At 42.4% G+C, this 136,806-nt stretch overlaps 1 protein-coding gene across 8 annotated transcripts; it reads right to left on the reverse strand.

Annotated features, from left to right (window-relative positions):
• Positions 1 to 37,273: 37,273 nt before the first annotated feature.
• On the reverse strand, positions 37,274 to 121,021 carry FGFR2 (fibroblast growth factor receptor 2). Of its 8 annotated transcripts, none has more exons than XM_017809256.1 (18): positions 120,956 to 121,021; positions 116,362 to 116,618; positions 100,805 to 101,071; positions 100,047 to 100,121; positions 92,819 to 92,988; positions 86,690 to 86,813; positions 68,817 to 69,007; positions 66,085 to 66,229; positions 63,717 to 63,919; positions 55,382 to 55,533; positions 52,182 to 52,303; positions 51,457 to 51,567; positions 50,481 to 50,671; positions 47,446 to 47,568; positions 46,104 to 46,174; positions 44,213 to 44,350; positions 43,294 to 43,399; positions 37,274 to 39,076 (listed from the first exon to the last, which is right to left on the reverse strand). In XM_017809256.1, the coding sequence occupies exons 2-18, from the start codon at positions 116,534 to 116,536 to the stop codon at positions 38,912 to 38,914; spliced, it is 2,529 nt and encodes an 842-aa protein (XP_017664745.1). In that variant the 5' UTR covers positions 116,537 to 116,618; positions 120,956 to 121,021; the 3' UTR covers positions 37,274 to 38,911. The 8 variants fall into 8 exon arrangements, with proteins under 8 accessions (XP_017664745.1, XP_017664747.1, XP_017664751.1 ...); XM_017809258.1 differs by lacking the exon at positions 120,956 to 121,021 and adding an exon at positions 120,460 to 120,574; XM_017809262.1 differs by lacking the exons at positions 66,085 to 66,229; positions 120,956 to 121,021 and adding exons at positions 67,870 to 68,017; positions 118,830 to 119,227 and having other exon boundaries at positions 63,723 to 63,919.
• Between the last annotated feature and the right edge of the window lie 15,785 nt (positions 121,022 to 136,806).

The following is a 136,806-nucleotide window of genomic DNA, read 5'->3' on the forward strand; positions in this document are numbered from 1 at the left end:
ATCTATACTGTGCATGGATGTCCTCAGACAAGGAAAACTGTTGAAAACTTGTTAAATTCCTTGATCACACACAAGTGAGTGAACAGTAAATATAGTGCAGCCACCAGGAAGAATTCAAAGGACTTCGAATCTTTAGATCTGATGTGTAATTCAGCTGACACATGGCACGTGAAATTTAACATAAAGTAATGCAAATTGGTTACAGAAATGCAGTTCAGAAGGAAAAAGTGAAAGGGGGAAAAACACAGAGGGGCTTAATAACACTGGACACCCAATAAAACAATCCTAGAAACTGGCCTGCTGCCAGTACAGTACAAATACACACATCCCTGAAGCTGATAGAGCAAAAATCTCACCAACACCCCACAGGGGAGCAGGGTTAATCTCAGCTGTGGCTATGATGTCATCAAAAGCTATTATTTCATTCCCATTTTTAGAAAAAAAAGTAGAAAATCGAGCACAGCCAAGACGAATTGCACAATGAAATTGCTCTCCCTGTACTAACACGTGCCCGTGGTGTGGTGGCTGGAACGCACATCTAGGTGAAAACAGGTTGCAGTTTTTAGGAATTTATCAGCACTGTGGACTTTTCAGCAGTATCCTCCATTACGGTTTTGGGGTGACCTGTCAAGCCTAGGAGGACCATCATTAAAGTGTAATATCATGTCTCATCCCTGCACAGAGGAGCACCACAAAATCTGTGTGCCACGTGTGCATTTCGAAGCACCCACCCTAGCCAGTGCTACCTCCCTAATCCAAAAACTGGCAGGATTATTGAAATATGTGAAAAATTCTGTGTCTGCAAATAGTGAATTGCTGGAGTCATTAATCCATTTAAAATACCTTTTTTTAAAGGTCCTTTAATTTTTCTTTTCCTCTTTTTTTATCGCTTCCGAGTCCCTTCAAATTCCAACGGATCATGTGTCTCTAATGGGATTGCATTAAACACTGTTGTATCTTTGCCATTTTTTGAACTTTCTTGGACAAAACAGTTTTTCATTTCTCATTGTCCCACTATCTCTAGGCATTCAGAAACACAGATTATGATGCCAAAACCAGCAAAGAATCTTATATTTGTACATGCAAGACGAGAGAAGTGCTTAACCCTGACTATTTGCAACTGGAGCTTTGCAAAACGATGTTGCCTTGATAGTTTAAAACCTCCTTTCATTGACCACTATAATGTGCTTTTGCAAAGCTCTTGATGAATCCCAGGTTAGTTGAACTGTTCAATTACAGCTTTATCCTAATCCTACTTGCTAAGCATTAATGCTCTCAACCTCCCACATCCTAATCCTGTCCCACTTGACACTGACCCACACTCAGTCCCAAATGATGTGTGTGTTAGCATAAAGCCATGCAAACAACATATAAATCAGGAATGCAACGAGAAAGGGGAAGATATATAACAGAGCAGGGAAGAGCTTTTCAGCCAAAACACACCACACATAGGCTTGGCACATACAGATTTAAATACACCTTAAAAAACCATAAATGCATGCACAAATGTGTTGAATTGTCCCAGGTTTTTTTACTAAGCTCTTAGAAGGTGTCTGGATCATGATTTAAAACAAGAGGTAAATCCATTCTGAGGTCAGATTGAAACTATTAGAATTAGACACAGACTTAGAAAATGGAAAGACTTTTATGTGTGATAGACTCTCATCCTCTATAATTCACTGCAGATTGGGAAAGTGATTCCTTCAGATCTGCTGCTGACAGCTTAATATTCCCAATGATAACCTTGTCAGGTGATAACACAGAGCCAGCCTATACACTTTGTTCTGAGTGGAAACTTTGCATTAACTGCAACATTCAGAGAGATTCTGCTTGGGAGGAAAAAAAGCTCAGCTAAGCTGAAAGGTTACCTGAAAAGCATTTAGTTCTGGTCAAAATAGAAGTGCATCAGCTTTGAATAGGTCTAAGTTGCCTTCCCTGAACAAATTCCAAACAGTGACCAAAGTTCTCTCTCCAAAAATATCACTGAGGCAGACAAATGCACACACAAAAAAAAACAATCCCAAAGAACCTCGTATCCAGTTTTTAAATTGAGTGCCGTTGTCAACTGTATTCTCTCAAATTTCAAGAACATGAATATATGGCTTGTAGAAACTCTTGGTTTCAGTGCCTCTCCACATCTTTTCCTAGCTAACCACAAGACCAATGAAATTCCTCTAGGTTTCTACATCCATACAGCTAAATATGCTTTCAATTATTTTCCTGGCACAGTTAAAGAAGACTTTTGATAGACTAAGGCCTTTATGTCAGGATAGTAAAACTGTGTCTTTTAGAATGCTATTGATACTGTTCTGTTCATGTCTGACACAGTAATTGCACAAGTGAGAGGCTGGACTGGCCCTGTGGGTACTCAACGAGGAGGGAAGAGCTGAGCAGCATTTTCCCCACCATAGACAGGAATTAAGGACAATTATTCCCTGCCCATAGGCAAACAGCACACAGAGGAAAGAGAAAAGTAGTGATGCAGGGGCATGATTCTTCTCCTCAGCCACACAGAAACCTTTGGAAAAGGTAAAAGTACAAATGTGGGAAAACTTGTAGTATGGTTGAGAGGAAAGATGCAATTTCTTCATCTTCCAGGGAGCTCTAAATTTGAAAAGGAAAGGTCAAAGAGGAATGGTTGAGTTTTGCACTGAACTCAAGAGCAGCCCATTTGCATGTTCAGGAGTCCTCTTGCCATTAAGAAAAGCCTTAAAAGCCTTCCAGTGAAATGAAGCTGATTTAACCTAAAATAGTCAGCAGTGTTGGCTAACAAGGAAAGTAAGAAAAAAAGGTGGAGTGCTTCCTGCCTTCTAGTTGTCAGTGGTTGACACAGTTTCTGTGCTGGAGACTGCTACCAAACATCATGTTTAATTGGCTCCAATGCCTACTGACTCAAGGGGTTTGGTGCTTTTAAAATCCTGGATGCTTTTGGCCTCACAATATCCTCTGTGTGTGTATAAAGTTTGTTGCTGTGTCTGTTGCAAAATACAGCAAATAATCCTTCCTTAAGACAGACCTTTGTCCCTGTTTTATGCTGCACATGAATATATGCCATAATTGATCTGTCCCTGCTTTCAGTCTCCGGTGTAAGGTGCATTCTGCTTGAGTGTTTGCTCTGAAAATAACCTTGTCACTACAACACACTGAAGTATCACATGCTGAAGCTGAGGGATTTGAGGTGGCAAGCAGCGTGGCACTAATGGTTAAAATCCACCGACACAAGCTGGAAATGGGATCTGAAAAATAACCCAAGTGTTTTAGAGATTACGATGCATTAGAACTCAGGGAATAATTTGAAAATTGCTTTCAGGTATTATGTTTACTAAAATTGCTTTCCTACCTTGACTGAATTGCAGAGTATTATCACCTACCACACATACCAGATAAGCTGTAGCATTTGTAACTTGAGTATTATTCATATCATAAGGGTTTCATTAAGAGCTTCCATCCGATACTCTGGTGTTTATATGCACACACACGTGCCCTGTTGGTCTGTGTGGGCATCATCAAATTACTTTCCTTTTAACTGCAAAATTCAGGTTGGCTTTGTGCTTAATACAGGCATTCTGGAGTGGGGAAAAAAGAAAAGCATAAGAATAAGAGCAACTAGATTTCCTGAAATTCAAAGTGCTTCTGTCAGTGAGCATTCAATGCACTTGGCAGAGTGGTCAATTAATTGGGGGGGGGGGAAGGAGCAAGCAGTGCCTTTAAAAAATAAATTGAGTACATCACCTAAGCACAATAAAATATTTAATAATGTAGGAACTTCAACCAGTAGAAAGACAACAGCAGCCATTTCTCTAATCAAGGTCTGCTTTTGGCAGTGACGGATCTTGGATAGATTTCTCGTTAGGCTGTTAATTGTTAATTTTAACCCTCATACACAAAGTGAATGTTCCAGATTGGAAATCTGGGCTTGAAAAAAAAACATATTGCCAAAGAACTGCATTTTCAGTCTTGCAAGTGGAAGGAACAAAGTCTTGGTGAGCTGAAATCATGGCGTAATTTTCACATAGATCTGGGTGCCACCAGGACATTCTCCTCACTGACCCCATGAGATTTATTTCTAGAGGTGTTTCAGAACTAAACTAGAAGAGTTTTGTCTTACCTTCCTATTCTAGCTATTGTGCTTGGACTTACACTTGCTTTTATTTCTCTTGTCACCTCTACAGGGGTTTTAAGTTTTGGAAACTACAATTTTTTTCCAATTTGACCCAACAGTGGCCTAAAGGTGGTTGACATACTATTATCAGCCCACTGGAGAGTAGAAAAGGCTACAAAGATAGAGCTGTCAAGTCCAGGTGAACTTGGTTAAAAGAGGTTTCTTTCATGCTGAGATGATAAAAGACCTGTGGAGTAAGGGTGGGTCATGCATCACCAAAAAGTACATGTGAAAGTTGTCCCTTGCACAGTTCTTCACTTTGTCAGTCCATTATTTATCATAAATACACCTTGTGTCACTACCTATGTCACTTCCACTACCCTGTTTACGTTAATAAAAAGCAGACTGGCAAAATCCTGGTCTCATATACATGCAGACAACATCCACTGATTTCAGAGTTGTCCCAGGCCACTAAAACACTGTATTTGGTTTAAATATTTACATATGCATATGTTGTGCTGCTCCAGGTTTTCTAGATTTTTTCTTTTGTTAAGGAATTTTTCCACATGGTCTTGTTTTAAATTTTTGGTGTACAAGGAACTATTCCAAGCCCGTATTAAAATCCCACCTAACTTGCCAGATAAGGTGGAATCTGTGCCTTCCATCACCTTCTGTTACTGGGTGTTAAAAGTGCAGTAAAAAAGAAATCAAGCAATAAACCACTCTAGACAGTGAGAAATAGAAGTTTTCTTGCCTTCCCTCACCCCCTTTTACTATTCTTACTGTCTCTTGTAGATACTATACTGCCAAAAACACAGAGAAGGGGATTGCCTTTGTGCAGGTATATAACACATAAATTATGTTAAATGAATGATTAAAATGGTGGAAGATTTACTGCTTTACAGTGTTCTCATCAATATATTTGATTGCCTGTATTTATTTAGTATTGTTCATTCATTTGTTTATTCTTCTTACTCCCGTGGTCTATTATTCACATTAATATTACTGAGTTAGTCAGTGAGTGGCTACTCTTACTCAATGTGCTTTAAAACTGCAATATCTGCAATTTCACCCTCAAAAATAGATACACCCATGCCCACATCTCATAGTACTGATGCACTGTCATAGATTAAATACCAAAACATAACACACTTCTGAAGATCTTTCCAATTTCAAGCGAGCTGGAATACTGCCTAGTGTGCCTGAGTAGGAATGAAAAAGGTGAGGAGGAAAATTATTATTCAACATCAGTTTTGCAACTTCTTCTACCATGTCAGTCCAACAACTTCTCCTGTCACTCTTCTTAGAAAACTTTCAAGCCTGTGTTTTGCCCTCTTTCCCTCAAAACTTATCCACAGTTTTTGGAAACGTTTCTGTTCTTGGCAGGGCTGCCAGGATCTGGTGGCAACCCCTGCATGGGCAGCAGCTCCCTGCAGAGAAATGGCAGTGTTTTCCTTTTCCCAGAATGTTGTGTACCCTCACTGTTCCTCTCAGTGTGGGGTTCCTGGCCAGAAGAGCATTTTGTCCTATGTGTCATATGCTTGAGCCCTCACGCCTTCCTGCTTACAATCATAAGGTTGCTGCTAACAATAATAATGTCAACATTCCAAATTTACAAAAATAAAAAGGAGCAGAGGTTAAGTCCTTTAATTAATCCCTGAAGGAATAATCCAGACATTGCTACCAGAGGCACTGATTTGTGTTGGGGGGAAGGAAAACCCTTATTTAAATTAATTTTCAGATTATTGTAAACTACTAAAAACTGAGTGGCAACAAGCCAAGCAGACATTCAGAAGCAGCAGCTGCTCAGGACAACCCCAGATCCACTTTATGGGCTCAGGTTGGGCAGTTCTGTCCTGCTGCAGGGAGATGGGCTGTTATCATCACAAAACACTAATGGGGGCTGTCACAGGCATGACAGGCACTCTCCCAAACACAGATGGAGAAGGGATGTTCTCTGAGATGACCCAGACACTGGGTTTTTTTCAGAGTATGACCTCACTTAGGTGCAACCTTGAACGAGCTCAGTGCTTTCCACGGCTGTGGACACGTGAGCACAGTGTGGTACCAGACAATGCTCCTGCTCAGGTGATGCTGTTCCATATTTCCTCAAAAAGAACAAACCAGATTTCACTCTAGTGGACAGAAGTCTCTCTCCAAACCTTTAATGAGGGCTGAATTGGGTCTTTTTTCACACAGTTCAATGACTTGGTATGAGTAAGAACATTACATCTTCTTCTAAGGGTGTTTAGTCACTGTTGACTTTTCCAGTATTGGTGCCAGCATTTCTCATCTTGTTGGGAAAAAAAAAAAAAAACCACAGTGAAGACCCTGGCAGTGCTATAATGGAGGTTTCATGGTTGCAGAAATCCTAAAACTATCGAGTGTTCTTCTAACACATATGTTTGAGAGTGCTAAAACACTGACTTCACCCACAAGTAGTTCAGCATTTTACAAAGTTCCACATCCCTGCCCTCGAGAGCTTTCTATCTTAAATGGCAAAAACAAAAGAAGGGAAAAGAACAGAGCAGAACTGAAAAATGTTTTTTTAAGAAAAGGACTCTGGTCCTTTGCTTTATAACTTTTGTCAGTAATTGTGACAAAACTTTTATTGTGACAGTAAATGAACTAGTATTTCTCTGAAAGAGTACTGAAAACTATATAATGGACTTACTTTAATAATTAAGTCTTTCTTCTGACCTTCTACAAAGGTTGAAAATGCCTAGGAATTGCTTCATGGGATCTTACAGGAGTTAGTCCAAATTCTATTAGCTTGGGTGGAAGGTGGCTCAGATCCATTGTTTTATTCTGTGAAATGAATGGAATAATTTCCCAGAAAGATGGCATTGATTCAGGAAGACTAATTGTAGAATTAAATATGAATAAAGGCACCTTTAAAATTATATCTCAGTAAGGCTGGGGAACACTTCTCACTGTATAGCCAGAGTGCATTTCTATACTGAATAAGTTCTTATTCTGTCAATAAATGTTAACACTACCCCTTTTCCTACAAACACTAAGAAAAAAATTTTCCTAAATGAAATGCAAGGAAATACTTGTAACCTGGCACTTATTAATTAAAATAAATACATTTAGGAGTTTCAGTATTAAAATAAGGAATGTATTATTGCTTTTGCTGTAAAAGGAATGGCAGTGCTGCTCGGGGAGTGATGTTGATAAGTTTGCAAAGAAATGATCCAAAAGTTGTGCAGACATTCCTAGACCAGCAGCAGGAAGTACAGCACCTACAAACCTCAGTTCCTGAGAGGAGGAGGCAACTCAGACATCTAAACTAGAATGGGGAGAAGTGAGAATGAGCAAGTATAAAGGCTGCAGTGGACCAGGGAGGGCCTGATGGTGTTTTTTGCTCTATGACTCGGAACAGTAGGATTTGAAAGCATTTTTCCATTAAAAAAAAAATACACAAAATGACAACAGCGAGGCCCAGCTTTGATGTCTACGTATAAACAATCAGCGCTTGGTTTTGAAACTTGTGGTCCTTCAGACCTCCTATTTTATTTTCAAACAGCATACCCCCTGCCAAGAAGTTACATTTTTTTCCCTCTTTAAATAAGCAGCCAGGGTAATGGCGTGATGAACAAATTTCATTTCTTTCTGCTCCGTTTTTTCCATCTTTAATACAGCCTCCAGCAGGCCAGATGGCACCAATGCAATTGCTAGTAAGTCAATACATCTGGCTGCATTCCTGAAATGACAAATCTGATGGATAGAGCCCCAGCTCCTATACAAAGCCTCTTTTCAGAACGCTCTCCCTGGTACTTGTCTGCTTTAAGCAAAACCTAATGTGTGAAAACAAAATAAAATTGAGCTCTTTCACCACCCCGCGCTAACGTTTCGTTTGCAGTGTTTTTATTAACGCTGCTCCCTCGCTGCCCTGCTCCTGTGCCTCGGCCCTGCTCTGCCCAGAGCTCACTTTTTGGCACAAGATGGGCTCTGTTCGAAGCCCTCCCTCCTCTGGAGCTGAGAACAGTTCAAAGCAGGTTACAATAAACACTCTGGGCTTTTCTCATAAAGAGCGGCGAGATTGTTTAGGAAATTGTCCTCGAAGAGAAAACAATCTGAGAAAGGCAGAAATGAAGCAAATGTTTCTTTCAACCTCAATAGTCTCTCATCGGGCGAATTAGGAGTTAGAAATACGTGTGACCTCTTGCCATCAGCAGAGCAGCAATCTGTCAGCAAGGCACTGCACTGATACCGCGGCTGCAATCCCAGCCTTACAAGGTGTGAGGAGCTCTGTGGACTCCCACAGGATCCCTGGATTATTTACAGACCCACGAATAAACCTCTGGGAGGCAGCAGGTCGGACCAACAGAATGGTGTGTAGCAGAAAAGCAACAGACAACAGCACATCAGGTGTTAACCACCTCCAGAAAACTACAGACAACAGCACATCAGGTGTTAACCACCTCTTAGACAACATTGGACTTCATCTTATTTTATAGTTTTAACTTGGGAAAGAAGCCAGCGCCAGATAAAATGCGAAAGCACAAAAAGGTGCCTGTCCACCAAAGAACAACTGCTCTGTCCCCACAGCTATTTTGCAAAAATAAAGCAACATGTGAGGGGTGATGCTCGTAATTTGTGTTTATTCATTACTGAGAGACTCGTGGAAAGGAAGAGTTTATTTCTGTGGTAACTGTATGATAAATACCAAACAACTGATAGTTTTAAGTCACAGCCCCCGAGTTACTTACACAAGAAGTGGCTCAGTCCTTGAAACTTTTACCCTTAAAAATTAGTGCTTTGCCTCCTGAGTAAACTTGCTGAAGACACTGAGATGGCTCGAGGAGTAACAAAGGTGCAAAGAGATCCAAACACAAAAATCAAGAGACCCATATTACAAACACTAATCACACTAGGTAGCAACTAGAGAGAAAAGTGCTGTGTCCAGTGGGTTAAAGATCCATCATTCCATCCCAAACACAAGCCATGCCTGTGAGTCTGAGCAGCCCCATCATGAGCATTTGTCTGCAACCTGAGATGATTAGTCTCAGCCCAGAACATTAAGAGTGCAACAGGCAAAAAATTCTGATTTATCGGGTACAGTCTTTGGGCACAGGAACAAAAATGACGACAGTGAAGCTTTCCCAACCTCTGTACTACTCACCAGGGCTACGATCCCTTCAGAGCTCAAGTTGTCTTCTTAAAGGGGAAAAACAATTCCTGCTGAGCATTTCAAACACACCTATTGTAGCTCAGAGCTCATCCCCAAAGAGCATCAGCTGTTCAGGGGCAGATCCTCTTTAAAAATCCCTGCCTTATTCTTCTTAAGGCTTTTAGGATTCATTCTGCCTTGACTATATCCCATATGGAGAATTAAGTTACTTGCACAGGGGCTTTTTGCATATTTCAGTAATATCCAAGTTAAACCTCTATTTAAGTAGATCTCATTGTTTTAACTTTATTTTTTTTATGACTCATACAAATAAAAATTTTTAAAGCCACAGCTAACACTGGGGGTCTGGGATACATAACACAGATAACAAATCATCTGCCCAGTTCTCTGTCCACAGACTGGTAACCTGTACCACAGCATCCTTGGCCTGCTTCTCATACGTATTTAGGGAAGACAGGAGAGGAATCTGGTTTCTTTTAATCTCTTTCCAGATAATGTGGGTAGCCCTAAAAGTCAGATTCACATTTTTTTACATTTTTCAGTGAGCAGTGAAAATAAAATCCTTGGCCTCATCGGTAGTTTATGTGTAAATAATTTGAGCATTATTTTGAAAACAGCAGTGCAAAAAATACTTTGTATACCTCAAATATCAACAATCAACAATGAAAAGAATAACCTTTTCCTCATCACGTAAGTTAGAATATAAATATTTATACACAAATTTACACATGTAAACACTTAGCCAATGTATTATTAGAGGATATTACTAGATTTTATGATACAAAACTGTGTCTTCATAGACATATTTCCCAGCATTGTTTCCAGAGGTGAAGATTTTCAGATACTGAGCTACTACTATTTAAAATATCACCGAGCATCAGAGAGGTCTATATGAATTTTCTCTAGATATTTTACCTAAGAGTTTAAAATAAAAAAAAACCAAACAAACAGCTATCACTATGAGAAGAACGTTTAGAAGAGAAAATGGAAAATCCCATCAAGTATAAGGGGCTCTAGGATTGGAAGAATGAATGCAGAGAGTGAAAGACCCTTGTTTTCCATGGCTTTCCATCATGTTTCTCTCACTGTCTTGCTGTCTGTTGTCCTCACTTCTTAATCATTATTTCACCTTTCAATCTACTGTAGCCATTAATTATTTTACTTTTGGATTCCTTTAATCTCTCCAGGTTGCTTCCCTAGTCGTCCTCTGAGGAGTTATTACATGTGGATGAATATTTTCTGTTTCTCCATTCGTTTTTGTTCAAATGACACATTTTAAATTGCCTCATTCTTCCATGCAATTTTTGCCTACCGATGTCATTGCTTCACGGACTTAAATCATGCAATATTAGAACATTCTGAAATAGCAGTAATGATCTGCAAAGCTAAAAATAGAGAACACTTTAGAAAGAGCTTTCAATTACGGAGAACCCCAAATTATTCTAATTTGGAAATTTATTTAAGCAAATTTGGGTAGGTTGTGCAGTCAGTGATTTTTCACCACGTTCATTTGGCACAGCCACATTCCACGTTGATCTTCTGAAATCAAAACTTCACTGGCCTTGTCACCCTGCTTAACTTGCTTAGAGAAACAGCCCTGAGAAATAGCTCTGTTTTTGAATATTTATCTGTTGAGTCATGTATTGAAGCTTAAAGCACAGTGATTGACTCTCAACAGATTAAGTCACCTTTCAGGATTTGGCACATCCAAAGGATAACACACTGGCTATGCTTGGAAAGAGGCTGATGGGGAGAAGGGAATCAAAGTAACCACCCTGAATGTGTTAATAGTAAGATGCCCAGGAAAATCCAGGCTTTACAGGCACTTACATCCCATTAGAGCTTTTTTTATGTTTTAAGTCTGCCCTTAGATATTAAGGTGATAGGAACTGTGGAAAACAGATGGTATTCAGCCCCAGGAATACTAATTACTAGAAAATTAGCATAGCTGAAAATGGCATAATGCAGGTGAGCAGATACTCTATGTTAAAGTTTGAGCATTGTTCAAAACAATAAGCAATATGCTGAAAAGCGTGTATGTGTCTTCTGGTTGAGTAACTGGACAGAGACCCTGGAGGTGGTTACAGCTCTCCAGATTTGACACAGGCACCTGGTATCTCTGGGATTGATGAACTTCCCTGCAGGCTCCCGAGAGTGGTGCAGCCCCAGCCTCCACCAGAACCCCCAGACATTGTTGCTAATAGAAGAGAAATCAGTCCCAGCTATACTAGCAAGGCAAATATATCTGACCTTTGGCTAGTTTGTATTAGATCTGATACCATTATGGAGAAAACCAGTAATCCCACTGCGATTTATTCCTAGGAAATTTGATTAGGCACCTCGATGTGGGTGCTGTTCCTTTATGATTGGAATATCACAGGGATTCACCACCATCAGCCAAGGTGATGATTGTTTGTCTCATCCCACAGGATCAGCTACCAGCTCTGAGAGCTTCACCTCCTTCTAGTCTGAGTTGAGTCAGGCAGGTCTGAGAGAGGCACTTGGAAGGTTTCTCCTCAGAAACAGGTGCTCAATAAGGAGATGCTCGGGCATAACTGATACTGTTTTTACCTCAAGGTTTTATTCAGTGCACGAAACGTTGCTGGAATCACAGTTTGGGTCTTTGCTTGGGTTGATTTTCTTAAAACACTGGATCCTGGATACTTTATCCCTGTTTTTTCAGCAAATAACACAGGGCAGATAATCAGCTTTGACTGACATTTTGAGGGATTCTGACCTTTTTTGTGCAGGAAAATGTAGCGAGCATGAAGTGCTATCTCTTGCTGTGGTGAGTATGAGAGTGCTATCTCTCTCTCTCACTGCACCTCCTCGGGTGCAGAATAAATGTCCTGGATTCAGGTGTCCTCCTCCTTTAAAAGAGCCCCTTGGCACCTGATACCCTGGTGTACCTGTGTAAGAGATCCTGTGTTTATCAGTACTGCTCAGAATAAAGCAGCCCATTGTCCCTGGTGTAAAAGAAGTTATATATATTAAATCATTCGCCAAAGAGGGTGGTTCTGAAAAAAAAAATGTAGCATATATGAACATAATAACCAAGTATGTGTCCCACTATTTTGGGTTTCCTTTCAAGAGAAAACAGAAAACTGGAGATCATATCTAGACAAGAGCAACCTGTAGCCATTATAAAGAAAGGTGCTTTTCAAGGTCCATTAAGCACTAATCATACCTTAGATTAAGGGGAGAAGGGGGAACCACAGGTTTAAGATTGTTTAAAGGGTACATTTCATACTCTTAAGAAATTTAAGACAGGGACAGGTCAGGCTGAGTTCTGTTTAATTTAAAAGATACTCATCTCAAGCGTTAGTCAGAAGTCTCAGGATACTGAAAGTCTTTCTTCTAACAGTGCACACTGGAAAAAGTGAGGAGGAAGAATTTCAGGAGAAGAAAGAGGAATGCAGTCCTGACTCAGGACTAGTTTCTTCCATTTCCCCCAGAAAAACACAGCTTAGGAATCAATTCTAATATTAATCTCACAAATGTGCAAGTTGCTCGTCTGAAACACGTATCTAAAATACATTTATCCTACCCTAACTTGTCAGTTGACTTGCATCAAGCTGCACTATCCTGGGCAAGTTCTGCTGTTCTGGAGGAGCATTTTTCTCTCAGTTCTTCAGCCCCTGCACTGCTCCTTCAGGCAGTGACACTCTGCATGTGTAACTGCAGCCCTGCACACACTGCTGGGACCCCCTCGGGCACCAGGCACGTGCTGATATCAGATAAATCACTGCATTCTCAAATAGAAGCATTACTTCCTACTGAAAAGGGTCTTGCCACCTCTATCACACAGTTTCCAGTAGTAAAAATTTGAAATACAAGTACAGTGATGAAGTTCTTTAAGCTGGAGAGGGATTTTTGATAAGGGCGTGTAGTGATAGGACAAGGTGGGATGGCTCTAAACTGGCAGAGGGCAGGGTTAGATTAGATATTAGGAAAAAATTCTTCCCTATGAGAGTGGAGAGGCCCTGGCACAGGTTGCCCAGAGAAGCTGTGGCTGCCCCATCTCTGGAAGTGTCCAAGGCCAGGTTGGATGGGGCTTGGAGCAACCTGGGCTAGTGGAAGGTGTCCCTGCTCATGGCTGGGGGGTGGAATGAGATGATCCTGAAGGTCCCTTCCAACCCAAACCACTCTATGATGCTATGATTCTAAATGTCTTTGACTGAGATAGGCAACAAACATTTTAGCCTGAGCCTAATGGAGAGGATCTAATGATTTAGCACAAGATGCTGGCAGCCTGTTCAGAGCAACAGGTGAGTTATCCAAGAGCCCCAGCCACCCAAGCCAACTGGCACCCTTCTCCCTTCCAATTTCCACACAAAGCAATCACTCAGGCAGTCACCAAGTTGGATAAGGGCCCATGCCAGCTCTCCTGGCCAAACACTCCAGGGCCTGATCCAAACCCCACTGGTCTCTGCTCAGCTCCACCCCAGCCTGAGCAGGCTTGGCTGCTGGAGCCCTCCCCAAACCCCCCATTCTCTGCAAAGACCTGACCAAAGTGCATCAGTGTCGAGTCAGTTCCAGACTTCTGCTCCTTTGGATGGGTGAAATAATCTCAAGGCAAGGTCAGGGAGGAAAATGTCACCTTTGAAATGGTAGGAGGTTTCTGTAGCACATTATCGTGTAATGTAAACAACAATGACACTACAGACAGCAAAAGTTTGCAGCTGTATTATAAACGTTCTTCCATCCCCCCTGCCTAGGAATAAGTCATCCAAACAAGCCCTGGCAGTTTTGACTGCTCAAGAAACTTTATGGCTGAGAGCTGCACAGATGATTTACTGCCCCGTCCCCTTTTTCCCCTCAAGCTTGCACTAAAGCAGAACTTCACAATTGTTTAATGGGGGACAGCACACTCGCCTTTTCCTTGTTTTTTTTTTTTTTTTGCTTTTCCTTCTCATGAGAAAACTTGTTTTATAGTTTTCTTGTGAAAGAATTTGTGATGTCTGATTACAACACGGAGCTATAAATCCAAGTCTTAAAAAACAGCGTCTCTTTCTTAGTTTTTTCTTTTTCTTTTTTTTTTTTTTTTTTGTGCTCAGCATTAAAACACACTTGTTTTAATGAGCCAACCGTCTAGGTATGAGAACACACGACTGCTGGGAGGGAGAAGATAAGACAAAGCACCCTGCTGCATCCCTGACGTAGTCCTGATGGATACTCTTCTAACAAAGCACGTAGCTGGTACTTAAAGCTGTTTATAAACTTTAGGCCAGCCAGTTTCTGCTTGTGAAACAGCCTGAAAAATGAAGCCCAAAGCAGCCCCTGACGCACAGAGGTACTTCAGAGGAGATGTAGTTTCAAGTGCACTGCCTTCATTGGTCTGAGATTTAATCATGGAAATACTACAAGACTCTTCATTTAGTCTATGAAAAAAATAACATATGAAAAGTAATTGGTTTTGTACTAAGACAACATTACAGAAATGCAACCACCACTTTCATAGGAACAGGTGTAAAGACAAATGAAATCTATGTGAGTAAAAGGAACTCCCACCTCTGGTCTCACAACCCGAATCCTTCTAAACCCAGTGATCCTCTCACAACCACTGTGATGTTCCTGAAGCCAATTTATGCACAGTCCTTCACCACAACAGGTCATCCCATAACCTGCATCTCTCGTGTTCATGCCCTCGGGCCTTCTGATGACACTAACACCCAATCCCCTGAGCAGGGCACCAGTGGTGACAGTCCCAGTGTGATGGTCTCTCTGGGGTCACAGTTGCCAGGAGAGGGGGATGCCTTCAGGACACGTCATTTGCCCTTCCTCAGCCTTGGATTTGCCAAGTAGATTGGGAGAGACAAAAATCTCACCCACATTTTGGGCTTCTCTCGCAGCAGATCCCAAATTTTTGCCCCAAAATTGTGCTCTAGGCACCTGCAGACCAGTCCCTTTCCCTTCTCCAGCTGCACCAGCTGGATCCAGCTGCAAGCCTGTGAGGCTGATTATTAAATCTGCTTTTTGCAGTGCCTGTAAACACAGGGCTAGTTTGAGTGTCATCAACATCTCCGGGCAATCCAGTAACTGAAGAATATTTGCTTAAGGTATGTGTTTGCCATCCACTGGGCAAATGGATGTGATCCTTGCTTTGAAGGATCACATTTTTCATTATAATCTGCCTCCATAGTTGAGGAGATAAAGTGAGATTCAAAAGTTCCATGAGGTGTTTAAGACCCTTCATCAGCGAGCACATTCCCACAGAGACCAACCAAAACCAGTAAGGGACTGGGACCAACACTTCAGCAAAATCCAGTATGCCCATCAGCACTGTTTTGCTTTCCTAGGCCAATATTCTTTTTTTCCAGTAGTCAAAATGGGACTTAGCAAGAACAAACTCGAAAAAAAAAAGCTCCCTTCCTACATTAACTTGTACACAAGAAACTCTGAAATGTGAATGTAAGTGCTGCAGCTGGGATGGTGGAAGGACAAAGGCAGGAGGCAACATCTACCAACTCTATGGCTTCAAAATCAACCAAGGAAAATTTTCAAAGCCGGAAGCACAAGAAAACCACTTCCAAGCCTTGTTTTTGATGATTTTCTAGTCACTGCTCCATCAAACATCCAGGCAGACCTGCACTGAAGCAGAGGTTGCCCTAACCAACAGTAATACTGCACAGTGCAGGGTGCCCTTCTTTCTTTTCCTCCCTGCAACATTCTCATTATTGTTGAAATTTGTGGAACTTAATATTTTACAGCAAATTACTCTTTGGAAGGTGTTAAGACCAATCATATGTATATATACACCAAAAATGCAAGATGCAATGACTTGTCACACCACGTATTACTAATGGTAGAATATTTTCTCTGTTCTTTCTGAAGAGGTGCAGCAAGAATTTCAGAGGGATATTCAGTCAAATGAGAGTTCCATGTCTTGCAACATACTTTTCTATACCAGTAGAAAAAGAAAAGAAGAAAGTACTGCTGTACTCACAGAACCCAAGACTGCAGAAGAAAGAAGATGGCCAAGACCTACATATTTATTTTGACTTTTTTTCCCCCCCTTCATTTTTCACTGAATAAAATGCTTCAAATTCAGTGCAAAATATTTCAGCTTGGGTCCTGAAAACTGAAAAATCTCAATTTTCTTTTTTCCTCTCCCTTCTGTTATTCCTTTCTCTCTCCAGAAAGGATGAAATAATATGAGATACTAGAAATACAGGGAAGTTCACCTTCGTTATTTCTCTAAGATTTTTTAGTTAGAAAAAATTACAAACATTGGGATGCTGTGAAAGTGGGATTGAAGAGACCTGCTTTTAATGCTTAACCTCTAATTTAGAGCATTTTTAAAAGTCAAGTTCTTTATGTGTAGATACCTTTCAGTAAGATATAATCTCTCAAACAGCAGTCACAGAACAATAAAAGAAATATTCAAGCTGATTATTTTATTCAATGAAGTTTTCATTAATCTCTAAATAGCACTGAGGTCTTGGGGGAATAACTTGTTTATTTTTCCATTCATTGTGACAAATGGTTGACTACATCATGGTTCTTGTTGTTGATACTATTAATTTATGTTTCAGATTCATATACTGCTGCTTTAGAAACAATGGGCTTGACCTTTTCAGTTAAGAACTATCAATGAAACAGCAATGCTTATTTATTTAACAGAAAAACAGCCTTGTCTCTAACTTACTTTGCTCAAGATAGAGCAAGATGTCAGCAGTGCTTCACAAACTGCATTCACATTAAAAACTCAGAGTTACAAGTTAATCTAAATCAAGGTTTGAGTTTTATTCAGAGAAAGAAAAAAACCCTTAAACTGCTTGAAAGATACTTCTGTTATATCAGGGCTTTTCCAAGATCAGCCTTTAAACTGAGTTTTCAGCAGCCTGCAAACAGGACTCCAATGATATTTACCTGTGACTCTGAACCAAAATACCAAATGACTTTTCAATTTCCCCATTTAAGATTGAATCCTTGTGAAATTTAAAGGAACTCTAAAATGAGGTCTCATACCTGGTGTCTGTATAATTTCATCTTAGTTGTTTTTTTTTTTAAGAAGCAGCAGCAGGGGGACACAAAACACGTGCAGGTTTTCTTTTGAATTCAATAATTTTTTATCATGTTTTCTTTGGTACCTTGGAACTACATTCAGAATGCAGCAGAAAATGAAGAATCATGTGCCAAAACACAATAGAGGCTGAGAGTGCCCGTACAGAGGCTTTGGAGAGCACTGAGATTTTCAGAGCAGAGATTCAGTATCTTGAAAAAAGAGCATCTCTAGTAAGTAATATAAGGAGAGGCTGCTTTCTGTCTGAGATGAGCCATGAGAGGGGACAGGGACATATATATGTGAGTTTGGATCCCTATCCAGATCAAGCTTTTGGCTGTGATACTATTGCCCATACACACGAGTGGGTAATGATATGGATTATGGTACCTTCTGCAAGTTCATAATACTTAAACATTGTATTTTGTATTTATGACCTACCTACACCAAATAAACATAAAAAGAAATAGAAAATAGAAATAGAAAAAATAAAAATAATAGAAATAGAAATAGAAATATACTAGATCTGGATTACCTAGGTAGCCTCCCAAGCCAGTCATGTACAAAGTTAAAATTCCTGCATTAACGGATTTATCATGAGCTAAAATAAAACTAGTGCTTTTAAGAAAAAAATACATTGTTTCTATAAATACATAAAATACATTGCTATTTTTTAAAAAGCAATTTGCAAATAAATCAGAATTAAATATTTAAGGAGCCAGGGATACTGTCACTTTTGGAAACACTGTGAGGAAAGAAACACCGCAGGCTGGGAAAAACCTGCCCGCTTCTTAGGAAGGGAAACCGTTAAAGTAAACAAGATTCTCTCACTCCAAAAGTATTTGAACAATGGATAGTTTCAGTTTAGCTGCTGAACTTTTGAAAGACTGGGTGTACTCATAGCACAAGGTGTACCAGCCCTGCAGAGCCATCCATCAAACCGAGCAGTTCTGCGTTTGCCGCTCGAGCTTTTTGGACTCGGGCTGCACAATTTTAAATCAGAAAGTGTCAGAGCTCTGGTTTGAAGCCTGGATCTGCAACCTTGAAAGCTGAGTATAATTTCCTGCATCCCACCACCACCATCCCCCGCACCTTTCATAAAACACACACTTCACTTTTACTTTGCCAGTGCCCCCAAAAACGCTGCAGAGCACATTTCTGGCTCCCAAGGAAAACATCAGGGAGTGGGTGTACTTCCTCAAGATTGTATTGTGCTTAAAGATAAGCCAAAGGGAAAACAAAGAGCACATTATAAGCAACTGGAACAGCAGCTTCTGAGGTTTCCAGTGCTTAAGTAAGTTTAAAGTAAAGTGGATATTAATGACAAACAGCCACTTTCTTGATTAACAGCTCTTACCTTTGCCTTTTACTGGATGAATCTGGAGGGGACAGACCTTACTGATAATGCTGCATTTGGCTGTGTTTGTGAGGTTAGTGAGGTGAAAGTCAGTGATGCTGTGGTGCACAGCTACTGTAGGAAATACAACCTAGGATACAGATATAGGGACAAATTTACCGAGGTTTGTTGCTTTTCCAAGCATTCCAAGAAGGTGGTCCACTGTGTTAGGTAGGACATGCTCCAAATGGGAGCATATCATGCATTTACCTTCTTTGCATAAAATCTTTCGTTATAAAGGAGTCCAACAGGCTGTTCTCAAAAAAGCTCTCCCACTTCTGATGTTTGCAAAAAGCTTCTGATGCTTGGCAAGCAGAGCATCTTTGAGTTAGAAAAATCCCTTTTATTTGTCTCATCAAATTCTTTTTGGTCGGTGTTGATATGAAATTGTTAAAAATCTCCATTTCCCTCCTCTAGCCTGCCAAAATAGCAATTAACTGCAAAAGGTGGCTGATTAAAGTCTCAAAGCAACACAGACTTTGGCATGATTTTAGCTTTAAGTGATAGTCTCTGCAAGTGAAACCATTTGTTTTAGATTCCATTTTCCACAACGTAAGAGCAGCTTGCAACACACAGGGGAGATTAAGAGCAATGGTTTAGAAAAGAACTATGCACCTATGAAGACCACATTCAAATCTGAGGGTTCTTTAAAGGAAAAAGGAAGTACCATAGAGAAGTATTCAGAACTTTACTATGAGGTTGTGTAGAATAACTTGGCACAAGCTGAATAATTGCTTGTTAAGGCAGCACGGAAATTCAGGGTAGTATGGCTGCAAGGGGTTAGTTGATTAGGAAGTATAGTGACCCTAAAAGAAAGGATAAGAGTTCACCAGGTTGTTTTTTCCCCCAGTATAAAAATTTGGACAATTGTAGAATTACCACTCTGAACAATCTAGTGGCTTGTAAAGGTGAGGATACACCAGGACTGACCTCTGAACACAGTTTGTCAAAGCTGTCCCCAAATCTATATTAGCAGTGCACATGATGTAGCATTTGCTTAGTGACAACAACAAATCAAGCAATGAGAGATGCAGATATTTCTAAAATTACTGCAGAAATACTTGCCCTGAAGCACTCATCTGGCTAGTAATACCTCCAGAGTTTTAGGGTCTCTGGATCCATACTTGAGTTACATCAGGTACATGAAATTACATAAAAGTCATGGAAGTCATTCATCAGCCACTGATTTAAAAAAAATTCACATATATTGGCAGGCACAAGATATGAAAACCCAACAGTCCAGAGCAACTGTGCTGCCCTGGGCTCAAATACAGGACAGGATGAAAGCCCACAAATTGACTCTTATATTTACATTATTTACATAGTCTAAACCAGCACAGAAACATAAATGACTTGTTTCAGTTTGTTGGATTTTTTTTTAAGTAACAGTTCAAAAATGCAAACCATGAAGAAGAAAAAAAGCAGAGAAGAATACAAAACCAGTCAAATAATTTGATTACATGCCTTATGATTTCTCATAGTACATTTTATATCTTGTAATTCAGGTAATTAAGCATCAGATAATCCCCACAGGCTCTGCTTTGGCCATAATACAGGGCTAATATTGTCACAAGAATGATTGAGAACAACTGGCATAGTGTAACACGTGGCTCTTTGCAGCCTGCCAGGACCCAAAAGTGGGGGAAAGACCCAAAAATGCATATTTAAAATTAAAGGCATAGGAAATGTAAACCAGCCTGGATTTAACTGTGTCAGGAGGAACAAAAGGAAAAACATTACTAATAACCTGTGTTTCAAAGGTCTGCTAGGCTGAGACAAAACCTGACTTTGAGAAGCAAGGTACCACAGACAATGCAAGAAGAAAATTACTGGGATTAGAAGGAAAACACTTTGTCCCAACTACAAAAACGGGTTTGTGTCCAAACATTTATCATGGGCCATCTAGGATGACTCTTTCTTGCCACCACACACCAGTTCCCCTAGAAAGCCAAAATCACTGACATGATAAAAGATGTTGGATCTATCCTTTTTAGCAAATCCTAAAGAAAACACACCTCTATAAAACAGTGTTTAAATATGGTTGAGTTTTGAGCTTTCTTTGACACTCACTTGGTTCTTTCACATCTGGAAATTTTTCTAATTTCGTCCTTTTGGGTGACCTGCCATAATCCTAATTCTAAGAAGAATTTAGTACTTTTTCTTAACCTATCATTGATACTTTAGAATGATCATATGAGAACTTCAGCCTTCATCAGAAAAAAAGTCTTCTAAACATAAACTCTAAAGGTCCAAACATCAGAATTTTAATAAAAATTACCTCAAATTTTAGCTGGTCTAGCACTTGGTTAAATATTAGGGATAGGAAGGACAGACAAGAGGTTTTAAAAATTCAGATTTAGCAATATTGAGCTGCAGATTTAACTTTTATTCTCAGAGCAGATAATGTCAATTTTAACTTCAACACTGCACTGTTCAGATCCTCATCATGCCATAATGTAGTGACTTTGCAAAATGGTGTCCTTCCAATAAGTATTCCTACTGAAAATATTTATATAAATGAGAATTAAAGTCATTCTAAAGCAGTTAAATATCTAAATCTAGTGTTTGTGATTGTTTTGGAATTGGACTATCAGTAAGAATTGCTCTGAACTACTGAAAAAAAGCAAGATTAGAGATAGGATGCAGAAGAAAATTCAGGTTGGCAAACAGAAGCCACACTGGGATTTGCCATAGCTTGAAACCAGCTAAGAAAAACGTCCAAAGCTCACCTTGAAGGCCAGTGGAGAGCTGAGCATCACCGAAAAAGGCTGAAAACTGCTGGTCAGCTTCCTAAATGCAGCTCATCCAATATTCCCTTTACATTTCCATGCACCACAAACATGAGTCTAGACCCCTGAATCACTGTTCTGAGCCTCCCCAGTTCCTCCCAGAGGGATAGTTAGAGCCCCATCTCCTCCAGGAGATACATGGACAAGTTCCAGTCAGCTCCCCTAACAAGCCTGGTCAGAGCTGGCAGAGGTTTTTAAAGGCATGGCACATGTGCACATCTCCTGTGGAGAAAAGGTCCTTTGTCTACAGCTCTGCTGCCTCTTCTTCCTCTCTCCAACTATCTGCACACAGCTTTAACTCGTGGTGTGTGTGCTCTTTGCACATTTCCTCTGCTTAGAGAAAAAAGAAACCAAAACCCCTCCAAAGAAAACCCCCCCACACCCAACAAAACCACCACTTTTATGGCCATAAGCCAGGTCTTACACTAATAATGAGATTTGTATTAAAACCAGCAGTCTGGTCCCTAGATTCCTAGTTTCTAGGGTCCTGTGATGTATAGTTTGGCCACAAGCTATGCTACATTTGGGTTGCAATATTGTCTTATTTCACAGGACGAAGACTGAATGCACCTTCTCTGCCTTGATCTGGGGGTTCCATTTTGCTACATGTTTATTCCAAGTCCCAACATAGAACAGAAATGGTAAAAAGTAGAGGCAAGGATTCAGCTCAGAGTATGGAGGGGGAAATTTGAAGTAGGATCTACTCAGGAGAGGCTTCCAGGAAGCATAAAGGAATGGTCAAGGTACGGGAACTTCCTCAGGACTCGGTTTGTTAATGTTATCACAGGTTGGTGAACATGAGGTATTAAAAACAAACAGATCCTTTAGCCACGTGAACAGATTCCAGGAAAAATCACCCAAACTGAGCCTCTGCACGTGGCAGATTTTCACCACACTGCTGCTCGTCCCATGTGGGCAACTCCAGGTTGACTTAGAAAATATCCACCTCTAGAACCTTAGTCATTCCAAATGTTTTATGGCTTTATGTGAGTAGGATGGTATTCCTCGTTTTAACTTCCTCCACAGCAAGAATCAGACTTTTGGACATGGAAAAAAAGCAAGATTTAGCCTTTAGAAGCTTAAAGGAAAGCAAATTTAGGGAAAAGCCACTGAGAATGGGGCGGAGAGAGACAGTGGTGGTGATTGCTGCACCTAAACCTCAGCAGCTTATCCTTTCTCTTCTCAGGTATCCTTGCATGTATTCCCACAGTAGTCCCCATCCCCATGCTCAGTTTTTCCAGGAATGATGAGAAGGAAAGACAATTACAACTACTAACCTCCTTTGTGAAAGAATTTTAAGAATTCAGGTAGATGTTCATCAGAAACAAGCCAGTAAATTTAGTTTGTCTTAGCCATTGGGAAGAGGGAAGGAGAAAGGTCCCAAACACTAGTGAGGTCTCAACAGTTCTTGAAATATAAAGAGAGAAAAAATAAAAAAGGAAAAAAAAAGAAAAAGAAAATAAAAGGACCTGAAGGACACAGGTTTCAAAAATAGCTCACATATTTTTCTATTTGCCTATAGTAAGTACAAACCACAGGAGCAAGTTGAAACCCTGCTTTTTTCTTTGCCCAGTTATTCAAGTGAGGCAAAAATTTTCTCTCTCCAAGGTGAATAAACTTCAGCCATAAGTAAAGTCCTGCTTAAATATTGACACAGACCAGTATATTCTCCACTACCCGCTGTTTTGTTAGCAATTAAAGTATTAGATAACCAGGCACATGTACACAGCTGGATGAAGAAACCTCAAATTTCTGAACAGCGTCCCAGTTTCAAGAGTCGGCGTGGAGTCAAAATGACCTTTATCTTGCCAGTGTTAACAAATTTAGATTAAGTACACAGATACCAAATTCCTTGCATGATTTATCGACTATGTAATGCTAATTTTTGTGCCCATGCCATTTGTACAGGCTCATTTTACTAGGAACTGTACGGAGCAACGTGCCAGGCATATGGCAATATTGAAGATGAATGGGGTCGTTGGTTTTTTTCTTAGATTATTTCGCCCTCCCCCCACATAAAATAACCTGTGAACACCCTGATAATTGTAAAAGCACACAGTTCACCTTGCAGATCAGATTGGCAGAGGACTCACCAAGATGTTGCAGAGGAGACAGGCTGAGGTCTGGAGCGAGTGAACTGCTGTGAGTGGAGTCCCCGTGGGAAGAAGGAACTGCTTGGATGCTGCCTAAGGGCTGAGACCTGGGTCCATTGGTATTTTTGGGAGAGAGAAAGACAGATGGGAACAGTAAGTTTCATTCTGTAAGTCAGAAAGGAGTGGAAAGGCTAACATTGAAAACACATATCTGTCCTGTTTTATTTAAAGCTATGCTAGGCACAGAGTAATTGGCATCGAGATGTAGGTAAAAGTGAAACTCAGAATATTGCTCTCATTTTCCTATGTTTAAAGCTCTTGTTAGAAGCCCTGCCATAACATGAAATTTAAAACCAAATGTATCTATTTCTAGATGTCCACCAGTAGAACTTCAATTACATTTGTATTTGTCTATGCACATTTACATCTTCCTGTTCAGTGTTCTGAAGAAATTACATTTTCATTTGTAGGTTTAGTATGGCAATGAGGATGGAACAATATCAGTCTTCCTCCAAAAATAAAATGATTTTTAAAGGTTTCTACTTTCACACCCTCCACACACGCCTTACCAGCCCAACATCCCTGTTCACTGCCCACCACGTGCACTGGGGCAGCATTTTGCCATGGTCTGCTAGAAACTGGATTAGTGAAGTCATAAAAGTTATAAAACATGAAGCAAAAATGTGGGTGCAATCACCATCCAGACCCATGCCTGTAGAATGGGATTCTCAAAGAGCCCTTGCAGTAATTAGGGGACTGCACACCACTCACTGCAAAGGGAAGGCTGCCAGCTGATCTGATGCCTCACTACATAAAAAACCTCCTTGTATTCCAGAATAATTCATCTGACCCTCTCAGCCTTAAAGTCTTTGAGACAACACCAGTGTATAAAACCCTACTGAAGCCCTATTTCATGGCATATTACTCTTAAAGAGCAGTAGCAGCACTGTAGTTAAAAGTGGCATATTTAACCATACTCAGAGTGATAAGGAGGGGTAGTAGTAAATAACACTCATATCATGATAAAAATAAGTTTTTTAACTAAAGTGCTTTTAGTAACTGTCTTTTGTAGGCTGGAACGTGCTGCAGCTCTGACTCTCATTTCTATGAAAACTCAGAATAATTATTTTCAAAATTAACCAAACACAGGTTTGTATAAAGAGAAATCATTGAAGTATACAATTCCCTGAGTACAGCTGTGAGGTCAGGAGGTCAGACACATGCTGTGTGCCAACAGCAAGAGGTTAGAGCAGATTTTTAAATCCATTATGCTCAAGAGTAGGTTCAAAATCGTGAAAAAAGGTCTGCTTCTTACTTGATATCCTCACAGTACATAAAAATCCTGAACTCTAAATATAGATTTGTATTAGAAGATAGCCTCTTTTTTTTATGACAAAATTATTGTGTAATCAAATGCCATGACCAGATACCACGAGAATAACTTAATGATGTAGGAACACAGAGCTGGCATAAAACAAAGTACAGCTCACAACCTCAAGGCTGTGTAAATTGATGCAACTTCCTTGGTTATCCATTTATATTCTTTTATTCATTTACTTTGGTAATTCAGAAACTCAATTTAAGATTTAATGTGATCTCAGGAAAGAATCCATAACCCTCAAACATCTGCAGTGATGGTCAACTGATCAATACAATGATGGCATTCACATGAATTTCAGCAGAGCACAATTGAGGGCTTGTGCTTAGTGCTGGGATATGTGTGATAAAATACTTTGGTTGAAATCACTCTCTTCTGAAATGTAGCAATTCAGGATTTTAGCTACTCCAGAAGGATAAAGGAAAACAGATTTACCAGACTGCAACTGGGAATCTCAGCTTCTGGCCTTAGGACAGTCAGCTATTCTAGATATTCACATTTATCTGTTGGTTTAGGAGCTTATTTAGGAGTTGAACGAACCCCTCGATTGTTCAAAAGAATGTTTGAGACAGTAAAGTGCTTGACAGGTTTAACTTTTCCTTGAATGCAGAGACTCCATGAATAGATTACAGCCTGTTTGGATGCTCTCCATAGTGAAACCACAACGGGATTTTTTTTCTTGTATTTCATTATTGCCCTTCTTTCATCAGTTGTTCACAGTGCTGCTAAATACTCTGTGCTAAAGCCATTTTATCTGGCACTGCCTCCCCAGTTATATTTTCCAGCCACTGCTACCAGGTTGCTGTGCCCCATTCCCTTAGAGCAATACCCACATTCACCATGGATGTGAGACAACCTGGGGACAAACCCTCAACACAGCTTGCACACAAGCACACAAACATCATCTACAATAACAGACTCTCATCAGTGACAGCAAACAACCTGCTGTAGAGCCCCAGGTGCCCTTTTCCACTCCCATCCCATCACCTGACACCTCCCTCTCCTTTGGTATCACATACTGATTTCAGTATTGGTGTGACCACTCCCGGGATGAAATCCAACCTTCAGCAAAAAGCACAAATAAATACATTTCCTATGACTTCCCAAATTAAGCTTCTGCTATGCTTATGAGGTAGCACTATTCCCTTCCTCATTATCACTGCTGTGATCAGACAGAAGTGCTGCACTCACTTTTTTCTCCCTTCTTTTTGGAGAGTTGGGTAAGTATCTGTGATACAAAAATGACAAATACAAAACTTAACTTCTGCTGAAGCAAACTATTCCTAAGATTGCTTTTATATGTGGTCAGGGTTGACAAGACTGCAACACTCTCAGTGTATGAGATCCAGAAAAGTGAAAACAAAGCCAAAGCAAATTCAGTTCAAAAAAAGCCAAGCAAATATTCACAGAATATTTTGGCAAATATTCACCAGGTCCAGTCTGTGTCACATTTTTAACCTGTGTCCCTTTCATGTTGCCAAACCAGTGAGACACTCCTGCTGTTGTCCAGAAAGGACAACATCTTTGTAATACACAAAAAACCCCTCCAGAATTACTTGCCAACTGCTCTAAGTGATTTGTTTGTATTTGTTATGCACGTTCTCCTCCTTGGGACAACTTTGGCTTGAGCAGTGTTTGCATCAGCAGGGAGGTGGACCCAGAAGGGTAACCCAGATCTGTGCTACATCCTGCTAAAGCTGACAGTGCTCCTGTCCCCAGGGACATTCCTGTTCCACAGCCCTGCACCAGGGTCCTGCTCCACATGGGGCAGCAGAGCTGGAAGGAAGAGGGAACCTCTTCATGGAGGGGTTTCAGAAACTGCCCATTAAAATGAACCAGTTGGATATCTCTCCAGTCACATTCCCCAGGTTTCATTCCCACAAAAGTTCTTAGGAAAGAGTGAACACTGCAGCTCTGGCTGCACTAACAAGTGTCAGCCTTATCTGCAGGCATAGTGTCCATGCACCTCATCAAACTCGAGGGAGGAATTAAAAATCCAGCAAAAATCAGTTTTGTCTTAGATACCTGAAGCACAAAACAAGTGGCCTATAGCCACTGAAATAATACTGCTGGGAAAGAATAAGAAAAACAGCATGTTTTATCCTCCAATAAATAACTTGCAGTATGATCAGGAGTGACTTAAGAGTTAACAGGAGATAATCATTCCCCTTCTGCATTAAAACATGCCTGCTCCCTCTCCACATCATCATAGTTCTGAATAGTTTAGGATAAATAGATTGTTCAGCAGGAGATAAAATAAGGACAACACCTTCAAGTTATATGTCTGGTTTATAACCTTAACCATTTGCTTTTGCAACTACACTCTGTTATTAATGTTCCCTGATCTCAGTTTGCATGCCATGTTATATTAAAAAAAAAAAAGACAGCTCAAGAAAACCACATACCAAAAAGCCTGTCAATATTGTGACAATTGCAGTCGTGGCTAAATCACTTTGGATGCCTCTTTAAACTCCCAAAAGTCCTTGCTGGAGTTTCTTTATCGCTGCTGGCAGAGAGCAGGATGCTTCATCCCCTGGATGCTTTTAGACTTCCGAATTTGCTGACATTCTCATTGCATTATGTGCCAAGTTCGTATTACTATACCTGTAATTTAAAAAAAAAAAAAAAGGTTTTAGGCATCCAGATACCCTGCTGATCAGATGTGCAATTTGAAAGTAAACATCCGATGAGAAGAGTTTATCTAAAGGCAGCTCCAGCAAGTTTGCATTAATTTAGGGGTATTTTGCATGTACCTCTTAGAGGTCAAAATTACATTTTTATACATTCATTTTCCACTTTATGTAAAGCAGAATATCCTACAATTGAAGAGCCAAACTTTTCAGATAGAAACAAGAAGCTGCTATGCTGTGTGTAGAGATTACTTCTACCCCAAGAAGGCAATTTCTCCAGGCAACTAATTGCAGCCTTATCAATTAGCTCTTGTGATGGAAGGAATTTTATCTAGTGGATATTGGAGAGAGATCTGGTCTGAAAACTTACAGCATTTTGCCAGTGAACTCATGGTAGGGACACTACTGTGCATATCCAAGATCTCAAATTATCTGAATCTCAGCTTCTCCAATCAAGTGTAAATAAAACATGACAAAAATTGTCTAGCAAGTTCACGAGCCACAGAATGGTTTGGGATGGAAGGGACCTTAAACATCACCACCTGCCATGGGCAGGGACACCTTCCACTAGCCCAGGTTGCTCCAAGCCCCGTCCAACCTGGCCTTGGACACTTCCAGGGATGGGGCAGCCACAGCTTCTCTGGGCAACCTGTGCCAGGGAATGCTTGTGTTTCTCTAATCAGATCTCTGTTTTAGGACAAGTTAAGAGCCCAACACATTTGAAGGAGTAAGCCCTCATTTAATGAGCAAGTCATCCAAAATCTTTCTTTACAGTGCATTTTTCAGTAAGTCTCATTAGAGGAGCCGAGAAGAAATTAATTTCTCTACTAGACGAAGTCATTATTCAGATACGGCAGTAATGGCAAGGATGTTTTGGTGATACATGGAGCTCATAGGAACCCTTCATAAAGCATGGAATAAAAAGGGAAACAGGACATTTTTGTGCTCTATCTGCATAGCTAAGTGACAGATGTACCAGCAGCAAACTATATTGGTCAGAGAAGGCTGAGCTCAGGTGGGTCCTTTTCATTGCCTGCCAAAATAGAGCCGCCTTGAAACGCTCCTGTAGGAAATGGAAGAATTAGAAGTGTCTCTCTGAATCCTGCTGTTCCAGCTGCTTCTCAGACTTTTGACTTCAAACTACAATCCAGCTGCGGGTATTTTCATTCCAATTAAGTTTTGAGTGTTTTTTAAACAAAATATTTTCATAGAGTGACTATTAAGTGATTTCATCATGATCTGATTTCAAACAACAAATGCTTACTGAACTGCAGAGACAGAGTCTGAGAGATGAAGAAACGTGTGTTTGGAGATTATAAAAATGCTAAAAGGATTTAACTTGGCAAGCAGAAGCCTTAGAGCTCAATTTGACTCAAGGGATGCCAAAGTATTGAGGGCTGTGGTAAACAGTAACCCAGACCTCCTCCAGAAGCTGTCCATTAATAAGGGACCTGAGGGACACATTAGAAAATTAACAATTGGAAAATTTAAAACAAATCCAAAATCCAGCTGAGTGTGTGCAGTGTCCAGGTTATATGGTCAATGCAGTAGCTGTCTTTAGAGGATCACACTGCAGAGACACTGGAAGCGGGGATTTTGTTCTAAAATAAAAGTGAGATGCATTTTTTTAGGAGGTAAAGTGGCAGCCAGTAAGACCAGCATGAAAGCTGCTTGCTACTGCAGCCAGAGGTGCTGATGTGTGGGTCAGGAGCTTTAACAAGGATGGAGTTCCCTTTTGGGGAAAAAAATTAAATGTGGAAGAACACACCTTCCCTCCATCAGCTGCTTCTTCCCCTTGTGTTGCTGCTGCTGCAGCCAGAGAAGCTGTGGGTGGAGGGTACTGCAGCAGGAAAGAGAGAAGGGGCTCACAGAGAGAAGATGAATCTTACAAAGAAATGTTCCTCTCAAGGACATGGATTTGGAGTTGCCTTTCTCCAAAGTCTCTCAGCAGCCCTTCTGGAGACAGCAAACTGCCCCAGGTACTGCATTGGGTGGTCCAGGTACTGCAGCTGCTGGATTGGGTGGTCCAAGAATCTGGACCAGAATTGCAACCAGCAAACCTCCTATCGCGATATGAACACTTATCATACCACAAAATTAGCACAAGATTTCAGAGAATCCAACGTTTCTCTATTAATTACAGGGAAAAGACCACAATCTAGATGTCCATGGCCTTTCCATCATCAGAAGAATGTCGCTGGCTCCCTTTTTCAGAGTGGTGTGCTGAAGTCAAGCATCTCACCCTCCAAATACTCCTCGCCTTTCAAAGAACAGCATAAAGTGGGGATTTAGAGATGGAGACAACTTCCTCACCACATTGCTCTGGCACCATAAGAAACTTAATCATGTGGCTGCTGGCAAAAGGCCTACTTTTAATGGCATCAAATACACACGGACTTTGTTGAGACAGATCCTTGTTACTTTTTTATGGTGGGTTTTGAGCGCTGGCTCAAAACAGAAGTATTTTAGGTAATGATGGGCTTGCAAGGAAAAACAAATATGCAAAAATGGATACTGGCCTTCATTGACTATCACACACAGGATTAGGTGCCAGAAACCCTAAAAGGTTTATTAAGTGACCTAACACATAGAAAAAGGAAAAAGACAAAGGCTTATTTTCTCTTTTAACTTTGCTTATTGCTATGGAAGTCGAATCCCTTTTTTTTTCATTGCCAGAATTTTTTCGTTGTCAAGATTTTTTTCATTGGGTTAAAAAGCTCTGGGGACATTGTGTGTATAGGAGTATATTCTTTATTTCTTTATAAGAATTAACCCAATATTTGGAGTGCATATGAGCACAGGAACTAATATCTGAGTGTCTTTCTCTTTTCCTATGATATGAAGAGCACACAGTAATTTACACATGCTTGTAGTTGTAACAGATATAACAACAATATTGACATTTGTTAATGTAAGCCCAAGGAATACCAAGCATTTCTCCTCGAAGGATATTCAGTGGATGGAAGAATAAAAATTCATTTTTTTTTTTCCATTTCATATATATTGCAGCTGCTTTGAGGAAAAAGGATCACACACAGTGGCAAATAAATAAATAAATAAATGAAATTAAGCTGCTTCTACCTGATGGTAGTCAACTTCCTGGAAGTCAGTTGGTGGATTATGTCTTTACAGAGAAACACTGTGGAAATCAAGTCCTCCAGAGCTGTTTAAGAAAGTGTTTACAGATCCAGCAGGGAACTTTGTCATGTTTGTATCATATCTCTGCTGTTAATTAATGAAGTGGGAACGTTTTCCCTGAAAAGGAACATACCATTCATGACTGCTGTGCTGCTCAGAGTAAAAGCAGACATTGAGCCTGCAGAAACCAGGCAAATTTAGTGACTTACCACTTTGTCATCCGATGCTCCTTTTACCCCCACTTCTACCCCAGGACCTAAAGTAAACCCCTAGATGCTTGTCTTCCCCTTGGCTCTTTATTTCTTAAAAAAAAAATCCCTTTAAACCTTTGTGGGTGTAATTTTAGAGACTGAAAATACCTTGGAAAAACCTGGAAAAACAGCCATCTTTTCTTTGTTTTCACTCCGGGCTTCCCGAAGCCCCGACTCTGACGACGTTTGAAAAGGATTTCACGAGCAGTATCTGGAAACTTCAGCTGAACTGATGGATTGTGTTTAATTGCCTTTTGGTTTCATCAATGCAGAGCCATAAATCAACTGCTTGTCAAACAGAGGGAGTTGATTAATGGAGCAATGGCTGACTAGTCGAGTTGCAAAGAAATCTCCACCAAATATGAGTCTTTGAGGATGTATGTTTTTTAACTACTGATCTGGGGTGTACCAAAATCAGGGCAGGAGGTGGTGGAGGCTCCAGCAAGACAGACAACGAATGTGGCTCTACAAAAGCAAAGCTCTGCTGCCTCTTCCCTCCTCATCTGCCTGCAATGAGTGAAAAAAAAAAGCCTGAGGAAAACCACAGCAGATTTTTCCCCCTTGTTTATTGCAACACCGAGGAAAAAGGGAGCTCAGCACACGTACTGTGTAACTGTGAATTCAACACTTACATGCACAGAAAAACAGAGATTACAAGATATGAGTCTGGATCCAAGTGACATCCTTCATATTTAGGGCACTCACTATCACAAGAGACACCAGGCATGAAATTCTGGAGGGATTTTAAGGCTGGTTGGAAGCATCCTGAATGTAGCTGTTGTTTCCCAGCTATTAAGCCAGATGAGGATCCAGAGCATTTGTGAACAATGGAGCAAAAAGTCAAATGAGGAGCAAGCAAATGCTGCCAAATAATAAAGGGGAAAAAAAAAACAACACTACTTTTAACTCACAATAAAAACATTTTTTCCTTCACCATTTTTATCTGGTTAGTAACATTTTTAGTGACTCTTCCAGAACCCTGTCATGATTATGTCTATTATGTGATTACTGAACATTTATATGGCATTACCTTCATGACTGAGCAACCTGTAAGGCTGGACCTACAAAAAACCTTGTACAAATCTAGTCTGCATACATAACCAGAAATAAATATACTATTTTGACTGAAAAATAGTATTCAAGGGCTACTTACCTTTAAAGAACAAATCAACAGATTCTTCATTGACCAGCTGATAAGTAAGCATTACATCTCCTCTGACATGAAGGAAGACTTGGATTACATCAGCTGAAGAAGCCCACCATTTGTTATAGCAGCTGTCAGGGAAAAAAGCCTTGGAAATTTTAAAGGAGAGGGAAAATATGAACTTGAAAAACTATATAGGCAAATTTTTATGACTTACAATTCCCAGCAGAAACGCAAAATGATTGGGTTTTTTCTCAAATCTGTAACCTGAAAAATGCAAACAGTTTAAAAAAAAAAAAAATCTTACCGAAAGGTAAATGAAATCTCTACTCTAGAAAACTAGTAAGAAGGGGTATTCATGACAGAAAATGCTTCGGGAGGTTTGGATGTGCCAGGCAAGTTGCCTGCCAGCAGTTCTGCTCAAAACCATCAGCAGCTGCACAGGAGAGAAGCACACAGGCACTCGGGGCAGCGGGTCCTGGGGCTGATGGGGAGAAAATGAACAGTCTCATAAGGAAACACCTCGAATTAAGATCCCGTGCCAGCTCTGCAAGTTCTCTCCCCTCCTTTCTCACTGGTTGCAGACCGTGGCTGAAGGCCTCTGTGTGCATCTTCTGTCAGCAGGAAGGTCGCACCAAAAGGTTCCTCGTCTTCAAACTAATTTAGTACCAGCAGAAACTGCACATTGAGGGCTCTGTGCTATCCACTCCAAAACCAGCTGGTTGAGCAAAAGAACAAGGGTCTCCTTCTGCCACGGTGCTTCACTGCTCTCCTCGTGAGACCTCATCACAGCCCAGCATTTCCTCAGGAGCTTTTGTGCTGGCAAACTGTTCTCAAGAGCTCCTGGTACTTAGGATTTGGCACATACCACTTGAAATTCAGGCACCATGCAAGAAGATGCAGCTCCATTTACTCCAGTGCTGTCACAGTCCCTCTGTCCAGCCCTGGGTGTGGCTGCTCTTCTGAACACCCAAAGCATCATTGCCACTTACTGAATTTAGCCATACAGCAGCGTTCAGCTGGCAATTTGTGCACCTCTGTGCCAACAAACTTTTGGAAAAGAAAGCCCTGCCTGCTGCTGAACAGCCCTAAAAAAAAATTATAGTTGTGCCAGGGAAACATGTCTAGACAGAATGTTGTACCTCGGCTACCTTCTCTCAGATGTCTTTAAAACAGTCCTTGGCAGTATTGACTTTTTTTTCCATAAATTGTATTTCACATAGGTTTCAGTGTAATGGGCCATAGATTTCCCCAGACAGAAGTGACATCAGGGCTCTCATCTGATGTCCTATCTCTACCTTCTCCTTATTGCCTCAGACAATTCAAACGCCACAGCAGAAGAGTTGCTCCTCTGCCACAAAGAAATACCAGTCCTCCCTGGAAATCCTTTGAGGCTTTGGAAAAGCTTTCCCAGTAATTCATTAGCACACAGTGCTGGGCAGTGGGAATGGTACCAGGCTCCTTACAAACCATCCCAAGATATCCTGGCCCCTGGCCTCACTCACAGCCTCTGGTGGGAAGGGACAACAGCGGGTGCATCAGGAAAAAGCCTGTCAAAATATTAGCAGGCAGTCTGAGCAATATAAACATCTTTGATACTTAAAAGTGTATTCTTCAGGGAAACCTCATCTTCAGCCTGAACTGGAAATAAAACATTTTAAAAGTGCAGTTATTTGCAGTACCTGGATGTCACTTTGGGTTAGTCTAACCATTCTGTTTTGATAAAATCGAAATACTCCATTCTTACTTTGACTTTATATGCTGTTGTCTACTATTAAATAGCTGCAACATAAAATGACTTCATTTCCTTCTGACAAGATGACTATGACAGGATCATGTCATTCTGATAAAGTCAAAACACTTCATCTTCTGCAGGACACTCATGCTTTAGAAAGCTTTTGACAAAACAGTGTTTTCCATTGCATAGGAATCCAATCACAAAATTTTTGGCCAGTTGTGATAATCAAAGCAAGCCAGAACCTGACTTTTAACATCCTTAATAGAGGGGGACATCTCCCTCGTTAAGTGCATCACTAAATTGAATTTACTGAACAATACATCCCAACCTCAACACGTGCCAGCGCAGCTTTCCAGAACTCTGCTGCAGGTCTGGGTTACCTTTGGCCAGTAACACAGATTTGCAAAACCACAGAGAATCTGGAACCATCACAGAATCATCTGGAAGGGACCCCGGAGACCGTCTGGGCCAACCTTGTGTTGGTTATCCAGACGAGGTTATCCACAGCCCTGTCAAGCCAAGTCTGGAATATTTTCATCCAGGCTTCTCTAGGCAGCTTATCCCAGCATCTGAGTGGTCCCAAAGTGAAGAAATTGCTTCTAAAATTCACATAGAAATACCCTGAAGCAACTGGTGCCTCTTCCCTTGTTCTCTCTCTGCATTCCTGTGAAGAGAATGACCATGTCCAGCTTCTCTCTCCTTTAGGAGTCTTACAGGAAATCTGGTTAAAAGGCAAACCTGGTAAAAGGGGACAAAAAAGAAGACTTGCTCCACAAAGTCTAGTGCATTTAAGCTGCTCGGAACATTCAGGACTCCCAGTGACAAAAGCTCAGAAGTACAAAGACACACAGGCCTTTCCAAGCACAAATTATTGGAAGTAACTTATGCCTCATGACAACAAATTTATAGCATTTATTGTGGAAAAATCAATGAAATTTTTCCAATTATTAGATCAAATTATGCAGCTACAGAACTTCCTGATTACAGAATGGACAGATGACCTTTCAAAAACAATCGTTGGTAGGTTGGCTTTTTTTCCCCCCTTCTATGGCTTTTTTTTTTTCTATGAATAGCAAGCTTTTTACCTCTTTTTTTTCCCCCTCAAGTATGTAAGGCTGCTTAAAAAAAAAAATGCAAATGAAATTAAAACACATTAAAGTCTCTTGGAGGTTTGCTAAGGGATTTGTCTTCTAACAGTTCTTTACCTTTCCTGAACAGGCATTGATTTGAGCAGCCACTTCCTGGACTACAGAAAATCTCCAAAACTTATTATTGGGGATCTGAAGGATGTGAACTTTCCCATCATAGACTTGGAGGACAAGAGGAAACATGAAAACCAGCTGCCTGATGGATTTTTCTCAGTGTTGAGCCACAGGAGAGGATGTTTGCTCCAACCGGCACTGGAGCTTTTAGGGAATAATTATTAAAGAGCATTTTACTCTAACACCTTGATCAAGGCAACTCTTAACTTTCTCTTGGTTTAATTAATTACTTAGAGATCACTGAAACTTTCACTAAAATGATGGTCTCTAAATCTCAGGGTTTTGTAGTGCTCTTTTCTCAAGGGCTAGACATGAGAATTACTGGATTGAGCACACAGCTTGGCTCATGTTACTTCCAGAAATAGAAGAGTAAACTTATTTTTCTTTAGACAGATTCGAAACTCAAGACACGGCTCAACTCTTACTTTTGCAAAAGCATAATGAAGCAGATATTGAATGGTATTAAATCATCAGAAAGACAGAACTGATGCTATATTCTTACCTGATGGATAGAGCCCATACTACTTGCTATATGATAGTAAAACAGTGGGAAAAAACCAACAAAACAGGCAATAAGAACTTGTTTATGGATTTGAGCCATAACAAACACTATTTCCACATTCGTATTTTCTCAAATATTATGCAGAGTTGATCCAAGTCAATATTTTAAGAGGGGATAAGAAACAATTAGGTGCTGCAGGAAACTGATTATCCACAGAACATAACCCTCATTGTCCATATCAATATAAATCCATTTCCTGAAAAAATGCTACTCTTCATTATCGCTCCTGTTATTAAAGGCAATTTCATTTTTAGATGAGATAGCAATCCAAATTCCCAACCCTTTCTTCTCATGAAACTTCCAAAGGTAGGCACAGATAAGGAATATTTCCCCTTTGAGCAAATTTCAATGGCAGATTTGATTTTCTGCTTCCTTCTTTCTCTTGCAACTCCACACACAGAGGATATTCTGCTTCTACCCCAAAAACTGAGACCTCTGTGCCCTGCTCTAGAGCCAGGGTTTTCAGAGAAGGAAATTGGTCACCACTCAATGGACAAGAAAGTCTCCACATAGCAGGAAAGAATAAAAACAATCCAAGGATTACGCTATAAAATTAGGGAGATGGTGTAACACACCTCAGCCAACATCTGTGAAACTGTGAGCTATCACCAAGGTGCAAATCTAACTCTTTGAGAGCTAAAAAACGAACAAAGGAAAAGCAAACAAACTGTTTAAAACAAAATCAGGGTAACCAAATAAATGAAAATTATTTAGCAGCACCTCTCACCCTGTTTTTCTGTGTGCTTACATACTGTTATTTTAAAAAGACACCAAAGTAGGAAAGATGCATTTAAATCCATTTCAGTACAAGCAGAGCAAGATTCAAGATCTTCTGAGAGCCTCTAAAAGAACTCTATAAAACCAGACGTGTGTCATTACAAATATTGTGCTTTCTGTCCAACAGTAGCTAATTACTAGATGTCGTGGGGAAAGGGAATATGTTTTTTAGTGAAGTCAGCGGGAATTTTGCAATTAGATAATTCTTAGTAGAAAAATCTAGTTTTTAACATGAACTTTTTGAGAAAGTTTCTTGGGATTGGCATGGGATTTTTAGTCAAAGTAGAAAGAGACAAAAAACCCTGAAAGAACAGTTCAGTGTCTGAAGAACTTTTACAGCATGTGGTGGAAGACCACATCCAAAACCTCTTTTCTGGCTAACCTGCAGCAATATGCCCGAAAGTCCCCATTTCTGTCTCAAGCACTAGCTATTTTGGTGTGTCTTCCTTCTGTTTTCAAGTAAAAAACCAAATAATAATAATAATAAAAAAACTTTTATACTCTTTCCATGTTGTCTCTTTCCATCTGTTACATTTTTTTTTACTTCTCCCACGCAAATGGTCCTTCAGCCTTTCCAGTATGAATCAGAAATCTCACTAATTAAAGGACATAGCCTGACTAAAGAAAAAGAGAACGTACTTTATGTCTACGTTATGAGCACTTCAAACCATTTTCCTCCAAAGACTGTACATATGTTTACTCAAAGAACCCATGCTATTCATGAGTGGGCCTTTTACAAGACAGAGGCAAAAGCACTATTCCTGAAAGGACTGCTTTGTAATATAGGATCTATGATAAGGTCAAAAGGAAGCATTTCTGGACGTGTTCCATCACTTGATGTTCAGGAAACCATTTTGTATGACACAAAGGATTAGGAAAAATAAGCTGCATGACATTTATTTTGTAATTTTAACATTAAGATCTGTAGAAACATTTTATTGTCAGTACAAAAGTTAACAGATTTTAATACTTATTTTACCCAATTTAAAAAAAAAAAATATTTAAAAAAAAAATAAAACAAAACAAACACACCACCACATAAAACAGTGTAATTTGCATTCATATTCCATGGCCACATCAGTGTGAGTGTTCTGAAAGTAAAAACACGAGACTTCCGTAAAAAGATACAAACAACAGTGATATTTTAGCAGAGGCCAGTGCTATACCTACTGTTATGGAATGGATCAGAAGGAAATACTGGAGTCAGCATGAATTAATCCCTTAAAAAGACGCTGATATTCCTATGGCAAATTGTCATTATAAACAACTTCTCTCTCTTTTTAACTTAAGTTACAATAGAGGGATAGTCTAAAAGGCAAAAGATCCAGGCCAAAAGATCTGGAACCTATTATCCAACTCAGGGAAGAGAATTGTAGTTAATTTGATGCATGTGCAACTCAGGGTAGAGGCTCAGTCCCTTTTAGAGCAGCATGTTCTGCTATGGTTATAGACAAATTCATGTCTTTCCTTTCTTTAAGAACCCTTTCTAAAATTTTCTTTTTTTTTTTTTTTTTTTGGTGTGGAATGACTCTGCTTTTTGGCCATGGGAAACCTTGATGAAGAGTTAAATTGCTAAAGTGACAGGTATTGAGAATAAAAGACTTTCTTGTTAAAGGATTTGGTTTTGATAAGAATAATCATCTGACACTGCAGTATTTAAACACAAATAAATCAAAAGTTTAATTCCCCAAAATTAGTTATATACTGTAAATATTTCTTCTTTTTAAGATCTGAAAACTAGTAAAGTCTGAGCATTATATCTACTAGTTCTCTGTGCTGCCTGCATAGAAATGCCATTTAAATTACAAAAACACAACAACCCTATAAACGATTAACTGTTTTGTACATTACCAATTAGTTAATAAATTAATGATATACCATTTTCCCTGAAAGCAAAGTATTTTCCACCCTTGGATGGTGAAAATTAAGAAATTCTGTGTAAGAACAGCATTTAGCAAATAGCTGTTAAAAAAAGAGACTAATTTGCTAGGTGGATTGGGACATCCATTTTTTAAATCAATACAAAAAATAATTCATTGTAAATATATATAATATATATTTATACATATTTTGAATATATTTACATACATCCAGCACCTATATACTGCATTTTGTGCTCTGTAAGTGTGTGCCAACATATATTTTCTCCAAATATTACAAAATAAACAAGAAAGGCAGACCCCCCGAGTTTGCCTCAAGTCCAACTGGGTCCATTGTACAAACAAAAGTCTGCTGCAGCTTTTCAGGAAGCCAGAAAATTCATGGGGATGGGTATCTGGACACAGCCCACAAACATTCTTTGTTGGGGACGTTTAAAAGTTGCAAAGGATGAGATTCTTTACGCAGGTTCTGACTGCTTTCCTCCAAGCTGGGTTTTGTTGGGTTTGGTTTTTTTTTCCCCCCATATTTCATATGTACAAGCAGAAACATTTCGGATCCTGGAGAAAAGCTTTGGTGTGGTACATGGTAGGTAGCTTGATGTTTCTTTATTCCTCTGCATGACTTCTTTTCATGTTTTAACGCTTCCATTCATGTGCTGGTACTTGGGAAGGCAAGGTTCATAAGGCATCGGATCGGGAGAGAACACCGAGTCATCGCCCGAGGAACACGAGCTCCTCGTGTCGGGGTAGCTGGGTGAATACTGCTCCAGAGGCCCACTGAGGTCCAGATACTCCTGTAACAGAACAAATAAAGTGCTTTTTTTTAGACAGCGAGCAAAGCTGACAGTAACACGTCACCCCTGCTCAGATTTGGGTTGACCATCCAGTGTGATGCCTTAAGCCCCTAATGTTTTTTTATTTTTCTAATATTTGTAAGACTTGTAACTTTTATAAGTAGTGGAAGTAGACTCTAAAAGCAGCCTCCCTTACATCCCTTTCTCTGTAGCACCCTTGTCTGCACATTCCTTAACCCTCTTACCCCATTCTATGCTCCCTATATCAATCCTACTCCCGAATCCAATAGAAATGTTTAGTCTTTTGTCAAGGCAAAGTCTAGATTGTTGGCAGAACAGCATATCAGGGCCTAAACCACAGAACACGGTCAAAAACTGGGTGACTATGTACCCTTTGTGCTCTGATGAGGAGGAAGATGGGATGAACAGGGGGTCCCAAAAAGCCCCCAGATGCATTTTCAGGGGGTGGACCTGGGGTGGCCCAGAGTAAAGGCCACAGGGTGGACACATCTGGGATTGGATGGATGGTATTAAAAAATGTAACATCTCAGGCACGGCCAGCGCGTGTCTTGTAACATCTTAGCCTTGGCAAATAGACCCTTTCTTCTCTCACCCCTAATTAACTGCTCTGGGTTTTTTTTTTCAGCACCTAAATTCCACGGCAACACGTGGGTAAAAGGAAGTAGCTTAAAAACTACACTCGTTTCTGCAAATCAGCTGCATTCAAAGCTGCCTGTTGCACAAACATCTCATAGAACAAGGAGCTCGAGCAGAGAAAGAAAAACCAAACCAATAACACGGTATTTTCTGAAGTCCAACATCACCAGCATTAGCTGTGTCAGTGGGAATAAACATGGCAACCACATCAAAAGAGGACTTTTCACTCGCAATGATAAAAATGAAATTTCATCCTAAATAGAACCACTTTTTCTTTAGCACATGGTAGTGATTTGGAGAGGGAAAGACACTTCCAACTTTATATTCCTTCGGTCACTTAGAATATCTGTTTTATATTTCGTGATATTAAATTTGTGTTTAAACACGCAGTGGCATACGTGCAAAAAAAAAAAAAGAACAGAAAGAAAAACAAAATTAAACTCAAAAGATTTGGGTTTTTTACACTGCATATTTGTGTGTGTGTGTGTTGTGTGTCCCAGAGTAGCCATGACCAAAGCAGTCGTTAAAAAAGGAAATATCATCTGCTGAATCCAAGTTTTGGGTTAAGGCTCTTTCGCTAGAAACAACAGTTTTGGCAAGAGAATAAAGTTATTTTTCCCCTTGAAATGTTCCTTCTCTTTCAACTTCTAAAAGCAGCTGCATTCATTTAAATGCAATCTCTTCATTTGCTAAACCACAAGTTATGATCATAGTGACGAGACAAGTCTTCCACCTCAGTCAGTATTTTATGCTGCTGTGCTTAGGTTTGGGGTAATTTAGTTGTTTGGCCAACATACTTTTTTTTAAAGTCAGACATTCAATCATTACCATATTATAGTTAAAAAATGGTCACCATTTTGGAAGGAGGGTGTGGAATGCAAGTTTTAAAATGCTGAGAAATACAACAGGGAGCAAAAGAAGGGAGTTTGGATCTATTGATTGCTGCCTGTCCGGTTGCCAAGGCTTTTGAAAAATCCACAAGGGCAATTCTGACACGTATTCATGGATTAGAAAATCAGTCCTAAATGACCAGAAATAATCAGCCACTTTTTAGATAGACAGAATGGGAAAGTATCCCAGTATTTGAAGCAAGAGGGCTTTCTCAAGGGCTATCAAGATGTGGCTTGTCATATCAAAAGACTTGATGTAATTCAGTCATGAATTCAGTATTGAAGGGAGGATCCATATCCCCTCTCCCACATTCTTATCCAGTGTCAATGGCCAGAGTCACATCAAGGGGCATAAGAACTAACACCCAAGTTGGCTCCTGGTGTTGATATAACAACACAGCCAGAACACTGACTCTTGGTGACTTCTGCTCATGTGGCTCACGGAAACTTGGGAAATAGGGTCTTTTGGGGAAAAAAACTAACAAGAAAACCCATTAAAACTCAACAGGTGACTATTCAACACAGAAAAGAGCAAGACTTCACTGTTTAAGCAGAAATAATTACTTGCACAAACGTAGAAGATATTATTGGCTGCCCTAGGAATTCTTTAGGTTGTTGGGTAAACTAGGTTGACCCTATGTCAAGTGTGATTCTGGGGGGAAAGGCAAAGTGCCACTGTGGAGAGGATAATCAGAAGCACTGTCACACTGAAGCATGAAGGACCTCCACTTCTGGAAAACTGTGCAGATTGCACAAAATCAGAAATCTCAAAAGCTATGGAGGAAAATGCTGGAGTTCTCAGGAGACACTGAGATGACGACAGGAAAGTGAAATGCGCCACAAAGACAAGCAAAATAATTTACTTTCTGTGTCCAGAGTAAATAGGACAAAAGCAATGCCTGATGGTGAAAGATTAGAGGAACAAAGCAAGGGGCTGTCAAGGGGCGATGCCGAAACACAGCAGTGGAGATCTTTAAGGACAAGTTACATAAACATCTGTCAGGAATGACAAACCTATAGTGGATCCCGCCGTAGGCCCGTCAGATGGACTGGACGTGTTCCTAAGCTTTTTCCATCCGTTTTTCCTATGATTCTACTCTTAAGTAATTTACATAACCCCAAAGGCCTTTTCAGGTTACCTTTGAGATCATTCCAGGTCTATGAGCAGTACGGAATTGGGAAGGCGAGGCGGTTAAACACACACAAAAAAGAAAGCAAGCAGTATCCTTTCCCAGGCTCAGAATTGCAGCCCAGAACCTCTCTCTTGAATTTGCAAACACGTATCCAGTCCAAGCCACCCAGCAGTCCGCAGTGGCAGCCAGCCCATCCAACTGGTCTTGTGAAATCATATATAAATCAGGCAGGAAAAGAGGCAGCCAGCACTGGATGAGGTGAAAATGGTACCAGGACACAGAGCTGCGTCACCGACTCCGTAAGGGAGCACATATTCCTGCCCCATCTCTGAGCCATTCCTGAAGATGCCACTTTTTAGAGTAAGCCTTTAAACCAGAATCAAGATAAATTCATAGCTGCTGCTGAAGCCAAAGAATCTTTTTCAACCAGATCTACTGGACAAATGATGATTACAAAAAAATGGCATCTCTTGACTCGGGTTCTCCAGTCATCTAAATTGTATACAGGCTTTCCTAAAGCTCCTCCAGAATCCACTCTTTGTTTTTCTGATAATTCTAAAAAATTAGAATGTAATGTTGAGAGGCCATATCAAGTGATTCAAATTTTTCTCCTATCCTTCTCCCCTTATAAAGAAGCAATACAAAAAATCTGAAAATCTCATTTTGAAATGAGTCAAAATGAGTTGTTGCAACTTTCCTGTGCAAGTGCTTTGTTCTTTTTTTTTCCTCCCATTATACATATAATTTCTCAGAAGTAACAGGAGTTTGTAGAATATTTCTGGGACACCAAGTATTTTCTCTTAAAAGAAGTTTCCACCAAAAGAATCAACGTTTCCATCACTTGTGATTTTCCTCAAAGGTGCATGTGGTTTAGTGATAAGAGAACTGATTCCTGTGTGAATACCCTAATCAGTGTGTTCCTTGCTAAAACTAATAATATCTCAGACCTCTGAAAGAACGCTCTTCAAATAAAACCTTTTTGCATTCACATACCCCAACCTGAAGCAGTGCTAGGCAGGACCTTTGGATAATTGGATGGCTGTTTGCACGTCCCCCGTGGGTCCTCGTTCCCTCCACAGAGAGCTATTTCACTGAACCTAATTCACTCTCAGACACATCATCTGAAATCTGCCATTGACAATCTCTCCTCTTCTGACCTACATATCGTGGGTGGGGATCGAACCAAGCCGAAAAATGGAAAAACACCACGGACTCTCCGTCTCTCCTTCACGTGACATTGACATTGAAACACAAATATTGCCTCTCAACGCCTGCAGTCCCTCAAAACATCAGGAGATGCAATAAACAAAACCAGTTTAGTGGTGTGTTTCTTTTTAGTTACATAAATCAAGGCAGAATGGCAAGAGACTGAGGATTTCACAGGATACATAGTTTAGCTGTGTGTAACCTCGGAGGACACAACGACAAACAGAACAAGAAATGAACTTGAGCAAGATTCCATAATTAAATAAATTCCATCTGTCTCCTGAACCATTTGTCCTGATCAGCAGCTTATGGAGGGAAACAATTTACCTACCTCATTAGTTGTGAGGGTGAGAATCCGATCCAAGTCCTCTACCAACTGTTTAAAAGTCGGTCTCTGTGAAGGCACAGCATGCCAGCAATCTCTCATCATCATATAGCTGCAAGAAACACACATTTGCCTGGCTTAATTAAAATCACGCATCCTCCTCAAAACCTTTGCATACACAGCCCATGTTGTTCTTCACCAGCAAAGCAGGGAGCACACACAGCCCTACACACGGACCACTGAATTCCCAAACTCGTGCAACACTCCCTGCCCTCAAAAGGTGCTTTCTGCTTCTGTCTCTCCCCAGCTCAGTGCCTAAATTGCCTTGTTGTGGACTCAGTTCTGCAGCCTTTTGTGCCAGCAATTTCAAAGGTATTAAATTACACATGAATCGGTATTTTTTGCATGTTAAGGGACTGCAGTCTTTGTGAAGAAATTAAAATGGTAAAATAATTAAAAATAGTTAAGGTCTATATTGAAATACCAGAAAGGGAAAGCACACTCCCCTCATCACCAGGAGATAATGCTGTGTTAACACAGAAGTTCCCAGATGTGTTTTTTGGTGTACAAAAGCAGCCTGATGTGCCTTACATATGATCAGTGGTATGTGCAGCATTTATGAATTTTCATGTTAACAATATTAAAACAAATATGGGCGTAAAAACACTGTCAGAGACTGGCTTGCAGATAATCTCTTCTTTTTTCAATAGGATCACAGCAGGGTGTGCAGAGAAGCCTCCTCTTCCAAACATTCCTTGAAATCCTTTTCATATTCTTTCTTTACATATCTATACCCACACATGTATCCACACTTTTAGAGTCAAGCACTTCTGAAAATGTTTGATTCTGCTGGGGGTAGCATTAAACATGTGAATTCAGTGCAACTGTGCCCTTCAACCCTGGTACAGCAAATCAGGGTCCTTACAGTTCATTGGTGCAGTTGGCAGGTTTATCCATCCGGTGCCCTTCTTTAAGCAGCTTAAAAAGTTCCTCCACTGGGATTCCTGGGTAGGGTGACCCTCCTAACGTGAAGATCTCCCACATTAACACACCAAATGACCAGCTGCAAATCAAAGAGAAAACTGCATTAGTAGATCTGCATGACTGCTGGAAACAGAGAATTCCAGTCCCTCCTAGGAGATGCTTAAATGAGCCTCTGCCCAGCTCTGACTGCCCGGAGCAGGACAGCGATCTGGAAGTGCATCAGCTGCATGGACAGCATATAGAATGGGGACTGACCCCAGCATGTTTCCAAAGACACCCTTTGCCTTTGTCTGATGTGCTCTGAGCTACTGCAAAGAACTGCATCTTCACAGCTTAATGACTTACAGAACACTCACAGCTCAGCTGGATTGCAATTATGTGGCAGGATATTTTGGAAAAAGCAGGCTGTTCAAAACAAAAATATTTTGCATCACCCTGCTCTTCTTTTTTTTTTTTGTCTTTTGTTGTTAACTTTTGCTAGGAAATGAAGGAGGATATAATTTTAAGGCAATTTTCCTGCCTGCTTGCCTGCCTCATCACGTCTTGCTGGCAACCTGGGGCTCTTTGGCAGGCAGCTTTGCCAGGTGAGCAACAGCACACAGCTTGCACTGGCTCCTGAGCTCCTCTGCAGCTCCCCCAGCTCTGCAGCAGGGCATTTTAGTAAACTGTTTGCACAAACTTACAATAATATTATCTTTAGCCATCTTCAAAGCCACCATGGGGCCAAGAGTCTCCAAGGCCCGGCACTGAAACACTCGCGCTGAGGAGCTCGGACTGACTTTCAGTCCCGAACCAGTGAAGTGGTTTACTTCGCATTCGCCTAAATATTTTGCCAAGATGTTATTTTAAAACACAAGTTTGATCCAGCCTTAACCTGTGTATATAGTTTCCTTTGTAAATGATGTAAAGATTGCAGGAAACGCCTCAGTAAATGGTTTTCATAAGGAGAGAGCAGCTCGGGAAGTGCACACGGGTTAAAGACAGAGGAGATACTTCTTATTTTCTCCATCCTGCCTTTTCTCTTTTTAACCCTGCACTGACATGCATAACCTTTTACACCTGTGCTGGGAAGCATCCAGCCCTTTACAGTTAACAGCTTCTCTTGGAGAAATAAAAAACTTAAGATCTTCATCTGTGTTGCATAAGAAATACACGTCTACTTCAAGCACAATGCACACCAAACTCTAATAGCAAGCAGAATAAACCCTGAGCAGTTGCATCAGCCAACAACTCTGTGCTCACATTAAAAGATTTTGGAGTGTCAGAGTCCAATGATTTCCTACTACCTATGAACTACTGCTGGGAAGCAACACCACTTCTAAAAACCAGCGAAATCTTTTCCAGTATGCCCAGTCTATGTTTTATTATACCTAATCTTAGCACGGATTTTTATAAGAAGTTTTCATGAACTTTCCCTTTTTTTTTTACTTTCTTTTCTCTCTCTCTCTCTCTCTCTTTTTTTAAACCTGAAGGAAGTCCAGAGTATGTCAAAAGCCAAGCAAATTAGATAGACTCTTTGTAGCTGCACATCCGTAAATAAGTTCAAGGGGGGAAACTTCCGCAGTGACAGAAGGAGGTTAGCATTTTCCACCTTTCATGTGCTTTGAAGCTGGGCAGATTAGTAACAGAGCACTGGTTAGCAGTCTACCATAAAATCCTCACTTTCTAAGGGCCAGTCCTGTTCCATCTATTAATATGTGAAGCAGAATGAAAACTCTTAAAGGTAAAGGACGACAGCAAAATACATTTGAAATATCCCAAACTTTTACAGATACACACCGAAACAACCTCCCTTCCCACCCCCCAAACCCCATTCAAATCAGACCACTTACACATCACTTTGATGTGTGTAAACTCTGTCAAACAGAGCTTCTGGAGCCATCCACTTTACTGGAAGCCGTCCCTGTGAGTTTGGAGAGGAAGGGAAGAAAAAATTACAATGGCAGCGATTTCCAGGATGATTCCAGCATCATAATTTTTTTTAAAGATTAATCAATTCTCAAAGAGAAGTCTGTTAATGCAAATCAGCACATAATTTACCTCTAACATATTCAGAAAAATTAGTAAAATGTGCAAAAGTGGGGACACTGTTAAGTTAAATGGATATAAACACTGAAGATAAAATTAAAAGCGTTGAGACTTCCCCAAAACATTCCCAGACTGCTTGCTAGGAGAACGATAGGATAAGCAGATCAAAACAAAAAATATCATTTTACTACGGGCTCCTTAAAGACAAAAACACCACAATTAATAAACCTCTGAAAACCAGGCCTGCCTGCAAAAATAAATTGATCACTAAACCCAAGAATTTTGTTTTTCTGTTCCTTTTGCAGTGATCCAAAGCTCACAGTCAGAGCTGCCTGTTGCTTTGCACACAAAGTCTGCCTGGAGCTCAGGAACTGTGCTAAGTGTGACATGAAGAAGATTGAATTCCCTCCAGTACTGCTGTACCTGGTTCTTCTTCTGGCTTTTGGAAGTAGGCAAATATTACCAGCAAAATGCCACTAATCACTTAGTGATTTTCATAGACAAGCCACTTAACATGATTGTTAACACTAAGTCATATTCATACATAATAAATTCTGAAAAACTCAATGAGTTCTGCAGAGTTCCCATCAAAACCCAAATGCAGCTCAGCAGGACCTTAAGAGAACCCCTGAGGGGGTGCAAGGAATTCAAACTAGGCACCAATACCACATCAAAAACGTTTTATCTTCTTGATTTGGAACAGGTTAAACAGCAAACCAGTGGCAGTGTGGGGGGGACAAATCCATTTTCTCAACCTCTAGCCCCACTTTGATATCACCACCATAGTTTGTACATACCAAACTAAGTACAGGCAAAGGCATGAAGCTGTACGTGGCATCACCACACATAAACAGGATTTTTATTATTAATTTCCACTTATTTCAAGTGGCTGGAGTCAGGGACACAGGAAAAAAAAGTTCTTGTATTTTAGCATTTCTAATCCTATAATATACAGCCTCTTTGCTTATCTTTTTAGCTGTCACTGTAAGAGGGGACAGAAATCCTTATGTCCTTGATCCCTGTTTTCTGTCAGCGATGAAAAGTGAGGCTGCTGTACAAGAAGCCCATTAAGTTTACAACCACAGTTTTGAAATGAATCACTGAAAGAAACACTTGTTTCCAGAGATTAGAAAACCATCCACTTACATTAGTAGTCTTTTTATAATAATCTATATTGTTGATGTCTCTGGCTAAACCAAAGTCTGCTATTTTCATGACATTGTTTTCTGTTACCAAAACATTTCTTGCAGCCAAGTCTCGATGGATACACTGGAAAGAAAGAAGAAAAAAACAGGCCACTGAAATAAACTGCTGTAAAAAGTGAAAGCACTTCCAATGCTTCCAGCACCATAACTAAGTCTCCTTTACAGATTTAACCTGAATAACAAGGTGGGAAAGCCACACATTGATAACAAGCCCGTGAAATATGATTTTCTTAATTATTGCAATCCATCCCCTCAGCTGCTGTTTCCAAGTTGAACACAGGCCCTAAGCAGTGTCTTAGAAAATCCTGGTCTACTTAAGACTTTTATTTTGGCTAAGGCTGAAAGCTTGGGAGGTGACCCAAATGGTGCCAAGCGATTCACTCTCCATTACATGTGCCCAGGTACAGGTATTGTAGCACTTTCACTACAAATACTGTTAATGAACATTTTATTGTGTTGCTTCTCTTAAATTATATTGTCTTACCAGAGCTCAAACTTGACAATCTGGATCAGTGCAACTGTTCTTAGCATTAAAGATATTAATATAATTGTAAACTAGATGTCTAGGGTGTGTATATTTACTTCAACCATGAGACTGTAATAATTTAATGATGAAAAGAAAAAAAAAAAACAAAACAATTGGGGCTTGGCTGTTTGCTTTTAAAACAGCCTTGATACTGAAACTAAACATGTTATCTCCTGAGAGATGTCTCCTTATGTCAGCACTACCCTGACACTGAAAGGACTCTGTGACTGCTCTGGATATTACTTCTGTTTAAGTAGCGTTATTAGGGTTGATAGAATGTGGCAGTGGAGCATGGGAAGAAACGTGGCATTTGGAATCCCACCAGGGTATTCTGCTTATTTTCAAGTTAAACATATATTTTTCCCGCCCTCCTCAGTTTTGGGTCACTCTATGTTGTACTCTTTATTTCAGTGTGTGCACAGGCATGCTGGACCAAGCCACTACAAAAAGCAACACAACAGTCAAATTCTTTCTTGCATTATAATTTGCCCCAGGAATCTGCAGAGATCTCTTATCCCACATGGGCCAAATGAGCCCGTGAAATTTCTGATCCACACTCAGTTAAGCCATGGGAAACTGCCAGGAAAATCCTGCTCCAGCAATGCCTTCGTGTGCCCAGGAACGGACAACAGTAGATGATTTCAGCATCCAATCAGCCCTCTAATTCAGCATCAGCAATGCTATGGTAGCAGAGACAACATGGGCCACCCTTTCTACTTTCAAAAGTATCCAACCAACTTTGCAAATGGGATATTGTTTCAAAGTACAACTGCTTGTAAGGCAAAAACTTTCTGTAAGGCAAAAAGTAGGGGCATAAACATCATCTTTTTTTTGAAGTCTCAGTGAGCCATTTATTGGTTTAAATAACAAGAACACTGGCCTTCTCACAGCTCCTGCTTGATGGAAATACCGTGAGAAGACCAGCTCTCTTATTATTCCAGCTCAGTAAATGGATCCCTAAGGGGAAAAGGACTCGTGAAACACAAACAGAAATGGTGGGATATCTGAGGCACCGGAATGCACAGTTCTGCTACGTGCTGCCTTTGTTTTCCCTCTGCCTCACACTCTGTCAAGTTCAGCACAGCACCAATCAAGTGCTTTTGCAAAGGAGTTGCACCAAGGATGCTGTGTGTCCATCTGTGTGAGCACACACCTTCTTGGCAGTGTCCTACAACGGTACCTCTGAGCTTCTCAGCAGGACGCCCGTTCTCAAGATCTGCCAATCAAAAGATTTATTTTTGCCTTTCACATCAGCTCTATTTTCTTGAGACATGGCTCAGTGCCAGGCAAGAGTTTCATTAATCTTAGATAGAGACATCCTGAGATGTGTCACCTAATCAATACTCCTGCTTACTCCATTGGAAGAGTTTTGGTGTCATGCACATCACCCTGTTGACCCTACTACGCTAAGATTTACTGTTTCAAAACAAAAGAATAAAAAGCAAAAATTAAACCTAGGTTCACTCTCTCCCCCAACCTCTACAAGTGCAGAAAAAAACAGTAACAAAATCATGACTCCACGCAACAGGAATGGAGAGTCACTCTCAGCTCTGGTCTTTGGTTAAAAACAGCTCTGTGCTTGGGAGTGGGCATGACTGGAAATCAGTATAAATCCCACTAACCACTCCACACCCTGCAGGAAGCTCTTATCATCAATATCTGCTGCTCTGGTTTAACCATTGGGTCCCAAACACCACCCAGGGTACTCATGATTGCTTGTCCACCAAGCCACAGTATGTTTACAGAGTTAGTTATACAGGGCTATTTAAGGTTTCATAACTATAATTTAATCAAATTACCGGTTAAAAAAAATAACGTTTGAAGACCAAGTTTAAGAAATAAGTGTCTGGGGATACGACAGGATAAATAAATTCTTTCAACAAGCTTGCTCTCCTGGCAAACACCAGTTTAAAGTAAAGTGCATAATTTAAGTGACTAATACACTCCATTTATTTTTGCCTCTTCTGTTCACTATTTTTGCCCTGGTGTCTTGGGCCTTCTTAACTCTGCCCGTTATTATTCTGTAAATCCTTTCAGTAACTGAATTCATTTGTTTTACATCACTATGTGAATGGATCTGGTTGATTTGACTGGAAACAGAAGGCAAACAGAGCCTGCTGTCTCATGGGTGGAGTAATGTGACTTGTGTAATCAAGTGACCACCTGTGCTTATGAATTCAAACTGCAGATATGCATGCAATATTTACTTTAAATGATCCACTCCGGGCCTCATTTTAGCAATACTGTTAAACAAAAGATGAAAAACTTAAAGTGCACGAATTTTCCCACTGATCTCCGTGACCATGGGTTATGCAACTTGTTTGAGAAAGCTCACTCTCCCAGCAAATTCTTGAACATAAACGAGGCGAGAACAAAAACTAAACCGGAAAAAAAGCGCCGAGGAAACACACGTCAGGTGCTTTGTGAGGTGTTTGCTGAGCTCTACCCACTTTTTGTGAAGCCAGGTACTCCATGCCTCTTGCCAGCTGGTACGTGCAGGATACAAGGTCCTTGAATGTCATCTGCTCCTCTGGCACCCTGTTGATGTCGAAGGAGTACTCCATGCCCGGGGGGCGGCGAGCTCGCAGGTACTCCCGCAGGTTCCCTTTGGAAGCATATTCCACTATCACGTACAACGGGCCTGGGGAGGAACAGAAACGGGGGGAAACTGGGAGTCAGGTCCAAGGGGAAAAGGTTTTTTTGTGTAAAGAAGCTTTTTTCGGCGTTCTGTAATAAATTAACTGATTCAGTAAATGTCACGCGGGGAAATCAGTAAACACCACTTGAAGGGAAAAGAAGAAAAAAAAGAGGAGGTTTGGACCTGGTGAAGTGACTGGCCCAAAGCTCCACAGCAGGATGGTGGCTTAAAGTACCTAAATTACAATACAATTAGTGGCTTAAAGTACCTAAACCCTGACCCCGTGCCTGTTCCTTTCAGACCACGCCATGTACTGAAAAATGAACATTTTCAATCAAAAAACATAGTGAGATCTCAAACATGGGGAAAGTGCTCCTTAAATTATTTTTTTTTAATTTCCAGAGTCTTATGCCATTCTGCACGGCTTTACGTGGCATAATTAGCTTTCCTGGACTAAAAGTGCTCGTTTCAAATTCGTGGGATAAAAGTTCTCCTAAAGCAGGACTGACAATTCAGAACAACAGGCGTGGGTAAAGCCCCTGCAAAAGGTCATTTGTTCCCTACAGCAAAGGATTAGAGAGTTTTCATATGATACAGTACCCCTTCTCATATTAAGGCTGCAGCTATAATGAGACACAGAAGTTAAAATATTGCTGTTAAGCTAGAGAAATACCTAAAAATCCCATCACTGCATGACTGCTTCCTTAAAACCTCTCGAAAAATTATGATTAATGAGACTTTCGCAGACCCGTTGGAAAGTCTTGGTTTGCTTTCTTTTCTCTACTTACCATCCTGGGTACAGGCTCCAAGGAGATTGATGATATTTTTATGCTTCCCAATCATCTTCATCATCTCCATCTCTGACACCAGGTCAGACAGATCTTTTTCAGTGGCATCATCTGTAGAAGAAACAGGTTCAGTTCATATTTTCTAGCGTGCCAGCCTGAACTTCACTAAGGCTCAGCAGGTGGTGTAAAAGACGTGACTCAAAATGCAGAACACATCATATGTTATACAAAGTCATATGTTATGTCTTAAATAAAATAGTATCAACCTCTTTGATGGACTCACCTAGTCTTCAGTGTTTAATGTTAAAAGGCAGCAAAGCAATATCAGACATAAAAAAGCTGTCTTTAGCTATCAAACCTCCAATAACTACACCTCTCCTGCAAACTACCCTCACAATTAAATTCAAAATAAATAGGCACCAACCACCTGGAGTGAATGGGGTAGGATGTACACATGGATAGCCTCTGACATGAAATAAACTAAAAGCAGAGAGACCCACACGATGTTAATACATCTCCTGGCTCCTAAATACTCACTGCTCAAGATAAACAGGCTGTCAAGGGCGCAGATTTACACCCCAAACTGCTGAAGGCTGAGGTCAGCTATGTGCTCTTTGACCCCCCCCACAACGATGACAGAGTTCAGATGCCACAAAAGAAACTTTCTGTGGATATGAGAACAGCCATATCACCCATTCTGATCCCTAATCACCCAATTTTCTTACCTTTCAACATCTTCACTGCCACGGTCACTGCTTCTTTAGGCCTGTCTTTGTCAATCCCCACCGCTTCGGCCATGACGACCTGCCCAAAGCAACCCTCTCCCAGGGGCTTGCCCAGCGTCAGCCTAGAGGTGTAAACAGCAGATTAACACACAGCAGCTGGGCAAGGGGTGCAGCCAGTGAAAATTCCAGGGCTAAAATATAAAAAGCTTTCGACAGCTTGCAGCAGCACGAAGCGTTTATCACACGGAACCAATAAGGCCCCGGGCCCGCGTTGGTTTTTGTGGGCGCCCGAGCGTGTTTTCTAAGGGATGGGAGAGCACCTAGAAAGGCACATCGGTCACCAAACCCAGCTTTCAAGCTCTCCCTCTCCTTGTAACAAGAGGCTGTACTCGATGGCTCGCAGGGAGACACAGCATGGAGGGGCAGAGCTTTCAGAGAGCATCGGACCGCGGCTGGAATTCAGGAGCAGCCAGCGACGGGCCAGCTTTTCCTGTCACTGTAGCACGGCCACTCATCTTCGTCTTCACATGGACTGCAGGGACGTGGAAGAAAAGTTTCTTTGTGTGTGTTGCCCTGTGGTTGCTTTCAGGCAGCTGATGACTGATAATATTAATACAGGTAGAACCATGATTATTTATCAGTTAGTACTAACTTTAAGAAGTCTTTAGGTGGCTTTGAGAAAATAACACCTTTTGTCATGGACAGTTCTTGAGTTGTAACTTTTGCATAGAAGAACTGTAATTTTGAGCCTTCTGACAACTGTTCTGGACATTGTTTTATTGATGGAGCTGAGAACTATGTTAAGGGTGGTGTCAAGAGCAGAGGAATGTTTTAAATATGATTAACTCCTGTGACATAACAGCACAGTGCACACAGAAAGGAAAATCACACACACTGTCAGGCAGCTATATTTTAGCTCAAAATCCATATTGTTGCTTTTTGTTTGGGGATCCTTTGCCTAATGATCTCTTGTGCCAAAAGACACAGACAGCAAGTCAGTTGACATCCAGCTGTGGGTAATTACAGCACCCTTTTCTCTTTCTAGTGACTGATGGGGTGGCCAGACAGAAGATACCAGAAGGTGCCTCCTGCCTGCAGCTCCTGGGCTCAGCTCATAGAGGGGAGGCAGAGACTCGGAGAAACAAACTGGGTTGTAATCACAGCACCAACATAAAACCCCTTTAAAAGGAGCAGTCACTAAGTGGGCTCTGCAGAGTGCATTCTGTGGAGCATTTACCTGGTAGCAAAACCTGCTCGGCTCTGACAGACACAGAGATGTCGACCTCGACTTCATGAGGAGAAAGAGACAGAATAAAAAAACAAACTTCGAAGCCTCTGGGCAAAATCTTTTTTTGTTCCAGCCTAAGTGCTTAAGGGCCAGATTTGGTCTCCTTTACTGGAAGAGAATACCATGTAACACCCAGAACAGTGCTGTGCAGGAATCAGAGAGGGTGCTCAACGAGTGTGATGCTGCTAATGTAACCCAGTGTAGGGGCCAGATTCAGACAAACATTTTCATAAAGAAGTTCTTAAGGACTTGGCTCTCCATGGTCAAAAGCGGGATTCACAGATGTGATACATGGACTCATTCTTAAAAAGCATGGACTTCTGTCCATCACCGTGAAACACAGCGAGAGGTTGTCAAGCCATCAGCAGAAGAGTGTTAGACCAGGGCTAAGTGATCTGAAATCCTCACTTATCTGCTCAGACACAGGACAGAAGTCAGAGGTGGTTCCTCCCGAGGGCAGCCAGCACACTCCGTCAAATGTGGGCTTTGACTTGGTGAGAATTCTTCGAGCTGTTTTGGATTGGTTTCTAAGGCAAATGCGAGTTTAAAAAGGTGCAAGGGCAGCATATGCTATGCTGAGGTCATCCTGCGTTTTCTCCAGAACTAAAATTGAATTTAGGATCTTGGCAGAGAACAAACATTTGCATTGGAAACTGGTTAATTTATGTGCCATTGCCCTGCTAGGACCAAAGTAACAAACCCCTCATTGTGTGCCTCCTGCCCCCCAACCTAATAAACTGCCTCTAAATAGCCTCCTTTCATTGCAAATCTGCTCCCCCTCCATTTGTGCTGAACGCTGGGTTTAAATGTTTAGCAACTCTAAAATTTTCCGCATTTAGTGTATCCCCCCAGGGTATGGGCTGAGAGAAGCACACAGACAGGCCCCCACTGTTGACTAGAATGCTGCAGGTGGCAATTACAGCATTTTACACTAGTTTTCAGCTACATCAATAAAATAATTTCCAGAACAGTTGTCAAAAGGTTCAAAATTGCAGTTCTTCTATTCAGAAGTTACAATCCCGAACTCTCAAACAGAACTGTCAAAGACACCTAAAGACTTCTTAGAGTTAGTACTAACTCTGATAAATAATCACGATTCTACCTGTGTTAATACTCTCTCTCTTCTGCATGTCTTTTTTATATTAAGAAATATGGTTACAGTTTTAATTATATTATTCAAAAACTCATTTTGCATGTTAGTGAACAGACTTTGAAGAAAATATTATGTAGCCACGTGAATTTGAATATATCAGAATTCAGTGTGTTCTGCTTGAAACCTAATACTTTTAAACCACAGAAGTTGTGCATACATGCACACAACATGCAAAATGTTGCCCTAAATCAAAAATCATCATCTCCACTAATACAGGTTAATGCAAAATCAACACCAAACCCTAACCAGAGTCCTGACAGAAAGAAAAGGTTGTCTAATAGCAAAACCTAGACTTTCTGTATCTCCTACATGATACTGTATTACCTGTTTTTTAAATATTAACCAATTAAGTAGTCGACTAAGAAACATGGTTTCATGTTCAGAGGTATTGTTTAGGGAAAGCTTGACTGCCCTTCAACAATGCTTGTATGTGGACATTTTTCCCAGTCTAGATTATACCTAATCTGAAATAGTCACTCATTTCCTAACAGAGGAGTTACCTTTCATCAGAGTATCTGAAAACCCACAAGAAATCTGAAAATATAATCAGAAGGACAGGCAGAGAAAATTTAGTTACTATTTAACCAAACTGATTCCAGGTAATTGATTTGAATTTTGATGTTCAGAGGAGGTTCAGGTAATTGAGATTTTTCTTTAAAACTAAAGAAACCCTGGGAAACATTAGGAAAGATGCCTCCTCCTATAACGGGTTAGGTTTTTCAGACGTGTAGGTAGTGCCAAAGGAAATGGGCTACATACTTATCTCTTGGAAACTCCCACTTTGGATCTTCTGGCAACTCGTATTCCGAGACTCCTGCCAGCATGGGGGCATCAGCAGTGGAGGAGAGGCGGGTAGTTATCCTCACCAGGGGCGTGTTGGAATTCATGGAGGAGCTCGAGTCCGCAGACACCTGGTGTTGCAATGCAAGATGCAGGAAGAAAAGAAAAGAAGGCAGAGATGTAATCTCGACCCAAAATCTGAAAACCACCAGTACCTGATACCAAGCCAGCTCAGAACCATGGTATTAGGAAGTGGTTGAATCTACAGTCGTTTTTCTAGTGCACTGCTCTCTCATTTACCCTCCCTTGTAAGCACAATACTGACTCTCATTGCTGCCAAGGCTCTAAGTCTGCCCCATAGGCCAAAATCCACATAAGTTTTACATAAATTCACTCAGAATATATTAATTTGTTTATCAAATTAAGATTATTTTTTTTAATCAACTGACAGCATTTACATCACCACCCTCAGATATCTAAGTGGGCAGCTTATACTATAAGCAGAATTGACCAATAAATTCTCTTCTTCCACTCACTTCTAGTTGCCCATGTCACCGTGGCTTTTCCCACACAACCAGGTGGGGGTGGGTGTCTTCTCCCAAAGAACAAGTGATAGGAGAAGAGGAAGTGGCCTCCAGGGGAGGTTTAGATTGGGTATTAGGCACAACTTCTTCAACGGAAGGGTGGTCAAGCTTTGAAACGGGATGTGCAGTAAAGTGGTGAAGTCACCAGTCCTGGAGGGATTTAAAAGACCTGCAGATATAGGACTTGGGGTCATGGTTTAGTGGTGGACTTGGCAGGATCTTAAAGGTCTTTTCCAACCTCCATGATTCTATTATTCTATATTTTTCACGTTTTCAATATTAAAAGCATGAAGAAGCTATTACAATAATTGGGGGATACTTAAGTTTTCAATTAACCACATTCTTAATTAAAGATTCTGCAGGCAACGTGGAGAAGGGCTCCTAAAAATAATTTAATGCCCGATGTTTTGAAACTTTGGAGTGTGATTTCTCATCAGCCTCAACATTTTCCTTAGAGCAGCAAAGGCACTTAATGATAAATGTACTGAAAAAGGAGGCAGCTGTTCCACCTGTGTAATTTTGGTGTGAATGGTGTGAACCTTCTGTAATGCTCTTTCCTCAAACCTGCAAGCAGCAGCCTGTCATCTGCTGACTTCAGAGTTTCAAGTGAATACTAACACAAAAAAAAAATGCTTGTATTGCCAGTCTTCCCTTCTTTGAAGTGTGAATCCTCCTTCTCTCTTCAGGCCATGATAGTCTTGGCCAAGCCCAAATCCCGTGGCCAAGCTGGGCTGCAGGTTGTTTCACAGTGAAATCTCTGGTACCCATCCTCACACCAGGCAGCAGGAGGTTCTTCTCTTGGACCCTGCCCAAGCTGGAAGCCTGGAACACCAGAGGAACTACCACCCTCCACCTTCATCCTCATCACCTGGACTTGACTTTGACACCACATTTGCTCATGTAAAATGTCACCAGGCTACAGTTTGGTTCCATGGGCCTTATAACTAGATTAAAAAAGCAATTATAAGCAAACAGATCCTAACAGCATTAAAGTGCAAATCAGGGAGACATAGTGATATGGACACAAAATCCACTTGTCTCTATGACATATGGGAAGTCCAACTTTGTGGTTCCTTAAGTCCAATCAAGAATTAGAGTGTCTCAGCACACAGAATTACTTGAGCTCCTCAGAATGGGACTGAAAGGCTTTTGCAAGTCAAGCTTTTACACAGTGTGTTTTGGCAAGACTAAGGTTCTCAAATTTCTCATCACATTTCTCACCATCTGCTTTGTTTGTGAGCTCTTTTTGCTGTTGGACATCCTCAAACCCATCTCATTAAATGCATTTGTCTTCTTGACACAACTTTCTAAGATCAGAGATTAAGAGTGGAAGGGTTTCATTGGGAAGAAAGTGTTAAGGATAGCCATCAGAAAATTAATCTTGGTGACCAGATTTGCAGCTGACAGACCTTTCCTGGTATGAGAAGCAGCTCCTGCAGGCAAGATGTGGTGCCTATGGAAGGAGAGAGTCTAACTGCACAAACAAGGCCACCATTCAAAAAAGAGAGGTGGACTGCTTCCTCCTCATTCATCCCACCAGCATGAATGATAATATTGACTTTCAGCAAATATAAGCACCTGGCACGTTCCTCTAGGAAAATAAATCCAGTGACCACTTGGGATACAAACAGAAAAGTACTATTAAGGCAGACTATGGAGCTCTAAATAAATCATAAGTGAATACTGAACCGAGTCCTTCCAGAGAGATGCTGCCATGGCCAGTCTGCAGAGGGGAACTCACCTGCTGGATAAACCAGCATAATAACCAGGGCTGGAATCAGACTTCCTTTTTTTTTTTTTTTTGCTCATTTTCATTATTTCATTACAGTTTAAAAATGATGCTTCACAAAATGAACCAGCTCAGCACAGAGAAATGTGCAAATCTCCATGACCAATGTGGCACTTCCTCTGCCCTTACCCCTGACTTTCCTGAATTCCATTTTCCTATTACTTCTTGTTTCCATTTTTTCATCTCTCACCATAATCCTATTAACACTCTATGACCACTTCCTCCATATTTCCAAAATCTACCTCCTATTCTCCAGCCATTCTACCAAGATCTTTATTCAAGTTTTGATTATTATTTCTTTATTAACATTGCCTTTACTTCCATACCTGTCTTTGCCATTATAGCCATTGTCTTCAGGGACATCAGGAAGGTACGAAAATCAAGCTAAAAAATTTAGATTATATACCTTACACATGAGAAATGGTTCAAAATGTTCTGGGGTCTTTTATTTTTTCATGAAACACAATAATTGTATCAGACAATTATTTGGATCTCTTCCAGAGTTTCATCTTTTCATTAGCTCTACATTCCCCATCCAGCAGTCTCAGCATGGGTAAAGCCTATAAATGTAAACTTGCAATAAACTAAAACACTCCTTTTAACATTTTTGCACATTTTTACTTCACAGAAGAACTGGATGATGGGCCAGAGATGCTGTAGGTAACCAAAGTGCATTAACGTGGATAGGAATGATGAGAAATCCAGAGGAACTACTCAGTGTCTGGGAGAAGAAAAATGGACTGTACTCCCAGGGAATATTCTTCTGATTGATTAACTGGAGCAGTACAAGGAGTTACAGGAGCTCAAGGGCTATAAAAATCTGCTCCAAAAAAGATGAAGCCAACAGAGTCTGGCCTGTGGTTGGAGGAGATTTTCTATTTCAAAATGGCCTTTCACCTTTCCTGCAATAATAAAGAATTAACCTTTGATCCCATCCCTTAAGCATCTTTTTTCACTGCCTTACAGCACACCATAAAACAGGGAGGAAAATCCTACCTATTCCAAGGTCAGTAGGCACGGTCAATTTTAATCTACATTATACATTTAAGTAACAGCACATAGAAAGCCTTTTTCCAGCCTGCCACTTGCCACACTGCCCTCCAACCCCTTACCATGCAGGTTAACCTGATGTAGGTGAATTAGACACCTTCAAGGTCCACTCAGCACGTTGGTGACACCTGTTTTAAGTGATGACACCATACTAAAGACGTATTTTGAGTGCTTAATTAAAGCAAGGCAGGCAGAAGTCAGCTTGAATGGAGCAGAGCACTGAAAGACCTATTATGGTATATGTTAACCTCAACAGGAAGGCAGCCCTCCACCAGAAAATATTCTTTGTGAGCTTCCTTTCTGCTTTTAGGAGGACAAAACTAAGAACAGTACCAGCCTCAGATAGGTCTTTAGCTCCATATCTGCTCTTGGGATGGAGAAAAGCCCACTGTGTCCAAACCTCCTGCATCAATGCATGATTATATCCCCATTTTAACAACATATTTTTCCTTTGGCTGTGTTTAATCAGCTCTCAGTTAATGCTTTACAAGCATTTCTAAGCAGCAGAGCATTTAAAACAAACAAATCTTTGCTGGAATCTTTAAATGCCATGTGGCAAAATCAGCTGCAGAGCAGTGTGTAATTGTCTGTAATTGATTATGAAGGGTGTTTTCCTGCACTGATAATTCATACCATGTCCTGAAGCCTAGTTCTGGCACTCAGGTTGTGAGATTTTAGCAGCCATGCAGTGATTTCCTATAATTGTCAGTCTTTGTGAAGGCTCTGCTATAAAAGTTAATCTGAAGTCATATGCATATATGTATATCTATAATTAGTAAGTGATGCTGGTAGCTGCTGATAGAAACAGTCCACCTGAGTGACCAGATCTAGGAAAATATAAGGCTAAATGCACTACACAGAACTGAGTAACCCTAATGTTAAGTACTGATGTTTAAAACACATGCACCACCCCTGCATGAAAAGCTCTCCTTTTGAAACACCTCCACACAAAATAAAGTCCTATGAGTACTACCAGGCAAGACAATGGTTTCCATATAGAGAAAACCAAGGATAAAGAAAAAATAAAATAGGTATTAGGGTAAATAGTTGTGTATTAATCTTTGTATTTCACAGTCTATTCCTTTAAATAAATGATATTTTCACAGCTCAATACCAGGAGAAACACTACATGACTCTCTCCTTTTCCCTGATTACTTTTCTTCTTTCCAGATTCCAGCTGCCATTATTATTTTTGAATTACCTATTATCATTTTGAATTACCTATTTTGTTGGGTGAGCTCAAGTCTTACTTTAAACCAATCAGCCTTTGTTCATCACAATTATGCTCATTGTATCTTTATGAAGGATTAGACGCAACAACAACTTTGGACATAAATTAATGGGAATGTATTTTAAATACTAAGCATAAAAAGATCACTGCTCTCTATTTAAGAAACATACTTGAGGGGGTCCAAATTTGACAGATTGCCTGTGGTAGCCCTAATAAAACACTCCAGTGATGACAAACACTTGACTTTGACTGGGCAAGTCACAAGAGATGGGACTGTCTTTTTGCCTGTTTCAAGTATAATTTATTTGTTAAAAGAAAGCTCTATAAAGTAAAAGTATATCCTATTGAAGGTTACAATTTATCTTTTGGTTCACTGAACCGGTCACTTAAAGCCTGTATTGCAAATCAGCCTGTGAGGTTCAATCCCACAAATACCTCACAAGCTGGTACCTCCCTGCAGGCCATGGCCAACACCAACAGGGCACTGCAGCTCCCTGCTTGCATGGAAAGAAAAGGAGCTGCTTGCTGGATTTCCCTGTTAAAACCTGAAAACCAAGCAGCAGATCCTGGTGAGGCTGAGGATTGCAGGGGGAGGGAACTGATAATTCCTGACTTCATCACGACCCTTCCTGTGAAGGCGAAAAGAGCCACCTTTTGGCAAGGGAAAAACACGCCTGCGTGTGGGGAATGATAAAATCCTGTAGTGGCTCAGACTAAAGGGTGTAGGGGAATCCAGGCCTGCAAACCAAACCACATGTAACTCAGCAAGACTCTTCTCCTGCTCAGACAGGATGGCATCAGAGCCGTGCAAATGCCTCCTTGTGAACCAGGATTATTTTCATACCCGTATCCTTAGGGAGCCTGACCCAGCAGCAGAGAGCTTTGAAAACAATATCAAGAATTTCCCAATCCATGGCCTCATTTCTCTGGAATTCCAACAAATCCCATCACCCAGCCCTGGATCTCTGGCCCATTTTCACAGTCTACCTGCCACAAGCATCTTCCCTGCTCACTCTCACCCATCCTCCCAACTCAGCCACTTTCTCTATTCCTCCCACACACAGCACAGAGGCAAGGGAGAACCTTCTGGGATCAACAGATAAATAAAGGTTCAGTGACAAAACCCCACCAGGCTTTAAATACAACTCTCTGAAATACAAATAAACTGAAACAAAGTAAACTTGGTGGTACAACAAAGCAGAGTTGAATAATCCAGAAACACACACACGCAGCAAATAAAACAGGGATTTTTTTTCAATTCCTCATTTGTGGCAACAATTCTGAAATCCAAAACCAGCTTTAAGAGATGCAGAAACTAAACAACTACTGCAGCCTCAGGACCAAGGAGATGCTAACTAAAATTTTAGGAATCTTCAGTTCTGACAAGCAAGTCTTCAGGGACTGTTTGTCTCATCCTGCCTCTGCAACCTGACCAGTGAAATCATCAAACCAGAAACACGGATTGCTCGTAACACAGTAGTTACATTTTCCTCCATGAAGACAAAAAGGCAGAGAGCCCTTCAATGAGAAGCTCCTGTTAACAAAACAGCACTAGGAATAATTGAGAGTAGTGGAATTTTTGCTCAGGGGTTGAAACAGCATTTGCACTTTCAAATACAAACCAGTTTTTTTTTTTTAAAAATTGTTCCCACTTCTGAAAGCAAAATGCCCTTTCAGCTAAGAAAACATAGAAAACCAAAACAGATAAAACCCAATGTGACAAACATGTTTCAAGACAGTTTGGTTTTTTTCCCCTCTGTGAAAACAATAGCTTTGGAGAAGGTCCATATTGCATCATTTAATGATAAATAGCTAAAGTGAGGGCAGTGGTTGGCACTGCTGTCACATGAAGTGAAATAACACTGCCCCCTGAGGAACCATTTCCCACTGACACAACTGAGCTCACACCAAAACTGAGGTACTTTTTATGCCCTCAACTTATCTCTGAGTCATCATGATGCTTTTATATTCAGGCAGAAATCTAATAAATGTCTTCTATCTGAGCAGCTGATATGGATCTCTCTCTCTCTGGCTAAATACAAAACATTTGAAAAGCCTCCTTTGTCCAGAAAGATACACAGATTTCTAGCCAGAGATGTGTGAATTGAGCTGAGGGTTTCTCATCACTCCTTTTGATACAGAGTCAAAAGTTCCTCTCCATCCTAGTGATATTCAAGCAAATGAGTAAAATCATGAAATCCCCCCCAAAAAAAAACAAAAAAAACAAAAAAAAAAAAAAAAAAAAAAAAAAAACAAAGAACCCAAATCAAAACCCCCAAAGTGGCCAAGAAAGTCAGAAAAAAAATAAGAATTAACACTTTTGCTCATAAAAGAAACCAAATATTTTTCAGATTGGACGAAGTTCATGTCGTGCACTTTAAGATTTTGTAAAATACTGCATTCAGAGGAAGAAGGCTAAAGCATTACTACTCAGTGGTATTTTTAACCAAGGAGATTCAGGAACCATGAAACATGGGTTCAGTAAAAAGCAATACTGTTCAAAACCTCCCATTCTGTGTGCCTGTGCATCTAATTTCAAACACTTACCCACACTGAAGAAGGATTTTTAAGGTACATGACAATGACAATAGCCTGGACAGGTTGTAAAAATGATCTGCAGAAATTCTGCACCACTTATTCATGGTGCTGACAGACCCAAACATTTGGAGATGAGAGCCTTCATCTCCAAACCCCAAGACCAGAGCCTGGACCCAACCCTTCTAGATGGTCCCTATTTTGGATTATAAGGTGAACCACAGCCTCAGATACCAACATCCCCCAGTCTTGCAGGGCTGAAACCTGAGGGTGCAGAGGTCTGTTCTTGAAGTTCTACTGCAAGAAAATCAAAACCTATTAATCTCCAGCTTCTAAAAAACCAAGTCTTTCAGGAGAGGATAGCATGTGGGAATGGAGGCTGTTTTTTCCTGTGATAAAGCCAAAGTCCTGTTACTCGTTCAGCTGGTTTGTTGCCCGTGGTGTTGCCCTCTCCAGAAACGCTCGTTGCCAGCCACAAACAATCACAAAACATATTTCATGCAATGATGTTGTGCACCTTTTAAATCTGACATTTGCTTTTTGTTCCTTGCTCAAAAGCATCAACATCTTAATCAAACTGTCCAAGATCTGATATAGTATCTCCCCTATTTTTACTTTACTGTAGTCTTTTTTCTATTTTGGGGTGTTCTCTGGATGCTTAGCTATAAAATTCCCTCCCCTTGGTCTTCAAAATCCTTCCTGAAAAGTACCTTCTGTGTCTGGTACCTAGTTACCAAAATAATAATCACCTTAGAAACATTATAAATACACAATTAAACAGGATTATGTTCCAAAGTCCATTAAGTCAGCAAAATTTTTTCCATGGACTTCAACGAGCTGTGGGATCGGGCCATAAAATACTTTAAATATATTTTTTCCATCTCTAGGCTGTTAATACAGAACCTACTCCATTTTTCACATTTCTCCCTGCCCTGATTTCCTCGCCTTGAAAGACAACCACTGAGCTGAGGATGCACTTCCTTCCCACGCCGGATTAAATCCCACCCCCGCCGCAATTTGGTACGTAACACTTGTTGCATTCCCCTTCCCAAAGCTTCCAGGAGGAGGAGGATGTGCTGGCTGAGTTGTTTGGTAAAAAGTTTTTCAAACTCTTTATCTACTTTCTGTTACCTGTCTGCGCAGAGGGATTCGCTTGGTCAGCTTGTGGACAGCGGGCTGGCTGCTGAAATCCGGCTTCTTGGTGGTGTTCCTCATGCGGCACACGACGACTGTCAGCACCATGCAGGCAATTAAGAAGACCCCTATGCAGTAAATTGCTATTTCCAGGTAGTCTGGAGACGTTGGGTATTCCTTTTCCTTCTCGGGAGCTGCATTGGAAGTTTTTAGGAGGGAACAATCATGCCACAGAGTTAGCACACGGCACAGGCATCGTCGCACGTGGAACGAGTTGAAATGGTAAGACACAATCAGTTCCTGCAGTGACCGTGTGACATTCAGGATACTGCTAAATGTTTAGGCCATCTTGCAATCTGAGAGTAATCTCTCTTCCTAGATCACTGCTTTGACTTCTCAGTTTGCCACTGAGTGTGAAATTGTGTGTCTATGTATACACATATAGACATATACATCTGTCTGCCTACACATATACATTGAAATATTGCACAATCAAGTATAATTTTAGGGGGGGGAAAAAACTGTTCAAACTGGGTTCAGCTTCATTTTGTTACTGGAGTCAAACTTCTAAAGCACTATAATTCTTTTGAACCACACAAAAACATAACTAAAGTTAAAACATTGAATTAGCTAGACTAAAAGAAAAGTGTCTAAATTCGCAAATAGACGTTTCTGCTTGAGTCTGCATTGCTTGTTTAACCAAAATTTTCAGTAGCATCTCAAAATACAGAGGGAAGAGAGGATGACTCAGTCCCTCATCATGTCCATACACTCAGGGGTTTCAAAAGGGTTTCAGGACCTGGCTGTCCAGCTGCTTAACCTGTTGCACTTCTTGTTGGATGCCCAGCTTGCTTGAGCTCCTTTGAGGAGCCCAGTGCTGGACTAAAAAATCATAATTCAAGTGAAAAATGAACAGCAATATGTTAATTAATCAGTCCTCTTTTGTGAGGACTGTGTATTTCAAGCAACCTCATCGGTGGTTACTGGTCTATGAGATTAGATTTTAGTGGGAGTGGTTTTACCATAGCTGTTACTCTGATTGAAACCATTCTGAAATTATCTCCAAGACAGTTATATGTGCAAACACTGTCCCTAAACCCTTATCTGGGATTCAACCCCCGGATAAACAGCATTCCACAGCAATCAGCGGTCACTCCACAAGCAATGCACGTTCAAGCAGAAATTTTCTTGTGCCTTTCTAGGCTTATAAAAATACTTTGGTCAAGAAAATTGGTTAAAAAAAAAATGCTGTTCAAGCACTTGCAAAATGCAAACACTGCTAGCAGAAGCAAGCTCTACACAAACACTGCTCTGCCTGCTTGGTAACAGACCACACAGGCTCGGTGTTCACTTAACAGTGGGATGGAATCAAGCTGCATTGTTGAATGTAATTTAATAAAGGGTAAGAAATTATCTGCAGAAAGTGGGACTGTTTAACTCCCATACGATGAACCTCAGCAATACGCACATGCAGGTTTCGTACCTCTTACTTAGGATTAATTAATAAATTAATAAACAATTAATAAATGTTAAGCACAAGATGACCCAGCAAACCTCAGGTGGTTCATGTTTTTTTCAAAGGAACTCCTGAAGCAGCTGCCAACAGTTATAAACGAGAAAATTTGACTAGTGTCAAAACCAGCTACAGTTACATCTTCTAACAGCTAATAACAATTTTCAGGCAACAAAGCACATTGATGTTTGTTTCTTTTAAGGACAGAAACATCATCAACACCAGAACAGCAAGACATGCTTTGCAGCAAAAGCAAATGACTACTTGTTTTCTTAGAGCATGCAATGTTTAAAGATGCACGGAGCCGATTCCCAAGATATGGAAGGCACTGCTTCTGTACGTGATCCGTTGGCATTGAAATTAGAATTTCCAGATGTGCATGACAGGTAAAGTACTCAATTTAAGTACACTGAATAGCTCAGGTATTTTAACGAACCAGTGGCCAAATTGTTCCAGACTTCATAACAAACTGAATTTCATCCTCTTGAAAAAGTTTACAATGATTTACGTGCTGATTTTCAGTTGTCTCACTGAAGTGCTAAGGAAATGCAGTTCCTTAGCATTTCTGATGAACATTTAACAGATTTTAAGAGTAAAAATATTTTAATGAGTGCAGTAGCCACACACTCCCCCCCCCTTTGTTTTTGTCATTAGGTTTTTGGAGTTCCAAATACACGACAAAACAATTAATTGGCTTGAGACAACCATGTTTAAAAAACCAAAATCATTGTAAAAGTGCCTTTTTTTTTTTTTGAGACAGAAGCTGTGCTAATTCTGCAGCAATCAACAAGGGGAGGAAAAAAAAAAAAAAAAGAGGAAAAATCACAGAAAGAGAGCAGTGTATACCTGGCAGAACTGTCAACCATGCAGTGTGAAAGGATATCCCAATAGAATTACCCGCCAAGCATGTATACTCCCCAGCATCCTCAAAAGTTACATTCCGTATATAGAGAACCTCAATCTCTTTGTCCGTGGTGTTAACACCGGCAGCCTAAAAAAAAAACAAGAGGGAAGCAAGAGAAAAAAAAGCTAGACACTGAGAGAATTGTTGTGGATAGGGAGATGTGGAGCCACGGGGCTTTGCACTTTGTAAAGGCAGAGGGGGAGAGGTGCAAAGCTCCTTCCCCATCCACAGTCCCTCATCCAAAAGGCATTTACCAACAGGTCCCAGCTCACCTCAGAAAGTAATCAACACCCTTCACCAGACCTAAACTCACCACCTAGACATGCATGCAATCAAATGACATGGAAAAATTAACCCACAAAGCTTTTTTTTTTTTTTCTTCTTCTTTTTCAATAAAAGAAAGTTGAAAGAAAAACAAGGAGAAAACAAAGTAGGACAGAACGTGGGATCCTTCACATGTAGATACCTGTTTGAGAGGAAAGAATTTACTATAAAAACATACTCTAAAAGGACTAAAAAAAAGGTGTGAATTCTGCTCCAAAAGACACAACTTAGTGTCTGTTTTAAGCACTGTATGATCCTTGCATCAACCAATGCACTACATTTTTGTGTAGCAACTACTACTGTGCGTTGTGCAGTGTTGCCAGATGTCATTTTAATCTCAAGTCTGGTAATATTTGGTAATATTTGCTCAGAAGCACAGTGGAAGGTATCTCGTGTTCAAAAACAATCAGTTGTGGCTCTCACAGGTGAGAGGAAAAACAGACTCAAAAGGCTCGAGAACCATGAGATGGAAATGAAATACGTTTTTCTACGTACTAAAGCTTTAAAAAAAAAAAATGCATGTTTTCGGGTTTTTTCTAGTCATCTTTCAAATTTGCTAAATCTCTGTCTTGACAAGTCATCGTGCAGCAAACCAAGGATCAGTGATTATCCAAACTCATACAAGTGGTGTAAATCTTAGACCTGGAACTTCCCAGCTGTCCCAGATGGGCACACCAGGGCACCAGCACCAAGGCCTCTGTGATGGAGATTCAGAGAAATTAATCTTTGCTGCTTTTTGTCTCTTGTTCCATTCAAAAATCCTACTTTGAAATAAATGATGAAGGAATAAATACCCTTTTACCAGACCATTTTGACGTAAATTTAGTTGTGAGCTGTAGTCACACGGTTGCCAGTCTTTATTATTACTGCTGAGTAACCACCAGTTAGTAAGAGGTGAGTAACAACTGGAAACCCCTCCCAGCCCTGCAGAGTCACAGGTGAGGTGGGAAACTGTGACTAAACTGACCTGACTTGTGCTTTAGTGGGTACTTATATGAACATTTTAAATAAATAAATAAAATAAATAAATAAATATATGTACACCTATGTGTGTATATGTATAAATAAATGTACACTAATTAGGTTATAATTACATTATTCAATGTGAACCCTACGTATGAACTGCAAGGTATGCAGAATTAACACCAAAACTGGACATAAACACACAAACACAAAGACACCAAAGAGAGAATAAAGATCAGCATCAGAAACCAGTGCTTATGGTACACACAGAATATTGTGGGAATTTTTCCATGGCTGCTGGTGTAACACCAGTTGCATCACCGAAGGAGGATTACACATATACCACAAGGCCAGAGAGTATCCTACAAGCTGCCTGCAGTCTCCCAAAGCACCATTTTTTCCAGCTTCTACATCCAGCTTGCTTTAAAAAACATTGTTACCTTGTACACTTGGCAGAACAGAGAGCCAGGCAGACTGGTTGGCCTCCCCTATATAATTGGAGACCTTACAAATATATTCTCCAGCGTCCGCCTCTGTCACATTGTACAGTGTCAGCACTTCAGCATTGGAACTATTTATCCCCGAGTGCTAGAATAGACCAATAACACAGGAGAACAATGTCACTGCTGCCCAAAACCGACACCAACCTGTCTATGGTCCCACCACCAACACGTCACAAGAACAAGGCTTCCACTTCAGACAGGGATCAGCGTCAAAACATTGGAAGTTTGGGGTTTATCGAGGTTTTTTTTGTTTGAGCCTTTTTCATCCAAAGCATCACGTGAAAAGTTAGAAAACAGCAGCGTGGGGGGAAAAAAAGCACCTGGGCAGGTACACTGGCTGTGTGGAGCAAGAAGGTGCAGAACTGGCTGTCCTATCTGCCAGCACGATGAGCTTTGGCAATGCCAGCTCGGAAAACTTTAGGGTTTCCTTGGTCAGGCTTGCTCAAAATGCCTGCTGGCAGGAATGACACTACTGATACACCAGTAAAAAAACAGACATCTCTGCAAGCTCAGCATCCAGACGACCCAACCCTGCCAACAAGCTTTTGGCAGCAGGTGCCACATTACTTTGAAATAAAGGGGTTGAAGAAATACGAAAGAAATGGAGCAGATTGTCCCGGGTATGTTTTGGATGCTTTCTACCCACACAGAAATATCAATGATGTTCTTTAATAGGGTTTTTAACCTTTTTTCTGAATAACTCACGCCTGAAACATTCCGAGATGAAGGAAGTTTTACGGAAGTAAAAAAGAACAAAATAAGCTGCACAATTAGCATTTAGCCAACCAAATGATATTGTTTCATATGTAACACAAACACTTTCATTTTCAAAAAAAGTTCAGAACTCAAAATTCCTTTAAAGGAGGGCACCTGCAAAGCCTCACCTTTAAAACCTGAAGGTAGGGCAGTCCATCCGGCCCGTATTTACTGCCATTCCTCTCCACATGTTTTATCCACTGAATATGGGGTTGAGCATCGCTGTAGACTTTGCAGACAAACTCCACGTCCCCTCCGACGACGGCGGAGGCGTTTGCTGGGAGCCCGGCCTGGAGGATGGGCCGGTGCGGGGAACGTTCTGCTCGGGCAGGGAGGGGGAGCAAGAAACAGAGAGAGAGAGAGAAATAAAGATGCATAAATAAGTGGAGCTGCCAAGAAAACTGTAAGTGAACTCGAGCCAAAAAGCCCTGTAAGCCTGTTGGCTGACTCCTCCGAAATAACACTGCAGCCAAAACGTATAACAAGAACTGCAGTTCAAAGGAGATGATGACTCGAGCGCTACACTTGTAATTTAAAGAACAGCCATCTGGGGGGAGGGGAGAACCCATGCTTAAAAACTTTACACATTTTCCATAGTTTCAACTCAGCAATAATTAAGTAAAAGATCTCCCTTTTTTTTTTTAATGCTGTTGTAGTAATTACCTCTGAGTTCTAAAACTTTCTGATTCGACTAAATCTTCGCAAACTAAGAAGAAATATTATAGATTAATTTTAGAAATTGATTGTTGTGCTAAAACAAACCAAAGGGAATTTCCCAGAACTAGCAGCAGAAGCCTGAAACTCCTTGTGCAGGATGCACTTACCAGGCAGCTCAACCTTCTAAAATACTCTGACCAGTTCCATCACCATCACTGCTCTCTGCTTTACCCAGACACAACAGCAGAAACACTAGTTCTTATTCTGAGCAAGACACAGGGAAATACAGAACTCTCCAGAAAACTGCAGTGTATTTCATGTGAGCCAATACAGCTTTTAATCTATGCACTTGTAGAAGCATTTATCAAATATTTTTGGTCAAGTTCACATTACTGGATATACTGATTGCTCCCTGGACCACCTGGGTGCCCAGAGAGGACTGCAGCCAGCATTCCCAGCCCAATTTTGTGGATGTGATATACACAGCCTTTGGGGAAAGCACTGATGGGACCTTGTCCTCAGCTCTGGCTTGGAGGCAACTTCCCATCACCCTCACTAAGCCTGGTCTAACACTCACATCTTCTGGGCAGTGGGCAGCACATGAGCCAGCTCCCCAGCCTCCAGGGCCACCAACAGCCCTTCTCTGCTGGACAAGGCAAGTGGGGCAAAGCATAAAAACTTTCTCTTAAGTGATGCCTGAAAGAAAGGTCCTCAAAGTGACAGCTCTGCTTAAGCAAACTGCTCTCTTACCCAGCGAGCAGGAGGGACAATGCCACCCTGCCCAGAAAGCCTTCAGACAGGTGAGGTTCCATCAGCCTCGCTGGGAACTCACCACCTTCTTCAGGTAAACTTAATTCTGTCCATTTCTTTTTATAAAAATGCAAAGTTAATACTGACCTACACATACTTTCAGTCTCTTACGAGGAGCAGCTGAGGGAGCTGGGGTTGTTTAGCCTGGAGAAAAAGAGGCTCAGGGGGCCTTATCACTCTCTGCAATTCCCTGAAAAGAGGGTGTAGCCAGGTGGGGGTCAGTCTCTTCTCCCAGGTAACAAGTGACAGAACAAAAAGATATGGTCTCAGGTTGTGCCAGGGAAAGTTTAGATGGGACATTAGGGAAGATTTCCTCACCAAAAGGGTTGTCAAGCGTTGCAACAGGCTGCCCAGAGAGGGCATTTAGAAGTGGTGTAGATGTGACACCTGGGGACTGGGTTAATGGCTGTACTCCATGACCCTGGAGGGCTTTTCCAATCTAAAAGATTCTACAAATTAGAAGTGGCCAGCCTCAGCTCTCCGTTCTCCCCTGCTCCAGGAATCCTTTCAAAGATAAGTAAAAAATAGCAGACCTAAATGTTTATTTTTGGAGGCTATATACTGTGAGAGCTCTGACGTTACGAGCCAAATCAGCTGAATTTCAAATCAAGCGTTCCTTCTTAAACATACCAGTTTCCAATAAATTGTTTCACAAGCAAACATTGTGAGCATAATAGCAAATAATGATGCCCACTGAACAATGGGATCTTTTATACAGTCCAATATATTTGGCATGCAGCAAACATCTACTGGGAATTTATTCACTGAGGCTATGCTGGCAGCACACACCACAAAGCAGCAGTCTTACTTTACTTGTGGCAAAAGTGCATTTGTGTTGCAAGTTACTAAATTATTCCATGGCTATGTGTGTCATTTGCAAAGATCTAGGAAGAGTTTCACGTTTTTTAATTTGTAAATTACAGTAGAACATATAAATTAGTATTTTACAGTTCTGGAGAGAACTTTTAGTTTCTCACCTTATGCTAAATAAGCTCTAATTCCATCTCCCTCATTCCTTCATTTGGGTACAAAAACAGCAAGCAAAAATCTCTCTCTAATAGAAACCTTACACCATCTTCCAAAACTTATTACAGCTGCCTTCGGTATAAAATGAAACCTTAGAGAATGTTATTTAAAATGTTTTTTAGAAGTCAGTAGGCCTCATGTTTCATTTCTCCACATCAGGGTTTGATTTCCTTTGTGACCTTATTCTCTGCCCTTAAACAAACCAGAGAATGAGGCCTGAAACATCTTGGAAAAGTTCCTACTATGCCAGCATCAACACACGAAATGTGTTTAGTTTATCCTGATAGCCATCAATGATTTAATCCTTTATTGATGACTGTCAAACATTTCCTCTACCAAAAAAGAGGAGGCAAAGCCGAGAAGTAAAAGCAGAGTTCTTACATTCTTAGTCTCAAATTCCTTTTGAAAAAATTGAAGTGTGTGCATATGTATAGGTGTATATGTATGGACGCTTGTAGAATTTCTTCTCTAAGGGTAAATGTGTTAAAAATAAACTTTGTTTGCCCTCCAACACATGGAGCAATGATTAATGTTCATCAGCTCTCCCACTTCGGCAAAGGGGAATATTCCTGTGCCCACACAGGAGAACACACTCATCACCATGTAAATACAGCAGGGCTTCAGGACAAACCTGGAGTCCAAGGACCACAGGAAATACACTTGGTATTGTGGAAAATAACTAAATATGAAGAAACTTCCACTAATGACCAATGACCAGGTTTAATTCTGTACAGTATCAAAGCTTGGAAATAGTAATTTCAGGATGTTGTTCTGTCTTGCCTACTTCTCTGCAAACCCACACAAATCTAAGGACTCTGCTAAGCACAGGTACTGTCAAAGCCATACTCATAAATCTCACATCACTATTTAGCATTTAAAATACAAGCTGTACATTTGTAAGCAGATCTCATCACTCAAACAGCTAGTTACACTAATATTAGATGGAAACAGCATGTTCTTTTTTACTGAAGACTAGCAAAGGAAGTTGAAGTTCTCTTTAAAAAAATCTTAAAGGTTGGTGAAACTAATTTTATCATTACCTAATAATTACAACCAGGATCATCACTAAAATACAGTAACCATATACATCTCTAGTTATTTAACTCAAACAATATTTTTATACAAAACAAGTTGGCAACCAATGTCATAGCTCTGTAGCCTTAGTGATTTCAATATTCCCCTTGTTCATTAATATTGAAGAACCACTTCAAGAAATAAATCCTTGCTTCCTGAACACTGAAATTTCAGTGTTCTAGTCTCACATTACAAAACCAAGTCGGAAAATCCCCCCCAGCATGCTTAATGCTGGATCCCACCTTAAGAGACAAACACCAGCTTGCTTTCTCCCCCTTGCAGCTTAGATACAAAACCAACATCATCCCCATTCGAGGAATCAATTATTTACAAAAGGCAGAATGGAAATGACTGCTCACGTGAGGACTATCACATTCAAGGCTACCAGCACCCAAATTTTACACCACCATAAAAGTGCCCAGGGCTTGAGCATTTCTGCTCACTTATCTACAGACAAACAGACTCGCTATCTGAAGAGGCAACGGACAAAGAGACCTTGCCCAAAGGCTTAGAGGAAACTGTCATTTAGCCTGTTAATGTTAAAACTTCAGAATACTTTCCTCCAAGAGATAAAACTACAGAGAATCCAGGAAAGCTGGAAAACTCCAAGTTTCCAAAGAAACTGGCACGATAGAAGGAACTGCCTGGGAAGTTTCCAGCTCTGCAGGACGCACAGAGATGGTGAGAGCCTGTCCTGCCACAGATGATGGAGGCAGAAGTGACTGGGAATGACTACTGTAGCCTACACACTTAGCAAGGAGTGTTGAGAACTGGCTGTTGAAGAAATTGAAGCCCCCAAACAGATGATTCCTACAAAAGGGCATCATCTCTCTCCCATCCTTGGCTTTATCTCCTCCAGTTTTTTTTCCTGACCAGCTGCGGCCAACACAGAGGGGAAACCAGAGAGGAGAGAAACAGGAAAAAGTCGTGATGCAACCATATGGGGTGAAGACTCTGGGGTATGGAGGTGGGTCACAGGGCCCAAACCCCACGTTTCACAGCCAAGAGAGACCAGAAGACACGATCCCACCGCCCCAGTCCTAGCACAGGATGGAACGACTGCAGGAAGAGAGGCTGCTCGCCAAGCACACTCCCGGAGGGAAGATGCAGGGCAGGGTTTGGTGCTGTCAGAGGCCCAAGTGGAGTGTATTGTGACTGAAAGAGTGGCTCTGCTGCGACTGGAGTGCCTTGGCAGGGAGAGGAGACAATAACCCCGGAAGGGGTGAGCTCCGGGACCCTGGCGAGGCCAAGTCTCCTTAGCAACCTGGCTGTGCCAGGGGCTGAGAAGAGCTCCGGGAATTGTCTATCCAAGCCTCCTTGTCACCCTAGCACAGACAGTTCAGGACCTTTCACGGGAGCTAAAAGCCAGAACCAAAGCCCATTGAAGTCAGGGGGAACACTCACATGGAATTCAATGGGCTTTGCATAAGGCATCCGATTCATTTAAAAAAAAATGAAAACTACTCTTATTTTCTCCTTTTGAATGTGCTTGTTTCCTCTCCTTGCAAATGTGTGATTCAAGTGCAGGCTAGGAAAATAAAAGCTGAATAGCAAATGCAAGACCAAGCACGAGTTCTGGGGACAACAGAGACATCCTCAGCTAAGGAGGGGGAGAGAGGGAGAAAAAGGTTACCCAATTCTTTTCCACAATTTTTAACTAGACACATTTATCAGAGTCTTTAATACCAGTTTTGAAATGTTACTGACTTCTAAGGACTCATCTTGATGGCTGCCACTGAGAAGCTACACAGGGATCCCTCAAACGATGACAATCAATAGCCCCTGGTAGAGTTTCTGTGTATTCAGTCATCACTGAATGAAAAATGCAGTGGTCCCAGCTGTTTCTCTATTAAATGAAAACACAGACCTGCCATGCCCTCTTCTTCACTTGCCCTGGTCAGCACAGCACCTTCAGCTCTAGTTGCTTATTTTGTCCAATTCCAAACGGGGGAAGTTTTCAGCAGCAGCCTGGACCCTATTTGGTGGAAACACTTTCCACTCCCAACCACCTTCCTTTGGATCCTGCAACATCTGTTGCTGTGGAAGATGCTAAATATTCTGTAAATTATGGGTCTCAAAAGCATCCTACAGCATTTTAGGCCAGATTGTAATCACAGCCTCTTGCATTGGCTTTGGCTTAGCCAAAAAACTAAGCTTGACTGAACTTGTAAGATTGACTCTTCAGCCTTAAAAAAAAATAACCACAGCCCTTTCATCATATGCTTGGACTGAAATATTCCTCTCCTGTGTTCCATCTTCACTGCTGATGGAGGAACATGTCAATATATGGCTCTGTCCCCAGATTAACTACAGGTATCCTCTTTTATCCCACAACATCTGGGAATCCCCTTGGGAGATATTTTAGGGAGGTACATGGTGAGCATCTGACACCTCATCCCACCCAAGTGACCCATGGACCTCATGGAGTGGGAAGCCAGTGCTGTCACCCATCTCTGGGACACCCAGAGTCCCCTCCCCGTGCCCTCTTCCAAAATGCATCTATGGGATTACCAAAACTGCTCCAACAAAAAGTGCAGTTCTACAGTAACTTTTCAGGTGATTTAACCTGGAGGTGATAGGAAGGTGAAATCTCTCTCAGGTATAGCTCAGCTTCCCACAGGGCCAGAGAACCTCAAAGCTGAAATATCATTTCTTCTCAGAAGAAATGGCACTAATGACCATTTCAGTCACAATCTGGAGGAACAGCTTTCTCTATCTCTGCAAGCCACTCTGTCTCTGTGCTCCCTTTCTGGCATCCCTTATGAGACTGTACATGTCTGTACTATTATTGCTGGCTCTGATGATGATTTTAGTGGTGTGGACACCTACTACTGGATGAGAGCACTTACTAAAGCCACAGGGCCAGCCACAGGATATCAGTCCCTGATCACTACCTATTTGGGCTAAATATCAACTATTAAAAGAAAAGATTATAAGGTTATCACTCTCTCACTGTTCAGTGAGTGAAGACCTCCAGGTTTCTATCCTGTGCTAGCTGACAGCAAAGGAACCAGTTTGCAAGGAGAAACACAAGTACCACCATCTTTCACAAAAGATCCCATCTACACGAGCTGCAAATCAGTTCACAAGCACTCAGAGGCTGGATTAATTATTGTTCTCTGAATTAGAGAGCTTTTTCTGAGGCGAGTTCCAGGAACAACTCCACGAGGAGTTGCATGAGGAACTGCAACTCAGGTTTCTCTATAAATCCAGCATTATCCAATTTCACACAAAGGACCCAATTTGAAACTACGCTTGCTCTCCATACCCCTAGGTGGAGTGGCACAGGAGGGGTCTAACCAAACAGATGTCAGTCCCCACAGGAATTTCCTCCTTCGAGGTAGCTCTGTACAGACGGGCCAAGCTAAACCTTCGCTTCCTCTCCCCAGCACAAAGCCATTGCTTATGGGGGCCTGTGCTCTATGAAATGCTGGAAGCAAAACACTCCTAACTCCACTGTTTTGCTCCATGGTGTGGAGGAGTAAGGCTGAGTGCTGGCTGCTCTTTCAAAAAATCAGAAACAACCAAGCAGGTGTAGGCAAAACACCTCTGCTAATTAATGTCATACGCTATAGGATACACCCGAGCCAGGAGCTGAGCAGCTTCTACCAGCTGCACGTCAGTTTGGGTTTCTTTCTGCATAACATGAAGCACTGCATGTTGTTTATGGCCAATTCAGAAGTGCTGCTGAACTGTCATGTTCTATTTATAAGTACATAGATACACACCCCTCAAATCATTGCTTCCTAGGTAATTTATACACGATGAGGTAGTGCCCGCAGCAAGTTAGGGACAGTGTTCTCTTCCTAAACCCTGCAAAATCACAAGATGCTGTAAGGCTAGAAGGAATAATGTGTCACTGTCATAAAACACTAAGAGATAAAGACCATCCCTGGCAAGAACACTTGATAAAGAACAGGGGCCTCTCAGGCAGACTAACAGAATAGCTTATGGATCAGACCAGCATAACCAGCACTGATGATATCACGCCTTACAAATTTTGGCATCTTTTACCAGTGGGCATTAGCCAACAAATGTCCATGCTGCTCAGTGTTCCAGTACAGCAGGAGTCTCCATGTATAGCATTTCCTACTGGCCCAACACTACTTGAAGAAGCCACCTCAGTGGCCAAGAGCTCAAAGGGATATCGCTGCAGCTGGAGCTCCTGGCCCTCTCAAATGAACCTGGCACAGGGATCTGCTCCTGCAGATGGGAGTGAGGGGCCAACCTCCATAACCACTTTCTAACCTCCCTTTGTCCTCTAATTTAGAAGCCTCATATAAACTTGAGGCATTTCTTTCTGCTGCTGTGTCACACACTCCATCATTGCTAACAACTGGGCTCCAACACCCAGCTCTGCTCTGGTCTGTGGACAGTACCCAGACAGCAGGGAACCAGACTCCATATATTCCCTGATGTCACTGAATACTTTCTCAAGAAATTGAGAACATTGCAACACTGACTATTTAAGAATTTTAATGCTAAAGATTAAAATTTTGTCCCATAGATCAGAAGATTTTGTCCCATACATCAGAAGCAGACCCATTTGCTACCCCATAGTAAAATCTCTGCTGCCCCATCCAACCTCCTCGTGATACCCAAACCCTCCTACTCACCAAGGCCAGCCAAGTAAAAGGCAGTGCCTTTTTAAAATCTTCACAGAAATTAATCAGGTATATTCAAACTCTTTGTCCTTGGCTTCACCACCTTCACCTCCAATTTTAAGTAATGGCACTGTTTCTCAAGCAGGCACAGCTCCCACTGATGTTATCCCATCTGTCTCCTTGGATAGCTCTACAGCATACCTTCAGCTCACTGTCCTATGTGAATTTTAGCTAAAAATCCATCTTTGCACACCTTTACAGCAGAAGTGCATCTGCACACCTCTTTCCCATATGGCAGCAAGCCGGGGAAAAGAAAGTAAGCAAGACTGACTTATTTGGCTTGATAAAAAACCCACTGATGTCAGTGAAAACAGTAGGGGTGGGGGGGGGAAAAAAATCACCATCAGAACTAGTTAAAAGCTGTTCTTTCAAATCACACGTATATCTGAGGGTTAAAGAGACAGGAACGTTCAGCAAGCCCGGGGCTAAGGCAGGCAACATGAATGTTCTTGTTTTAAAACATGAAATTATCAACAGGGTTTTGAGACCAGTTTGTCCTTAAAGCAAAGCCCTATTGTCAGGCTGACACAGCATGGGTTTCATCAGCCCCGTGGAGCAGAAAAAGTCATAGCAGCCAGAGCTGTACAACAGTAATCTTGAAGCTGCCTTGCAGTATCCCTCACACAGCGCAGGCACATAAGCAAAAGCTTCATACACATCTGAACAAAGGGCAGAGAGGCCTTATTTTAGTGTGAAAAACCAAGGGAAACAGAACAATGACGAGCTAAAATTTTCATTGAAATTCTTTTCAGTGTACCCTAAAAGAAAAAGGCTACGAGAGACTATGAAAAACAGTTTGTGACTTCTCACAGACAAGTGGTAAAATTTTATTGTTCTGGCTGTTTCCAGAGAATGCATTAATTCTTACACACAGAGATATCATCCTTTGTACTGTGCACAGCTCCCAGCACTCAGCTGCTGGATAATAAGCAGAGACAATGCTGGGTCCAGCATCACTGGACTGGGCCCTCCAACAGGCTCTGCCAAAGGTTTACTGTATGCCTGGCAAACAGCATCTCTCCCACAGGGATGATGTCCCTCTTCCAGCTGCAGTGGGTTTAACTCACCAGCGCACCCAGTGATGCCATAAAACACACAGGGGGAGTTATTATTTCTGTTGTTATTGTGACCCGACTGCACATTTTTCATCCTCCAAATTTCCTTTCCTGAAAACAGCTCTGCCTTTAAAGTAAAATGGAAAAGATTATGTAAAGCTTTAAAAGCCCTCTTGTATTTCTATGCTTCTCCCCCCTTCCCTTACACAGCACACTTGCTCTATTGAGCAATGCAGGTGTGAAATTATTGGAAGGACTGCGGAATTCGCCGTTTCCCAGCTCCCTGCCAGGCTGACTGACCATAACCACTGTGCAGGCTCTTGGGGCAGGAGAACCTCCAGCACCCAGAATTTCAATGATCTGTGCTGGGTAATCCTGGCTCAGCCCCAAGACATGTCTGTGTCAGGTCTCACTGAGGCTTTGGGCTTGTCTTCCCTGCTGATGAAGTTTGCCATCACATGGCCCCACGTCAGGAAGGGAGACAACCCTCCCTCAGCATCACATTCACTTCTACAACACACAATCCATAGCCTCTTCTAAACATTGGACCAGATGCTGAAGACAACAGCTCTTGGGAAGACCCTGACTATACACATCCACTATTATATTTCCAATAAATCCAGGTAAAGTTCTCAAGATGCAACAGCATTCAGAGAAAGCACTTAGGCTGGCCATGCTTGGACATAGACTTCATGCTCCAAAACAAGGAAGTTCATCTGTTAACTTTCTGCAGTTCTTGACCTCTCTTCTTGTCCTGCTTCTGGCCAGGGTAGAGTTAATTTTCTTCCTAGTAGCTGATATAGTGCCATGTTGGGATTTAGGATGGGAATAATGTTGATAAGACACTGGTTTAGTAGTTGCTGAGCAGGACTGACACTAAGTCAAGGACTTGTCAGGCAGGGGGCACAAGGAGCTGGAAGGGGACACAGCCAGGACAGCTGACCCCAGCTGACCAAAGAGATATTCCAGCCAATATGTTGTCATGCTCAGGGTATAAATGGGGGGAAGAGCTGGCCGGGAGCTGCTGCTCAGGAACTGGCTCAGCATCCATCAGCTGGGGGTGAGAAACTGTTTTTCAGTTGCATCACTCGTATTTCTTGGGGTTTATCTCTCTCTCTCTTTTAATTATTTTGCCTTTTCATTATTATCATTATATTTAAATTATTGAACTGTTCTCATCTCAACCCACGAGTCATCTCACTTTTACCCTCCTGATTCTCTCCCCCATCCCTCAGACAGGAATAAGCAAGCAGTTGCATGGGGCTTAGTTGCCAGCTGGGGTTAATCCACAACACTTCTGCACCCCCATTTTCCTGTCTTTCAGCAGACACTCTGAATGGACTTCTTCCTACAAAGCAGAGAGCCAGGAATACCATCACCAGCCTCTGGCTGAGCAGTGCCAGAGCTGCTTTCTGAGAAAATGTCACTGAAGAGCAGGGGTGGGGAAGAAGGGGGATCATTTGTTGGAATATTCATCCAAATTTAGACATAGATATGTTCACAAACACTCCAGGTAGTACATCAGCACAGGTATCAAAGGCAATGCACATTTGAAACCAACTGGTGCAATGAAATTTTGTTGCTCTGTAATGCATATAATCTAACAATAGCAGGAAGGATGCTGCAGATATAAACAACTAACCAATGCATGGGTACTCACTTGTAAATGCAGAATACATGAACAACTGATGCTTTGATCACCTAACCTGTGATGGTGATTAAAAATCCCTAAAAGTATACATAATTCTAGACTTTCACAAGCATCTTGTAAAAACAGCAGACTGCCTTTATTTCCAACTAATATGGTCATGTTGAGTTCTTCCCTCAGCTCAAGTTCTGACAGCATCAGTGTTTTACTTTCATGAACAGTTAAAAATTTCAGCTTATTCACGCTACCTTTAAAAGAGCAATTTGAAAAAAGTAAACTCAAAATTTTATATTTACAGAGCAGTTCAACATTCAAAAGTGTTTAACAAACTATGATTTTTTAATGTGCCTTTTTTATGTTTAAGTGGAACAGCTGCTATTGAAGCTGCACCATGAGAACAGCAGCAATCCAAAGAGGACCTGATGGCTTAAAATGCTCAAAACCCTGCAAATCACAGCCACCTCTGGATTTCAGGTCACACAATGGTTTGCAGAGCAGTGAGAGGAGAGGATACAACACAAAAGGTTCTAAGTGTGACCTGTTGGGTTTTTACTGGACACAGAATTTCACTGTGTGAAATGAATTTCACAGAAATTTCACAGAATTTTACTGATTTTTCCATGCTTTGGTCCTGTCAGATCTCTCACCCTCTTACCTATCTCACTCCGACAACCTGACCTCCCTAACCCTTAATGATTTCTTCCTCTCCTGGATTGTAAATACCATCCATGTCCCTCTGTGCTACATCTCTTTTAGTCCCAGTTTTATCCCCAAAATTACCAGTGTGGTGGTCTCAGGATTTATGTCACCCACCACCATTGCAGCCATAGGGTTGTCCCACCTCTGCCTTTCCTCTCATGCTTGGGACAATAAGAAGAAACATAGGCAGAACCTCCTCACTAATTAGACAGACGTGATTAATAACCTCGTGTTTGCCTTTAAAATGGTCCATTTATCTAATCTGTACCAGTTCCTTTGCAGCTTTTTTGTATTTTTTTTATAAGATTTATGCCTTTTTATTTTCAAGAGGACATAGCTTTACCAATTTACCGCCAATTACACTGCCATTTCTTTTCACTAATAAAATCGTTAGAAAAGCCTGGATGAGGTCAAAAAGCCCCTCTTATTAGGCACAGACATTGCTTTTGACACATGCCAACTGCAGATTTAACAAGGCATCAGTCTTGTTTGCATCTTCAGACAACTCCTGCAAATTCCTACTTGCATTTCCACGAGTAGGATACTGCGCAAATTACAAGGCATGATTAAAAATTATAATAACAGAGCTGAAACAATATCCTGCTCATCACTCATCAAAAGAAAGAGAAATACCTGCCTTGGGGCTGTAATAAGACAGAAAGTGGGACAGGGAGACCAGTCCTCCCCAGCAGACTCTGCAGGAAGCATTCCAAACATGACAAATTCACTGTTCACCCAGCAGATGAAGTAATGACACTAGTATTTGTCCATAAAATGTAATTTAGCCAGGCTACTCCAATGAAATCAGAAGCTTTAATGCTATAAAACCACGGGGTTAGAATATTTTTACCTTATTAAGAAAGCGGGGGGGAGGACCCATAAGCTTTTATTTTCCCTTAGGTGAACCATCACACTGTGGGCTTTGTTTCCAGGAGCAAACCACCACAGCCCCCAGCACCGAACCATTTGCGTAATTCCTTCTCAGATGCACACACACCTTGCCAAAAAGCCTGGTGCCAGGTGTAAAGTCCACACACTTATCAGTACACTCGATAAAACCATCTTCCCTCTCGGCCTAACCAAATCCCTGAGGGCAAGCACCAGGCTGGATTCCTTCGTGCCTCCCGTCCTTGTCTCATCATGTCCTGCGCCGGGGGTGAAGACATCAAGCCAAAGCTTGTCAGTGTAAAGGAGCCAGTCAACAACTACAAGCACATCTGCCAGAAATGCAAGTTTAGGCTTGGTTGTAATACCTACACTTCACTCCTGCCAGACACCAGTGATGCAACGTCCCAGGCATGTATTTAGTTGGTGTCAGTTCCTTTTTCGCGTGTAACCCGAATCCTAAAGGCACCTCTTTGGAAATCAAGGAACAAACTGTAGTTAAGTCGAACTAATTCCAAGCTTTATTTCGACAAAACAAGGCCCAGCTAAAGGCAAACAACAATACATATGTTTTTATGAATTAAGGAATGACAAAATGGAAACATGCCTTTTAAAAAAAAGTATGTGCTCATGCCATGTTCACAGCTAGAGACTGTGAGAGCACATGAAAACCCAAAAATAAAACTTGACTAGAAACAAAGGCAAAAGTTTCCCCTTCTGCCTAGACCAGGGGAAATAAAAACAGTGAAGTACCAATAGCAAAATGTCGATTCCACTTTAATCAGATTTTTAACAACATGCTGTAAAAAACAAGAATAAAATTCATCCTAGAGCTCTAAAACCTCCAAGAGTTCAGAACAAAAGTGTTTTTCTGCACAGCCCATCAGTAAAATCACTCATACATGAGATTTCCGAGGCACAAGCTTTAAACTGAGAGGCATTTAAAATGCTTTCTGGATGAGAAGTTACTCTCACACTGGTTTTATATGAAAATACGAATTACTGCTAAGGGACAACTGTGTTGTACTCTGCCACCCCTGGAGCTCACTCCTCAGTAACAAGAGCCAAAGGCATGGCTATTAGGCAAATGGAAAACTGGTCAAAGCACAGCTAAACTGGCTGCAAAAGGACTTCTTTAGGGAAAAAAAAAATGTATTTGTGGCATGTTCGTTTTCATAGTAAACAGCAGGGTCATCCTATAGATTTTTGGAAGATGTGTCGTGCTATAGCAGCTGCTTACAAAATTCAGTAAGTGAGGTAACATGGGGAACTTCATCTGAAACCAAACCATCTTTTGTCTCCCTGGATGATGCCATTAAATAGGGCAGAAATGGCTACCTGCACTAGGACTGTTCAAAGCCCAACCTTTCTTCCTTTGCCGTTAAAACACAAATTCAATTAGTTCCTCCATGCTCAAACAGAGCTGCCGCCGCTGAAATTGTACCCCAGCGATAATTGCAATCCAAGAGTGATCTAATTATATACTAGTCTCAGTGGCTGCATTCCCACGTTGCTTCCTGCAACCCGGATTCACTACAATGCAACTCATAAGCGAAAACCACATCGTTTTCGTTCCCTCTCCCTTAAGACTGCACGACTTTATATACATTTAATGAGAATGGAGTTAGTCTATTAGTAAGCTTACTATAAAAACGCAAGTTTCTACCTACTGTTAAATACAAAGGAAGAGAGAGGCACTTCAGCTGCATGTAAAAAACCAGCTGATGGGCTAAACCATACAAGGGAAAGAACATTCTTTTAATTAAGGTACTGGATTAGGATTCAAAGACCAGCTTTACTTTTTGGCTCTGTCGCCAGCTTCCTGTGTGACCCAGGGCAAGAAATTTCATCACTCCCCAGCTCGGGTTTTCATCTCTAAAATGGACAGTGACATTTCCTTCTCCCTGCCTTGACGCATTTCAGTTGTGAGCAATTACTGTGCCCTGGCACACTGCCTTGGACAGTAAGTATCTGATATTAATTGAAGCCTCTGGGTAGTACTCCAATAAAAAAGCTAAAATCGACTCCTCTCCCTTTCCCAGCGTCCTAAAGGAGTTTTGTATGGCCACCACTTGCCACTACTGCAATCAAACACATTTAACCCCCGAGCAAACAGCCTCCTTAAATCCCTGTTTGGAAACGGAGGAGGAGGAGGAAGAAAAAGGCCATTGATTGGGGTATCCCAAACATTTAAAGAATAACTTTGTCCAACATAGAACATCCTGGCCAACTTGAACGGACCATTCCCTGCTAACACAATCACTGTGCACAAGTATCCTGTGCAATAGAGAGGCTGCCAATGACTTGCTGCTTTTTTCTTCTGCGTTTTCTATTCCAATTGTAAAAAAAAATCAGTGCAAGGGTTTTGCCAGGTTTGTAAGTTTGAACAGGACCATCTGAGCTGACTCTTTAAAGAGTTCTTGCAAGTAATTACAAGGTAAAAATGAGAATACTTCACACCTACATTCTGACTGAAAACTTCTCAGCCCTGCTGGCTCCAGGCTTTTAATTGTCAAAAGAGTTCAAGGTTTGGAAAGTTATTGGCATATTCCTAACTAGCATTGTGTCACTATTTGGCACGATTTTTCCTGGGATACCTCCCAACTCTGTGACATAATCAGAGGGTTCTCTACATTACACCATATAGTCAGATGCTCATGTTAGTGTAATATGTTACCATGTTTAATACCATTTGCTATTACTTACACTTAATCAGCTCTGGAACCAGTTAAACCATATAGGAAAAGTAATTTCAGAGGCTTTCAACTGACAGTTTTCTACACAGAACTTGACCTAAAATTACGACCTGAAGTTTGTAAGATGCGGTCTGCGTACGCAATTGCCTCTAAACAAACATTCATAACTCTCCACGACCTTGTGGGAACTGAAAATTCATATGAAAACAGAAAAAAAAAAGGCATAAAATTGACTCTGTAGAACTGTCTCCACTAGAAAAACTGTCAGAGTTTCCCCTTCTGGCCAGCCTTAATTTACTGCTTCAGCAATTTTATGCTCCACAATTACTGCAAGCTTTCAGCCACACAGAAATGGCTGAGCTCTCAAACATCAATCCCCACTTAGTTTAAAAGTCCCAACATGGTGTCTCAAGAGACTCACACTAAACTCAACCGAAGTATCTTAGGGTGCACCTTCCATACACGGGTTTGCAAAGTAAACTATCAGTTACACCCTTGAACTCATCAAATTAAATGAAAAAAAGTAGTAAAATCATTAAATACTCAGGACTCCAAAATGCAGGTGGTGACTTGCAAAAGTAATTTCTGGACTTCTGGTTTCATGTCTCACAGGACCCAAGCAAGGTCCTCTGGGTGCCATCAGCTGGGTACCCAGCACCTCAAATCACTAGTCACTTCTGAAAACCCTCATTATTTACTTTTCTGCCTCTCTATAGGAAAGGACTAGACATTTAAATAAATGACATAATCCTTACTACCATTCCATTCATTCATGCAGGTCGCTATAATTTACTGCAAGAAAAAATAAACTTGTGCAAAATGTTCCTCAATGTAAGACATTCAGAAGGCTCAAAGGGGGGGAGAGGAGGTGAGAAGGCTCCTGACAAATATTTGCTCAAGTGACCGCATCACCCATGAACACATTTGCTTGGGTGAAGAAATTTATGGTCAACAAGAAACACGCCAGAGTGGGACGGGAAAAAGGATGGGGGGCAGAGAAAGGGAATTTTTAACCACTTTCATTTCAGCAAGGACAGGCTTTGAGTGGAGCCTGGTCCCTGGCAAGCCCATGGCAGCAGCCTGTGCCCTCAGTGAGGTGGCCAGCAGAGAACCACATCATGCAGAACACAACTTCCCACCTCCTCCAGCAGCCGTTGCTGCTGCACCCTCCATAAACTTTGTTTAAACAAGTGTTCAAACAAGAAATAGCTCTGCCAGTCGCTCAGTTCACCTCAACCATACCCATAGCTCACTCTACACCAAGGATGACAAAAATATCGCCAAGGCTATGAAAATCCTCACTGCTTTCAGTGTTGACTACCTAAAAACCAAGTAGAGGTGAGCTGGGTGGTTCTCCGTAGACTTAAATGTATGAGGGCTGGTGGTAAGGCTTTAGTCCTATGGTAACCCCATCACAAAATGATCCTTCCTTCTTCCTCTGCTCCACAAAGGCTGCCTCTCCTCAGCATTTTCACAGGGAACCTTTTCCTTTCTTGCTGCCTGAGAAGCTGGCACTTGTTTTCTTTTGGATTTGGGGGTTTCCACAGATTTAAGTGGCCTCAGACAAAATAAGACACTACTTTTTAAAGACCATCCAAAACAACGCAAGGGATGCATTTTTACTCATGTAAAACCAATCAAGAACTAGGGAAATGAAAATTTTGTCATTGTTTTGGTCATATAAACCCAAACTCACATTCTGCACAGAAAATGTATGGAGTTGCCCTGTCAGTCACCAGCCAAAACCAGTTTACAGTAATCAAATTAATTTTTGCTTTCAATACTGATTAATCAAAAGCTCTATTCACGGAGCTTGTGACGCTCAGATCACCTCACAAAGCTGGAGAGAGCAAGACATGCTTCAGAAGCCATAGCTCAGATCCCCAAAGGTCCTGCCAGCAGGTCCTATTAGAACCCATTACTTGTGGACAGAAATGCCTTCAGAGTCAATAAAATTGCTCACACCCATCCAGGCTAATCAACAAGAGCAGAGGTGAACAGAAATGGTTTCTGAGATTTCAAGCCCTAATTTAGCTAAGCACTTAAATAAATATCTGCAAGCCTTATTAAAGTCAACAGGATTTGGGTATTAATAAGTTAACATTATTAAGCATGTGTTTAATAGTCCTGCTGAATCACAGCTTTGCTACTACATAAGACTTCACACAGCTGTTTAGAATTTGTCCTCAGGTAAAACACTTCTCCACAGTTTTTATCATCTGTGTTTCAGGGACTGCTCAGAGCCCACACAACAGGCTACAGTCAGATCTCTCTTAGACTGCTGTGAATTCAAAGCACCTTTCCTGAAGCTCCAGATCTGCTCTAGCTTCACCAAATTCAACATCTAGCTTTTCATTAAAAAAACCAAGAAAAATCATTTCAGCTATAATAACAGCAATCTAAAGGATTGCTCGACGGTTTTCATAACCGCAGTTATTAAAACTTGTGTTAGTACAACTGTGAAAGTAATAATTAAATTGTAATACCAAGGATTAAAATTGCATCAGCATTTCTTATTTAGTTGTCATGGTAAGCTTGTAGGTGGATATTAGACATGGATATTACACCTCTGCCAAGGCATGGGCAGATTAGTCCTACAGACACGAGTGAGACGGGTGAATATATAAAGTTATGTAGCAATTGGCCATGTAGTGAAATCTTATCTTTGGAGTACTGTGAAATCACCTCCAAAATTAATGAAAAATGCACCAGCTTAGTTCTAAATGTTTTAATAGAGGAACTCATCAGTGAGAACCAATGAGTGTTCCACGTGCCAGCTGTACTCACCCACCACGTCGAGGTGGTACGTGTGGTTGATGGAGCCGTACTGGTTTTCCACGATGCACGTGTAGTTCCCTTTGTCTGACGGGACCACGCTCTCCATGATGAGACTCCAGTGCTGGTTACGGACCTGGGGGAATGGAACAAGAGAGGCTGAGATCTTCACTAGCACAGTTTCACCCTCTCCACCTCCACAGTTCCCCGAACGGTTAACCCTGTGTAATCCACATCTAAAAGCCTCTTCTGTGCTCGTTCAACCGTTCTGGACACCGAAATTATTTATGCCTGATCTGGGACAGCACGGCTGCAGCAGTGGAAGCTTCCACACGTTCTGCTATAAATTTCCCTGGCCCCTGCTCTGAGCACTGCACACATTGGTGCACTCTCAGCCCTGCTGAGGATGGCACCAATTAGCAACACTCATCGTATTGGACTTTACCTTTCAATCCACTCTAAAGGGAATTCACACCCTCAGGATATTTCCCATCCGTCTCCAAACAATCATCTGATAATAACTGCCCACCAGCAATAAAGGATGGATATGATCCCTTAACATCTACGTCTCCATCTTTCCCTAATAGCTCAATCACACACCTCGTGTTTTGGAGAAACAGAGTACCCAGGGGTGATGTTTGGGATCCCTCCCCCAGACACACGGAGCTGACAGACCTCCTGCTGCTCTGGGGTACCACAAGAAAGAAATGAAGATGCTGCCTCATGAGAAACGCCTGAAGAAAACACCCACGGAAAGGGAGCATATGGATATACATTTATCTCACGCAATCCTCCTCAGACAGAATGCATTAAAAGTGCTGATTCTCTTCCCATTTGAACTCAAAAGGAACACTGGCACTGGTCTCACAGAAAATAGGATCCAGCCCAATACTGGAAGGATACAGAGTCATCCGGAACACATATATTTCCTGCATCATGAGTTGGCTCCCAAAATGACCTTCTGCTGGCGACCGACTAATCCCTTGTTTTAGCATTACATTTTTGACAGAGCGCTCAAAAAGTTTAACATCATGTAGCTGTAAGGTACAACGTTTCAATTGCAAAGTACATATTTCAGCAAATGGAATAAAGCACAATCTGGTACAGTCATTTTAATCAGCCAAATGGAAAGTAGTAATTCAGTGCAGAACACCAGAAAAATTTATGGACCATTCAGTGACACTTCCAGTAACCATACGTTCTTAAAACATCATTACAACCACAGCTCTGAAATCCTGCTTCATGCCTGACTATTGTGTAGGTCCTTATCCAGCAGGAAAAGGCAGCAAAGGGCTGCATCCCAGTGCCAAGAGCTTAGCCCTCACACTTGCTGGAGGTAAAAGCGCCTTCAGTTCAAAGCCTGGAAGAAAAGTTCTTTCTGCCAGGGGCTCCTGGCTTTCCTAGTTCCCCCAGCTAGTAATTAGCTCAATATCTCAATATTACTATTATTGCTGAGTCATGAGCTAATAATATTAGCTAAAGATTGACCATGAGGGCTTTGAAAAGAGAAGAAAATACAGACAAGACTCCAGCAGCAGGTGAAGAACGTGGGTGTTAACCTAATGTCAGGGCACTGTGTGACACAGCCTCAAAACTGCCAGACCTGACTTAAGGCCTCTCTCCTCAGCCCCTCCTTTTGATGGCACACATGAAAACCATATATTGATTTTTCTTCACACTATGAAGAGCTAAGGAATAAGTTCATAAAGCCAGAAAGAGTTTATCAGTGTTATTTTAATGTCTCGTTATTCTGCTAAGCAACCTTGAAAGTCACAATTTGGGTCGGGAAGAATCACTGTCATGAACAACTGGCAAATAACAAATACAACAGCAACATGTTTTGAATATTTTACTTCTTTATGAGTTATTTTGAAGGAGACATGGTCAAAGTGACCTGAACTTTCACCATGACAAGTTAAAACACACTTCTTGGAATCAGAACAAGTGTTTTTAACCGATTTGACTGCAAAACAGGAAGAACAGATCATGGTTCCACAAAAGTTAAAACAAAATAAAAATTATTAACTGCAAGTCATTAATTTGATAGGAAAACACGAGAAATTGTTTAGCATTCAATAAGAAAACGTAACTAGCTTACTGACACAAGTGGATATACCGGATTGCAAAATTAAAAAGTATTTGTGCAATTCCCCTTCTAGTAACTCCAATGAGCAGAGATAATATCTTCATAATGAAACAACAGCTTAAGCCACTTCAGTTTAAGCTAAACAACTGTTGTAGAGGCCCAAAGCAGTTGTGACACATTGTCACACAACTGGATTTATGCCATGGCTCTGGATCCAACTAGATTCAGCTTGTTGGCTTAGTGCTTTCCAGAAACAAGTGCAGCATTGCAAAGCCCAGACAAACTCCCCTTTGCTGGGGACCTCTGCCCTCTCTTTTTTTTCCTATCGCTTTGCAAAACCCATTTTCATGTTTTATCTGTGCTTCGCACTCAAAAATGGTACTTCATCTGCAAAAAGATTGAGATAATAAATATAATCTCAACGTGGTTTTTTTCCTAACCAGTTATGGTTAGCAAATTACTGACATGGTTTTTTGGCAAATTTTCTCCATCAAAATTTTAACCAATTCTTCCAAACAGCTCTCCCAAAGATTAAATATTTAAACTAGATTTTCAGTACCAAATTCATACTACTGCACCCTTAAGATATAGTTTGGAGGTTGGAAACTTAAACTGGAATCAAAATGCCAAGAAATATCGGTGAGAAACCGAGGAAGGGGCAAGGAATTTTTCACAGAAACATTTTGCTTTTGGAGTATCACATAAAAAATAGTGGACAGCTCTGTTTAGTCTTAAAATACGTGTCTTCATTGAAAAGATAATGTCACGAAAAGTTGCCACTTAGTTAAAAATTAGTCAAAAGGGGACAATTTTCAATAATTTCGAAAGAAAAGGGATTAGAAACCACAATACAACTCTCCCTAAAATCAGCACCGTTCAGACATATAGTGGTACTGCTCAGGGAAAGAGAACAACTGCAGAACATCCCTGCAAAAGCCATGGGCTTGTGCAGTTGTTCCTGTAGTCAGAATTTTCCTTACTCTGTATTTACCCGGTTGAATTTAAATGTGTGTAAGACGACTGCAGTGTTATCAAAATGCATAGGTGAAAACACACACCTGTTAAAGCTTAAACAGTAACAGCTGATAGAAGTACATTTGCTTTCTGGGTGGTGTACAGGAAAGCAAAGGCTCCTCTGATCTCTCATAGAGGATTTAGATTATTACCTCAAAGAAAGTATAAAATGCCTTTAAAGGCATAAGCAAGAGCCATCATCGCTTCAGAGACAGGTATAAAAAAAGAATAAAAGGGATTTAGACATTCAATAGCTGATCATATTCTCCTCACTGTAAGAAATTTGGGCCTATCTTGAAAAATCATAAAAGGATCGATTTTGAAATTCACCACCCAGAATTAGTCACGGTGGAGGAATTTCACTCTGGAAGCTATCTTGGTCAGCACATACACCCTCCTGCTACCCTGCCTGAGTGCAAATTGACTCAATACATTCCTAGTCAGAGGGACAAAGTGCTACAGGCCACTATCTGATTCCGATAAAGACAATACAAGAAGAGATTTCTCAGCTCAAGGCGGCAGGAAAGAGGTGGCTGGAGGATTAGTGGAAAGCTTCACGTTTTCTTTCCCTTTGCTTTGTCCCTTCAGCCTTCAAGGGGATGATTGTCTTCCAAAATGAAACATCAGATATGGCCAGGTTTGGTTCCAGCTGTTGTAGTCACCCAAAAAGTATTGTATCTCCACAGGAATGCTTTACAGAGAGCAACGCCCAGGCTCAAGACAAACTCGCGTGCAGGAACTATCATGGGTTGCTGTGATACCTCCCTGAACACAGACCAACACAGACAGACTCAGTCCTTCCTGGGGATTCCTTCCTGAAAGGTTTGTTGGTATAGTGGTGTCAAGAAAACACAATTCTCTCTTTATTCTGGTGTAATTTTGAATAAGCCCACAGTGACTTAATTATGTCCCTCTAGTAAGTTAAGGACACGGGTTCCAGGAGCTCTGGGGGCCTCACTCTTCAACACCCATTCACTGGAAACAAGCTTCCATCTTAAAAGATGACTATTCAAAATGACAGAATATAGAATATATAGAGATTTGGTAGAGTTGACAATGATAAGTAAATCCTACCAGATAATTTAATGTATTTCTGAGCAACAGGAAAGCCTAAAAACCTCAGCTGTGTCACCTCTTTTTTGGGTTCAGACTAAAGAGATATAAGTTATAGTATATAATTAAAGGTATAGACTTCACTAACCCAGCTAGCTTTAGAAACAGGCATCCGTGTTTTTTTCCCAGAGGACACACATACCTAGGAAATTGTATACATTTAATAGATACGAAAAAAAATTTAACTTGTGCCACTTAATGGGCACAAATCTAAATGATCTCTCCCTAACAGAGGGCAGCAGTGCCAGCATGGAGCCCCAGAGGGGCTGATTTACTCTGCCAAAGGTCACCCTCCAAAGCAGAGACCAGGTACCTCCATCCTGCCTCTCCAGACACACATTTTCCCTCATGGATTTCAAGAGTGATATCTGCATTTCCCCTTCACAAGATGCAGAGTGTTAATAACGTCCTAGTTAGTACCAGAGCAGTTATTATTATTTTCCAAGACAGGATTAGTTTGGTTGGGTTTTTTTCTTTAATTGGCTTTTTTTTGTTTTGTTTTTTAAAAAAGCACCGAGAAAGGTAAAAAATCACTGAACTGGAGCCAATTCGTTAACACTCCACAGCGTTATGAAAGGCAGAAGGTGTTGCCAGGTGTACACTCATAACCAACAGTAATTTATGGTGTAAGCAAACATAGATGGAAAAGTCTACTTAGATAATTAGCGTTCATGCGAGGAGATTTTCTGGGCTCCGCTCTCCACTAACACAAATGTTGGAAAAACTGACACTTTCTGCAGTAAATCCAGAGAGAGAAGAAAGGAGACTGAGGCTTGTCCTCCTCTGCACTGGAAAACAGATTCTTTTTTTTTTTGCACCAAGCAGCATCTGAATCAACAGCACGCAAAGCAATACAACTCTTGGCTCAATCAAGCAGCACCCCAAAAATACTGGGGGTAAGGCAGCGGGGGACAGGGGAGCTCAGGACTCAGTCTTGAGGTCACCACGTGGCCTGACAAAAGTTAACTCCTGTCTTAATGACCATTACAAATTGCTCTGAGCAGCTCAGCAGGAGTTCTAGGCTGTGCCTTATAACCGTGACAAGAGGTGACTACCTTGGAAACTTCTCATCTTTGGAGAGAAGTTGCTGAGGTGTCGGGGACGTGAGCAAGCCGCTGACAGAAGATCTGCAGAAGAGGTTCAAGTAACTCAGAAATGCAGGGCAGGGTGGCGAGTGCTTGGACAGCGATTTGCCATCAAAGTCACGCATTCCCATTCCTTGTGAGGAGCGGGATAAGATGACCCAACCCTGACTTCTGACCTGACCCAGGCAGATACCAGGAGGTTAAAGGTCCGTGCACTAACACACAGAGCAAGCTGGCCTCCCTAAAACTCTCCCTTAATCAGTAACCACCAATTTAGAATAAGACATCTAATCTGAAGCTGTTTAAAATTCAAACAGACCCTTCCAAGTAATTGCTGCTACTTTCCCTCAAACTCTTCTTCCCATTTCAGTTTCACAGACCATAAACCCTATAGAAAATAATAACTTTTGACTTCCAACCCTTCCTTTATTAAGCTGCCTACACTCACCAGAGTGGATGGCCAACAATGCAGCTGAAAATGAACAGAGCAAGAGAGTCTTAACCTGCTCTGTAAAGTCAGTCTTTAGTTTTCCAAATAACTCTCTATAAATAATCCTTAGCTGCACTGCTATGCTACAAGCTTGAATTTCAGGAAAAAAAAAAAAAAAACAGAATTGGTGCTCAGTAACCGCCAAAGAAACCACCCACCCTTCCCCAGAAGAAAACAACTACTGTTTTTTGCTTCGACGTTTGATCCCAGGCCATTAAAAGGTTTTCTGTCGACTTCAGCAAGTTTTTAAGTTTCGATTTTTTTTGGTTGTTTTGTTTGGGTTGGTTTTTTTGTTTTTGTTTTACAGCTTTGGTCAAGAACAAAAATTACAAAACCCCACCATGAGACCTTACCTTATACCCGCCAATACGATGCTCTTGCTTAAACTCTTTCCCGTTTTTCAGCCACCGCATGGTCGGTGTTGGGTTTCCCATCGCTGGACAACGAAACTTGACGGTGTTGGCTGCTGGCACAGCGTGTAGCCTCTTCTCCATTTTGTCTGTATGTGTCCAGTAAGGTGCCCCTGTTTCAAAGAGACACATCCAGAAATGTCAGTACTTGGAAACCGAGCCCCCTCTCCAGCCGCTTCCGCAGGCAAAGAGCTTCACGCGTTCATTGGAAGCACAGTTTAGCAAGAGTTCCCAACAAGAAATCATGTTACAAGTGTCAACCAGAGTTTTGTAAAGGGCTCAGTCTGCTGCTATGAGTATTTAATTCATGACAAAATTCCAATAATCAGCCACAGATAAGCTTTGTTTTGTGTACACCAAGTAAGACGGAGGGACCAAGTTTTCATTGGACACTTCTGACCTCAAGCTGAGTTACTGTGAGTGCTCAGGAAACTCTGAATTCTTGGACATCAGAAGGGAAGCCAGACAGAGCAGGACAGAAGACCTGTTAGAAGCATCATCCTTCATCTTTCCCCTTCTTTTAGAAGGGGGATAAGCATACCTACCTGTTGGACAGCACATCAAAACTTACAGTGTGTGATGCCAAGGTGAACTGTGCTGTTACTGTCACTGAAACCACTGAAATGTATTTACAACTGGAATATATTTCTGAAATCTTAACCAAAGAGGAGGAAAAAACGAGTAAATGTGGATCAGCAAAACTCAGAAAAAGCATTTATCATTTTGCAGGGATTTCCCACTCTAATGAGCCTGTCAAAGTACAAACACTCAGTGATGTCCACAAACATGGCATGAAATGAGAGTGTCTCTCTCAGCCCAGCGAAGTGATCATTTTTCCCAAACCCTGACATGGCTCTCCTGGCTCTCACTCCCTCCTTGCCATGCTCTGGCCCAGCCTGTGCCACCACGAACAGCATGAGAAGCACATGGAAAACCCCTCCCTCATCCAGGTTCTTAACTGTTTGTTATGTAGCAGTAGAGGAAACACAGCAGAACAGAACATACAACTGCCCATCCTGTTTTTACCCCCCCCCAAGAAGTAAATTTGGACTGAGACAAAGGTTATCCCATGCTCTGGATCCATGAACCACTTCAGCTACATTTCACAATGTCTTCGTGGCATCGCTTCAGTCATCTCACCATAGCAGTTTAAGAAGTTAAATATTCAAGATCTGTTTAATAGTAGGAAACATTAATTTCTTTTACAATGGAGTTTTCCTGAAGCAAATCAGATTAGCGTGGAATTTTTAGGACTAGAGTGGTCCAGAAAAATAACTCCAATTCTCTCAGCCTTGTTTCATTTCCTTCATTAGCAGCCCAACACTCCACTATAAATAAACTCTTCCGTTCCTCAAATATTTATAGCAGTTCTTACAATCAGTGCAAACTCACAAATCCTCCTACCCCCCTCTCTAAATAAAAATACAGCTGGACAGAAAATACAGGAATAAATCCTTTAACAACATCTCTCTCAGTATAAAGAAAACATTCTAAAAGCAAGTCTTATAATGATGCTAGAAACGATAAGTGTTTGGGGTTTTTTTTTTTTGCCTGAAGTGGCAATTAGTGTTAAAATTAATGAAGTAGAAAAGCAAAGCAAATTTGTGCATGTAATCAAAATAGAAAATCAGGTAACTATTGAAAATTTAACTGCAACACTAAGAAATTGTTACACAGACTAGTGTAAGTGAATTAGGGATGCAAGGAAAATCACTGTTAACATTATTTGCTAAAAGCAGGATCACATTAAAACAACAGAAGACTTTAAACAAAGCCAACCAGAGGAATTAGCTACTACACAAAGGCCAAATTACATTAGAACAGGCAAAGGCAGAATTACATGCTGGTACTGATGGATTAAAAGGCCGTTTTCTGTGGACTGCTAAACATCTTCCACCGGGCAATGCAAGGCAACCACTTGCTCCCACAACTCCCACAAAGGCAAAGCAAACTACTGGGGCAAGTCCAAGACAGCCATCCACACAAGTTATATCAGCATCTCAGACAGGGCAGAGGGTTCACTTCAGACTCCAGATGGGTGATGCCAACCCAGCAACTCCGCAGCCAGCACGGTCACCTCCCATCACATCCGTCACACGCAGCTTCTCACAGGGACAGGGCATAAAGAGCTTGGATGCAGCTGCTGGCAAGCACAGCCTCCGAGCCACAGGCTCCAAAACTGGCCCATGGCAGTGCACAGGCTGGATGGACCGAGCTCTGGGAAAGCTCCCATCGGGGTGCAGACTGGGACCAGAGCACCAGTTGGTCAGGATACAGCCACCTGCAGTCCCCCAACAAGGCTGCTCCATGCAGCCAGGTTTCTACCACATTATAGTGCAACTCATCCTCCGTTTTTCTTATAAATAACTATCCTTTCCATCAACCCTCATCCTTTAAAAATCTGCCCCTGGAAAAGCTCCAGTAAGACTCGCACTCAACGAATGCCCAGGGAGGAAAATCTATGGAAGAGGTGGGTACAGAAAAGAAGCCAAGAAGATGCAGGCATGAATGAATAGAAGCAGCTCAGTTTTGTACCACAGAGAGAGGGGAGAAAGCAAACAGATCAGACCAGGAGAAAGGATTCTGCTTGGAAAGCTTCCCCTTGCACAATCCTCAGCATAACCTGCAATGGTCCTGAATTACAGGTCAGCTTGGAGAAGAGCATGCAGACATCACACGTGGAAAGCACCATCTGAAAATGCTTTAAGACATCTTAGGTTTTTCACTAGGAAGCAGCAACACAGACTGGGCAGCTCCTCAGTAGGTTTAAGGGAAAAGAGGAAACGGCAGCAACACCCACAAACAATCACAATCACTCTCAATTTGTGCTTTCATGCAGTTGATCTGATTAACACACAGAAATTCCTCTTTATAGATTAACTCATCACAACCTAAAAGAACCTTTTTATTGCTTCTCTTTTTCCTTGAGAGGAAAACCACCCAGATTCACTAAAACCAATAACAAACATAGTTAATGAGTGGATACCACCAAGTGCTGACCCCTCTCACAGACCATGTCTATCACATCCCATCTTTGCTACCAGGACAGGTGGAAGGAGGGTAACACCGCTGCTAAAAGTTCACAGTAACAACAGGGCAGACTCCAGCATGGAGAAGTAACGAGCAGCAGGGGAAGGGGTGGGAATTCCTGATTGCTTTTAGAGTTCTCATTAGCGAAGAAAATATCCTGCTGACCCACACTGCACTCCACTGCAAAGACATTACATCTAATCAGCCAAATCTCCTGCATGTGAAATTGAAATTAGGAAGCCCAGGGGACCACTTCACTTCAGGACTCTTCAATTTTTATTTGGACTTATCTAACACAAAGAAATACAAAAGTAGTCAACTCCAAGCTTGCCTGACAAGCACCTCAAGCAGGCAATAGCGTGCCTGAAGTGACCACATCAAACCCTCCAAGGTTTTAAGTACTATTGTATTTGACCTTTAATTAAAAAACACTTCTAGGCAACATCCAATTTTTGCTGCTCCCCTGAGTGGATTTCCACTCTACAGGATTTGATGAATTTGAACCTTGTTTCATCCTTTCTGAAACTCTTCAAGGCATGAAAGGAACAGCATGTGGATTACATTTAGATACTTTTTGTTCTTGGTGCCAATTTACCATTGCTTGGCCCAGAAGAAATTGTTTAAAGGGCGATAAGAAAAAAATGTCATAAAGCTTCCAGTCGCCTGACTAGAATTGAAGGCAGAACAGCAACATCTTCAGGGCTACCCAGGGGTCTACAGAATAAATCAGCTGGTGGATTTCATTGCAACCATCACAACAGCTGCTGCCTTGCCAGCATCAAGTCAGGATTACAGAAACCCCTTAAATTAGGGCTACCTCTTAAAATCATGATGAGGACGAGGCAACAAGCACTAACCATGTCTCTTCCACTGCTGCCAGAATGAACTGATGGTGATCAGCCCTTAGCTTTGTAAAAGCCAGTTCCAGGTCAGTGTCCTTGGAGATGACCCTCCAGAACCAAGCTAAGGCACCTCTTTAGGGTAACAAAGGGGAAAACTTGAGATGCCAACAAAGGCATTTTGTGGAAAGAGGGGACTCTCTTGCAGTGGAACCAATCCTGCACCTTCCCCACCAGCACTAATCCCTTCAACAAAAGCTGGAAGTAATAAAAAGCTATTCAGGATGCAGTCTGGAACAAATCTACCACAGTGTTTTTTGCAGACAGTTAAAATATCTGTCAAGCTAAAAGGACACCAAACACAGAGTGAAATCTGCTGTGCATGCCTTTTACTTAAAAATACACACAGGGCAAATGGTCAAATGCACATGTGTACACACGAGTGCCCTCCTCTCCAGAGGGTGAGCTGCTCCTCACAGCTACCAAGTCACAGCCTCCACTGACTCCAGGAACAGTTGCATTTTCTGGGCAGCCTTGCAAAATTGACTCTAGATTTCCTCAACAGCCTCTCTGCCTGCATTTGAAAACCTTGGCCTCTGGAATTTATATTTGTAACAGAGGCAAAGAAAATAAAACAGCTTAAAAGAATACTTAGCAGCATAAATAAAACAGCTCTAAAAGCTTTGTTTTAAATATGCAGGAATGAGAATGCCAAGGTTCAGCTTCCTGTGGAAGGCACTACAGCCATTTCCTGCTTCATCTCATCATAATTAACGTGCCAGGACAGCTGGACTTTATCAGAATTGTTTCATCAAAAAGCAACAACCTTTGAAGACTATGGTCTTTTGTTTCCATCAGTAAAGGCACAACCAGGCCAATTTCCATTGCTTATCCTTAATGATCACAGCTGTAATTTGTATGTAAATTATCAGTTAAATCGTTTGAGATCTGCAAAGCTCAAACCATGATTCAGGAAACACTTAAAGACTTCTCTTAAAGAGCAGCAACCAGGGACCCTTGTGAGGTCCTGGACTTCCCCAGGCTTTACCTCCCATAGGCAGCAGAAGGAGGTAAAGGGGCATTTGGCCATTGGATACATTGCCTGCCCCACAGAAGGCTCAGAGAAGACTTGGGACTACCCCATAGCTCCTCATTCACTGTTCAACTTGTAACACAGCATCTTAAATGAGATGTGGTCTTTTGGACAAGATATAAAACGTGTAAGAGGAACAGAAGGCTTAGAAGACACACGAGCTCCAGCGCTTTACAAAAGCACCGCACCAAGTCCCACCCCTCACTTTCATACAGCTCTAATCTTGCCAAATCACAGCCCTCTTTCATCAACCTTGTATTAATCCAGAGTTGCCATGATGCAACTTTTCATTGAAAACAGACTTGGAGGGATGCGGTGCCACGATTGTTCTCCTGGTTCCAGCTCAGAGCCCAGCAGGAAGGCTGTGCTGCTCCCTGCATCCTTGCATGAAGCCCCAGCAGACTGTGGGCACCTTGTAAAGAGCAGTCCAACGAGGACTTGTTTGTGCAACGCTCTGCTCAGGAGCAATCCATCTTGTTGCAGCTCCCTCCCTTCCGCTCTGCAAGTCTGCACTTTCCCCGCCATCCGAGATGTTTGAACGCTCACGCTCGAGAGGCATCTTTCACTTGGAGCAGGGAAAGTGTGACTGACCCCTGCTGCAGCACAGCCCCCCCACCCTGGCAGACAGAGACTGTCACCGGCCTTTCACCAGCTCCTGAATCAAGATTGATTAACAGCAGCTTAAAATGATAGCTCGTCCTACAGGAACGTCGCTAGCGTCAGTTCTCCCTCGCACGTGGACGGGCAAGAATCATTATGGCACCATTACAGAGCACAGTTGCCTTGAGATCACATCCTTTACTTCTTTCCCCTTGTTATACCTACTTCCAGAAGCCATTTGTGCTCACAATGAATCACCCAAGCCGTCATACAGATCAGAAGCACAATTGTCACTGAAAATAATGCAAGCCATTTTCTGACCTACGTCAACAATGCTTTAAGAAACAGCAGACATTGGAAATGCTTCCTAAAAGGAATTTCTACCCATTATTCCAATTCAGGATTGGTGGGTTTTACCTAGACAACTTCTTTTAAGAGCAGTGTCCCTTTTCCAAACTCTCCAATTATCTCTGCCACCTCATTCCTTTGTCAGAGCAGCCTCCAGCTGCCCGATATCAGCCCCTTCCAGCAGCACCTGTGAATCAGCCCGGGGTTAATCACACCAACAGATGGCAGGGGCCAAAAAGGCAGCTAAGAACTTATATCATTTTAAATAGCATCTAATGTTTCACAGCTTCAGACCAGCAGCAGTGGTTCACAAAAGGAACTAACCAGGGGAGCCGCAGTCAGGCTCTTACTTTATCACCTGAAGGTACAGCACAGCTGCCAATTACTGATCAGGCCGAGGAGCAAATACACGACCTGGCTACTGCAGGCACTTGCTGACATCTCCCGTGAAGGATTTCTGTGTTTTGGGTGTTACTGACTTTACAGAGCACCAGCGACAGCAACCCACCAGTCACCAAGGGGATTCTGCGACAGCGCAGAGCGGCACAAGGAACCAATATGAATTTTACATTCTCTTCTCTTTCTTCTTAGAGGCTGCTCTATTTAGAGCCTATTAATAGCTTTCTGAATTCTCCAAAGGGGCTGACGTTTAACATTCAGATAGGTTTAAGATTCTTTTAGCCCATTTTCATCATGCATAGGTAACATAAAACGTGGGTTTAGCGCTGAATTGCTTTCTTTGCAACAAACCTTGAGGTCCTTGGCAAACAAAAGAACCTCACTGTCTCCAAATTCATTCTCCCCAGAGAGATCTCTGCCAAGATTAAGGATTGAGGGATTTGCTTCATTACAACTTATTATTTTTAAAGTTTCCATACCACCTTTTAACAAAATGAGCTGGATCTTTGTTTCTCCTGCTAAATTTCAGCTCGGGTTCAGGGCAAGTTAGTTCATCTGTGAGAGTCTAAACCAGACAAAGACCAATCTCCAATTCAGGAGGAAAGGAAACTGCAGAAATGCCAGGAAGGAAGGAGAAAAGAAAGTACAGACCAGAAAAGCACGTTCAAAAGAATATTAGTTTATTTCTTTGTTTCAAGTTATGAACTACATGAAGCAGAAAATGGAGAAGGACAAAGATACCACTATTTGACAGCACATGCAGTTAACAATCAAGAAGCTCTGAAGACAGGAGTGCAAGAGATGGGACATTATTTTCCACGTGGATCTTGCTAGTGACTTCTGGCAGTTCGCTGTTACTTACTCATCTGGTTGCTGTCATTCACAAAGTCCTCCGACCCATCATTGTCGTCTTCATCATCCCCAGAGGAAAGAGCATCTGCACATTAAAAATAACCAAGTCTTTAAACCAGCCTAGGTTTTTTTTACAGACAAAAAAACCAATAAGCTACGTCTTAGATTGTATATCAAGGAGAACAGATCTCGTGTTAGTTGTGCAGAAGATAGAGAAAAAAAAGAAAATCCAGCCACAAAACGTGCTATTTGGTGTAAAACTGTAACAAAACTAGCTAATAATCCTGAAATGCTGCTAAGTTTCCCAAGGGATCTTGCTAACTCCAAAAATTTCTTTCCACTTGCGACTTTAACTTTTGTTAAAGACATTCAGCTGAACAGAACTGAGCAATTTGTCTCTGAACTTAAAGGATGTAGGACATCCCTTCTCCTCTTCTGATGCAGGGGGGGCAAAAGCTTATATTCATTCTACTGTCTTTATCATCAGCACAGCAACTCTGTCTAATTGAATCCTGTCACAGTGGCATAAAACAGAGAGCTCTTCAGCAGCTGTTAATCACTATAGAGCCCACGAAGCAAAAGGAGTGTATACAAACTGAGTCCATTTCAGGGTCAGGACAAGGAGAAAAATCCCAGTAACGGCTCCAGAACTCAGCTTAACTCACTGTGCCCAAGTGCACTGTTTCATGTCAGATCAAAATGTGTTTTTATATCACATTTTACAGCTTCTACATGCAAAAAAAACACACCTATGTTTAACTCACTCACCTGTAACATTTACAATGAAGTACAGAGTATCACTGTCTAGGGTCCTAACAGCAGTGCAAGCATAGAGGCCCGAATCTCTGGCCGTAGCATCCTTAATTTGTAAGTACTCCCCAATAATCACTGTCCTATTGTCGGGCCCCAAAGGGACCCCATCCTTAGTCCAACTGATCATGACGGCGTCTCTCAATTGACAGCGCAACTCAAGCGGTTCTCCTGGAAGTGCTGAGTAAACATCTGGCTGAGAGATTTGGTATTTGGTTGGCGGCTCTGCGAAGGTGGAAGGAAAGGAGGAAAAAAGAAGAGAAGGAGAAGGGAAAGGAGAGAATTTCCAACAAAAGTCAGTGAAGGCCCTTCTCATCCACGGAAATCAAGTTATGTTAAATAAAAAAAAAAGTTTCATCCAGATTAGCCCAGCAACCTGTCTTGTTAAACTGAGCCACGTGCAGGTGTGGGAGAGGCTTTATTTTTCAAGAAGTTAACCACAAACAAAGTTCATTCAGTTTTGATTTGTATCTTGCATGTGCCTTGTCCCCAGTGCCACACAAAGGCATGACCCTCCTCATCAGACACAGCAAACTGACCCTGGGAAGGTGAGCACTGATGAATGGGGGGCTTCAGAGAACTTGGAGGAGCAGGAGGAGTTCAAAAGGCAAATTCGGTTTTACATCTTAGCGTTTGGGTCCACAATTCAAATGAATAATTATCTCCCCCCATCTGATTTTATTTTAAGTTGCTTTTTTATTTTTAAGCCTGAGAAGTGCTCTTTTGAAAGGAGAGGATGGCCAAAAAACCCCTCACTAACTAAGCTAATAAACATAAGTTCCTATATGCAGCATATATGATGTCTTCCATTTTTCTCCCTGCACCCACCCCAAAGTCTCTATGTTAGCCTTCTACACTGCCAACTCTTTTCTCTACCACAGTAACTTTTTCCTTTCATCTTTTTATTTTTGCTTCATTACTTATTTCACAACCTCTCCCAAGTGGAATACAGCAGAAACTCAGGAGCACAAGCGAAGCTTTCAAAGTATACGCAGCAGTTCAAAACGAAATGGCTCATCCATCAGCTCCCTTTTGTAACCAAACAACGAGAAGAATGTCAAACCACAGCCTTTTTCCAAAAAAACATCCTTGGAAAACTACATCTGCCTATAGTTACTAGAACTTCATCACACCCCCCCCTTCCAAGGCTGGCTCTCAGCATGGGGAAAGGAACTGCAGCCCCGGGCTCTCCAGACAGTCTCCACAGTGCAGTGGGAAGGCTCGGCACACCTAGGATGAACTCAGGCTGTCCCAGATATAGGCACTGCTCCTGCCACTGGATTCTCCCTACAACCACACTGTCCCTCTCCCACGAGCCTCTTGGCCTCGCCAAGGGTGGCAGGAATGGTAAATAAAGGAAAGAAGCACACGGGCATCTTCTGTTTGCTCACGGGGAGGGTCACGCCACACAGACAGCTGCTCCCCGCGCACATCCCTCCCTGCACAGCCACCAGCTGTGCACCACTGTGTGCACACAGCAATAAAACACACCTCTGTCTGCTTGGGAGTCTGAGGGAGTATTAAAAGAGGTGAGTCTTTGATGTCCACCCTTCCTTCTAAGGATACCGAAACCCTGAAACCCGTGTTCCTTGTCCTTGGGGCACAGCGTTGGCATTTCTTGTGTCACGCCTCCAACAGAGAAGTCAGAAACAAGCACCACATCTGAGCAAGCCTGTGCATGGGAGCCTGGAAACGCTGAAGTTCTGTCAGTGGTTGAGTTTTGTGTAGGAAGCTGGACTCTTTGATCCTCATGGGTCCCTTCCAACCCAAACTATTCTATGATTCTGTGAGCACCCGAAGTGACCACCACAATGGGACACTCCTGCATTTAAATAATCGGGTTATGCTGATGGACTTGAAAACAGCATGCCCAATTCCTCTTCCCCACTCATCCTAGAATCATGTCATTTCAGGGACGTGCCCTCTCAGAGCTTATTCTGCCTTTTTTCTTAGGGCAAACACATTTTTTCAAACAACAGACAGGACACCTGCATCACACAAAGATGGCACATAAAACCATTCAACCACAGTTATGTAGACCGTAAAGATTCTTGGATTTAGAGCTTATAACAAGGTCTCTAAACTTTCTAGCGTGCAGACTTACATCTCAAAGTTTAGGACGAGCTCCAACACAGATTTATACCCCTTATAAACTAATTCAGTCTTGCTGATACAGTCACGAATCCACAGATCTGCAATGCAGGTGTTTCACTGATTGCTACATTATGCTGTTGGAAATCTAATTTCCAGAAGGAGCATGAGCTCCTTTCTACATATATTTTGTAACAGTAATGAGTATATTTGAGTCTGCTTGAGATTTCTTTTAATTAGATTTCACTGTCAAATAAAAAAAAAAGGTACCTGAAGCCAGTTACCTAATTTACTTTGAAGTTAATAAGACTCCTTTGTAATGCTCTACCTGCAAAGAAAATTTCTTGTACAGAGTTTACACTGTGCCAACAGTGCACTGGAGTCTAAAACTGTCTTTGTTTAAACTTTTTAAAAGCCACCTTGGCTGACAATAACTCAGCTCTAAGTGCATTAGAGGCTTTTGCTGAATAGTGCCAGCCAACTCACAAGATGGTCCCACAGTCTGCAGTGTGCTCTTGGGCAGATCAGTTGTTTACACACAATTAAAAGGAAAATAATTTTCTAACCTCAAATCCATGATTTCAACTCTTTTTAAACTATTAACCCCAAGTTTACACTGAGCCTTTCAACATAAATCCAAATCCAAACTCAAGAACAGTAATCTATTTCAAAACTACAAGAAAAAAAAAATTCTTTTTGCAAGGAAAATAGTATACTAAAGAAATCAAGTTTCAAATAGGTATTAGCATTTGATAAATATTATCCTTCTCTATTTCTTTACTTCTAGAGTATCAGGGAAGATGCAGCAAAGTGTTGTCATGAAGTAATGAAGTCATGTTTGGAAATTGTGAGTTATTTCAGGTAAGCCTTTGTGTTGCCAAACTAGAATGTAGCAGCACTTAGACTGTCACTTTTTATAATGTTTGCCTATAAACTTTTTCCAGTGTGGGTTTGAAATGGTGCCCAAAAGCAAACAAAGAACAGGTGGGATTCTGAGGCACGAGTCCACCCAACAGCTTCACAGAGAAAATCAACCCCTTCAAACTGTTAAAAAATTCCCAGCAGCACACAAACAACCTGCTCTGCAAAAGTTAACTCTCCCCAGGACTGCATAAGGATTTTTACACTGCTCTGAAATTTAGGGACAGATTTTGGATTCATGTCCATGCTGTACCATCAAATCAATGGCTCCCCTGAGGCTGACAACAGGATTCTTTCCCTGTTTCCACACCTGGAGACATAAGGCTGCAAGTTTGCTCAGCCATCACTTGGACACATCCTCCAGTGTTTTCAGCAGCATCCTGAACTTTCCCTGAGTGAAAATAGCTTGGGGGGAGAAGGAAGAGATTGCCCTGCAGAGCCTGCAGCACCAGGCAAGGCTTGATGATCTGCTATCACATCCATGCCCCTCCAGCCCTCTTTGGAGCTCTGCCTTGGAATGGGACCCTCAGCCATCACCAGAAGCCTGTGAACCAGTCCTTTGCTTGCTTTGTTAATTAGATATAAGGAGGAAGGTTTTTTTACAATGAAGGTGGTAAAACACTGGCACGGGTTACCCAGAGAGGTTGCCCACAATGCCCCATCCCTGGAAACATCCAAGGCCAGGCAGGACAGGGCTCTGAGCAATCCCATCTAGCTAAAGATGTCCCCGTTCAGTGCAGAGAGGTTGGATCAGATGGCCTCTAAAGGTTCCTTCCAATCCAAACCATTCCACAATTCTAAGGCAGTACAGGATTCCTTTCCAAGTAAGTTCTCCTGCAAATCCTGTAATAATGCCATTAGCTCCTACTGCAAAGGTGCACCACCTGATGTGAATTATACCTTTCTATCACCCCTTAAAAAAACCAAAAAAAGCAACAACTGCATATGCAAAATTTCTGGGGGTGTTCTGAAACGCTGAGGGACACAGGAGGGCACGTTGCTTCTGCAATTGTCTGCTCTCAGGTACATCCTTATTTGTAATAGTGGTGCACACAACGTATTTAAACTTTATAGGTGGAGCTGTTGAACAATACTGCCACAGAAAACCAGGCTGCTGTTAAATAAACAGCTGTGAACTTTTTCTCTGCCTGCTCATGCAGCCTCACAGCATGGTTTATGCCATCCAGGCATCAAATGGAGTAAAGACTGTTTGTATAAAAGCCATGACCACAATAGAGGATGGGGACACTCTGACTGCTCTATCTCAGATTGTTATGATACACGATTGTATTCCAAATCATGTTTCTGTTCAGGACTCGGTCACTGAGAGATTTATACTTCCTTAGGTTTCAAATTATTATTATTATTTTTCCCCATTTAATAAAATGTTAACAAAGAGCTGCTTATCTTAAGTCTCAAGTCATTTAGTTACTTAGTTACAGAGCCAAATAATTAAACGATCAGCTAATAGCTAACCCCAGCAAAGATTCTCACACAGCTCTGCAGAACACAAAAGCCTCAGACCCCATCAAGCCACTTTCGCTTCAAAAGGCTTTAGTAAATAACTAAACACTCACCACAGTGTGCCCAGAAGGGTCAACAGACCTGACCTGTCAAGAATCCAAGAGGTTCTTTGCAAAACTGAATGTCCCCACAGGGAACACCAGGCTGCCAACCACCACCACTGCTCCTGCTTCTCCTACCCCCTGCTCACGGCCTTCCTCTCATTGAGGAAAAGTCCAGCAAGACCACACCGGATGAACAACATGGAATGGGGATTTCAAACGGGCCCCAAGTCAGACCCAAGGCTTTATGCTCTCTCCAGGAGGCAGCCCAGGTATCACCAGCCAGGTCTGCAACCTTCCCTCTGCAACCTCCCCTCCCACCTCCCAGGTAAAAGCTGGTGGGATTCTCCCTTCATTTACATTGGCAGGCCAACAATAAGAGTAGCTCCATGTCCTCTTCTGACAATGGATGATAAACTCAGACTGCAAAAGGCACGGCCACCAGCTTAAAAATGCAAAGAGTCAATGCTGGCCATGGTGACTATCTTCCATTAGCCAACAGCAAACCAAAGCCACAAAGGCTAAGCACGTCTCCTCACACAAAGGGGGACAAAGCAGTGTTTGCAATTCCTCCATCTGCTGCTCCAAAGTCACTGGATTCCTGCTGTCCTATTTGTGCCGTGTTTCCGTCATTAGCTGCCAGCTCTGCCCAGTTCTGCCTCCACCAGGCACTGTCAGGAAGTCTCTGTTCTGATAAAATATTTTCCAAATTGCTACAGTTCCTCCTATAACATTAAACAACTAAATGATTTTTTTTTTTTAAAAATCCCTTGTCCCTGAACAAGACCACGAAGAGCAGGAATTATTTCCCCCCTCCCATGTATAGAAACATTAATTATTCAAATCTGATGAAAAACATTTAGACCTTGCAGAAAAACTTCAAACAGAAAGCATCAAAGAGCTATCCATGATAGCTCCAAACATCAACATGTGGCAGATTCTAAGTCCTCACCTGTTCCTTTAACACAAGCTCCTGGGCTTCTCTTTGTGAAAGCAGCAACTTCCACAAAACAAAGTGCCAGATTCTCCAAAATATGTTTTTCCTGGCATTGTCTTTAATCTTATTATCCTTATAGAATAAGGAGCTAGTCACGTGATGGGTAAAGAGATGAAACCAGACAGAAAAAAAACTAACGAACAGGAATAATCCTCTTGCCCTGGAAGTGAACACTTGCAAAACAAAGTTGCCACATCACACATGCCTGGTGCTCCAGCAAGTGTAGAGCTTCCAGCCACACTGACCTGCTAGAGCTTGGACCTCCAGCATCATGTCAACTCCTATTGAGTGCTACATATACCAAGCTCATTAAAAAAAAGCGAATCTCCTCCAATTGCAATAACTTGCCAATGTCATCACGGGTAAGGGAAAATATTACACTGCACTATAACTTGTTTTCCTAAGCTTTGAAGACTTAGAAAAATAAAAAGTTCTGGTGAGCAGCAAAGCATTTTGCCACTTGCAGGATCCCCTGGCCAAGAAAAAAAAAAAACCTCTGCATACGCACCCAAAAATGATCCCCACGTGGTTACATCCATCTGCCTTGTGTCATGCTCCTTGGCAGAGGAGCAACTACAGAACTGCTACTCCTTGAGGTGGCTACCCCCAAGCCCTGGCTACAGCCACATGGGCCCCACTGCACTCAGCAGAAGAGGGCAGTGGGAGCAAACCTCATAAGTGGGAGCAAACCTCATAACCCTGTTATGTTGGTTGACACAGGGTGAGGTACATGAACTGTTTCAGCCTGGCTTTGATGGCTGCCGAGCAGTTGGGTTGATGTGTCTCACTCCCCCCCCTCGTGGTTAAAGGAAGAGGACTCCTTCTCAGAGGGAGAAAGAAATTGTACTTGTCGAGTCTTCGTGCAGAGATTAAAAATTCCTCCAGCTTGTAGCCTGCTTGCTCCTACCTGCCCTTATAGAGGGGATCGTTGAGTTATGGCTGCACAACCGCGCAACGTGCGTCAAAAATGCCAAGTATCACATGCTCGTGGGCTTGGCTGTGTGCTTTGTGCTTCTGGAAGCCAAGCCAGGGAAGACTCGGAGCATGCCAAGTTCAAAGTAAACAGCAGAGAGACCAGCGAGGCCACCTCCTGCTGCTGGGAACTGCCCCGCGATTTCTTCCTGTTTGTCCCCGTTCTTCACGGTCTGCTCCTGACAGGACCAAGACTTCTTTACACAGCAGTCACCACAGGATTTATCTCTCCAGATATGGGACAGAGCAAGAAACAGGATGACTTCTGCACAAAGACTGGGTAACCATGGAGGGAAAGAACACCCCCAACCCTGAGAGGCCACACCAAACCCCCTAACGTTACTGTGCTGCCTTTTATCATTTCATCAGGATGATGAGGAACTACAGGCCATCTTCAGGATCTGAACATCTGGTTCCAGGCACCAAACCTTGACTATTCCTGTTCAAGTCAAACTCCACCATCTGCCTGAAGTAATAGAGTCTCTGTATTAAGAGAACTGGGGAGTACAATAAAAACCTAACACACATGTAACACAATCTCAAAAATAATTAACTACTCCTCAAACTCATTACAGAAGAGTCTTCTCATGTAATCTATTATACAATACAAAGGGGAAAGGTATCACCTTTTGCCAGAACCTCAAATGAAAAGCTGAAAGAAAAAAAAAATTAATTTTCTCTCTCAGAAAAGCAGAATTCAAAACCAGGACCACTTTCTCATCGTTTCTTTCAGCAGCAGCAAAACTTCAAATCTCCTTGACTATATTCTGCACATAACCAACTGGCAGAGTAATTTAACCAAGTCTCATTGTTCAACCCAGCCTTACAGTCTGCTTGGGAAGGGCTCCATAATAAGATATACAGCCTTGGGAAAATGTATGAGCACGTATATTTGGTCGCAAAGGGTTTTTCTTGGGTTATAATTTTCTTGCATCTATTCCAATCCGTAGCTTTTTTTTGAGGTTCTTTATTTGCATTTCAAGAGCAACATAAAACCATAACAGAACATAGCATAAATCCAAACATAAAAACACAACCTTTTTCTTCCAGGTTTGCCAGAGGCCACACTCAAGACTATTACTGCTCAACGTGCAAAAGAAATAAATTACAACTGTAAGGTTAAAAATTGCACAATTCAGTGTTGCAGTGTTAGCTCTGGATGCAGAGAACTTCTCTTCGGATTCCCTACAAGCAAGTCAGCAGTTGTTTCTTTTGTACACGGTCCCATTTTTACTTGACTATACAAATCCCCTTAATTTTAGCAGCTCATCTGGAAGTCTCATCTTGCCTGTTCCCCTGAAATTCATCTTCCCCCACTTCCTAAAGCAGGATTTGAAAAAAAAAGTCACTGGAAACAATATCCTCAAAACATCCCCTTAGCACTTTTGAAAGTCTTATCCACAGCACACATAAACCATGGAATATTCTCCAAATACTTCGAAGCTTCAAGGCATACCAGGCTGCCTTTTAGCAATATTTAGGCAAAAGGCATCATAACTTGTTTAAGTCCAGCTCCACAGGGAGGATAGTCTCTAGTGGGGAAAAAGAGCAGCACAACAAGCCCCGAAGTGAAAAGCCAGGCTGGCTCTGTGCCCTTCCAGGTGGAACACAACCATTTACACAACGCTTAATTTTAACTTGCAGACACCTCCGTCACTCCTGACAGTAGCAGTGGCTCCTGGGCACTTTGCCATACTAATGGAAGATGGTTCAAACGCTTCTGAATTGTTAGGAGAAGGGCTATTACCTAGCAGTGCTTCACTGCAGATTTATTAGAGAGTCTCCACGTTAATCCTGCACGTCTGAAATACCTGTGCTACCCTGCTGAGAAAACAACATCAGAGAAATCTGGGTACTTCACCGCTGTAGTATCTAAACAGGATTATTTTTCTATGATCAAACAATGCCTAACAGAACCAAGCTGAAGCACGACTCAAAATCTGAACCGGGGTTTTAAAATTATTTTTAAGAACTGCTGGGTGGCAATCAGAATTAGAAGTCATATTACTTTCCTTGAAACAAATTAAATATTGCAACACTGAGACACTGAGCAGGGACTGTACAAACTTGCAAAGCCAGTCTCACGAAGGCAGGCTCTCCTTGCTGCCCAGCAGCAGGTCCTGCCAGCAGCTCACCCATCCATACAGCCCATCCTAAAGGAAGTGCAGCATGAACCTCACAGAGCTTTTCTACCCCACAATTTTTTATTATGCTTGAAAACCAAGTTGTCACGCAGTGCTCTGATCGAGTTCTGTCCATACAACCCTAATTTAACCTGCAGACTTGTCCTGGTCTGTGCAGTCCACCAAGGCACCCCCAGCCACAGCATCCCACTCCAACCCCGCTCAGAAACAGCCACAAGCCCTCTGGGAGAAAGCCTGAGGTAATAACTACTGTGCCACAAAACTCCTTTCCAAATAGAAACTCGTGAAAAGAGATTTTTCTCCTCCCCAGCCAGCTTCTCATCCTCGTTTCTCTCCCTTCCAGTCCCCCAGCACACTGCCCCTTCCAGTAAACCCTCACAAACGCAAGCTGTTCCCTCGGAACAAAGGAATTTTCCCTTCTTCCCTGTTCTTGTGGCTTTGGTACTGTAAGGCACTTTGCTAGACACAGGGTAATGTCCCAAACTGATGAGCCAGTTCTTTGGCGGGGGAGGAGAAGCAATAATTACACACAACTTGCAACGGCGTGTGAGGAGGGGAATGAAAGTAGGTCAGATCTCAACTCCTCAGCTTCGCTGAGGTTCACCAAATGCTTTCACTTACAGCCACTTCAAAAATACAATTAAAACAATAACAGCATGGCAAGCACATAAAGTGGCACCATAGAATTCAGCTTTCTGTCCCTTCCCTGGATACAGGTAATGCCATTTGTGTGGTGACAAGCAGCAGAAAAACCTGAACCAGCAGAAAGTGAAGCCCATAAGACACATCCCTATACCAGGTGCTGACTATTCTAGTACTCAGAAGTCCAGGAAAAACAAACCCCTAAAAAAAAGGTTTTTTTGGAAACGAAACAAAACAAAACAAACCAACCAAGCAAAACAGCACAGGAAAACTGGGAGTGATAATTAAGAGATGGGAAAGGACAACCTGGAGACGTACTTAATTGGTTTATGAATTATAAGCTGGTTTTAAAAGTTAAAAAAAAAAAAAAAATCCACATTAAAAAATCCACTCCTCTTACTGAACATCTTGTTTTGCAACTACCCTTGTTGGGAAGCACAGTCCCCAAGGAGCAAATGCCAACGCAGATCACAGATTTGCTGACGCTCTCGACTCCGACTGAAACCCGAAGGGCCAAACTTCCAGAACAGCTCAGCACTCCCAGTGCACGTTTCGTAATTACAACAGGAGCTGTTGGCTGCTGCTCTCTTGAAAATCTGGTCTTTATTTAAGATTCGACTCCTACAAAGTTGCTCCAACTTCTCTTTCAATCAGCTCAGAAGTCAGTTTAGTCCCCGGTACTACAAGACGGCATCTCTGATTCGGGCAGCACGCTGTGCCAAAAACTCCCAGGAACCACTACAGGCACACATTGCTGAACCAGAACTCAAGGGTCTGAGTTTCAAATCAGTTCCCAAATTGCTGTGAGGATGATTTTACACTGGCAGGCCCCGTGCCAAACCAAGTATTGCCCCGTTTCCCACCACCACCAGTAACACAAGCAGCATGTCCTGACAACTCAGCAGAGGATGCTCCCACTTGTCCAGTTGGGATGGAGGAGCACAGCACGTCCCACTGCCACTGGGGAACCAAACCCTCAGTCACACCGGTGCAAAACTCTAGATCTCTCATCATTTCATGTTTTGGAGTCTTTTCAGCCTGAATTTTGCACTTCTTTAACTACGCTGAAATAAATTTTCTCTTCTAGTCAAACCAGGTGTGCTATTACAAGTAGACAAGATGTAACTTGCTTAAGTGGGTGATGGTTCTTCTAAAAACATGGATTTATACTGCTCAGGAGCATTGCTTTGAACAAAGTCCCTGTTTCACTGTAAAGCTTCAACCTTGAGGACTCTCAAAATGTTTAACACTTAAAAATCTGATGCTTCCAATAGAAAAATGGATAGTTAACTATTTTTCCTGCATTCCCATCTGATCCTAAACTAAACATTAATTCTAAGAAAATACTAATCTTTGAATGTTTTTGTTTAAAGCCAAGTGATCATTTCTACTGAAGCTGAGGAGCTGGATATAGACATATGCTCACTAAGAGCTGTGTTATGATTATTATTAAAACATCACTATGGACTATTGTCCATCATCTCATGAGCACACAACCTTCCAGAAGTGGAAATGTCAGCATTTTCATGGCAAATTCTGCTTTCAAAGGTTTGTAACTTGTCTGTAAAAAAATTTACTATGGCCTGAAACTTGCTGCAAGTTCTCTGCCAAGGAAGAACTATTATAAAATTAGGAAACTATGCATTCGTTGGAGTCAGCTGCTGGTTTGGGGTTTTATCTATAAAGGTGGTTTTAAAAAAAAATAAAAGGATAAAAAAACCTCACAACTCAGCATCTTTGAAAATCTTCTGCCTCAAAAAAAAGAATTAAAAAAAATCACTAAAGGAATCAAATTGCTAAAAGTTAATAATTTTTGTACCCCTTCAAAAAGCTGCAGCTGTATGGCAGATAAACACAAAACATGCAATTATTTCTGCTCCTTTGCAAAGTAGTAGCCACACCAACACACCAGCTCCCAGTGTCTCATCAACACGGGACTGTAAATAACAACCCTACCCATGCCCAATTAGTTTGCAGCTCAAGACCATGCCCCTGCTAAAGCACTGCATATTTTAAACACAGAATGGACACATTAAGGCTGATTTAATCCGGCTGCCTGTACGATTCCCCAGAACCTCAGCTGGCAAATCCTGTACTGGGCCAAATAACTTACTGAACCGGATCCCTGAAAGGGCATCCAGCCCTCACCCGAAGCTGTGGGGATGTCACATTCCTCCCTAATGGGCTTTGATAATTGCCCTTCCTTAAACTGAAATTAAAAGTAAAATAAAGTAAAAAGATAAAACTGATTAGCTAAATCAGAGTTGGCTTTAATTATTAATTTGACTTGCAGGTATCAAAGCCGCTGTTCTTGTTAAAAAAAAAAAAAAAAAAAGCCAAAAGAATAAAAGAATGATCTGTAGGAATTCCATCACAGTATCTACCCGACCAAATTGGAAGCAGCATCCTGGTGCTTCTACACTGCCTCTGTCCATGGAAGATGATGGCTGTGCAGGGTCACCTGTCAGCAGGGTGGCACTGGCTGGAGAGGATCCACGGGGGCACCCCAGGATGGAGAGAGAGCACTCTGCTGCTCATGGGACAGGGGACATCCCATCACCACTCGTCCCTCCTCCACATGCTGCAGCCCTGCCCGCTCCTAAAATCCCACACCCTCATCCAGGCAGCTCACAGTGGCTAAAAGGGATCTCCAGGTGGACTGTGCTGATCACTGCGGCCACAGGCGACGTTCATCTTTAAGCACTGCAAACATTTTACAAAAATTAAGGTATTTTGCTCATATTATCCAGCATTTTTACAAGCAGGAAGCTACTGTGTTGAACGTGCTTATATTAGTATGTTTTTTAAAGGCAGAAAATGTCTGTGAGTGAGTTAAAACCCAAATGACAAGTTGTTACTCGCTTTGGACCCCACCATAAACACTCTGTCACCCACCAAAGGAGGTCTCTCTCTCCTTCCCCGCTGCTCCAAAACACAAATCTAAGGCCATTTTGAACCATCGTGTTTTTCACAGGACACAGAAATAGCCTTGTGGAAAGCTTAAATTAATCTTCTGAAATATGACCTAAATTAAAAGAACCGAAACACAATGTCACTCCACCAAGTGGGTGCTCCAAGGACAGTGTCGAGGCACTGCACATGGGGGGGGAAGAGACCAAATTAGCTCCCCAGCAGAACGATAACACACAGCCTGGGCAAGGGAAGGTCAAGGGAGAGCTTGCTATTTATCAAATATATGTCTAAACTAATTATTCAGTTCACAAAGTAACCCTTCAACCCATGTGTGCCGTCAGAGCCCTTGTGAAATGCTGGCTATCATCAAAGGTCCTCACAGCCTGGGCACACACACAGACACACAGAATGGCTCCTTTGTACACACTGAGGTGGATTTATGTCTAAGGTTTAAAAGCAGAAAGTCTTTATGGTCCCCAGGACAAAAAACATACATGTAAACACGTGATGCAAGACACAGTTTGACGGCTGACAGTGCCCACACTAACTCCTACAGGTCCTGTTTCTGCTCACACCGAGGAACAGCCTCGGGTTTTACCACCTCTGCTGAAGGAAAAAAGCACCACACTGAGAGCCACCACACCCAGGGTCCAGCCTTTAGTGAGCACCCACGATACCAACACCAACATTATCAGCCACAGTGGCTCAGTGTGCCATTCTCAGTGTAAATACCTTCATATGGACCAGAGTGATATCCAGCGGTCACAGACGGATACTTATTTATTCAAGATTGACTGAAGGGCTGATTGCCCTATTAGATGAATACTGTTTATACTAAAGCACATATTTAACCAGATACTCCAAAGAAAATGACTGCAAATATCCCTGAAGTTATGTTTAGCCGAGAAAAGGTATATTCTCTGTTACAACCTAAGGAACAAAAAGCCACCATCTCAATTCTTGTTATTGTTGCAAACAGCTTCTCCAATATTCTGACTCACTAAGACAATAAACAATAACAATAAAAGCATCTAACATACTAAAAGAAAAAAAAAAAAGGAAGACTCAGGAACAGAACAACATGTGTCACCAAAGGTCATGGCCCTGCTGACCTTCTCAGCTGGTATGAAATGTCATAGCTCTAATGACTGCACAGTCAGCAGCCCCACTGAAAATTTACATTATTAGAGCACCTGACCCCCCAGATTAGCTGTGGCCAAAATGTTTTGGCATTTACTAAATTAAAAGAGAAGTCTGCTTTGTCTTTGAAGAGATTATTTGAAGGGGTTTTTTTTTTTTGATTTTGGCTTGAAGAGCTTGTGGGTGGCAGTGATAGAACCCAGAGAAGGTGATTGTGTAAAAACTTGGTTTTGTTTTGATTTTTTTTAAAAGGGGTTTAACAAAGCACATAAAGGAGGTTTTATTTCCCAAATCTCAGATATAAATCCCACACAATTCCCTGTATTCTGCAGCATAAAAGCTCTTATTATGCCATTAACTTAGAAGTGCTTTCTGATTTTTTTTTCCTTATTTCTGGTAATGATTTGGGTTCTCACATCTAAAATTGTTTCATGTCAGTAACATTCCTGCCCAGGGAAGAAGTTTTAAATCCCTTTTAACAATTTACTCTTGGATAAAACCCAGATTCTACCCCCTCCATATTCACCGTGGAAGAAACATATATTTTTAAAATGTGCTTTCTAAGACAATAAAATCTATTCTTTCGCTGAAGAGTTGAAAAATTATCAGGCATCATTCAAAAAATATTACTCTTCTTCCCATAAAATGCTCCACCAATTCTGCAATCGCATTCTTTCTAACTTAACCCTAAAATTAGGGGACCTCACTACAAAGCTAGTCTGAGACCAGAATTATTCATGATTTTGTCATTCCCCTGAAAAGCCAAAAAGGCACCAGATGTTCAATTAACAAATCATACAGCAAGTGGTGGTGAGAGTTGGGCTTTTTTTTTTTTGTTTTTAAATTCTCAAGTTACCTTCAAAAGAAAAAAACCCAAAATCTTTGCTATCAACAATCTCCATGGCTGACAGATGACAGTATTGCTATACTTTATGAGTTCTTTTCAGGAATGCTTGCTAGGGAAGAGGGCTCATCATCTCTAAATAGTTCATCCCCTGCCATCAATAAAAATGTACTTGGAACGGACTCCAAAAATGTGTTAGCTGGTGATGCCTATTTTTAGAGGCAGTGGATAGAAACAAGTAAGTTTTGTGTGAAAAGATATTAAATAAAAACAAAGTGTATTCGTGGACATGAGCAGCAGAACGTGTAAAGGCCAAATTCTCTCCAGCAAGCTTGTCAGACCAGAAATGCTCTATGGACCACTATATCAGCTGGAGAGTTATTAGAACTGTAATCACTTCCCAAAAGACAGGTATAACCTTATGAAGGAAGCCTCACTTGCTCCCCCCCAGGTGCTCAGAGAGCAGCAAAGATGCAGCACAACACTGGAAAAACACTCTTAGACACAATCAGCTCACGACAATCAAAAAGCAGCCCTTCCCTAGCCCTTCAGAGGAGAAAACCACTTTGCAAAGCTGGGGGAACAGATCAACCTAGAAGAACATGCCAACAGGTGCAGGCTCAAAATAGGAGATTTTATCCAAACACCTCTTCCAACGTGAAGGTCTCAATTAGCCTTTGACAGTAACAAACTTAAGCCCTTGCTATTCAGATCTCAGCATTTACACTTTCAGGACTTGCAATCCACACACGGCACCGACTGTGCTTGGATATGAACAGCGAGAGAGAAATTTGTTCTAAGGGCAGACACCACCAAAGGTGCATTTCTGCAGAGTGCCTGGCAAAACTAAACACTCAGGCCACACGATTAAAAACTAAGTTCTTTGGACTTCTCAGGTGAAGACAATGACAAAGACACGCAGCCACTCGTCCGCTTCGTTCCTCGAGACAGCAACACGGAACACGTATGGAAGTGCAACAGGCTGCTTTCCTTAAGGACCCATTCCTGAAAACTTCCAGCCATACACTTTGATTATACAACGTGATGACAGTCCCAAGTGAAATCACTGACACCACTTGCTTGCACAAGAATAAACAAACGAGTGCTTGTACAAACACAGCCCATGTGAGAGAAGGGAGAGTCAAAAACCACGACTCTCTCTCGAGGGCTCATCTGTTACTTGCCTTAGATTTACCCAAGCACAGATGATGTTGACTTCTGTTTCAGACGTTCAAGCATTTAAAATTAACTCCTTTTAAAGAATTAAGGGTTCTAGAGTGATTTACCTTCGGGTTCCACCGTGGTGTCTTCAACAACTAAATTAAATGAAGGTCGAGCCAGGCAAAGTCCAACCATGGTGACCACCACCAGGCAGATAAGGCAACCTGAATCCCAGCTGACCATCTTTTTAGAGTAAATTCTTGGTCCATTTCCATATCTCCATGTGGACTTTAATCCCATCTGAGCACCTCTAGAGAAGCATGGAGAGAAAGCCGTGCCTTCGGCCAGGGTAGTGCCTCCTCCCTTGGAACAACGGCGGCTGCTGTGGGGAGGAGAGAGATTTAACACTGTCAGCAGAAACATCTCACAACACACACCAAAAAACTTCATAAAGCCTCGAACAGAGAGCTGAGGTGAGAGGGAGGGGAGGAGGAGGACGGGAAAAATAGTTTTCCAGTTTCAAGAATATGTGAAAAGTGAGTGACTTTTCATCTTCTGTTAGCAGTTTCCATCATCACCTGAGGCGTAACCAGGTCCTCCTTGTTTTCACAAAATCACTTCTCAGCACATATTTAGAGAGCTATTTTACTGACAGAAAAACATACAGGTTTTAAAAAACCGAGAGGCACACACATGTGCAGGCACATAACCTGTAATGCTACAAAATTACCACAATTATACAAATTATGTTCTTGTTATTGTTTGAAGGTTTATGTAAGTTTGCCTTGTTTTTCATTCCTTCACCTAGGCGGTTCTGCAGCCAGCTGAATTTACAGGAATTCGGTAATTTTCCACAAGAAAAACAGTTGAAAAATATACTCCTTAGACTTGGAAAATCTGTAAAACTTTATTTCACCACAGGACTTCCAGCTCCCCTATGGATGTACCTTCTCCTGACTCGGTTCAGTGTCCTTTCAAAGCCGAGCGTCCCAAACAAGTGAAAGGCTCTTATCTTCACAGTCACACTGGTTCACTGCACCACATTACAGGCAATTAAAATCTGTATGAAGTATGGTACAGATTGCAGTTTCATGGGAGACCTGCCCAGCATCATTTTCCATCCATACATGCCAAGCTGTGTGGACAAACACTTCTTTTCTCCCTCTCTCAATGATGCTTATTGATATATATTTTTCAACAGTCTGTTTTATTCACAGCAAAACTAATTTCAATCAATGGAGTCAACTGGTAACCCAGGCATGGGCTGATGGGAGAGAGAAGTGGCAGAAAAGTATCTGGCACTCCCTTCAGGGGACCCTGTTGCCACCAGACTCAGATGCCAGGTGAGGGTCAGAAGAGCATCCTCCTCACAGGGTGATTTAACAGCTCAAGCAGAAAATTAGACCTGATTTTCCGCTTCAAAAATAAAAGATGGTAAAGCTCAGTAGATGGATAAAACAAGTAACTGCAGCAATTGCTCTCATCTGGTCAATGATTCATCTTAGATGTGATGAAACCCAACTGAAACTTAGAGAGCACTTGGCTTGAAGGGAAAAATAACAGAAAACCTCTTTTTCCCCTCCCGACCTCACACTTAAGAATTTAAAAAGGCAGGGAACGTAGAGATAAAGTCAAAATTCTCCAAACTCCCTGTCATTTGGATGGCATGATATAGTACTTCAGCATACAGAAACAGGGACAAATATTCTCCCCTTAAAAAGCCAACCGTTAAACAGTTGATTCAGATTTTATTAGTCTTTTGCTACCTGCTACATACAAAGCTCACAGCGCTAAGGACAGGAGTGCTGTTGAGGCATCTTTTATCTTGGGTACTATATAGAATAAATTCTGGAGTCAGCAGTAACAGATTTTAGACGACTAAAAATAAGGCACTCGGGAAAAATAATTAATACACGGTATTCCAGGTGAATCCTTGATACTTCAGGGCAAGGTTTTTCACCTCAGCTGGTATCACCTCAAAGCTCTCTCCCTGCTTTGGGAGATTTTAGCACAGAACGAGCATCCCAGACCACAAGCTAGCAACTACTACTAAATCACCAGTGAAAACACCACCAGACCACTGCATAAACATTTGCAAAGAGCTTGCCGAGCCCTTCTCTAAATAAGCACAGAGCAGGTGTAGAGCTGAAGGGAGCTCTGTCTCTAGGACCCGTCTGTGCCTGGGGAAGGAGCAGAGCAGCCCCCCTGGATGCTGCCACCCAGCTCAACCTCCCGCCCCACCCGTCTGGCAGCCACGGCTCTGCAGCTCAGTTTATGCAGCTGTAAAGTGGGTAGAAACCCCTAATTAACAGGCTGGATGTAATGCTGATTTAATTTCCATACATCATCCTGTAAACTCTGCTTAAAAGACTATGTCTATAAATGCAAAATTCAATCATAATTTTGCAAAAAGAAAACATACCAGAACGCGAGCATATATTCTAGACTCCCAACAGCTTTAGTTCCACCGAGATTTCTGCTGTTTCAGATTTTCAGACCACATAAAATGCCACTGAAAGCATGTTTATGGTTCCTACCCTCATCCTAAATCCTGAAGTGCAGCACAAGCCTACTTGGCCACGCGTCTCCTCACCTGAAGGTTTTTGCTGGCTTCTGCACCTGAACATCTGCCAGCAGAAAGAAGGGACTCTTCATCCACAGGGCAGCAGAACACTCAAAATTGTAGCTTGCAAAGGTGCAGCAAAGCAAAAATCAGAGCTCTGGACCCATCCATAGAGCCAAGCCACTTTCTACCACCACAGCAGTGACCAGGGTTCGAGGACTGCCCTTTCCCAAAAGGAGTGAAGTCCGACGAAGATGAAAAACCAAATTCTTTTCATAGTTTAATTGCCACAGTTGCTGGGGGACGAGTCTCTGGAAAGACCTCCTGTGCTGGATAATTATGTACCTCTATCTCAATGTTTGGAACACAGCCCCAGCATGCTTTTTGGCCTCCACAATTCTGGCTTCCTGACTACAATACCATAATCCCTCCTGGAGTCTCAGACTCAGTGAAAGCCACACGTAGTGTTTATTTTTCCCCTTGAAAGGGAACTCTGTCTCTCTTCTCAGCCTACACTTTGGGGAGGAGTTGTCAGCCCCCAATGATTGATGGCTCTCCTTGCCACTCGCTCATCAACTCAATTTTCACCTCGTCACATACCTGCCCAAATTTTCTTTGCCAAACTGACAAGCATGGGAAAGCAGACTGGTTTGGGAGCCCAACCAAATTCCTCCAAGCTGTACTTCAGTTTAAACACACTCGCACACACAAACAAGTAGTACTTGTTCAGCAGTGGCATTAATTAAATTCAATGCTCAGTGTTCTTTTTAATCTACTTCCATTGTTGTTTATAAGATGTTTATCACTCCCCAGGGAGAGTACAATTTGTAGAGTATGTTAACCAAATCAATACATTGCTTTTTGTATAACTTTTCAGCATCTCTCTCTGTTAGGCAGGGAATAGCAAAACCTGAATGAAATATGGACCTTCAGCCTCCGCAAAGAAACCTCAAGCGCTCTATAAAGCCCAAGAGCTTCATCAGAAAAATCCAGGTAGACGAAACTTTAAAGCTTCACACATACACCGTATACACAATTCCACTGGCAGGGGAATCGTGTATTGACAGAAATTGATAGAAATACACAAGACCATAAATATATATATATATACACACACACACATATATATATCTAACAGGACTCTTCATCACAGTTCAATCTCCGAGTAAATCTGCGCATCACGGCTATTAAACATTAATTCTGGAGGACTAATGGGAACCGGCTGGCAGCTTCAGTACTTTTTCATTGTTTGAACTTCTTTCATTTGCTTTCCAGGACTACTATCCTGTTTTTCTCAAGTCTTTTGCCACCAAGAGATGGGGGGGTGTGGAAATCTGCATTTTAATTGACATTCCGGAGAGAGAGAGAGAAGTCCAGAGGCTGCTGATTGCTGTCTATTCAGCCCAAACAGGCTTTTCAGATGAAAATGAGAAAAGGCTAGTGGAAGATTTACAGGGATTTGGTACAAAGGAGACAATGAAGTTTTAAATGTTGATAGCGTTTCACACCAAACGCATAATGAGTCCCAGTTTGAAGGGGCCGTTTTGCATTTAAATATATATTTCATTGAAGATTTCTCTCCCCCCTTATCCCAGGCGGGGCTGTTCTGCCCCGTGGCCCCGCAGCACTGGGGGCAAGGACGGGCTGCCCCGGGTGGTACCTCTTTCTCCAGTCCCTGCTGCCCGTCCTGCTGTCACCCCTGGAACCATCCCCAGAGACAGCCGTGCACCCAGCGGGAACGGGCGGGGGGAAGGCAGGGAAACAGCGGTGCTGCTCGGGCTTCCCCGCGCACCGCAGTGGCGACCAAGTGACGGACAAACCGACCCGCAGCCCCGCCGGGGCAACGGAGCCCCGCACCGGCACAGCCCGCCCGGGGACACCCGAGCCCCGGGGACCTCCGAGTCCCGCACGGGCACATCCCGCCCCGGGGACCTCCGAGTCCCGCACGGGCACATCCCGCCCCGGGGACCTCCGAGTCCCGCACGGGGACATCCCGCCCCGGGGACCTCCGAGTCCCGCACGGGCACATCCCTGCCCGGGGCCGGCGGGCACCAGGAGCGAGGCCCCGCTCCGGCCGCCCGAGCGCTGCTGCGGGCACAGGGAGCCCAGAGAGAGCGGCGGGACCCCCAGCCCTCCTCCTCCTCCTCTGCCCTTACCTGCGGCGGGAGCGCTGGGCGGGCAGGGTCGGCTCCGCGGGGCTGGGGCTCGGTGCCGAGCGGCGGCTCCCGGGACGGGGGGGAAACTCCTCTGCGGCCGCGGTCACTCGTCGGGCGGCCCCGGCTGGCGATCCCGCAGCGGCGCAGCGGGGCGCATCCCCCGCGGGATGAGGGAGGCAGGAGGGCGGCGAGGCGAGGCAGGAGCCGGGCCGGCGCCCCGTCCCGTCCCGTCCCCTCGCTCGGCCGCAGCGGCTACCGCCTCAGAGGGGCGAGCCCGCCGTGCCCGGCGCCAGCAGCCGCCTCCTCCCCCGCGCGGGCATCGCCGAGCTCCGCGCCGCGGGTCCCGCTCCGCTCCATCCAGCCGCCCGCCCCGAGCCGCCGCAGCTTTGTCACGCCGACAGCCCCCTCGGGTGGGAGGTGGGCTCACTCTCCCCCCTTTCCCCCTCTCGGCGCACTCCTCCGGCTCCTTCCTCCTCCCCCGGTCACTCCCCCCGCTGCAACCCGAGCCGTTTCCTGGACGGCGCTGCCGGGCTCTGCCAATCGCCGCCGAGCCCCTTCCCCCGCACTCGCCCGCCCGGCCCGGGGAGGTGCGGGCTCGGCTCCTCTCCCAAGCCCGCGCCCCGCCCGGGGGTCGTGGATACCCCACACGGGGTCCCCAGACGGGGACACGGGGGGCTCAGCGGGCCCGAGGAGGGGCAGGAGGGGAGCAGGGAACCCCCCGCTCCGGCCGCTGCCTCCCCCGGGGAGCGGGGCAGCGCATCCCGCAGGGACCGCAGGGCTGGAGGGGAGCGCGGCTCCCGCAGGGTCGCTCCACTCAGGAGTTTTCCAATGGGTTGGGAAGAAAAGACGGGGAGCGCGGCACGTCCCGCCGGAGTGGTTGAGCCCGGGCTGTGGCACCGACAGTCCGGCGCTGGGCAGCATCTGCATCCTCACGCTAAAATGGTACCAGCTCAACAGCCTTCCCCGAAACCTCTCCTAGAGTGTTTCTGGCTGGCCTGTGGCCGGTTCCAGCTCTAGAGGATGGCTGGATAACGTCCGCTCCAAAAATCACCCTCAGGAGTCTCTCAGTCCAAAGCCCGATTCCAACTGCCCTGTGAATTTATCTGACAGTGCACCTTTAATACCTGTCTGTGTGGTGCCCAAACGGGAAAAGTTGTCGAAAAGTTAGGTAAACATCATTTACCTGGACACACAGATTCAAAACGGCATAATACGTGTATTCAAAACTCAATATAGCTTAGCCTGATCCTTGCTTAATAAAACATTTGCTTTAGATACCATCAACTAAAAGGTTTTGAATATGGAGTCTGCGTAATGCTTGCTGTGTAGAATCAACTTGACAACAAAATCAATAAATGGTGGTGCCTCAAATTAAATCAGTGTTGATCAATTTAATGTTACTTTCTTTAAGCATAGCTCTACTGTACATTTTATAAATTGTGTGCAATATTGATCAAGGGGATTTTCAAGGACTGTGGCCACACAGCATAGTGTAACTCTATTTACACACTCCCAGACACTAAAAACTTGAAAACAAGCCTTCTGTAGAATATGTACTTACCTCCCAGAAAGTATTTTCCCACCAGTACTTCAGGCTTTATGAGGGACAGCAAACAAATTTGTAATTGATTAGAGACACAGGTTTAATATTTTTTTGTTCCTTAAGCGACAGACATCTGAATGTTCTAATTGAGAAGCTGAGATGTCACAGTCAAGATCCAATTTTCCCAGCTCTGGGCATGTCCATCGCCCATTGAAAACATTGTTAACACATTCTCACATAAATTATTGTCCGGCACAGGAAGCTGCAATACCTTTCCCCATTCATCGATATCTTTGCATACTCTGAAAGAAAAGGAAGCATTCCACTAAAAATGACAAAATCAGAACACCTATTTCCAAGGTCTGGAAGCACTTGTCAGAATTTATTCTTTTTGGGGATGAAAAGATAGCAGTCTATCAATAGCAGCCTTTTCTCTTAAATGAGCCACATTCTCCTAAAGTGGCCCACAACAGCCCAGCTCCTCAATCTGAGAAAAGCAGAAGCATGTTTGGAATTAAAGGGGAGGGGGGGGGATCAATTCTGTCATCATATTTAGGCTTCAAGAGATCTCAGTGGGCCCAGGGAGCCTTTCATAGCAGTTAGGCTGCTGAATGAGAGCATAATCTCTTTACAGTTTTTTCCTCCTCCTCTCAAAGTGGCTGGGATCTTTTCTGTGAGCCCTCCTGCACGTGAATGGTGTGGCTAATAAGCCTATTAATGAGGTTCCACAGCAGAGTGTGAATAGGTAAATAAGCCCCAATCTGTTGAGGTTCAGGAGCAAGGGCAGTAAAGCCATCATGAACTAAAGGTGACAGTTTGAACTGAAATAGGAACAACAGCTCCAGGTTTCAAGCGAAAGAATAGACAGACAAGGCACACATTCAGGCTCCTTCTACCCCCTACCGAGTCCTATTTTCTTTCCCATTCTTCCTCCTTTATAAAATGTCTTGAGTAGTCACCCATTTTTTCAAAAGCTCTTGAGACGTCCTTTTTCATCCTGGCAATGATACATCAATAGGGAGGAAGGAAAATGAGGACACCAATGCTCCTTTGCCCCGCAAGTTTCAAAAGCAGGAACAGTGCTGTGTCCCCCCGCATATGGAAGCGGGGGAGGAGAAAGAAAGTTAAATTGAATCTTTCAGCCCTGCCAGCTCTTTGTCGTCGCTGTCAGCTGAACCCTGGTCCTCCCTCCGCACGCAGGCAGGGATACAGTTAATGTTCAACAGGGGCAGGGTACAAGCCAGGGGCTCCAGCTGCAGGGAAGGCACAGCTGGGCTCGGCCAAATCCCCAGCTAGGAGCAGGCAGAGGTGAGGAGATGAATTAGTTTCCTCCCAACATCTCTTTCATCCGGCAGGGCACGGTGAAGATGTGCCTGACTTCAGGCTGTTCCTGGGCTGGACCCACAAGAGCCCAACTCATCCCTAGAAAGCTCAACTTTTAGGGATGAAGGTAGAAGGTTAAGCAGGTGACAAAGAACTTGTGTTTGCAGAGAGATGAGGTAAGATGGGCCACCAATGCCTCCGAGTAATGTGGGAAAAGTCACCTCAGAAAAAAAACACGACACAGAGCTTCTGAGCACTCCTCAGTTCTAATCCTTACAGAATCTCTGACATTTCTTTTAAGTGCAGGAGATATCAGTGCAGCCAGGGCTCCACAGGAGCTGGCTCCTCCATGGAAGCCCGGTGAGGAACAAGCTGCAGCTCCTGCCACATTGCAGACAGATGGCAAGGGAGGCCACGGGTACCACGGGGAAGCAAGTTCTGCAGTACTGATCTATTCTCCAGGTGCAGGACCTGCTAACCTGTCACAGTTCTATCTGGTGAAAATAGGACTATAATAGAGAAAGTTAAATCAAAAAAAAAAATAGAAAGAAAATGAAAAGTCACACATTCAAGTTTTAGAGATCTGTGGGGAGAAACTCTAGATTCTAATTCAGCCACGCACATCACTGAGGGTTTACCTTCTCAAGTGGGAAGCAACAATTTTTCCCTGTTACTCAAACTGTCGCATCCAAAAATATCTCATCATGATGATGGATAAATTAAATACTTGTCCCAAATTTCTTTTTTTTTTTTTTTTTTTAAAGTTCTTCTAAAACTAAATGTCTAAACCCAAACTCTGTCAGCTAAAATATTTACCTGGTTTCCAAAGTGTTTATGGCTTCCTTTCCTGGCAGCTTTGAACTTCTTTTTAGGGTACTAAAGAAGCAAATCATAGGAACCCACTTCCGAAAATCATTTTCTTTTCAAAGATAGGCAAAGTTGCTCAATATATTTCTCAGTGTCTTAGGAAAAAGTCATTTCATATAAACACAAAACCTTTCTAACATAAAAACTACTGTTGAGAGACTTCCAACACTAGTCCTCACCAGGTATTACTTCAAGGTGCTGCTAAACTGAAAAACTGAGATAAAAATTAATTTATTTTAATGCCAAGAGATCCAACAATAATTATCCATCAAACTGTGAAGCAGATGGGCTATCAAGCTATTTTGCAGCAAAATGTATACAGGAAGGGGGTCTGCAGTTCCTGGCCCGTAAAGGGATGGTTTTACTGGGTGTTTTTCAACAAAAAAACCCTTCATTTTGGTTAAGCTAGAGAAAGTGGCAAATTATTACTTTTGTCTATCAATTTTTGACTTTTCTCTGCATTATGCACAGCAGAATCTTCTAAGAGATACTTCTTCAGGCAGTAAGGCCAAGTAGTTGGGAAAAAAAAGGTTATTTTCACTGCTGTTGTGTCAATGTCTTGCAATGGCATTTGAGTGTCAGCACTCCCTTTGGATTGTTATGCCTTGTAGCCATGTAACCTTTCTGCTGCTCCTCTCATTTTGTGGAAATATTTGGTGGGAAATGCTGTTGAATATTAAGGAAAATATTCAAAAAAATGTTTGTTGTTTTTATTACACTGATGCAAGATATATCTAAACGGGAAATGTGGTGTGTTATGAGCAGAGTATTACAGTGGGATCCTGGACATTCAATGCTTTCTGCCCTTCTGCACTGGCTTTCCTACACAGTCCTGGGAAAGGCACTTAATTTGTCTGTGTCCAAGCTCTCCAGCTATGAAATGAGAATAATAGATGCTTCCTGTCTCCCAGCCTTTATCCAGTTCATCTATTTAGATGGTAAGCTCCTCATCTCTGACCATGTTTTTATGCATGGCTTAGAACAATAGGACACTGATCTCAGCTGGAACCTCCAGGCACTTCCATAATGCAAATATTGAATACTAAATAACCAAAATAAAAGAAAATCCTCAATTTATTATGTATTCTCTCATAAAGAATTTGTCACACGCTGTCCTGGTAGAGCACCTCTGGCTCTTGGGGAATGGTGTCTTTTCTGAAAGAGTGGAAAGCAGCATGCATTGGAGAAGATCTTCTAACAGCAACCTCAGAGAAACCATATGAATAAACTCCTTCTCAGTGCCAAGCAGGGCACAGACAGACAGAGCCAGACTTATAAAACCGAGGAGACAAAGGCTGTGAAGACAATTTGTCCTTCTGTTACAGATCTTGGATATATTTTGCTTGTTGGCCCATGCACCTCTTATTTCTGTTTGCAGTTGATCAATACACGCTGGTTTGTTTTACTGGAGCTCTGTTGTCTAACGAGACCAACTGGTGGTTGTGGCAGCTTCCCCTGCCACAGTTACATCAGATCAGATTCTTCTCTGGTGACACCGCAGGGTTCAGCAAGGGTGCTCTCACTTTCAGGCACAACCTCGGAGCAGAAGGTGTGAAGTCAGGCTCGCAGCAGGGTTCGTGTTACAGCTCAAATCCTGGAAGGAGCAGAAAACTCAACGGCAGGGACCCACAGTGTAGGCATTCTGTTCTTTGATCCAGCCATCCCACACCACTGAATCCCAACAGATCCCTCCTGCTTCCCACATCCTTCGCTGCAGTGCCAAGCTCTGTGTTTCCAGTTCACCCTTTCGGGGGCCCAGCTGCAGACACAAGCAGGCACAGTCACTCTGTAGCAGTTCGAAAAAATAAAGTAAAAATAAATCTTTTACTTTCCACAACCCTGGGTAATAAAGCCCTAAATGCCTACAACTATTCCCTGCCTCATTCTACTCAACCTTCAAACATCTTTTAAGTCAGTTAATATTCTTTCTTCTCTCCCCTTCCTTTGCACATAATTTCCCCTCCCTATCTCCTACCATAGTTTTCACAGGAATTTGCTTTTTCCTCTATGTCTCTCTCTCTGTGAAAGCCATGTCTTTTATCAGCTCCAGTCTCCACTGTAGGATGACCTCCTCCTCCACTTTGCCAGGTGATTAAGGTACCCACGATTTCACTTGAGAAACTGGATGGCCTTGGAGAGAAGCCAGTGACCTCCTCAAGAAAGTCTCCACATAAACAGAGATGCATCAAGGTTTAACAGCCCTCATTTGTTCACTCTGTAACCAAGTTCACAAGCTGCAGTCCCAAAAACAGGCTGAAAAGGCAATGGTCAGGCAGATAAAGCCCAAAGGCAAATAGGGATTTGCTATTTTATACAGGCATGGGGAGTTCCTTAAACAAAAGTCATGGGTTTTACCATAGAAAGGTTTCCCAGGTCACCACACAGACTCAGAGTGTCCTTCCCTGCTTGCACAAACCCAGAGACACACTTTCCTCCTTCGTTCTTTCCTGTTTTAAGTGGAGGGTTGCAGGGAAACTTGCTTTGCATGAAATCTAGACTTGCATTACTGAATATTCATATGCATAGCAATGAATATTCATATATGTATAAACATAGAGCAATATTTCAGGGCTTGAAGAGCAGGCCTGCTTTTGATTTATATAGCCAAGTTGAGGTTGTAAGGATCCATTCCATCTCTGAAGGGATAGCAAAGGTCGTATCAGTGATTGCTGGATGAGAAAAACCCAACAATGATCTTGCTGCTCTTCTGCCAACTGAGCAGAGACACAGATCCTGCCAGAGCCTCCCAGGGCTGGGGAACTCAGTGGGCCAGGAAGTGTTTTGCACTGTGGAGACAAGTAAGGAGGCCAGAAAGTTGATTACAGGGGAGACTTAGTTAAATATTCACTGGGATTCATTATGTGAAAACCACTAGAAAGGAACATGTTTCTACAGGAAGGGTAGGGCTGTTTTATTCTTGCTTCTGTTGTAAAACGCTACTGGTGGCTGTGCACACCGGCTACCGTCCTCTAGTGGGAGGAATACAGCAGGTCTGCATGGATGGGCAGGAATGCTTTCGCTGGTTGGTAATGTTAGTGCCCCTTTAATCTGCCAAAGAGAACCTTGTAGAGCCAGCAGGACCTGGTTATCTGACCACCTTGCATTTGATGAGCAGGTAATGGGGCCGTTTGAGGCAAGAGGACGGTAATCATCTTGTAAATAAGGTTTGTAAAGTCTCAGAGCTGTTGCTCATTCAGCTGAAGTAATCCCGAGTGCAAAGACTGAGAACAAGCTGCACAAAAGCTCGGAGACTGGGAAAGCTGCACAGTGTTGCCAGCTGAGCCCTGCCATGGATGGGGATGGCTGGGTCCCAGGTCACACATCCCAGCCAGCAGGGATGTGGCCAGATGCTGGTGAGGCTGGACACTGATGTCCCACCTTGCAGCACGTGTTCCCTTGGCTGGGAAGAGCACCAGGCACTCAGGGACCTCGCTTGCTGTTGCAGTGCTTCTTGGCCCCAGCCCTCAGCTGTTTGGGAAGATCAGGTCCTAAGAGCATAAACACAGGCTGAAAAAAATCCCCAAACATCCCAGCAGATCCCCCACGATGCTTCCTGTGAGGAAGCAGTGTGTGTGTGTGGGAGGGCAGGGGTGACCTGCCGTGCTGTCCCCAGTGGTCCTCGCTCTGGGCACAGACAGGCAGCCCTGGCTCCTGGCTGGGGACCCCACAGGACCCTGTCCCACACGTGTCCCCCACAGGGGGCTCACAAGAGATGGCCTCTCCCCACCTTCCCGGGCTGGACAGGTCCCAAAATGTTGCATGTCCTTTGAAAAGGACCCTAACGTGGATCAGTGACAGATGATAAATCACAAAAATCTCTCAAAAAAGCAGCTTTTTAAATGGGGCTCCAAATATTTACTGTCGTGTTCAGCCTCATGACATGCAAATAAGAGCAACTCAGCGATGCATCTGAAAGCAGTGAACTTCATTTTTGCCACAGAGGAAAGAAAAGAGTAGTAAGGAATCAGGAACTGGAGAAACACCAATTCCTGGGTTTCAGAAAGTTTTAGCACTAATAACAGTTTTTCACGGCAGGTAAAGGGTAAAATTCTGTGTTGGCCAGCGAGGTAGCTCTGTGTTAAAAACATGCAAGGCAATTTCTCTCCTGTAAATTTTATTCCCTGGAGCTTTACATTCAGCAATCTACTTTCTGATGGGGGGAAAAAAAAAAAAAAAGGAGGAATCAGCAGTCCCACCCTACTCAGCGTGTAGCAACAGGCTCCCAGTTAATTCTGGAAAACAGAGAAACTGAAACATTTTAGACAGAAACTACTGTGATTACCAGAGTGCAGCCAAGAGGTGGGGGGGAGGTTGGAAAGCAAGTGGTGAAAAATTGAGCTAAAAGCAAAGGAGCTGCATTTGTAATTGTGCTCAAAGGGGAAAACATCATTTACAGATAAGACATAACACAGGGTTTAACCCTGTCTCTGCAAACAAACAGGCAGCAGTAACTACAAGTGATGGGTCTCTTTCCATGCCACGGGATGCCTGGGAGTCAGGAGCAGGGACAAAAGGGAAAAGAAGCTGAAGGAGTAAAGGAAGGAGCTCATAGGGTGCTTCTACAAAAACTGTTGTGAAGCCAAGACATGATGTGGAAATACAAGGTTTCTCTGCACATACCCTGCCTCGAATACCCAGGTTTCTGATGGTTTAAGGGGTAAGGAGCAGACCAAGAGCGTTTTCCAGAGGTGTGTGAAAAATGGGATTAACCCCCACCTTCGTCAGGTAATGACTTGCAAAAGATCCCAGAGGAAAATCACACTATGATTCCATCTGCTTAGAGACATCCAGTTGCTTTGTACTTCAGGAGAATCTGTCTGATCATTGGATATGTCACATGCCAGATTTAGTACCAAGGCTTCCTTTTTTTGGATGCTGAGAAGATCACCAAGCGGGCCCAGGAGAAAATTCCTCCTTATGCCTTTCATCCAAAATTCTGACAAATGCGCCACCCAGCTGAGTGGGACATTTGGGGCTCTTCTCTTAATAGAGAGAATGGTGAGAGAAGGGGATTAACTTCAGCAGAGGGAAAAAAAGTCTTCCAAAATCTTTGTGTCCACGTTAGAATCATAGAATGGTTTGAGTTGGAAGGGACCTTTAAAAGTCATCCAGTCCAACTCCCCCTGCTGTGGGCAGGGACACCTTCCACCACACCAGGTTGCTCAGAGAGCCATCCAACCCAGCCTTGAACACTTCCAAGGATGGAGCATCCCCAGAGGGTGTTTTACTCCCCTCTCACAGTGAGTAGCCCAGGATACACTTGGCTCGTTGGGCTGTGAGTGCCCAGGTCATGCCAGGTCATGCCCAATTTTTCACCCACTTCTCAGGCTGCTGCACAGAGCTCCAGCTCCAGAAAGGGATAAGACCAAGGGTGTGAGAGCTGCTGGAGAAGAGGCAGCAGCCTCCAGGCCGTGCAGACCCCACGTCCCAGGGGGCTGTGCTGCCTCTCCCTGCCGGATCGGGTGGTCTGCTGGGCTGGGAGCTGAGTCGCGCCAGCAGAGCAGTGAGGAGAAGCAGCCCACAGCTGTTTGCATGATACATATCTTGTGAATAAATAAACCTCATCTCCAGTGCTGCTGCTCTCTAAACATCTACAGAGACGTGCATTCTCTCAAAGCATTCAGAAAATAAACAGAGAAAGTGCTGCTCGGTGAACTCTCTTCTAGCCAAAGCCCAGCACTGGGAAAGTGTCTCCTCTCAGCAGAGTCTCATCAGAACCCAAAATTTCTCTTTTTAATAAATGCTCTGTTTCCATTTTCTGATGCAGAGACGCCTCACAGGGCATAGGTTTTGATTACCTAAGCCTCATGTATGTTTTTCCACATATACTGAGAGGCAGAAGGAGGTAAAGAATGGTTAAATGCAGCACAATTGAAAATTAGCTCAAAATGCCACAAGCTGCAATTCAGATGGATTACAAGATAACCTCAGTAGTTTCAAGAATGTAACAAGAACAGCCTTAAATCAACATAAATACTTGCTCAGCCATTTTCATCTCAGGATTAATGTCAGACTTGTTTTTTTTTCTCTTGTGGCAGTAAAACCATTTTCCAGCTTTTTTTAGGGACGGCATTTGTGGTTACTAGAAAGGGGGTGAGAATGGTGATGGATGTGGGACCCTGGGGTAGGGACAGGGGGAGCAGGGTCTGGATGCCCTCTGGAGAATGGGAGTGGAGCTGGGCAGGGAAAAGTTGATGCTGGTGGGTGCCCATGGAGGGTTACAGTGCTCTGATACACCAGGATTTGCCTGAGATTGGAGGGGAGACAGGGAGATGCCTCTTGCCAGCCCTACATTGTCTCTGCCTGCTCAGTTGTACCAAAATGCTCCCGTGACCATTTTCAGTGATTTCTTGAAGGCTTTTTTTTTTAATCTCTGGTGGACCACACCCAGAAGACACTGTGATGTGTCCCACACTACATTCCCACTCACACCCAGCAGCACTTTAGCCACAAAACAGCCTCAGAAGGCAGCCCTTTATTCTGGGGTAACTTCTGGAGATTTCTTGATACTCAGGGAAAAAAATCCCCAGAGAGGCACCTGTGGCCTCTGGGATAAATTTCTGCTTTAGGGTCTCCTGCAAGCCGGCCGGGAGACACACCCGTGCTTGCTGGAGTACAGATAAGCTTCCAAGGACTTCAAAGGGATTGCTGAACCAGACTGCAATGAATCTCTGCAGAAATGTAATGCACAGCATGTGTCTGAGGGGATGGAGGAGAGCTGGGGTGGTTTAGATTAGATAGCACTATTTGGCTTTTGAGGGACTCGAGGAAGTGAAAGACACGTAATTGTCTTTTAAAAGGTAATATTTGACTTCAGGTCACCCAGCACTGCAGAGGGGCCTGGAGATAAGACATGGAAATTGTTTCTGTGTGAGGGCTGGGTACCACTTCCACACAGCTAATCTTCCTGAGAGCAGCTTTCCATCCAGAGTGTGCTGGGCTAGGGCTTGGTTACACACACTTGGTTGTGTCCACTTTGTTGGGTGGACCATGTTGCTAGAGAGCACCTCAGGGTCACATCTCCCTTTATGCCTCACAGAATAATTTGGGTTGGAAGGGACATTAAAGATCATTTAGTTCCAATCCCCTGCCATGGGCAGGGACACCTTCCCCTAGCCCAGGTTGCTCCAAGCCTTGTCCAGCCTGGCCTTGGACACTTCCAGGGATGGAGCAGCCACAGCTTCTCTGGGCAGCCTGTGCCAGTGTTTCATCACACTCACTGAAAAAAAAACCTCTTCCTTATGTCAAGGAATCCTTTAATCAGAAGACCAGCTGAAGGAAGAGATGTTTGCATGCTAATGGCACTTTCAGTTAATGTTAGAGCATACAGGAAAAATGCTTCAGACAGTCTGGAACCCTTTTTCTAAGCAGGCAAAAATGTCTGGACATGGCTTGAGGTCTCATGCCAGTTCTGTTGCTTTCTGTCCTGGTGACTCTCCTCTGAGATAGGGCAGTCTCTTACAGTATTTCCCTGCATCCACCAGGCCAGGCCCTTTACATCTTACAATATCATCCAAAAAAGACATAAGCAGCTAGTTGGCAATACCATCTAGTTTGTGACCATTGCAGGCTGCCTCATCTACTGGAAGTTTACTAATGGTCTTTATTCATTGGTTGGTTCCAGCTCTGCTCTGTGAATACAAATGGACAGGATTTTACATGTTTGTCAAGAGATTATGATGTTTTCTCTTTCCTGCTAACAACATTTTTTCTTTCTGTTTAAAGTCAGTAAAGCCTTCCAAGAGTTAAACTGAAGGATGAGTTCCTTCTCCTGATGGAAGGTACACCCAAATAGCTGGTAACCAGCCTTTATTCGTTTCTCCTGAGGTGAATATTCCCTAATTGATATCAAGACTTATTTTCCTTGCAGAAATGTGCCAGACCATGCCAACGACATGAAAAATCACTGTGAATTTGTCAGCAGAAACATTTGCTCTGGAGTAAGTATGAGCTTGAAGAGCAGAGCCAGAGTCAAGGCTAGGACACTGAAGATTGTTTGTTCCATTAAATAATTTACTGGCCAAACACAGAGCATTTTAAAGTGTGTATCTGAGGCCAATAAAGAAACATCTGCCCAGCAAAAGTTACCTGCATGTAGTACTGAATTGCAAGCTCTGCAATTCCTCATATAAATCTCGTTGCCTTGCTTGTCCAGAGGGTGTGATTCCCAAATTAATACACAGTCTCCTGGTGAGCTACAGTCTTAAAATGCCACCCTGCACATCTCTGCTGATGAAAGCAGAAGAACACAGGAACTTTCCCAGCTGCCAGCTCACAAGCCAGCAGAGCTTTTCAGGTCTGTACCTCATTGCCAGTAAAGGGAACCTTGTAAGAAAGATTTTTCTGTCTATTTTCAGTAAATACAGGGAGATGAACTCATGCAGTTTTCCCCAAATCCATAAAGGTTTTTTTTTGCTTCAGAAATTAAAGTTCTTGTAGGTAAATACATTTGTTTCCCTGAAGTGAGACACTTTTAAAATTAAAGTATGAATTTTTTTGTTCATTCCAACAGTTACTGAGGAATAAGGCTGAAAAAGTAATAAAAATTTGTGATGCTGCATTATACACAATAAAGAATAATTTAGCATTGGCAAAAGGATGGATCCTGGCTTTAGCATGATAACAAATGAAAGACTCATTTTCCAGTATTTTATCCCTTGGATATTATCTGCTTTTCCCAAGACCTTCACATGTAGTAAATTGGTATATCAGTTCTCCTCTATCCCTGTTCCACTCACAGGTTAAAAAAACTAGCAACATTTATTACAATGATCTCCTAAAGAGTAAGAGAGGGAGTCTGACTGATGTAATTGGGGAGACATGGTCTGAGGACTAATCAAACCAGCTCACTGAATAAATTTAAATGTAAAATCATGGGAAATACTGGAAACACTGCATCTATTTCCCCCAAAAGCACTTTCTTGTTTACCTACTAATTCCAGAGTATTAAGAGAAGACTCATTATTCACAGACAACACAATTAAGTTTGGCATTCCCTGTAGACACTCATTCACCACTATCATAGCAACAGAGAAAAGTCATATATAGGCTTTTATCTTCATTTTCCTTCAAGGCCCTTCTACAGAAAGAGTTGAAATAAGTACAAGGGTTCATCCAAGTCATCAATACTGGATTAATTTAGTAGATCTACACAATGCTGGAAGGGTATGTCGGGTACTCCTGGGTTGTGGGAGTTGCTTTTATGGCACTGTGTCAAACAAAGGTCCTCTTCTTACTGGCCTTTTTAATTCCTTCTCATCAAAAACCTGTCACTGACTGGTCAGCACTGATGTGGTAGCAGCCCTGTTAGCTCCTGCCAGCCCAGGTGGCTCCAGGGATGTAGCAAACATTTCCATGCCCATACTCTCCCCAGCTCATCTGCAGGAGATGGTGGAGTCAGGAGCCATCTGGGCAGGTAGCAGTGGCTTGGATGTCACTGCACTTCAGCTACAGCTCTTCTAAAAGGAGGAGGAGGAGAAGGAGCAGTCCCACTCCAGCCAGGGAGGTCTGTGCCCTGCCCAATACAGGGGCTTTTTTGAAACTCCCCTCGATGCCCAGGGGACAGTAGGAAAATGTACTTAATAGCTCAAAGTCACTACCACCATTTTATTTTGCATTCCTTAAATATCTAAGCACAAGGATTGTTTTTGCAGGAAAATGAGTAGAAAGAGGGCTGTTGTAGTGTGCAGTTCATTACTTGGCCTGGGGTATTTCCTGGTGAATTATCCCTTAGCACTGGTATTCTAGCAGGCAAGTAGTAACCAATTCCCCAGGACAAGAAAAGGGATCAGGAGGCTCTATAAAAGTGAGCTGATTCCCTTTAGGTCAAGCACATTTAATGTCAGTGAGAAATTATTGAAGGAATAGCTAAAGAAATAATGATACATCACAGAAGAAACAATTCAGAAAATGTCATTTGTTCTCACTTTTTCCCCATAACTCCAGATTGAGTTAAGATTAAAGCACAAAGGTAAGCAGTGGTTTAGTACACCATTCTAAACATTTTATTTCACCCAAGTGGAGACTTGCAGCTTCTAGTCTGAACTCTTGCATCTCCTGGGTCATATACTTGCTCCCAGAACCTCCAGCATCAAGACCATAACTTCTGGTTGAACCAGATGGTTTAGAAAAAAATAACCCCATCTTAATTTAAGTTTTCAAAGAGAGAATTCGTCATATCCCTAGGCAAATTGTTTCAGATATTAAATTCTCCAGTGGCCAAGAATGCACACCTTATTACAGGTCGGAATTCTTCAGCTTCAGCTTTCAGCCGCAAAACCTCATTATAATTTTGCTTCATTAAGGAGCCCTTTCCCCACACCAGTACTCTTTTGCACTAATGGTTTGTCCACACAGAGCATGGTGGGGTGATGCACATGCTGTGAGAGATAGACCTGGCATGGAATAGCCAGTAAACTCAGTGTAAATTTACTACATTTACAGGAATTTCCTCAGTAGCCTAAATTAAGTTGGGTTACCCAAATCTTTTTTGTTTAGAACAATTTAACATTTGAAAGAAAATAAAGCCTGGTCAGTTGTGCTTCCAGCACACACCAGCTGCAGTGTATGACCGACATCAGGGACAGCACATCCCAGGTTTGCTGGTGGCCCCAGGCAGAAAAGTGCCTTTGGAGTCACACGTCATCTCTGCTCCCATATTTCCCTCCCTGATCCCCACCATTCCAGCCAAGAGCAGTGTCCCAGGGCCGGACACAGCCCTGAGCATACCCACCACACACAGAAGTGGTCATGGGGGGCTCATTCCCACCACCAAGTGCTCCTTGTGCTGTCCTTGTTCTTAGAGCTTATCCTCGTATGTTTTGTTATTGTCAAACATCATTAAATTTATATATATATATATATGTTGAAAAGATTTAAGTTAGATATCAGGAAAAGGCTTTTCACCCAGAGAGTGATTGGGCACTGAACTGGCTCCCCAGGGCAGTGGTCACAGCACCAAGCCTGTCTGAGTTCAAGAAGCATTTGGACAACGCTCTCAGGCACAGGGTGTGACTCTTGGGGTGTCCCGGGCAGGGCCAGGAGTTGGGATGATTCTGATGGATCCCTTCCAACCTCAGCACATTCTGTGATTCTATGAAATTGCAATACTAGCACAAAACTGAAGCACATGCGGGGCTGTGGCTGCTGTTGTCACCACAAGCCCAAAATGCAAGAAGCTTTAGACGTGCAGAGTCACAAACCAGCAGGACACTGCGAGCGGGCTGTTCCTGTGCCTGTCTACACCTCACAGCGCAGGGAATGCTTATTGTCATTGGCACAGAGGATTTGAAAACAAACAATGCAGTACCTGGTTGTTATTTTCCATTGGAATCTGGAGGCTGAGGCGAGGAGCAGGAGGGGGAGCAGAGGCACCATTCCGATGGGTGTGGCGCGGTGGCTCCGGCGTGTTGCGGCTTGACAGCTCTCCCTGATGCGTGGGCAGTGTTCGTGCCCAGAGGCTGGCTTGTAACTCCAAGCTGTAGCAGAGCACAAATTTAAATCACTGCCTGCCTCATGAAACACCGTGCAGAGTAATGCAGTGACCAGCACATCGACAGCGCTTCGCTTCACCCTCGCTCCTTGTTCAGGCCGTGAGGCTCAAACAGCCCTCAGTGGGCTGGTGTTCATGGGCGTGCAGGAGCCGGTCACTTGGCTGGGTGCAGAAGGACAGAGGGGAAAGAGCAAATCCTCTGCCCACAGCGCTGCCTGGGAGCAGGCAGTGAGTTTGGAGCTGATGGTTTCTGCTGTGGTCAGTGGTGGTTGCCTGGCAGCTGCTGGGGCAGCACAGTTGGCATCCCCAGAAGGAAGCTCTGCTCCAGAGGAGGGGAGCCTTCCCCACGCAGAGGACACATTTACAAGGAAATAAGCTGTGCTGGTAAACAACAGCTGTGTGACAATATACCAGATCTATACCTTCATGGACAGCAAGGCTGAGGTTTAATCAGAGCAATGAACTACTGGTGATAAACATCCCATTACATGTGATTCTTATAAACCCAGCCATTTTGCAGAAGAGGCGACACATTTTCACACCCAGCCTTTTATTATTAAGATGTGTTTTGGCTCCAAGACAGCTCCAGCTTCAAGAGTTCTGCTTTTTTTTTTTTTTTTTTTTTTT

This window comes from Lepidothrix coronata, unplaced genomic scaffold (genome assembly GCF_001604755.1).
Source record: "Lepidothrix coronata isolate B3197 unplaced genomic scaffold, Lepidothrix_coronata-1.0 Scaffold25, whole genome shotgun sequence".
NCBI classification, from domain to species: domain Eukaryota; kingdom Metazoa; phylum Chordata; class Aves; order Passeriformes; family Pipridae; genus Lepidothrix; species Lepidothrix coronata.

Coding starts and splice junctions, on each gene's coding strand:
- FGFR2 (XM_017809262.1), bottom strand. CDS start 118,891: ATGAAGAGTCCCTTCTTTCTGCTGGCAGATGTTCAGGTGCAGAAGCCA. Junction 68,018..68,816: donor CCTACCTTCAGGTTTTAAAG/GTGAGGCTTTGC, acceptor GGTCTATTCTAG/CACTCGGGGATAAATAGTTC. Junction 50,672..51,456: donor TGGAGCCTGTACCCAGGATG/GTAAGTAGAGAA, acceptor GTTCCTCCCCAG/GCCCGTTGTACGTGATAGTG.